The sequence below is a fragment of the Hermetia illucens genome, chromosome 4 (assembly GCF_905115235.1).
Source record: "Hermetia illucens chromosome 4, iHerIll2.2.curated.20191125, whole genome shotgun sequence".
Lineage (NCBI taxonomy): Eukaryota > Metazoa > Arthropoda > Insecta > Diptera > Stratiomyidae > Hermetia > Hermetia illucens.
The window spans coordinates 2,510,283-2,654,461 of NC_051852.1; the positions used below are offsets into that span (position 1 = coordinate 2,510,283).

A 144,179-nucleotide genomic window follows, 5' to 3' on the forward strand; every position below is an offset into this window, starting at 1 on the left:
CTCCGTATTGGACCCACTACTGTGGAACATCATGAACAACGTAAGTACATTGTCTTCCCCTTCCGAGGGAGGCCACGGTGGTGCGTTACGCTGACGGCATAGCGCTGGTTGTTATCGCAAGGCATCTCGAAGATGAGTTATACTAAAGCGAGGCAAATAGTGTTGATAAAAGTTGGCTAGAGAGCTCTGGTCTGACACTTTCGGAGGAAGAAGCAGAAGCGGTCCTCATCACTAAGCGCCGGAAGAGAAATTACGCATCACTTTCAAGCCGACCATCAAATACTTGGGGGTAGTGATAGGGAAGGGATAGGAAGCTCAGCTATAGGCAACACGTGCAGTATGTTTGCGATAAATCATCCACTGCTAGCATGGCCCTGGCGAGGATGATGCCGAACGTGGGAGGGCCACGGCATACCTCTAGGTTGCTTATAGCCAGGCTTGTGACCTCAAACATGCTCTACGCGACCCTGGTTTGGAGCGAGGCGTTGCGGATGTCAGTTAACACCAACAAACTGAGTACAGTCTACAGCAGGACAGTCCTGAGGGTATGCTCTGTCTTCAGAACTGTCTCAGATGATGCAGCATTCGTCATCTCTGAAATGATGCCGATTGACATCTTAACAGATGAGATGGCGAATATATACAATGCGAAGCCAATCTCTCCCTTATCGCAGAAGAAGAACATTGGGAGGGAGAGATTCATAACTAAATGGCAAGAGCGGTGGGAATGCTAGGGAAAGGGTCGGTGGACTCACAGGCTCATCTCTGTCATCAAGGAGTGGTTGGAGAGACGACACGGTGAAATTAATTATAATCTCACCCAGTTTCTCACGGGACATGGAGGATATCGCCAATGCCTGCACAGGTTTAAATTGGAGACCTCACCTGAGTGTCCAAATTGAGAGAGGTGCTGGTACCAGAAAATCTGGTGGCGAAAATGGTAGCACAACAAGAGAATTGGGAAGCGGTCAACTGCATGATTGCATCTATCCAAAATAAGCTGCGAAAGGCAGAGGAGAGAAGAAAAACGCGGTTACGTACGCCGCATACAGATGGAAGGTGATTAAGCTAGGATGAGTTGACTCCGCTCCGTGATGTAATACCTTAAGGTGGTTCCGCGGATAGGGAGAGAGTTGGGGGTGGTTTAAGTGGGTAAAAATCCTACGCACTGGCGTGTCCAGACTAGTGTTTTTTGAAGATTTCCATCTCCTCAAAAAAAGAAGAAAGGACAGACGGACATAAGCTTATTCAGGGCTACCACTGGGTGACTTGATCCAGACATGGGCAAGGATCATTACTGCTCATTTGCCGAGTTAAAGGCGATCAGGAACTTTACCTTGTGTAACTGAACCCATTCACCTCTAGAACTAGAAGATGAGATTATAAGATTGAGCGGGATGGATGTGGTGCACGAAGGATGCTCTTCGAGGGACACAATTTTTTGTAGTTGGAGTGTATTCAAATTAATTATTAACCCCGATTGTATACGTTCATTTTTAATGGTTTTGCTAAAAAAAAAGAGGAAGGTAAGCGGATATAATTATAGCCTTTAATCAAAGGCGTGTTCTTGAACATCCTGGACAGGAAACACAAACACACAACTAAATTGATCTTATTTTTTATTTACACAAAACGACAAACAAATTCATTGAAAATTGTGCTTTTACACATTGATATCATTATGAACACTTTTATTGGGGGAAAACGCGAATGAGTGGTCTAACTTGCTCTGACGAACAAGCAAACATATATCCCAAAGACGGTATCCTTGCACTGTCTTCTAGATCTCGCAACCAATCAGGAAATCGTCCTTTGCAAAATTCTAATCTTTGGTACGCCGAAGCCTAAAAGATAAATCAATACATTTTCAACTAGCTCAAAGTCTGCAGGCACATTTGGGTTGATCAAGGTACCTCAATAAAAGGAGAATTAACTGCTATGATGACCACTCCTTCACTATCACTCATTGGTTTTACGTAGGTCCATACGAACAGCGGAATGGTTTTCACGATTGACCCAGACTGTAATGAAAGTAGGAGAGTAGAAGTAAGGACGATCTTGGCAATGGGATATGAAATGGATTTTCTTTTATGGAAAATTAAAGCCGAGCACGTACCATGTACTTGATGTCATCCCCATACGCAATATCATTGGGAATTGAACGTTTTGCTGGGATTTTTATCCACGTTTGCCTTTCCCTATCATACACATAAGGTTGCTCATAGGTTCGTCTGGAGGCATTTCTTGGTTCATAATAAGGATTTGCTGGTGGAGAAGTTGATCTCGGAGGTTGATATTCACGTCTCCTTATTTCTTCTTGTATCTCGTGATTGTAGGCGATCCCTGTGTGAACATCATAGTCTCCCGTGATTAGTTGGCTTGCCAGCAGTTTTTCAAATCGCTTCCAGTTGCCTTCTTTTAAATTGATCCACCACGGGATCGAGTTAGGTCCTTCGAGCAAATCCAATTGGTAAGGATAGCTTTTTGTTAGACGCTCTATGGGTACCAAATAATCAAATCGGAATAAATCAAGCTTTTCCAAAGAGTCCAATTTCAGCAGGAAGTGCGAATTGAGTTCCTTAGTTCTGTTAACGAAAAGTTAGTAGTATGAATAACAGAGCTGTAGTCACTGTATGTCCTACCAATTACCTAAATTCATTTGATTCGATGAAATTCACGGCGACTTTCCGTTCGGGGGATAAATCTGCATTGCGAGATCTCTAATAAATATGAAATAAGGATATTACTGACAAATTTGCGTGCTCGGGTTCAAGGAGGTTTTGAAAGATTCAGATGTAACAAAGGACTGGCAGGACTAGTTGACTATATAGCAATTCACTTACCGTGTCCTGGAGTACCGAACTGTCTGAGCTTGTATAGCTGATGTACATAACGTCCATGGTGTTGAAATTATAGCAAAATGTCGATAAAACCACTTGTTTCCGTTGCACTGTCAACCCATATAACAACGATTTCGCACTTCCTCCGCAACTATATCCTGCATATAGCTCTGGTTGGCTACCATAGCAAGATAACTTTTCCCTGGTTTCTACTTTCACCGATTTGTCTTCGTCGTCATCTTCATAAGATAAGACCCCTTTCGAACATTTTATATCTACGCTTGCTATACCTTCCGATTCGGACTCGTCGAAGATAGGAACACTGAGAAACAGAAAAAAAGATTACGACTCCCAATTATGACTGAAAACAGGCCCGAAATTGGAACCTAGAGGGATCCCAGCTTACCTAAAGTTACTGTCACAATAGGCTTTCAGGGATTTTCCTTCAGAAATATAAAGCTTTTGACTAAGTGGCTTCAGAATGATATCCTGTTCCTCAAATCTCTGGGTAAAAACGGGCGGAAAGTCCAGACTATAGTGTTCATAGATACATTCTGAAAGAAATAAAATGAAAAACTTTTAAAAAAGATGAAAGATTAAAGCATTACACATAACTCACTGCAAGAAATTGAATGCACACAAGCCACGAATACTATACACAACGAAGGAATCCACATCTTTTCTCAAGCGGAAGCGTTATGCACTTGCACCGGCTAATTTGGATAGAATGACTGCAGAACTCCTTGCACCTTCACTATACCTCGTTATATATACCAGAAAAGTAGTTCGCCTATCTCAGATTAGGTGAGAATCTGCTTTGCAGGCAAGTTTTCACTAAAGTGCAGACAATGCGTAAGTGTAAGGAAATCGCTGCCTTGTTATAGTTTCATGGAGAGTATTCTGTTTCAGCAACGAATTTTCTGTGTATTCGTAGAGTAAACTGCATTCCGGGTAGTATTCATGCGAGAAAAAAAATATAAGTGCAGTCATAATATGCAGATAAGGAGAATCGTTTTTCCAAACGCAACGCGCTAATGTAGTTGAAAGTGAGTAAAGATACAAAGATATTCGCCAAGGATGAGTAAGCAAAAAGGCATATTCCTATCTCCCGTGCTAACTACACGTTATAGATCCCTACGAGGCACTAACTTTTAATCCTCTTTTAATGAAGATCAAAGTAGCCAAGTTGGGTGCCATGATGTCTGCGAAGGATCTCTAGTAGTTGGTCACTCTTCTTTCATAATTTATAAGATACTTCCTAGTGCATCTGGAGATCGTTACTTCCTCCATGCCCTTTATATAGCCATCCTAATGTCAAAAATTTGACTGACGGTTTCGTCCAGGACAGAGGCAACTCATCAGACGCTGCCTCACCTCTGCCCTGGGAGCAGCGTGACCGAAAGTGCCAACAGGTGGAAAGACGCTCCCTTTTATCATCGCAAAAACACGACAAGGTTGCGAATTACATTGGATTTAGTCCGGTCCACCATCAAGTGGATGCGGACTTAGGATCCCGCAGATCCTAAACAACATCCTAATGTGCTTTCAGCAACTCCTTTGTAACTAATACAACTAAAGTCACAGTGAAAGAACCCTAGGGTGAAAATTATGCGGCCCCACAAATCATTTTGTTATTTGAGTAAAGTCTCTTTTCCAGACTGCGTCGAAAACACTGGAACTGGGGGAATCAGCGTCTCTCCTTCTGTGTCTGACAAGACCACCCGGATGTCGCCAACGTTTATAGAAAATATAATATAAATCGGCACTTAGCCACCCTCCCAGGAAGAAGTCAACTCCTCCAAAAATAAGAACTAGCAAGACGGAAACCGAACACTCGACGCTTCAGGTGCGAGAGGTTTTGTGGTTATATATTTGTGACTTTTTTCTGACCTCCTTTCGCCCTCCCCCTCTTTGTAGCTGATATAAACACAAATAGTGACCATCCAGTTGATACCCCTCATGACTATCTTCTGTGAAAAAAAGTCTACACCCAACCACTATAGCGGGCGCGTGTGGGATTCACACCCACTAAAAACCACCCCCGGTCTCTCCAGCCCCAGCCCCGCGGGACCACCATTGAGGTATTACTTCGCGGGATAGGTTTGCTCTTAGGCACTCATCCTTCTCCTATTTGCAGCTTTCCTCCTTCTTTGTTCCTTCAGCAACTCCTCCTGCATTTGGATGATTGCGGAGCCAACCGAAAGCCACTTCTCCTCGGACTCTAGCATCTCAGTAACCAAGCTCTCCGGGGTCCCGCTCCTGCCCAGTACCTGGTTTAAGCTCCTTCTCTCCATCGCAAATTGTGAGCAGTGAAACATCACATGCTCTGGATCCTCCGGTATGCCATCGCATCTGGGACAGTTCGGAGAATCATCCAACCCAAAGCGGTGCAGATACTGCCTGTAGCAACCACCGTGTCCCGTGAGGAACTGGGTAATGTGGTAGTTGGACTCCCCATGTTTTCGCTCAAGCCACACCCTAATGTTTTTCCTTTATGTATACTTGCTCTGCCCTGAATTTCAACACCACCAAAAACTCCTTGGGTCGCACTCTCGATCTCTTCCTTTCCAACCTCCCCGAGCGCCACCTCTCTTTATTTCCTGGCACATCCCCGTATGTAAAAACCGACGCTCACCATCCCGCGGTTGAATTTGAAGCGGAGCTCCCTCGTTCAAAACCCAAAACCAAGCGTAAACCCACTAAGTTCAACTTCCGCAAAGCCAATTTTGACGGTCTGAACTCAGCTTTAGCGTCTTTCAACTGGGTTCATTTATTAAGTAATTCATAGTGTGATCAAGCTCTTAACACCTTCTACAATATCCTCTCTGATCTCCTCTCCTGTTATGTCCCTTCTTCCCCTCCCTGCCTACGTTCTTTCCCAACTTGGTTCACAACGGAACTTCATATTAACATGCGCTTGAAACATACACTGAGGAAGAAGTTTCGGGCTTCTAAAAATGACGCCGACCTTGCTCACTTTAAAGCTATACGATCCACTGTGAAGTCAATGGTCAGAAAGGCGCGTAAAAGGTACCTATTGAGCGTCGAAGCCGCCCTTGCCCGCGGTAACTTAAAACTCTTTTGGTCTCACGCTCGCAACTCTCGTAATCCAACTCATTCTGTCCCTTCTTCTATCAGCTTCGCTGACTCCACTGCCAACTCCCCACAACAATCCTGCGACCTTCTCTGCACCTACTTCTCTTCAGTGTTTTCTCCCTCGAGCCCTTCACCCTCTACACCTTTCATAACCACAGACTCCTCCGAATCACTAGCCATTCCTCTCCTTACGCTTTCCTTGGTTGAGTTCCTCATTGGTAACCTTGACCCCAATGTCGGACCTGGCCCCGATGGGCTTCCTAATCTCTTCCTCCTTAACTGTAGAAAACACATTTCCCTCCCCCTGTGTATAATCTACAACAAAAGTCTAGACGAATGCTACTTTCCCCGTCTCTGGAAAGAGGCCCTTATCATTCCTATCCTCAAGAGCGGACACCCTTCCCTTGCTGTGAACTACCGCCCCATTTCCCTTCTCTCCTCTTGCTCCAAAATCCTAGAAAGATACGTCAACGACTGGTTGACCGCGCACTTCGGTCACCTCATTGTCAAAGAGCAGCATGGCTTCGTGAAACATAGATCAACGGCTTCAAATCTTCTGGTCTTTACCAACTTTGTTGCTAAACGCTTGAATTCACGACAGGAGGTACATGCTGTTTATACTGATTTCTCCAAAGCCTTTGACACCGTTGACCATAACATTCTCCTCTCTAAACTTTCTTCGCTAGACTTCCCTCCCTCAGTCATCTCCTGGCTTTCCTCCTATCTCCCATACCGTTCATGCAAAGTTTCTTTTCATGGTCACTCATCTCGTTCCTTCTCTCCTTCCTCGGGTGTTCCGCAAGGCTCTATACTTGGCCCGCTACTCTTCCTGTTTTTTATCAATGACCTCGCCTCCATCCTCACCTGTCCGTATTTACTTTACGCAGACGACCTTAAATTGTTTGCCTCTGTTTCCTCTCCATTGGACTGTGCTCTCTTACAATCCAACCTTGATAATTTAGCCCGTTGGTGTTCGGTCAACAAGCTAACACTGAATGTCAACAAATGCCACTGGATGCGCTATTCCCTGAAACCCTCCCCATCATCCTTTTCTTATTCTCTCAGTGGTCAACCCCTTTTACTACTGACCTCCTTCAAAGACCTGGGTGTAATATTCGACGATAAACTTCGTTTCAATTCCCACTTCGTTGACATCATCAATAGAGCTTCCAAAATGTCTGGTTTTATCCTACGTTCCTCGTCCGACTTTACCTCAATCCAGCCCTCCTTAACACTCTTCAATTCCCTTGTCAAAAACATCCTTGAATACTGCTCTGTAGTCTGGTCCCCCTACCGCATCCGTGACGGCCGCGCTCTTGAAGCTGTACAACGCAAATTCACCCGGACCCTCTTTTACAAAAAGAACCTTCCACGGGTTGATTATCCGTCACGACTCCGCACCCTCAATCTCCCCTCCCTACAGCAACGCCGTATTTTCCTTGATATGTGTACTCTTTTCAAACTCTGCAATGGTCTGATGGACTGCTCCGCCAACTCGGATATTACTCTCCGTATCGCCTCGTCTCATGACACACGTAATGCGGACATTTTTGATGTACCCTTCACCGAGCTCGAGATTTACTTTTACTCTCCGATCCCGAGCTTTTGCCGGTCCTACAATGCCCTACAGCTTGGTTCCTTTGAATCTATGTCCCTCTCTAGCTTTAAGCGCAAAATAAGCCATTTACTTGCTCCTCCCTCTGAGGACAATATATAATAAGAAATTTGCTTTCTGTGTATTGTCCTCATTAAATAAATAAATAAATAATGTTGGGAATGAGCCTGTGTGTCCACCGACCTTTCGTAGACTCGTCCCATCTGCGTTGCCAGAGATCAAGCGACTCTGACCTTGCCGCATTTCTACGTTGTGCATGCCCCTCCATATGTCTTGCATTGTACAGGACACTCATTTCTTTGGCCAGAATGTCAACCTACCACCGCCAATACTGCCTCATCTGATGTGGTTCTAAAAGCACTGCAAACCCTCAAAGCCATCCTCCGGTAAACCGAGTTCATCTGCTTCCGTCTCTGAGAGTTTGCAGGCGCCTCTGCCCACACAGGCGACGAGTAGAGCAGGATGGAGCGCACCACTCCGGCTTGCACCAAACTCCGGCAATGTTTCGGTCCACCAATATTTGGCAACATTTTTGCGAGTGCCGTGGCGTCACTGGCTGCCTTTTGACATGCGTACTGTAGGTGTTGCCTAAAACTCAATTTGGTTCTACAGCTATAGCTAGTGAGCTCTTAGGTTGTGGTGTCCCATTGTACTCGGCACTCCCATCTAACGAAATATCCCGGATTCGTTAGGGTATCGTACGATTTCCATTAGTGGATGTGATGCTTCTCGTTGCAACTGGAGATCATCGGCATCAGAGATTTGATGTCTCATGCGTCCATAGGAAAGGCTCTGTGGATATCCTACGTGAATCCCCCACATAGGATATCGGCACAGCATCTCCTATGTGAATGTCCTGCCTATGGATGCATCGCTTCCTCATTATAGGAGGGACATATGTCTAGCTAGTGAATTATGGCCTGTCAGAATGCCTACAATATTCCTGCAACTCCTCCTGCTTTTCGACAGAATAAACTTTGCGCAGTACGCATGTTCGGTTCTGATAGGAAAAGTTTGGTGTATCTAGCAGGAATTAAGCTCTACTACCTGTCATTTTGGGAAGTTTTTTCCCAGTTTTTGATACCAGCCTTAGCCAATACTACTGGTACTACAATTACTGGTTCCGCTCCCGGCATGGGGGAGACTGAACCCTCTTTTGATGAAGAATCCGTGATTTCATTTCCTTCTACGCCATAGTGACTAGGCACCCAGAGTAGTTCTATCGCATTCAATCTAGAGGTAGAGTTCAAAGGGTTTTTGCATTCCTGAACGAATTTTCGAGGTGATCAAAGGATTACTCGACGCCCTCAATGCAGCCTGGCTATCACTGCAGATTGGGATGCGCCTGCCATTCAACCGCTCGTCAATCACCCAGTTTGCCACCCTTGGGATCGCATAAACTTCGGCTTGAACACCCGTTGCAGATTGTCCCAAGGGAAAAACCCACTTCTCATTTTTGTTCGAGAGGTAGACTCCTGCTCCAGAACCCTGTTCTCTTTTTGAGCCATCGTTTCAAAACAACTTCACAGCTTCTACCAAACAGATGTACGGGGATCGGAATCGGAAGGCATTGCAAGAACTAGATTTAGTATTTCCAGTAACTCTTCCAATGCTCTCTCTCCCATAGATCAAATGGAATTAGTCTATGAGCTGCTCTCATTGCAGTGCTTTCAATAAATATATCCAGGGTCTGCAAATTGGGTAATGCACCAGTAATACCCAGACATTCCACAGTTCGTTGCAGTACGACTAATTTACGGTGAAAAGTTTTTTGTCTCCCTTAACCCATCACACTTCGGATGCATAAGCGAACATCGGCCTAACGACAGCACCGTATATCCACATTACCGCATGAGGCCTAAGTCCCCATGTTGAAGCAAATGTCCGTCTGCACAGACCATATGCTGTAAGAGCTCGTTTCAACATTACTTCTACATGTTCCAAAGAAGCTTCTTGTCTAGAATGACTCCCAGATATTCCACTTCTTCGGAGAGTTGAAGGGCCCCCTCATTTCTCGAAGGCAAAGTCCATCCAGTTTCCCCTTTTTTGTGAATAATACCATTATGGTTTTATTTGAATTAACTAAAAGACCATCGCTCAGGCATCAAATGTCTATCAGATCAACGGTACGTTGTGTATGTCTACACACAGTTCCAAAATTCCGATCAACAGCAAGCACAACCAAGTCATCAGTATAAGCTTGAGCGTGTTTCGGCAAATGCTGCAGTTCGCACAGTAATGAGTCGATCAGCATACTCCACAGAAGTGGCGACAGCACACCTCCTTGAGGGCGGGTTTTCGTTGCTTCTGCTGTTAGGTAGGGATCGACACCCACTTCATCACACAGCAATCGCTGCATATCATGGACCCATTTAATTAAAGCATCACCAACATCATGCGCTCCGGTGACATCATAAAGTTTTTGAAAAGGCACACAGTCAAACACCCCTTCAATGTCCACGAACACCCCCACCGCGTACTCGCCCTTCAAAATTGCATCCTCTATTTTTGAAACCAAAGAATGAAGAGCAGACTCACATGACTTTCCATGCTCGTAAGCTTATTGGTTTTCATCAAGTGGGTGCGACCTAAGTGCCTTCCGACGAATGTGACGCTCAACCAGTCTCTCCAATCCTTTTAGCAAAAGAGTGAAGTCAAGCTGGTCTGTTTGAAGTTTTTTGGATTAAAATAGTCATCTTCCCCAGACTTCGGTATGAAGACAAGCTTAACTTTCTGCCAAGAGGTAGGCATACAGCCCAAAGCAACACTTGCTAGAAAAATATTTCTTAGCAATTGCTCTAAGCGCTCCATACCCTGCTTTAGCATCGCTGGGTAGATGCCATCTATATTAGGTGCTTTGAAATGTCCAAAGGACAGGACACCTTTTCATAGGTAATAACCGCTTTCGCAGTGTTCCAGTTCCCCTTGCAGCACTTGCGTGTTGAAGGGATTGCAAGAACCGTCATCGCTCCCCCTACTACTTCTCTTACCCGTTCTCCCGGATGGCGTACTTCCAGGAGGGTCTGTACTGATTCCAGTTTGGGCTCGTAAAAGTACCATCGGGTTTTCTAAGAGAGTTCAACTTGGCCGACTCATCCGTTTTAGGGACTCTACACAGCCTTGAAGTCTCTCTTTCACCTTCCAGTTCCTCACAGTATGCTCTAAAGGAATCTTCGTCCTCTGAGCAAATTCAGACTCTTTTGGTCCAGTTCACCCAACTTGCGGATAATGTCCTCTGCCTTTCTGCGCAGCTCAGTGTTCACAAAAGTGAACTTGGGCCGACCGCCAGAACTCAAAACCGAGATTACCAGCTGGAGCTAATTTAAGTCAGCCTGAACAGTGCACTCCAAATGAAGAAGCCCATCGGGAAAACCTTGATTGTTAAATCTTGGCTTCGTTCCGGGCTCCAGCATTTTTTTCCACAGGCATGGAAAATTGTCCCTCTGACATTTTGGTATCCTTGGAAAAAATTCCCACGGCAGCAATTAGAACTGAGGCTGCAGCTTGCGCATACGCCCCCTCCCCCCTTTCCCGCTTTCGTGTCCGTATTCCTATGGGAGGGATCAACTTCATTGAGATCTCTCTCGCTGATTTGATCACCTCCAGGCACACCGGTCCTAATCCCGGAAGGACGCTTGGATGTAAGCTCTGGTGCGGAGCACAATAAAGTGTTAGCCACCATAAACGGTCTTACGTTTCTTGCGCACATTACCACTGACAGAAGAGTCTGGTACGTCTAGTGTGGATTTCACCGGGGTCACCAGTTTATCCCCACCTTCTGTCATTCCGCTTCCTTGCGTCCGATTTCTCTGGACATTACCGCACCTAGTGGTTCAGCCAAGTCCATGTCCTCATTCCTAAGATGCTTCATCTTTCTTCGCAGTGCTTTCTTCTGCCCCCCAAGCGCCTTTCCAGGTTCACAATGTCCATGCCACTTGGACCCGTTTCCATACACCGGCGTTAATTCAGTAGCGTCCACATCATCAGCTTCCCTTTTCTCCGCTCCTCCCGGTAAGGGTAAAGAGGAAGGTTCCGACAGAGAGAATTCAGCCGGTAGTCCCCCCTCCTTAGTGGCCGAAGATTTCTTCTGCCGAGCCTTCCTCTTCCGTTTGCGGGTAGATTTGGGCTGTAATAACGCGGACGAGCCGCCCGTAGTCGGATGTCCAGTTTCTCCCAAGTTGAGAGTTTTCGTACCTTCCTGCGGTTTACGTTCCCGCATATAACTATTGAAAGGCCATGATCCCGATGGTAAGCTTCCATAAAGGTAGCGTAAATGATGAGACGTATAACAAGAGCATGTAATGCTGCCATGTCGAGGTGAAGAATTTCTCCAAAAAAAGTCAAACTAATGGTGGAACGAAGAAATCGCAGAGTTGCGGGCTGCCTCCTTTTTTAGCAAGAAGGATTTTCCAATGATTTACAGGAAGACCAGACTACGGCAACAAACGGCAGGCTTAAAAGGGAATTTGATTTTGCGTGATATATAACAAGTTGCTTCAGTTCACCGAACTAGTGGGAGTGACAGCGTTGGGTTCGGCGGGCCTGTTCTACGGTTGTCGCGAAATCAATGGTCATGGATTCGGTTCAGGAGATATCGGCAGTTGGTAAATGCTCAGCGATAGTGACGTTAAGTATCGAGAATGTCCTTGATTTGACCAAATGCGGTTGTATTTAGGGCACCTTGGCTAAAATGGATACCCATGGCTACTTAGTTTAATCGAGGGTTATCCCTCGGGGAGATTTCTTTGGTACGAAACCAATAACGGAGCGGAAGAATACATTGTGACAGCAAGATTCCCCAAGTGGAGCCAGAGGGAGCAACGTTGATGGCGGTTGTTGCAGCTGCGAAACACCCTGAAGATGTACAATTTTGTGGAAGTGGAAGCATTTATGCCATCAATTCATAGTTAAGAATGCTTAAACTTGGTGGCGACCCTTATTAAAAATTGCTGAAAAAATCAATAATATTGAAATCCGGGTTGGTAACCACGGAGTCGCGTCAAAATCGATTATGAGATGCAGGGGCGGTACGGTGGTTACAGGAAGTATTTGCATAACTTCGGTTTAGACGGGTCTCCGACTGGTCCGAACGCACCGCTACGCTTGAGAATGCTGAGCTCCGGCAAACCATTGCTGTTTTCGACGACTGGTAGGAGTCTGTTGTAGATGACTCTCTCCATCATCTTCTCCATTGTATCCAGCAAGCAGGTGTGAAGCTTGGTCTCCAGGTGGCTTGTTGGCTTTAGGAAACAATACCAATTTTTGCTTTTCCCTCTGAGCAGAGAATATATCTTATTTTAGGCACGCCTCGAAAGTGTTAGCGAAAAGGTCGGACGTAGTCTTCACTGCCAGTTTCAAAGCTCTGTTAGGGATGTTATCAAAACCTGGGGTTTTGTTGTCGCCAAGCCTACTACATACTTCCCGCAGCTTCTCCGCAGGCGGAGGTATTACACCCTCGTTGATTTGGACAATCGTTTGCCTGCCGTTATTTTCGTGATGAGGAAACGAAGTGGTAATAATCATCTCTTTTAGGAGGCGTAGAGAGGTTACCTGGAGATCAGCTTTTTCATTACCACCTTATAGGTCTCACATAGGTAAATTTGCGATTTCGTTGTTCCACCAATGGTTGGGCTCTCTACCGGGGACCAATCGTCTTCTCGGCATAATAGCACCATATGCTTCCGTCACTTATTGAGTGATTCGAGTGGTTTTTTCTCTAGCCGTACTATCTAGAGATATGTCGGGTTTAAGCTAGTTTTTGAGCTCGATTCCATGCAGAGTGCTTAGGGAACGCTGTGAGTACAGTCCTCATTGACTTGCCAAGCAACTCTGTAGTCTTAAAGAGGCACTCACGTATACCAGGTCCACTATAGACTCTTCCGCTGAAGGTGTACGAGGCTCTAAAATTCGTGAATGCCATGACTAGCTCGGCGGATGCTTCGAGAAGAACACGTCCTTTCACATTCATCGTCCGGTCCGTGAATTAAAATCACCCCATAAACCCATACATGCTATATAGCATACATACAGCCTTCAGTTAGTTTACGTACCCAATCAGTATTCAGTCGTAATACTATGCCTTCTTAACACCTTGAACTATCAAGGTCTTCAAAATCCCCAAATAGAGCAGTGTCATCAGACACCGCGGCGCATGCCGCCATACACTCAAGGCATAGGAACAAGTAATAGTAAACATTCCAGACGAGGAATCTAAAATTCTAGGTCTGAAATGTGAAATATGAATTCCGCATATACTGAATACACTGTGGGAACAAATTTCTCATACGGACAGTCATGAGAAAATAATTTTCTCATGGAGAATTATTTAGCTTAGGTAGGGGGGTAGGTATCAGTGGCCGCTCCGAGGAGCCCAATTAGCGCTTTGGTGCGTCGTTTTGATGCCACAAACTCCTAAGACCGTGACTATTGTTATGGGAACAGGGAAGCAGAGTCCAGCCGGCTCGGATTTTCAGAGCCAGCCTGTAGCATTCACGAAGGAAAGCAGCTCTCCGAACCTGCAGCTAGAAATCTCGCTAAGGTCCCCAAAGAATGGTTTACCCAGCGTCCAAAGTGCATGAGGGTTTCCCTTCCTTCTCCGCAGCTTCGGCAATGCGAGTTGTAGGGTAAGCCGAGCCTGGCGACATGGTCCCCTATGGGCCAGTGCCCCGTGCAGACCGCCGTAATCTTGAATGCATTTTGCATTTGCTCTCGTGATCGGGCTATGTTATAAGCGGGCCAAATTCTCTTTGATTTGGCACAGCTTGTAAGCCTTCGCCATCTCAGGCCCGCGACTGCTAGGTAGTGCGAGTAGACTCGGCCCCCGACAGTCACCAGCGGAACACCGACTGCATTCCCCGAGGGACTGCCAAGAGCAGAGCCTTGCCTGGCCAATCCGTCAGCCCGCTCATTCCCCTCTATGTTCCTATGCCCGGAAACCCAAAGGAGAGTGATCTTGAGCGTGCCGCCCAGATGGTTGAGCGCGTTTCTGCACTGCCCCACCAACCGGGAAGATGTCATCGTTGAGTACAAGGCTTTGATAGCTGCTTGGCTGTCTGTTAGAATGGCTATGTTACGCTTGGGGCTCGAATCACGCTCCAGCCATCGACAGACTTCCAATATCGCCAGTACTTCCGCCTCGAATACACTGGTGAAACCTGGGAGACCATACGACTTGGATACACCGTGTGTATTCGAGAAAACCCCCGCGCCGACTCCATAGGTCATCTTTCATCCGTCCGTAAAGAATACCGTGTCATAGTCTTGCAACACGCCGCCGGCCTTCCACTTTGTCCTGGTTGGAAGGTCCACAGCAAAGTTTCTCGTGAATTTCAGCTTACGTGTGACATAGTCCGTGGGGATGCCCAGATTTGTCGAGGTATTTCATCTAGGATGTTGCTGTGGCCGTAGGACTTCGCTGCCCAGCATCCGGACTCACGTAGTCTGACGGCACTGCACGCTGCAACATATTTGATGTGGAGGTCAAGGGGGAGGAGATGCAGGAGTACATTGAGAGCATCCGCTGGGCAGCACTGCAGAGCCCCGTAGCACCTGCACACGCGGTTCTTTGAATCCTATTAAGCTTCGTTCTATTGTATTTCTTCTTCACAGCCTGCCACCATACAATAGAGCCGTACGTCAGGATGGGACGCACCACAGCGATGTACATCCAGAGAACCATCCTCGGCCGGAGACCCGGCTTAAGTAAACAAAAATATTGTATAAAAAAATCTCTTTACCACTACGCACTAGAGAGAGCGCCGGGTGGAGCATTACAGCTGTAGATATGAATTCCCTTCACGTTCGCTTTGATAAAGCCTTCCTTCCGATGCTACATTATTTCCTGGAACGCTTGTTTTCCGTTTGGTCTTTGATCCAAATGCCACCATCGTGGATTCCTCTTGCACAGTAAGCAATTTGGGTCAACCCTACAGTCCTTGCTGCTATGGTCTTCCACTTTTCTGCATTTTTTGCATTGTTTCGATCTGTCATTTGAACTGATTCATGCCTTTGTAATGGGACCAAAGCCAAGACATCCAAAGCATCGCTTCAGTGCCAATTTCTCCTTAAGCCGACACATAACCCAGCCTATTCTTCCTCGTCCTGCCTGCTGCCTCTATTGATAGGCAAATGATTTTCTCCGTTGACTCTTGCAGTCCGAAAAAACCGAACTGCTTCTCTAAGGCTTCGTGAACCTTCTCCTTCGTAGTGATCTCATCTATATCTTTCCAGGTTATAGTGATCTCTGGCCTGCTAGCCTTTATGTTAGCGGCCTGTCCTAACGACTTTCTGATATGACGGAAGAATTTGTCACATCTTTGGATTTCTTGAACTCCAACATGAGGTCTCCTTTCTGGGACCGTCTAATACGGCTGACGTTGTCTCCCAAGTTAGTGGGTACCTTCATTCTCCTGAGAATAATTGCATATCAACCTTCACCTCCTTTGGAGATGGTAATCTCCTACGGTTTTATCTTCTTCCGACTGTTCCTTTTTCGATGTGCCTCTCTTTTAACGGAGTCGCAGCTGCGACAGTTTCGCCGGCAGTTTCACCAGTTGTCATCATGTGCTACCCCTTTCTGGCAATCGAGCCTTTTTGGGGGTTTGCTGGCTTGTTGACTCGTTCAACACTTCATGCAGCCTCTTCCTTTTCTTTTCCTTCTTTTGTGTCGCCTGGTTCTCGACTGGGCGCTGCCTCCAAATCACTCGGATGGTTTGACGTCAAGGTTTCCTCCTCATCATATACTCCCCCCGGAGAGTAGGGCCTTCGGTCGCGGGGTTTTTGCGCCCGTATGAACGGAGACCTGCGAAGAATCGAGCTTCTTCTAAACGGGTCCGCTGATGGTAAAGATAACTCTTATTTAAGATCTTTTGGGATTGCATTTTTTTATGGATCTGCACCGAGACTTTAACTGTGTTGTTTCATTCACTGGAAATTCGATACTTCATAATAATTCATTTAAGCAATAGCTACTCCTCGGGGCTCATTTGTAACACTAACCTATCCCTTGTTTATCAAAATTATAATGATGATATCAGTGCTTAGCTTGTTAACTGAAAAGAATGAAAAACACACACCAGTGATAATACTGACGGTGGTAGGTATGTTGGTAAGGAAATATGATAAGACGTTACTCAATCTCTTGAGAAAAAACATTGGAAAACTGTTGAGTAAGGTATATTCCAAGGTCTGCCGTTGCACAGAAAGTAAACAAATGAAGACGGAGCTAGTGAATCTCTTCCGTTAGCGAATTATTGTTTACAAACGCTACAGCAAAACTATGTGAATAACTTCTCTCCCTATAAAGACAGGAAGGTGTGCATCAGTTGAAGTGCAGTTCGTGGAGTAAATGCTTCAGAAGATAACCATTGAAATGAGATTATTTGCAGTTTTTTTATTCCGTCCTTTCCTGCTCTACAAGTGACATTATTCTAGGAGTTACTAGTGGAATTATTATGCGCATCGGTAGCGAACCCTGCAACTATGTATAGACCGTTTTCTTCTTCTTCGTAAGACGGATCATGAAGGGATTGGGAAAGACAACGCACAGGAAGGTTAGAGAGGACAAGGTCAAGAGTGCAATCTAAGTGGTTTCTAGAAAAGTGAAACTGGAGGGTGCCACAGGTGTACATGAAAGTGGATAGAAGAAGGGAAGGGTGGGTCGAGTTATTAGGGAGGAAGGGAAGGCCAGGAGTAATGGGCCAGGAGAGCATAGGAAGATTAAAGTCGCCACAGAGGATGAAAGGAAGTGAGGGAAGCAAAACGATTAGGGCCTCTGATAATCTGTCGAAGAAATCATCGTACAGAGAAGGCGGCCTTAGGCAGGGAAAATATACACACGATATGATAAAGGGACATACGTTTGGCAGAAAGACACGTATGATAACAGAATCGTAGGAGGAGGAGGAGGAAAAGATTGTAATGATAGGAGTGGGAATAGGAAGATCAGGCCGATCATCCTGAGTGGCCGATAACGACCTAGAGGGCAGAGCTATCCCAAAAATCTAAACAATTGGCTAAATTAACCGTGAAGGTCCGCCCACAAAGATTGAAGCTCTATCAAAGTGCTCGGTCGACACGTTCTTTCACGCCTCTGTGCTAGCCAGGCTCGGGAATGTGGGGGGGTCCTTTGAGCGCTTTGATCCCTCACGCTTCATTACTCAAAAACAACGTGCCTTTTCCGATGCGTGGGCCCGCACCGAATTCTAAATTCGACTTTACAACGAATTTCACGACGGCCTATCGATGGACAAACAGAACGCGAGCCAAAATTGGAAATTAAAAGAGAAAAAAAAAAAAACGGCTCGACCGCGCGCGTGGAGCCGTAAGTCTTCGGACCCGAGTGCTGCGATCAAGAAGGGAAAGATCCACGACGGATCACCGTCTTAATTGCTGTCTCTTCCGCCTCAGATCTTGTATGAGGCGCGGTGGCTTGACGTTGAACATCCGGAAGAGCAAGTTTGTCATGAAGGAAGTTCGATACTTGGGGCACATCATCGGTAACGGGACGATTTGTACCGATCCCGACAAGGTACACGCCATCAAGGATTTTCCGCGGCCGAGAACCGTCAGGCAACTGCGGCGGTTTCTTGGGATGTGTGGGTGGTATCAGCGATTTGTGCCAAATTATGCTTCGCTGACTCCACCGTTGACAGACATGCTTCAGAAGAAGCGGCAGTTTTGCTGGTCTGACGAAGCTATCTCGGCCTTCGACGCTCTGAAAACGAGTCTCTCCTCGGCTCCAGTTCTGCACAGCCCCGACTTCTCCAAGCCTTTCGCCATACATTGTGACGCAAGTCAACATGGTATAGGAGCGGTGCTGATGCAGAAGACAGAGGAGGGACATGAAGTTCCTATAGCGTATATGTCGAAGAAGCTTACACAGCCTCAGCGAAACTACACTGTCACTGAGCAGGAATGTCTGGCAGCGGTGGAGGCAGTGCGCAAATTCCGAGCGTATGTTGAAGGCACCACATTCGAAGTGGTAACTGACCACACTTCGCTCAAATGGCTGATGAACCAGTCCGACCTTCACGGCAGACTGGCCAGATGGGCATTGAAGCTTCAAGGATTCTCGTTCATCATTAAACACAGAAAGGGATCACAACATCTGGTCACGGATTCTCTATCTCGAATGTATTCACCAGCGGAGGTGGATGCTTTGGAGAGAAGTGGGAACAACGCAGACGTGGATTTTAATTCACCACATTTTCGGTCTGCGAACTATTTGCAACTAATAGAGTGTATTAGGGAGAATTCCAACAAACTCCCTGATCTGCAGGTGTGCGATGGATTGGTGTACAAACGAACCAATCATGCTTCAGGAGATGAGATGCAGGAACAACAGGCTTGGAAGCTTTGGATTCCGGAGGAGCTGACGATGGAGGTGATCACCCGTGCCCATGATCATCCTTTGAGTGCACATGGGGGGGTTGGTAAAACCTTGGGTAGACTGCGGTTGTGGTTTTATTGGCCTAAAATGGTTTCGCAGGTCAAGGACTACATCCGCAATTGTGAAACGTGCAAGACATCAAAAGCTCCCAACCAAAAGCTCCAACCTCTAATGGGAAAAGCGCTCATCTCCGATCGGGTATTTCAACGTTTGTATATCGATTTGATCGGCCCATACCCTAGATCTCGCGCTGGAAATATTGGAGCAATAGTCGTTCTCGATTCTCTCACAAAGTTTTCGTTTGTGGAGCCGATTAAACGGTTTACCGCAAACGTGCTGACTGAATACTTGGAGAAGAGAATCTTTCATGTGTTTCGAATCCCTGAATCGATCACATCTGATAACGGGGTACAGTTCAAATCCGTGGTTTTCAACGATCTTCTGAACCAGTATGGCATTCAACACATTTACACTGCTTTATACTCCCCGCAGGCAAACGCCTCGGAGGGAGTAAATCGCTCACTGTTGGCTGCTATACGCGCTTATATCGGTCCTGATCAAAGAGATTGGGATAACAAGCTGTCATCCATCAACTGTGCCTTGCGTTCAGCGAAACACTCTCGATAGGGACTTCATCCTATCACGTCGTTTTTGGGCAAAGCATGGTCACTCATGGGAATACCTACGCCCTTTTACGACGCCTGAACGCCTTGCCCGATGCGACCTTGGAGGTCTGTTCTCAGGATAAATTTGCTATTGTGAGAGCAGAGGTTCAGGGGCGAATCCTCCAGGCAAGAGAGACACAGGAAAGGGGTTACAACTTGCGATCCCGAGCTAGTGAATTTCAGGTCGGAGATGTCGTGTATAAGCGGCTCTTCAACTTAAGCAGTGCAGCAAAACGATATAATGCCAAATTGGATCAGAAATTCGTGAAGGCGAAGGTCATCGGTCGAGTCGGAACGGTTCAATACGAGCTGGAGGACATGGAGGGTCGTAACCTGGGCATCACGCACGCGAAAGACCTCAGAGGCCGCGCCTCATACAAGACCTGAGGCGGAAGAGACAGCAATTGAGACGGTGATCCGTCGTGGATCTTCCCCTCCTTGATCGCGGCGAGCCGGTTTTTTTTTTCTTTCCTCTTTTAATTTCCAACGTTAGCTCGCGTTCTGTTTGTCCATCGATAGGTCGTCGCAAAATTCATTGTAAAGTCGAATTTAAAATCCGGTGCGGACCCACGCATCGGAAAAGGCACGTTGTTTTGAGTAATGAAGCGTGAGGGATCAAAGCGCTCAAAGGACCCCCCCACATTCCCGAGCCTGGCTAGCACAGAGGCGTGCAAGAACGTGTCGACCGAGCTTCAATCTTTGTGGGCGGACCTTCACGGTCAATTTAGCCAAATTGTTTAGATTTTTGGGATAGCTCTGCCTTCTAGGTCGTTATCGGCCACTCAGGATGATCGACCTGATCTTCCTATTTCCACTCATAACATTACAAGATGTTTTGGGCACGGAGAGGGGACTTAACAGCTTTTTAGGGCACCTCCGCCAATTGTCTTACCAAGTGTAGCGCAGTCTCTGTCACAACGAAAGACAGAGTAACCTTCGAGGAGCTCAGAATCTAAAATCCTGTCATCCAGCCACGTTTCAGAAATGTAGATGACATGATGTTGGAATGTTAAGACAGACAGTTTGAAATCCGACAGCTTGGTCCTTAGACCCGTTACATTTTGATAAAATAGCGTCTAGTTGCTGGAATCATTCAAGTTCGGCGAGGCAGGCGGGCGGGCCGGAAATTTTCACGAAGCTTAGACCTCTGATAAGGCTTGACGAACACCCCCTGTGGTCAAAACAATCAGAGTCAAAGCGATCTAATTATACCCGCAGCCAACCAACGTGAAGCAACTTCTTTACGGCAAAATTAAAGAAAATTCACCAATCAACTGGACCAGCGAATCTACCGCAACTTTTGAAGCTTCCAGAACCGTACGGGAACAGACGATTCCGCTTGTACATTCAAAATCTGACGCATCTTTGGCCATTTTTTGTGATGCATCTGACTTCGTGATTGAAGCGGTCCTCCAACAGCGAATTTTTTTGTCTCTGGCAACCATTGGCTCTCTTTTCAAGAAAGCTACGGCCGGAAACTACTGGCTATGTACCTAGTGATAAAATGATCTCGAGCAACTTTTGATCGCCACATGCAACACGGTCTCAGATTGAATCTAAACAAAACTGAATTTTTGACGACCGATCCCCATGAAACAGGCACAATCCCTGTCAGCGACAGTGATCTGCCCAGAACTGAGCTATTTAAATACCTCGGGTCAACGCTATCAACCAATCTAAAATTTACCGCAATGTCGTCCGTCCAGTCGCTCTCTATGGTTCTGAGTGTTGGCCGACTATAAAAGACAATGAACGGCGTCTTGAGGTAATGGAGACGAAGATGCTACGTTGGACTAGTGGCGCCACACGTTTAGATCACATCCGAAATGAGGATATCCGCGATCGTTATGGGGTTGCACCAATCGTGGAAAAGTTGCGAGAGAGGCGTCTTCGATGGTATGGCCACGCAATTCGTGCAAACGAGAATTCACTTGCAAAGATTGGTCTGAACATCGAAGTCGATGGTAAACGACCAAAAGGCAGACCTAAGCAACGGTGGCTTGATACGCTGGATGGGGATTTGAAAGCCTCGAGATTGCACCCAGATCAGGCATTCGATAGAGCCAAATGGCGAAGCCGATCACGACGAGCCGACCCCGCTTGTGAACGGAACAAAGGCTGAAGAAAAAGAAGAAGAACGCTATCAACCAATGGAGAACTGCGTTATGAAATTGCTTCACGCATTAACGCAAGCTGGATGAAGTGGCGTTCCACAACTGGTGTCCTTTATGATTGACGTTGAAGCGCATAATGACATGATCATAATTGGCAAAATCAACCTAGCTCATGCCGTCATTAGAATTTATTCACAAATCATTTCTCCTGTTCACAGGTCGATGAAATTTCCGAGCTACAGTTTTGTAATGACAGGGATAGCGTAAACTTTCTTCGTGAACTCTCGGTTTTTCGAAAGTTTATTGCTTTTGGTTGTATATTCTGTTGAAAACCAAATAAAGCGCGAGTCCAGACCAGTGTTACTCACCATATTCAGTATAGCACTCGAAACCAATTTTCATTCAACTAAAACCCAGCCTCCTCCTCCCAGTTGCATCATTAACCTTTTTATAATTTGTAAATGACTCTGATTTCTTCATAGACATGTTAAAGATAAATAAAGATACACGGAGCATTTTGTAGTAAATTCCTTTTTATTTCCTGAACCAATAAGTTGGTGCCATTGGCCACCATTACAACGGGCTTATGATTTTGCGACAAATTCAAGATGTAAACAGACCTGTCCTCCTAATTTGAATATCGTTCCTCTAACCGCAATCGGAACACAGATTTTCTTCTCGGAACTCATCACAGACCAGTCAGTTGCCACGCGCAATCGAAAGTATACAACAAATAACGATATTTTTATCACGGAATTAATTGATTGAATGAAAAACCTTTTTTTTATTCTATCAGCAAATAAGAGTTTCACTATGAAACTGCTCTCCTCGCTTCTGAAAATTTATTTTCTGTCTCCTCCAATTACATGGCTATGCAATTACGCTTCAATATTCACGTTTGTATAAAACTATCATTTGACAAATTGAACTCATTGCTTCGATAAGAATATTAATAATAGTTTTAATAATAATGCAATTAAAGTAGGTAATTATATTATGCAGGCATAACTATAAAACACAGCATTTGAAATTTCCGTTGTTTTGCTCTTGCATTCACTTTTCTCCGGTTTACTCTTAAATAGTTTGAATATTTCTTGGAATATGGAATCCTTCTCGTCGCATGATATTATCTGCTCTCAACGATATCTATTTTATGTTTTTTATGATAAATATGAAGTGTCTACTATTCTGGATTACATTTTCCATTTATTGTTCTCTAAAAATGTAAAATCATTCACTTGCCAAGACCAACTTTTTTTGCTTCAACTTCGTAGATTAGTAATCGCCACATTTTCACAACAAAAACTTCAGCTTCCTCATCCAGGACCTGGAAGAAATGCAATAAAGAGAGTTGAAATTATAGTTTGCATTTTGTTTGGATTAAATCGTTGTCAATTTTCAGAAGTTGAAACTAATCTATTAAAAGGAAATCTATAGGAAGCATGGAGGGTATATTTCAACAGTATCTATGACTATCTTTGGACATTCCATCCCATCAGGCGCGCTTCTCGGTGCGACCAATGGAATGTTCAACGGATGCGAAGTGAACACTTAAATGTGCGCATTTGGGAGTAGGTAGACTAGATGTGCAAAAAACACCCATGCATGCGATGGGAAGGACATCCAGAGCAAAAAACCAATATGAAGGAAGAACAGGCTTGGAACCCCAGTGCCGGGGGCTTTTGGTGGTGGCCGAACAGTTTCCCGGTCGTCGATATCCTTCGACTGCAGTACCTCAATAGTGGAATGCTTGGCCACCGTTGCATTTGAAGCTACACGTAATCTGGAAAAAGAGGGGTTTCAAAGCGATGCATCACTCCAGAGAACATCCGTTGCAGAGACGCGGAAAGATGGCTCACACAAACCCCTGCCTCGAAAGAAGCAAACGTTACTCGGGCAACATAAGTGACGTCCTCTCAAAACCCGAAGGGCGGTAACTTGAAAGAGGAGTAGAAAAGAAGTGAACCTTTGTGGGACGGTAAAGGGTAAAAAGGCCTCTCTCGGAAAAGGGAAAGGCCAATGAAATAACCGAAAGTGTGGAAATAGCGGCATCGGCTTGAATGTTACAAGGGAGGTAAATCCCCAAGAAGGAATGTCAATCCAATTCAAAACTGTTGGACCTTAGAGAAAGCATCCGCCGAATCGGGAATCAGACGTTTCCAAGAAGTAGTTTTGATTTTGTAGCTGAGGAAGTCTCCGCGAAATACGGCTAAATATTTTCTTAGTAAGACGGAGAAGTTTTTGGGACAAGCAATTCAAGTACGAGGCAAAAAGCAGGAGATTATTATCGGACATTAGTGAAATTACGAACTTACTCCTAAGGCGTTAGAGATGTGCAGCACCTTTAGAACAATATTAAGCGAAGCAGCGGGTGTTATTCTGAATATGGCTCCAATGAACATTCTGCCAAGTGGTAAATTATACCGAAGGAAAGAAAGGCGGGAGTCGCTGAAAAAGTGGCAACGGTGGGATGACTCGCTGGACACACACATTGATTCCTTATATTGAGGGCTGGAATTAGCGACGACATGGCGAGATTAAGTACCGCCTGGTCCAATTCTTGTCAGGGTATGGTCGTTATATGAATCGATTCAGGTTGGATGATTCTACTTTTTGCCTTCAATGTGGTTGCAGGTTGGTCTAGTATCCGGAGCATGGCATGTTCTACTGTTCACGATTTTGCCCCGGAACTAGTTGAAAGGCTCTTTGAAAATCAACACAGGCCTGCAGAAAATTGTTGGAGGTAAAAATGGATGCATTTCGTCAACTTGTCAGCAACGATTTACTATGGCACCAGGTCTTAGGAAAACACTGGCCAACGTCGGTAGATTCTCCTACAAACACCATCGACACCAGACTTTCAAAAATGGTTATTCTGAAACAAATTGATCATAGAAGGCGCAGAATTGTCACCTGCCGTTAGTATGGAACTCGATAGATCAATTCGAAGGCAAGGCGTACGAAGAACACATTATAGAGAAAGTTTAAGCTGCCCAAGTCCCTATTTCTATGCCGTCCTCACATTATGTCAGCATGGTTATCGCTAAGCTGACCGTTCCGACAGAATTTCGTGCAGAGTGTGGGACAGATCATCAAAACCAGTAGGAACAGTACCAACATACGAATAGCGTTGGCTTAAAAGAAACTTCGCCCCAACTTTTACCCTCCGCGACAGATCAACCAGCAACCCAGTCGTTGTTCTGCAGCAAAAAGAGTGGAATTATCTCTGCAATCGAATGAGTTGCCACCGACAGATGGCAGCATGATTTAACAACATCACCATGAACAGCAAAATTAACGTTGACCTCAACAGCAGTGGCAACGTTGAAGCAATATATTTCGAAATTTCGGCCGAAACATTGGCAACTGGATAAAACCCAAACGCATATACCAGGTGGGTTAAAAAGTTCGTGGGCTAACACATAGTTGGCGATACTAGTATTAAATCCATATGATTTTTAGTTAACCTTAACTTTCAAAAGACACGTGTACATATTTGGCAACTGTTAAATTATTAGTTTTTGGGATAGAACATTTTGAGTGAAGTAACTTTTGTTAGTACGTCGCTTCACTCCAAACTCAATGACTTAACTGATATCTACGAATACGTAGATGACTTTATCAGCCTTGCTGTGGGGACAGGAAATGGTTAGGTGGATAGACTCCTATAAAAACTGAAACTCCCAGTGAACAGAGATAAGTCTAGAGTTATTGCCTGAGAGAGCCGTAAAATGGTTTATGCTGCTGCCTCCACCCTCTCTTTATGCCCAATTGTGGCGTCACGTCTCAAATCTAAAATTTACCGCAATGTCGTCCGTCCAGTCGCTCTCTATGGTTCTGAGTGTTGGCCGACCATAAAAGACAATGAACGGCGTCTTGCGGTAATGGAGACGAAGATGCTACGTTGGACTAGTGGCGTCATACGTTTAGATCACATTCGAAATAAGGATATCCGCGATCGTTATGGGGTTGCACCGATCGTGGAAAAGTTGCGAGAGAGGCGTCTTCGATGGTATGGTCACGCAATTGGTGCAAACGAGAATTCACTTGCAAAGATTGGTCTGAACATCGAAGTCGATGGTAAACGACCAAAAGGCAGACCTAAGCAACGATGGCTTGATACGCTGGATGGGGATTTGAAAGCCTCGAGATTGCACCCAGATCAGGCATTCGATAGAGCCAAATGGCGAAGCCGATCACGACGAGCCGACCCCGCTTGTGAACGGGACAAAGGCTGAAGAAAAAGAAAGAAGAGTTTTTTTAAAAGAAGGACACCAACTCCAGATTTAGGAGTCGATTAACTTCCTAAAAGTTTGTTTTGCCGAAAAGCAGGAGTATTATGAGCATTCTAACAGGCCATAATTCACTAGCTGGGCATATGTTTAGAATAGGAATTAGTCAAAATAATACGTTTCCCTCCTGTAATGAGGAAGCGGAATCCACGGAGCATTTCCTATGTGAATGTCCCGCCTGTGGACGCATCAGTTGCGACGGGTAGCATCACATTCCCTAACGGAAATCCTGCGATAAATTAACGAATCCGGAATATTTCGTTAGATGGGGTGGCGAGTACAATCGGCCAACATGGTCTGAGTGCTCAAAAGTTGTAGCTTGTCTCCCATCACACACACGCACACTCATCTGATTCTGAACATAAAGGAGTTGATGGCAAAATCCAGCGAAAATAAAATCTCTTTCGAAACAAACTCTTTGTCTCCAAAATAAAAGCCGAGGCCGCAATCAACTGGAATCAACTCATCGACTATTTAGATGGTATTCTTACCATGGTGCTCGAGTACCTCAACGACTGTACATAATTCTAAATTGTCTAAACGTAATGCAGACGGGAAGGAGATGATCAAACCGCACCATAACTACAGCCAGATTCGAAAACGTTACCATCCAACGCTTTCACAAGTAGGGATGGAGACACCGATTTGTCGTTTATTAGATCGATCACTATCCATTTCTGTTGCACTATAACGAAATTAACGACGAAGAGTCCAATACATGCCCTCGGCGATGGGCATTTCGACTTCCTTCATCGAATATGGCAACACAAACGAATTGGGTAAAATTGACGCTCCCTCAAAGCTAACTAGAAAATGTTATTGTATCGTGCTCGAAGTGCCCACATCCCTGTAAACCGTAAAAACAAGGAATCCGATTCCTAACGCAACCTCAACCCCGTCACCTTTCTTACATGGATGAAGGAATAGATTCAGAAAATCTGGCGTAACTCTGATCAAAATATTGCCGATCTAAAATTGTACGAATCGAGATTTGTCTCCTGAAAAGTAAAAACCATGCAGACCCGCATTCTAAACCAACTGCATTGCGTTCGGCCTGGAATCAGACGTATGAAGCAATTCGCCAGGATGTAGTTTTTGTGCTCGAAAGTGAGGAGCATTATGAAGAATATAATCGTGGGCTGGAGTAACGAAAGGAGACTCCAGGAAATCAATCGCAGTGCACGGTTTTAGTTTTCTTTGAACTGCCAAAACTGTAATAGTCTCAAAACTGAGAATATATCAAGATGAGCCGACCCTGCTACTGAACAGGACAAAGACTGAAGAGAAAGAAGAATAAAAACTGGGAATATTCCAAGATATCGTTTTTATGACTAATTTAGTTTTGGAGGTAATCATTCCCATGCAATACTAGATAGTTTCCAACATTAACATATCAAAAAATTATAGGACAAACGGTTTCGTCCAGGGCAGAGGCAACTCTTCAGACGCTGTCTCACCTCTGCCCTGGGAGCAGCGTGACCGTGAGCGGCATCAGATGGAAAACGCTCCCCCACATATTCAGGAAAACACGCCAAGGGTGCGAATTATATCCAATCGAAACCAATAGTTTGAGCCTGAGCTGGCTAAAGCTAAATAAATTGTTTAGGATAAGTGAGGGATCCTAAGTCCATAACCACTTGTTGTTGATGATGCCGCTCACGATCACGCTGCTCCCAGGGCAGAGGTGAGGCAGCGTCTGAAGAGTTGCCACTGCCCTGGACGAAACTGTTTGTCCTATAATTTTTGTAATGCTTGGGTGCCATGCCCCAAACGAGGGATCCGCGGACCAAAGAGACGTGGGAGTAAGTTGCTCTCCATTTGGTCCGGTCCAACAACAAGTGGTTGTGTCACTTATCCTAAACAATTAACATATCATCCTGTATAACCTCCTAGCGAAAAAAAATCACAGGCGCCACGAAACCATGTTTCCTCAAATACTTTTCCCGGGAACGGCACGACCTTTATAGGTAAATGTGGCCCTGTTAACACTCCGATTCAATGCTTACCCGGTCTCCATTCATTTCTGGCATGAAGTCTTTCTGATACACCAATCCAATTATTTGTGTCGCGGGACTTGAGTCTGTGACGAAGCAGAGGATAAACCACGACTCTACCTGATTGCAAGGTAGACTCTCTCTGCTCCGCAAAGGATTTTTATAGTGAGGTGTTTTATATAGTTCAATGGTGATGTGTTTTCCGTAAGTTTTGGTTTTAATTAACACTCCGGGATCTAGATCCTCCATAAATTGTTATGACAAATGTTAACCTAACCAAAAAACAATGAAGAATTTCTTTTACTTTTGACTGGTGCAGACTAAGTGAAACTTGTATTAATGATTTTTTTAGGGATTGAGGAATTTTAAGTCCGCATTCACTTAATGTCGAACCGGAACAAATGGAGAACAACTTGCTCCCACTCTTTACGGTCCACGGACTCCTCTTCAATCGTTAATCCCTGCGAGTCACTTCGGTCACGCTACTCCCAGGGCAAAAGTGAGGCAGCGTCTGATGAGTTGCCTCTGCCCTGGTACGAAACCGTAGTCGCATTCGTCCTTCTCTCCTTTTTTATATTAATAGTTGTAACTAGTACAGTAGTGAAATGAATTAAACAAACTTGAAAGCCAAGAGACCGTAGCCGTAGTTCATAATATCGATCAAACAAAATGTTCTCCGCATCAAAATAGACAAAAACATCAACTCACCATTTGCACATCATCGAGTATTCCCTGTGGTGTGCTGCCGGCTAAAACTTTCGAACAGATGAAATCCACCAAAGTAGGCTCCGGTTCCCCAATATATTCGATGATTTTCTTGTTAATCCATGGTCGTATTTTTTTGTCCATGAGCGTGTTGTCGATTTCATTCCAATCCAATTTATAATTGAATAAATCATTCTTTTCCGTCGGAATTTTATCAATAATACTCTTGATATGACGCCTCTTCTCCTCTTGCGATCTTGTCATTGAATCCTCCTTGCGATCGTCGTGTTTATCTTTTCGCTTCGATGATTTGGATTGATGATGCGATGATGGGGGTTTTTGTTGATGGGGTTGTTGCTGTTGTTGTTGATGCTGTTGATTTTCATCGTAATCTGTTAAAAAAGAATTGAATAATTTACAATTTGCATTCATGAAAATGATCGGCTGTCGTCGCATACCTAGAGGAACAAGTTTTCGTTTCTTCGGACCCGAATTCTCTTCATTCTCATCGTCGTTATTAAACACATCCTTAACTTCGAGTTTCTTTTTCTTTGCATTGGCCGCGCCTAAGTTCAAACTAATAACTGGCGCTGAAATTGGTGGTGGGGTGCTCGACAGTCGGTCTGGTATGGATGCATTGCTTTGACTGTTTGTCGGACTGACGGCATTATTCGAAATCATAGATGAACGTGAATCCTCATCGTGGAAATTATGGTTAGTGTGTGAGTCTCTTGACTCAGAGTCGCCTCGGCGGATTGCAGATGATCGGTCATTTCTACTGTGACGCCCAGGCGATGTGTAATGATCGCTGGGGACTTCAGAACTACCTCTATCGATCGCAGCTGCACCAGCTCCACCTTCGCTTGAATCTGATTCAATCGGTTCGGCATTCACAGCGGCTAATTCACGATTCGCCTGGTCTTGCACATAACGTTCCTTCAGCAATCGTTCTTTCTCCTTAACCCTCTGCCTCTCTAATTCACGTTCTCGTTCACGTTCCATTTCACGCTCTCTTTGCTGTGTTGCCTCCATATTCACATCTATTAGAATTTTAGGCTTGTACATGTCGTCGTGTTTACGTTTGAGCCGCTCAAATTCTTGTGTGGGATTATCATATTCGCCGCTGAATATTTTGTTTTTCAACTCCTCTAGCTCCTCTTGCTCTTTATTTCGATCTTTAGCATCAAGATCTGCTTCTCGTACGCGATCTGCTAGTCTTCGTTGTAGTTCTCTTCCCCTGGAACAGAATTGAAAAATACATTTCCGCCGCTGTTATCGAAGGTTGGTTTGACTTACTTATAATATTTCGGATCATCTCGTTCGTCATCATAATCCTCTAAAAACTCCTTTAGTCGCTTGGCTTCCTTTTCCCTTTCTTCTTCTCTGCAAAGTTCTTTTTCTTTTTCCTAATAATGTAACAAAAAAACACCCGTTAGTGATAGGTACTGCAACTTGAAGCGAATTTTTGATTTGCGTCTTGGATTAAGCAAAATTTTCGCGTCTTTATAGCTAGAAAAATCTGTAAATAACGTACCCTTTCGTATTCCTTAGCTTTCCGTCGCTCGCGCATTTCCCAATTACGTAATCGTTCCTGATAAGCCGCTTCTTTTTCACGAGCCTTTTTCTCGGCTTTTTTGCGCTCACGAGCTTCCTCCTCCAATTCCTTCTCACGCTGTAAATCTCGAATATTTTTTGAAGCTTTTGTATCATCTCTATCCCTAAAGAGTTACATTTTCTAATTATTAGGGAACCTTCTTAAAGGAGAAAAAGACTAATTACCTTTCTCTTTCGCGATCCCGTTCCCGTTCCCGCTCTCTCTCGCGTTCACGCTCACGTTCCCGTTCTCGTTCGCGTTCACGTTCCCGTTCTCGCTCACGTTCCCTCTCCCGTTCACGTGATCGCGACTTGCTTCGTCTTCGTTGCTTCTTCTCCTTCTCTTTCCTGGGGGACACTGAACGATTCTTTTCACGATCCTTCTCTTCGCGTTTCTTACGATCTTTTTCCTTTTCTTTTTTGTGCTCCTCGGCCTCGGCAGTCTTCCGGAATTTACCAATTTCTCGGCTGATTAGGTCACGCTTATCGTCCTCCAGGTCAACTTCTTGCAGAGCCTTGCTGGATTTTCCGCTGACAGGTTGGTCAATAGTGGTCCGTTTTGCTACAGAAAATTCATGAACTTTTGTTAGACATTTCCTCCGATCTCCAACGCAATTCTACTCACTGTCAGAATTCGAATTAGAATTCGTCGACGATAATTCACTCCGATGCTCGTCGAGGATTGATTTGATTGTTGCCATCGCAGTGTCATCTTCCTGCTTCTCAGTCTCCGGCTTATTGCTACCGTTCTTAATTTCCTCTTCCTTATAATTATCCAACAAAAGTTTATTTTTTGCATCAACTTTTGCTACTAGCTTTTTACCATCTACTTCCAAATCATGGAGAAGCCGAACAGCTCGAAGACCAGCCAATGGACCACTGAAACGTTGGCATTCAATAGAGACCCATCAACACTACAACATTTTGATTACTTACTCATATTCGCAAAAGCCAAATGTGGAGACCCGTTTCCAGCTCACAACGGTCCCACATGTTGCTAGAATTTTCATAATTACTGGTTCAGGCGCCTTCTCGCTGATATTTCCTATTGAAAAACGATCAAATAAAAGAAATTGTTTCTCTTGTCAATAAACTGATAACAACCAGATAAGGAAATGATGCGCTTCATGCTCGAAATATTCATTTTTTGATACCTGTGTCCTTCTCTCTGCTCTTTTACTCACCTACGAAAACTGTAATGATGGGTCCTTTATACTGTGGAACTGGCTGAGATTCATTCTGATTTCGGGATGTGTTGTACACTGTTGGCTGCGAGCTGATCGTGGCTGCATTGCGGAATGGCACTCGAGGTGGCGGAGTGTTTAATGGTGGCATTGCCGATGACATCATCTGTAGAAGTTGGAACGAATTAAGCTATGTTTTGGGTCTGGATTTGAAAGAAAAACTAAGAACGCTAGTGGCAGGTTTAAAACAGTGGAAGGACAGCACATAGGAGGCAGATTTGATTCCGTTTAATTTGTAAAGAACGGTTCATCTTCTTTTTCTTCAGCCGTTGTCCCGTTCATAAGGGGGGTCGGCTGGTCGTGATCGGCTTCGCCATTTGGCTCTATCGAATGCAATCTTGGCAAGTGAATTCTCATTTGCACGAATTGCGTGACCATACCATCGAAGACGCCTCTCTTGCAACTTTTCAACGATCGGTGCAACCCCATAACGATCGCGGATATCCTCATTTCGGATGTGATCTAAACGTGTGACGCCACTAGTCCAACGTAGCATCTTCGTCTCCATTACTGCAAGACGCCGTTCATTGTCTTTTATGGTCGGCCAAGACTCAGAACCATAGAGCGACTGGACGGACGACATTGTGGTAAATTTTAGATTTGAGACGTTCGTTGATACGTCGATCACAAAGAACACCAGTTGTGGAACGCCACTTCATCCAGATTGCGTTAATGCGTGAAGCAATTTCATAACGCAGTTCTCCATTGGCTGATAGCGTTGACCCGAGGTATTTAAATCGCTCAGTTCTGGGCAGATCACTGCCGCTGACAGTGATTGTGCCTGTTTCATGGGGATCGGTCGTCAAAAATTCAGTTTTGTTTAAATTCAATCTGAGACCGTGTTGCATGAGGCGATCATTCCATTTTTGGACAAGTTGCTCGAGATCATTTTTGCTATCAGATGCTAGGAAAACATCATCTGCATAAAGCAGTGTGTTGGGCGCTGGACGTTGGATATCCCGTGTGACGGTGTCCATAAGAAGGACAAAGAGGAGTGGTGAGAGGGCACTTCCTTGATGAACACCAACAGAGACACGAAGCGATTTTGATACACCCGCCATACTTCGAACTTTACTTTTCGGATCGTGGTAGAGCAATTGAACCCAGCGCACGAGTTCTTTTGGCACGAAGTTTTGTCGTAAAGCATATCAGATAAGCTCGTGTGGTACACGGTCAAACGCTTTCTCTAGATCCAGAAATGCAATGTAAAGAGGGCGATCCTTCTCACAGTGTTTCTCCATGAGTAACCGCGCAGCGTGTATTGCGTCAGTAGTTCCGCAGTTCTTGACAAATCCGGTTTGATTCACGGTTATTTCAACGATTTCGCGAATACGATTGTCAAGAATGCGTTCAAAAATCTTCATGGTACGGTTAAGTAACCGGATCGGACGGTAATTTGAACATTCTGCTGGGCTACCTTTCTTTTTCCATATTGGAACAGTGGTACTTTCTTGCCAGTCAGATGGTGTTCTTCCTTCCTGAATAACCCGGTTAAAGAATTCACTGAGCCACAGTGTTGGGTCCCAGCTCTTCGCTTTCCAGAGCTCAGATGCGATGTCGTCAGGTCCTGTTGCTTTCCCCGATTTTATTTGTTTTATTGCCTCCTCGACTTCAGTTGCGCTGACTGGTGGAACTGCTCCAAATGTCGACAATGATTGCGGAAGTGGAGGATGAGCAAATTCTTCAGTTGAAATCTGCTCGAAGTATTCTCGCCGCCCGTTGCGGCTCGACGGTTGGTAAGCAAAGTACCGTTCTTGTCATTAACGCAACAAGAGTGTTTGATATCCTGTGTGCGTTCATTACCGCTTTGAGCAAGTCGATACAGAACGGTTAGTTACTCAATAATAAGACTCATGAGTTGGGATTTAGGAATATAACTTAAATTAAAATAAAAGAGATAGAAATTTGTAGGCTAGCAATTGAATAGGGGCTGATCTCATGGCTATCGAAAACCGCTAATTTAATTCTGGAGTGTACGCCGTTCTTCGACGACGATATCGAGGGCCCTCAGAATGCCAGCTTTCTCTAACTCAAGCGAGAATTCCAACGATATAAGCTGGACATTCTGGGCTAAAGCGAACTGTGTGCAATGTGGGATTCTAGAGAATATTCCTCTCCTTACGGTACCGTGATTTTGTGCTCTGTAAATTGATAGCAGCAACCAGGGACGCTCGCTCGACCTGTCAGCCAGTTTTTGACCGCACCTTAACTGCAAAATTCCGGTCTAGCTAAAAGAGCGTCACACAGTGCTATACACCAACGTAGACTTCCGATACAGTGGAGAACGATGCTTCTATAGGCGATTCCACGTAGTTTAGGAGAGACTTCCTGCAGGTGACATTATGATCATGATGGACGATCTGCCTGACAAAGATGGTTCTGACAATACCTTACTTGAACATGTAATGGGGAAACACGATCTTAGTGACCATAACGATAATGATGGGAGCTTTGTTAATTTTTGGCGCTTCTGGCAGACATGGAGAGTTTGATCGCTTATATGATCCAAATGTTGCGTGACAGCAGGGCAGCTAACTTGCCGATGGGACGGCAGATACCTCGAATGATCCGCCTGAGAGTATTTATGAACATTGCACAGCCATTTAAAATGTTTTTTTTCCAAGCGTTATTCAGGCCGTAGGTAGCGTCTCAAAGAGAAATAACAAGACCTGGTTGACCGAGGAATCATGTAAGTGGATCAACGAACATAAGGGAATGTTACGTGTGGCACCGAGGAAAAATCTCAGAGGAACCGAGTTTTTCGTCGAGGTGAGTAACATGTTAAAGTGGGCTAATATCCGATACATTCCTAATGTTCCAAAAATTAAAAAAAAAAAAGTGATGAAATGGAGGACATGCAGACATGTCATAGCGACAGTCGCAGACATGGAAAAAAATGCAGAGACAACTCCGCATAACCCCATAAGATCAGGATTACCACTGAATTTTTTGGCGAAGTCATCTCTCGGAGCCGTTCAAACACTACATACTGGAAACAGTTAGGTATGGATCCGACAGTGCTCCATTTTTGGCGATTTAAACTTTGCATCAATTCGCAGAGGACTGCATTTTTCTCAGACATGTGGATCGATTGAAGACGATTTTTATGTAGGCGATATACTCTCTTCTGCAAGATCTAGTAATTGTCTGGTGGCTCATCGGGGGCAAGAACCAGCGACTGCATTGCCGCCGACATAACAGGGCGCCTGGCACGAGGGCAGCGCTTCCATATCCTTCTTATTCCGACCGCCGGTGAGTGCGGACGTAGTCCACGACATTGATCGTTGATTGTGAAAACAGTTTTGTATTCTTTCATTGTTTATTCCACAGAAATATAATTTTTTAAAGTATCTTCCTAGTCGGCTCCAGCACTTGCCATTCTCGAGATCATTAAATGATAGCGATATGGAAGGCACTTTTGAATTACATTTAAACGACGGCATCATTATCTTCGGCATCACCAAGTGCCCTTCTCGGCGACTCACAAGGTTTACAGGCTGACCTCTCGTACCATTTGAGGTAAAATCGTCGGCAGATTTTTTCTGTGAAAAATATTTTCAACTTGAAAGTGCTTTTCACCTCCCGACAAGAAAGAGTGAGGGCAAAAGTGCTAAATTGGTCACTCCCACGACGGTACAGAATCATTGTCTGGAATTCAATCTTTTGAGTGAAGTGTTTTGATTGATTGATTCAAATTCTACGTTAATTCCAGTACCCAGTACAAGAGTTTGTCTGTGAAGGATCTTGCTCGTCTGTGAGAAACTCTTCAGCAAAAAGTGGAAGGAAAACGTCGATGGGGTGAACATTTTTTTGTTGAATCAATTCTCCTCGCTAGAGAATATTGATTGTCTTTTACTGTTGGGCGTGCTTGTGAGTGTCGCAAATCGCAGCAATTGAATCCAATCGAACCTACGACAAATCAAGGCCTTCCACTATCCGCTCTGAACTCTCGACGCTAGTATGAACGTTTTCTTTTGTCAACCAAAAACACGACGAAGAGAAACACGAGAAAAGAAAAGCGCTGAAATTCGTTGCCTTCATGGTGTGCAACGAAGAGAATCCGACGAGGATTTCTGCTACCGCCGGCACCTCTCCACAATATTAAATCAACTTCATAGCAGGTTCCGCCAATTGGAAGCGCAATGCAGGGTTCACAACGGATGCCACACGTTTTACTCCTACAAATATTGGTCTCGACGAAGAGACCATCGAGCTAGTCGAGGACATGGAGGGCGGATCCTACGACCGGCTAAGGGAGCAGCTCATACGCCGACTGTCACTGAGGAAGCGAGGCTGAAACACTTGCTGAACAAACTGGGTGACGATGCTCCAGCCTCCGTAAATTCGGAGTTCAAGCGATAAATTGTACCATTGCAGCGGCTACCCGAAGCGCAGTACCCCTTCACCATACAATTTTCGACCCTTTGAGAAGGGGCACTTTCTGATCGACACGGGCGCAGAGGTGTAGGTTCTCCCCGTACCCTGGCCAAACACGTTAATATCAAAAAACTTGTGGCTGGTTGCCGCGAACTCCTCTCCGAGTCGCATTTACGGCTACAGCAGGTGGACGTGAGTCTCGGATTGCGCTGAACATTTTGGGTGACATTGCCGACCTCGCATTCACGCACTCAACCGAAAATATCGCAACACCACTTTTGAATGTAATTTCTCCCAGCGGATTAAGCGCGATGTGCAGCACAACATAAAGACTACCGGCTCTCCGATCTTCTGAAAGGTGCGTCCCCTATCACCTCAGAAGCTAACTGTTGCAAAGAAAGAAATCGATGATTTCATGAAACAGATCTTACAATAGTTGTTGGTCATTTCCACTCCATATAATCCCTAAGTAAAACAACGAACGGAGGCCTTGCGGAGACTACAGGCGTCTGAATGCTCAGACAATTCCCGACCGATACACTACTCCATTCATCCATGACTGCGCATTCATTGACAACCCGCGGTGTTTTCATGATCTTGGCCAAGGTGTATCATCAAATCCCTGTAACTCCAGGAGGCATACCAATAATGGCTATTTGTACACCTCTCGGGCTCTTTGAGTTCACCGGAATAACATTTGTGTTGTACAACGCAGCGCAGACATACCAGAGATTCATCCACTCTGTCCTACGAAAGTTAAACTTATGATCCGTCTACATGGGTCATGTTTTGGTCGCCTCTTCTTCCGAATCTGAGCATTTGAACCATCTTGAGTGCATTTTTTAACGTCTTCTTGAAGCCGGGCTCGTTCCTACAAAAGCAGGTGGATTTTTTCAGCCGTATGATCATCCCTGACGAAATTCAACCAAATCCAGACATGGTTGAAGTGATCAAAAACTTTCCCCTGCCAATCACGCATATTAATCCTTCTATCGACGTTTCCTGCCCAAGGCTGCTCATCGTCAAGCGATCCTCAACGCTTACTAGTCAGTGCCAAAAACAAAAGACTACCGCGAGATTGCGTGGTCTACTTCCCATGCAGATGCATCCCTAGCGTTGTTCGTCGATGTCTCAGACACAACGAAAGGCACTAGTCTTCACCAATGGGGAACCAAACCTGACAACCGTTGAGCTTTTTTCGAAACAACTCAACTCATCTTAAAGTAACGCGCTTACGATCGTGAGCTACCCGTCACGTACCTTTCCCTTGAGAGCAGGCATTCATGGTGTTCACGGGCCATAAACCCTTTATGTTCGCGCTTAGACAAAAACCCGACAAAGCATCTTCTCGCCAACTTCGGCAACTTAGCTACATCAGTCAGTTTACTTCCGACATTCAACACTTGCCTGGAAAAGAACGTTGGTGTGGACGCTTTGTTACGAATCTCGGAGGTTACAGTATCCGCTGCGTTTGATTATACGGCAATCGCCAAGCCGCAGAAGGACGACGCAGAGCTTCGGTGCCTGAGGACAAACTCTAAATACAAATTCAAGGAGTTTCTTATCCTCGGAACAAACTCCTACTTACTCTGCGAGATTTCAAGCAAGGGATCTACTTTTATTCCGGCCGCAGTACACAGTAAGTCACCGCAAAATACTTCTGGACATCCATGAAAAAGGATGTAAATTCTTGGTCCAGACAGTGCATCGCGTGCTAGAAGTGTAAGATCAGCAAGCACGTAAAAAAGAAATTAGGTGTATTCCCTCTGTCGACCAAGCGCTTTCACCGCACGGTTACAAATACTGCCTCACAACCATCGACAGCCTTACAAAGTGGCCTGAAGCAATACCTCTGATCGAAATTACGGCACAATCATGTACCGAGGCCCTCTGTCGAGAATGAATGCTGCGCTTCCGTTTATTAGTCATAAGCATCACGGACCAGGGAATATAATTTGAGTCTACGCTTTTCTCCGAGTTAGGCAAGCTGAGTTTCAAACGCGACAAGGCTACTACATACCATCCGCAATTCAGTCGAATGTTGGGAAGTTGGCAACGGACGTTGAAGGCTGCCTTAATGGCTCGCGAGGATCCGTCGTGGTTACAGTCCTTGCCTTTCTTCCTTCGCACAGACTACCGAGAGGAATTTACGGCCAGCCTCGCGGAGATGGTGTACGGGGAAGGTCTGCGCTCCGCGCCGACACTTTGCTGAATAACAGAGCAAAGTTGAGCGACTCCAGCAGTGCCTGCTAAGGGACGCTACTTCGAAACTGCGGCCGACTCCACCTTCCCGACATACGACGCCGGAAGTGAACAAACATTGGGGTTCCAACCTCTAGTAAGAAACGTCTTCTGTAGCTGCAGTCGGTTCTGCTCTAAGGCACGGACATTTGGGCTAATTCTCTTGTATCGCCAGCGCCCTATGTAGGTGCAGAGTTGGAATACCTTGTGGGTGGCGCCTGACTACTGAGGTTGTTTGAATAAACAACTAACTTTTCCTCTTTTTTCTCCTCGACAATGGTAGTGAGGGTCTTCAGAATGCTCATTTTTTCCAATTTGATCGGGAATTCCATCTATATAAACTGGACATTTTTCGCCTAAGCGAAATAAGATGGTGGGACTGTGGAGAGTACTCCTCCCCCTCTTGCGGCAATGTGCTTTTGTACTCTAGGAAGCCTAATGTAGTAGACGCGAAGTCTGTGTCGGGTTGCTTTTGACGATGTAGTGGAGAAGGATGCTTTTTAAGAGCAATTAAACGAGGTTCAAGGGAAGCTTCCTGAAGGTGACATTGTGATGACTGACAACACTTTGTTCGGACATGTGATGGGGAAACATGATCTTGGCGACCGTAATGATAATGGTGGGAGGTTTGTGGATTTTTGCAACTTTCACCGCCTCGTCATTGGTGGCATATTGTTCGAGGGCAGAGCCGCCATAAGGTTAAGGTTAGGTGGTTAGGTTAAGGTGGTTAGTTGGATTTCAACTAACCAACGCCATAAGAGCAATTAGGTCGACCACTTGCCGATCAGCAATAGATTTAGGAGTTTTCTGTTGGATGTGCGTAACAAGAGAGACACTAACATTAGCCTCGTAGGGGATCACCATCTCATGCTCGCTTACGTATTGCGTCCACCACTTCTCGACAAGTTCAACATCGATCGCTTGTACGGCTCAGCTATCTTTCGACATTGGGAGATCTATCTTGCGATGGAACGGCAGATCTACTGAGTAACGCGCCATATCAACGGTGTTGGACAGGTCGTCGTCTACGTCCCGTAGAGACGTCATAAGATCTGGCGGAAGATGTTGAAGGCTCTACTGACCGCTACGAGCCATGGCGGATGTGATGGGCTTGAACACCGATACCGAAATTCCAAGTTCAGCGTAGTTTACGCTGTCAAAATGTGAATTTGCTATTGGGGCGGTCAGGGAAGTGGAAGATGCCGCAGATCGCAATTATTTCAGAAAACGAAAGAGCTTGCATGTGGTCTTCTTTCGATGGTCCTGTGAAGGACGTCAACGGTCGACTATACATCAACGATGACGAACAACTGAAGAGATGGAGAAAACACTTCCCCAGAGTCCTTAGCCGTATTACATCCGGAGAGGATGAAATGACTAGTTACGGTAACATGCGGATACGCACGCAAAGCAGAAGAGAAATCATTTAAGCCATGAATGCACTCAAACATAGTAAAGCCGCTGGGCTTGATGATCTCCTCGCAGAGTTATTTATCGCTGCCTCTGCACTTACTGCAGATCTACTGCTTCCAGTCGCACGGAAATCTTGGGAATCCGAGACTTTTCCCAAAAGAATGGAAGGAGATGATTGCTAAGATTCCAATCAAAGTGACTATTCGAGGGATATTTGCGTCCTCTCGGACGCCGCAAGGATAATAGCTAAGAAAATCCTGGAAAGTATCAAAGAACATCTCGAAAGCTTGATTGACATTTGCTCTTCATTGATTTTGAGAAAGCTTTCGATAGCGTGAACAGGGAGTGCATTTGAAGTGTTCTACGTAGGAGGGGCCTTCCGGAAAAACTAATAGCTATTATCAGAATGACATATGAGATTGCACCATGTCACGTGCTACACCGAGGTAAAATCTCAGAGGATTTCGAGGTCCAAAGCGAAGTTCGTCAGGGTTGCATTCTGTCACTGATTTTATTTCTTTTTGTTATCAGTGACGTTCTTCATGCTGCCTTGTCTGAAGGACGTGGAAGAATCCAATGGACAATGAAATCTTTCTTTAAGCGCCACTCATCGGGTAATCGACCTTGGCCAAATGGTTCTGGATTTGGAAAGAGAGGCAAGACAGTTGGACTGAAGATAAACAGCAACAACACCAATGTTATCAGTCTGACGGGTCATGCCTTAATGGGCAGAGCATCGAAAGCGTCAATAAATTTGTACATCTAGGAAGCGTGGTTTCGGCCAACGCGACTCTGACCTTGCTGCATTTCTACACTGTGCATGCCTCTCCATATGTCTTGCATTGTACAGGAAACTCATTTCTTTGGCCAGAATGTTAACCGGGATCATGCCTGCCACCACCAATACTGCCTCATCTGATGTGGTTCTAAAAGAAATGCAAACCCTCAAAGCCATCCGCCGGTAAACCGAGTTCACCTGCTTCCGTCTCTGAGAGTTTGCAAGCGCCTCTGCCCACACAGGCGACGAGTAGAGCAGGATGGAGCGCACCACTCCGACTAGCACCAACCTCCGGCAATGTTTCGGCCCACCAATATTTGGCAACATTTTTGCAAGTGCCGTGGTTGTACTGGCTGCCTTTTGGCATGCATACTCTAGGTGTTCCCTAAAACTCAATTTGGTGTCAATTATTACCCCCAGGTATTTGATAGCCACCTTTGATACGACCGTATGTCCACCGACCTCCACTTTTACAGTGTTATTTTTCATGCGTTTCGTTATTAAGACCGCTTCCGTTTTCGCGTTCGCCAAGGTCAGCCTGGCCTTTTCTAGCCAGGACTTTACCGCTCTCACTGTTTCTGGTGCGTAAACCTCCACATTTTCTGGGTATTTTGCTGCAACAACCACAGCTAGGTCATCAGCAAAGCCGATAATCGTAGTCCCCTCTGGGACGGGAAGAGCAAGCACCCCGTTATACATGATATTCCACAACAGGGGACCAAGTACCGATCCCTGTGGTACCCCGGCTGTGACAATGTACTCTTTGGGGCCCTCATCCGTCCTGTACCAGAGAGTCCTCTCTGAGAGGTAGTTTTCCACCAAATTCGCTAAGTATCCGGGGACACCTATGTCAGCCAACGCCCGTTTAATTCTATTCCAGTTGGCCGAGTTGGATGCGTTTTTGACATCCAACGCCACCACGGCACAGCAGCCGCCAGAAATCAGTGCACCTTTTGCCAGGTTTACCACCATGCCAATTGCGTCCATCGTAGAGTGGGCGCGTCGGAAACCAAACTGGCGCTCCGACAAACCATTGCTGGCTTCGACGATGGGCAGGAGTCTGTTGTAGATGACTCTCTCCATCATCTTCCTCATTGTATCCAACAGGCAGATAGGACGATAAGACGCTGGGTTTCCAGGTGGCGTGCCAGGCTTCGGAAGCAACACCAACTTTTGCTTTTTCCACTGAGCAGGGAATATTCCTTCTTTTAGGCACGCCTCGAAGGTGTTGGCGAAAAGTTCGGGCCTAGTCTTCACTGCCAGTTTCAAAGCTCGGTTGGGGATGCCATCCAAACCTGGGGCCTTGTTGTCACCGAACCTACCACATATTTCCCGCAGCTCCTCCACAATTACGGGCGGTATTATGCCGTCATTTAGCTGGACAAAAATTTCCCTTTCCCTATTTTCGTGGTGAGGGAACAGAGTGGTAACAATGTGTTTCAGGAGGCGCGGACAGGTCACCTGGGGTGATTTCCGCAGCCTTTTCACGACTCTGTAAGCCTCGCCCCAAGGGTTTATGCCGGCATGGTCGCACAGCTGTTTGAAGCAGTTCTTTTTGCTCTTTCGAATGGCTTCCTTTAGGCGGCCACGCGATTGCTTGTGTGCCTCCTCTCGACCGTCGCCACCGGGGTTTCCCCTGAGCCTTTGGCAAAGCCTCCTTGCCCGAAAACATGCGGCTCGCAAACTTGCGATTTCGTTGTTCCACCAGTAGTTGGGTTGCCTACTGGGGAGTAATCGCCTTCTGGGCATAGTAGCATCGCATGCTTCCGTTACCCATCGGGTGATTTGGGTGGCTCTCTCCAGCCGTACCATTCAGGGATATGTCGGATTTGAGCATCGCGGAAAACGTGTCCCCCTCGAAAACTTTCACTGTCCAGGCAAGCATACCACCCGGCATTCTGCGAAAACTCTTTTTCGAGCTCGATCCGCCCTTGATCTCTATGCAGATTGCCTGGTGGTCGCTGTGAGTATAGTCCTCACTGACATGCCAAGCGATTCTACTGGCTAAAGTGGCACTCACGTATGTCAGGTCCACTATAGACGCCAGGCCCCTTCCCCGGAAAGTGTACGAAGACCCAACATTCGCCAGTACCACGTCCAGCTCCGCGAATGCTTCGAGGAGAACACGTCCCCTGATATTAGTTATCCGGCTGCCCCATTCAAGAGCCCACGCATTGAAATCGCCTCCTATTATGATCGGCCAACGTCTTCTTGCATCCAAAACAAGAGCGGCAAGCATCCGCTCATACTCGACGAGTGTAGCGCTGGGTGGAGCATAGCAGTTGTAGATGTGGACGCCCTTCACCTTCGCTCTGATGAAGCCCTCCTCCGGGTGCTCCATTATTTCCTGGAAGGCTTGTTCTCCACAAGTCCACAGCACTGCTTGGCCCGTTTGATCTTTGACCCAAACGCTACCACCGCGCTGCCTGACCTATCACACATTAAGGAGGGGCGACAATTGGATTGCGGGCTATGCCATGCTGTGGAATCCACTCTCTCAAGATGGGCGACGAGTGGGTCGCTCCAAGGCACTTGACGCAGAACAGTGGAGTACGAGTTCAAGCATCTCGGGAAGTCGTGGGGAAGCTGAAGCGCATTTCAGGTAACCGCGAGTAATGGCGCGCAGGTTTGATTGACGCGCTATACCCTACCAAGGGATGAAAGGCAACCATATATGCTGTATTTTCTTAACAGAAGAGGGCACCCTTTACCAGAATTACACTGAGAGATTGCAGCGATTTATACCTTGGAAAAGTATTGGTTCGCCTGACTGATGACGTGGGGAAGTGGACCATCATCTGACCCAATTCTTCTGGGGCGCGTTGGGAGGTGTAGAAGTTATTCGGACAACTTTGCACTCGATGATCCCTTTTAATTGCGGTTGTTGGGTGTTTAAGGCGCAGAACTTAACTGCGAAGTTGCTTACGTTGGGGAGAATGGGCTGTCGATGAACTCCTCAATTAAAGCGACCCGGGACGACCTGTATAGGAAGACATGTCCAGGAAGAATGGGGAGATGAATATCTAAAGATGAAAGTGATTTGTCGCTTGATTAGGCAGATTTCATAGCAATTAAGAGAGTTATTGACTAGGACCATTTGCCTGACGGGAAAGTGTTGTTTGGATCCGATCTAGCGAGCAAATGGGTCAGATTACCAAGGCTCGGTCTTCGCGACGTCTTTAATCAAACAAAACTGAAAAATACTCCCGACAAGTGTCGAAACCGGGTACCTCCCTTCACCAATTTCCTGTGCACATCTTAGACTAGAAAAACTGCAAACTTACCGGCGGCGGCATATACCCCATCGGCGGCACCGACATGGGTGCTCTCGGCGGAAACGACATCTCCAATTCGGGCAAAGTCAGCAGCAATTGCGGCAGCGACTCTTCTTTCCTTTCAGGTTATGTCCAACTTTGTGAAATCTCCCGAACGGCGAGGCTCATGAAAACCGCAACTGGGCCCCCGACCTCACACGGCATCCAAACAATCAATAACTGGAACCATAAATTAAATGGTCGCACTGCTTACAACGGCATTTGTCAATTTATTCGCATAAAAAAGTGCACGCAAGGCACACAATAAGTGACAACTTGTCGTCCGGAAAAAACCTCACGCACCGCCTGAACCGAGTCGGCAAATCTCGCGTGAATTTACACGTATTTGGCGCAGTTTTGAAGGGAAATTTTCACTTAGATTTGTCACTCGCGAATTCAACTTTGATTTCTTATGATTGGAAATGTTTTCCTAATCGTTTGTAAACGAACTGAACGAAATCCCGGAGATTGCGAGCGCTACACCGACAAGTCAAAACTCAAAAGTGTTTTGACATCGCCATCTTAGTTTTCTGCACGCATACAATTTAGTTCCTCTACACTACTATGGCGACATCTACACGAGTTGATTCCAGTCCCAAAAAATTAAGAAAAAACGTTGTGGGTTCATTTTACAATTAGCGTTGGATAATTTTGAAATATTTTGGCTGGCGTTCGCCACTTTGTCTATCAAAAATTTTAATTAAAAGTCGAAATAAGGCTGAAAACATAGCTTTAAAATGTCCCAAAATTTGACATCTTCACCCACAAGAAACGGCAATACTATCCCAAACCAGTATTTGCATTAATGACAGCTGTCACTGCTGTCAGAAATTACTGTCAGCCGGCACGGATAGGACTTGGAATACACTTGACAGCTGCATGCACTTTTTGGTGAGGTTTATGCAATAGAAAACAATGGAGAGATGCGGTAAATTCGGGCCGCTGTTAGGTGTTATTTCGGTCGGAAACGTCTACTGTAAATTTCTAGTAATTACTCCACTTAGACTTTTGTATGTTTTCATTCAACATTTCATTGAATTCCGCAGGTTTATGCGGCCCGAAACGCAGAAATCCTCACATGTCATGAAATCAAGTTGAAGCAGATAATTCCGCAGCCCGGATGGCTTGAATTCGATCCGAATGAACTATGGGCGAATGTGGTGGAGTGCATGGAAGTGGGGTTTTGTCACTCTGGGTGATTTTCGGCATTTTAAGAGGATGTGTCTCGTTGCAGGTCTCATGTCGGAATCTGATTATCCTCGACATTGATCCAGGCGATATCCTGGCCGTGGGCATTTCAAACCAGAGAGGATCCTGCCTGCTGTGGAATAAGAGGACCGGGAACCCGCTTTGTAATATAATCGGTGTGTGAGTCAGTCCCTATTGCGTTGAAATTAATGTCTTCCCAATTAGAACAAATATTTCATCACCAGAGCTCAGAACTTCAATTCTGGCAAAATTTTGACCTTTGACCATCATTGTCAGGACTTTTTCCGCCTTTCCATGTCATTTTCTTGTTCTCCCTTTGCAATTCTTCCAGCATGGACTGACACAAGGACATCATCGGTGGTGAAAAATCTCTTATCCTCGCTTCGTGGAAAGATCAATTACCTCAAATCCGTTTGCGGTCTTCCCATCAGTACGTGCTTTAGTGCAATAAAGCTGAAATGGTTGCAGGAGAACGTGCCATCGATCAATCAAGGCCTCTACGACAGAAACTGCTGCTTTGGGACCCTCGACTCGTGGATTCTTTGGGTAAAACTTTTCTAAAATAGATTGATGCCTTTGCAGCTCTTGAAGATGCCTTTGAAGAACTTAACAGGTGGGACCGATGAGGGCAAGCACGCCACGGATGTTACGAACGCCGCATACACGATGCTGATGAACTTGGAGCAACGAACATGGGATCCGAAGCTATGCGCGTTCTTCCAGACCCCATCTTACGTTTTACCTGAAATCAAATCCTGTTCCGAAATCTATGGATTTGTACGGGACGGACCACTTCGCGGAGTGCCAATCGCCAGCGTGAGTACTCAAACAAGACCTCCCTCCAACCAACCAACCCATTTGTAATTTAGAAACATTTTAAACAGATCATGGGCGACCAACCAGCCGCACTGCTCGGCCAATTGTGCATCAAACCACAAAAGGGGACATGCACGCTCGACGAAGGGTGCTATATTCTTTTCAATACCGGCCAGGAGATCATCGATTCGGACAACGGACTTTTGAGCACGGTAGCCTTCCAGTTGGGATCCAAGCAGAAAACCTTTTACTGTTTAGAAGGAGCAGTACCAAATGCCGGCGCGGCTGTGACGTGGTTGAAGGAAAGTCTCTATTTGAACGTTGAACTGAAAGAGAGCAACGAATCGTCGGGCATTTTCAACACGTTCGCCGGGAACTCAACCATGGCCTCATCCGATTATTCTAGTCCAGTTTTCGCGAATAGCTCAACGGGCGAACCCACGGCTGTGGCGACGGCCAACGCTAAACGTGGTGATGTGGTATTTGTTCCGGCTTTTTCGGGATTATACTCACCGTTTTGGAAGCATGATGCAAGGGGGTAAGGCTTGTTTTTTGTTTCTTGCTGAGAATCGTTTCGTTGTCTAACGTTCAGAGTTTTTATTTCGTCGATTTCGCGCTCATCTGAATTCTTTCGTATACACGGTGAGGCAATTGAACTGCAACCAACTTCAGACTGCTACAATTTTCAAACTGTTCATGACAGCGCGATCAAATTTTGACTCATGAACGATAATTTTATTGTTCACAAATGTCTCAAACGATTTGCCTTTGGTGAGAAGAAAAAAACTTCGGTGATGGAATTCAAACGCGATAGTGTGATTGCTTTATATTTAGATGGAGCTATTGTTAGAGCCCTACAGCACCTAAACGTTAATAAATCATTTGTTTCTCGAATCATACCTCGTTACAAAGGTACTGGTAGCATTGCAAAATGCTATGGAGGTGGTCAGAAAAAATCGGCAACATCGTCAGAAATGATTCGTAAAGTGAAGAAGAGAATTGAACGAAATCCACGTCGCAGTGGCAGAAAAAAGGCTACTGAGCTTGACATATCCGTTCGAAGTGTGCAAAGAATATTGGAAAATGAGCTTAAACTGAAGCCTTTGAAGTTCCAAAATCACACGATCTTACACCGCAACAGAAAAAGTAAGAGTGGAACGAACCAAGGAATTGCTTGATGGGGCCGAAAGCGGTGAATTGCTGAATTTGATTTTTTTCCGATGAAGCCCCATTTACGATTGAGCAGTTTGTAAACAAACAAAATGACCGAATTTACTTGTCAGAGAGATCTGCCGAAAATTTACACCTTCGAATGTCCACCAGAAAGCAAGCACCTCCGATGGTGATGGTGTGGGCTGCCATAACCGCCGATGGACGCTCTCCGCTTCTATTTCTAGACCGCGGCGTCAAGATAAATGCAACAATCTAGCGCGAAACTGCTTTGAAGGCAAAATTAAAGCCCTGGACAGACAAACATTTCGGTCGTAGACCAAGGACATTTCAACAAGACTAGGCACAGTCTCACAAAGCACACGTCAACCAAGAATGGTTAAAAAAACAACGTTCCACACTTCATTTTCAGCACAGAATGTTGACAACTTCTCTGGATGCAAATCCGATGGACTTTTCTGTCTGGGGTATTTTGAAGGAGAATCATCATCTCACGCAAGCGCTTCGTCGGGAATGGGCCAAAATACCACAGAACCCCTTGCGGGTAGCATGTAATGCATTCATGTGCTGTCTTAGGGCCATTATTTGCGCCAAAGGTGGACATCTCGAAAATTACTAATACATTGTTAAATTTCAAGTAATTCTGTGAAATTGCTAGCCATTTTTGGGCTGAATGCATGGTATTATCGGAATACTTTTGGCTGACCCTAAAGTTTACGGTACGCCCTTCTTCTGATCTGGTCTGGTCGCCCGTAAGTCCAAAATAATTGTGAAATGGGGAAAGTGTCTAACTCCAACCTCAAATACAACAAAGGACTATTGCAGACTTCATAGCGAAGTCGCGCCTCACGTTGGTCCCGTGGCAGTTTGGAAAACTCTAAAAGAGTCATCGAATCTCTATCACATGCGAAAGGTTAAAGCACTGATGTTAAAGCCAAAATATTATGAAATTATGGCAAATTTTGCGGACTATCATCAGACGAATAAGGTAAAATAAACTCCAATATGCACCCTTTATATTTTCACTTTTTTATGGTTAAATTGTACCATGGCATGCTGGTCCCAAGCCCAGCTAAAGAAAGAGGGTTTGGAACAACGTACTTTGTACTATCCTTAGTAAAACAAAAATTAAATGCTGAGATCAGGGAAAGGGATAAAGTACAATTGGAATTATTCCACTACCTGATCTCTCTTGGTGACCAAGTGATGGCCAAACAAATGCATCCAAGGTCGTTAACACCAGGATGATCGGATCGAGTATCAAGCCGAGGGAAAATGCTAGGGCGTCCACCTCAGTTGACGCGACAGGACGGGCCCCGGAGAAGATTATGGCTCAGTGACTGGCGTTGACAGGCAGTATGGCTTCCGTACTGGCAGGTCCACCGACAATGCTTTTATATATGTGAAGAACTTTGTTGTCCGTTGTCATAGCAAGTACGTCCTTGGAAACGAATGTCGAAACTTTGTGAGTGTGGTTGCCAGGAATTAGCTCTGTGGAAGAGCTATTTCCATGGTAGAAAAGCATTCGTCTAAGGTGTCAACGGGCGGTGTGGATGAATGTGGAGCGCGGCTGCCCGCAAGGATCTCCATTTATACGGAACCCGATGATGGATGAACTGTTGGGTGAGCTTTCTACCGTAGCTGAATGTGTTGCCTACGCGGATGATCTCCCCATTCTTGTTGAGTCGACTTGAGCTTGTGTAGGGGGGTACTGATTACATGTCCATCGTTACACGTGGTCTCTAAAAGTCGATGTCGCGGTCCCAACGCGTGCTCAAGCCACGGTTAACTAAATTGGGGTGTATGTTGAGGCGTGTGATGAGGTATGAATGCATAAATGTGGAACTCTTCCTGGCATGTTCTAAAACGGGTCCCCTATGTTGTATGACTTTGTGATGACGGCACACGACGGGAAACTGGATTGGTTTTATGTCCTTTGTGTTTCCATAATCTTCTCCGTAATCTAGACGACATGGGCGTCCACGTGGTAAACGATGTTTATGATTTTAAACTGTGACTTTCTACCAGTGATACGCTAATGAATACGACGCACGTGTTGCCTTCCCTCGACGGAGGGAGTTCCTCGACGCTGCTTCACTAGCAGTATGATGGGCATATGACCATAGTGGTCGTGGGGGACAGCTACCAGTCTTGTGTTTTTTGTGACATCTTACCTGTTGTACGCAGAGCGATAATTGACAGGTGGAAAGGTTTAGTGCGTCTCCGTCCGAGCTAATTCCAGTCAACCCGTTGGGGAGTGCCATCCCCACGTACTCGAGGAGGGCGATCAAATCCGAGTCGGCAACGGACTCATCTGGAGTCGCTCTTGCTATGAAGCATCAATGGATATTATCTGGTACCATGGGAATCGGAATGACCCTCTGAGCCCGGTTACTTGCGGTTGGCCCCCGTGTGGGAGTTTCATGGTGGTTGTGGTTATGCCTATGTCGCGGGTAGAGCTCCTTGGAGCTCAAGCGTGGAGATGCGTCGTACAACTCGGGTGCTTTACCCCTTAGTGAAAATTTTTTGAACGCATTCCTGACAACCGTATTAAAAAATCGTTGAAATAACCCCGAATCGAGCCGGATTCTTGTTATGGACACTGTCACACAGGACGTTCAGTGGCCTATACCATGTTTTATGCAGATGACATTTTTCTAGCGTCCAATAGTAAAAATCATCTTGAGCAACTTGTCCAAAAATGGAATGATCGCCTTATGCAACACGGTCTCAGATTGAATCTGAATAAAACTGAATGTCAATGGTAGTGATCTGGCCAGAACTGAGCGATTTAAATATCTCGGGTCAATGCTATCAGCCAATGGAGAACTGCATTGTCAAATTGCTCCACGCATTAGCACAAACTGGATAGAGTGGTGTCCCACAACTCAAATAAATAGTACGAAACCATTCGACCGCTGTAACAACCGCTAATGCCTCTTTCTCAATCTGAGTTTACTTGTGTTTGGTTGCGATAAACTACGTGGCATGTGGATATTTGATACTGGCGCTTGTATGTTCGTTTGCATCAATTGTTGAGGAATAGTGTTTGTGACTGGGATTCGAACCCAGGGTAACAAGATCGACAGGCTGGCGCTCAACCATCTTCTCCACCGCATGCTTGTAGTGCTCGTCGGTCTGAATTGGAATCTTACACTCAAATTTGAATCACAGATGTTATCTAACTGTAATCCCAATTTTTTTCTAGCTTGCTGCTTGGAATCAATTCCAACACAACATCTGAAAATATCTTCCATGCGGCCTATGAGGCAACATGTTATCAGGCTCGTGATCTTCTACATTCATTTCATTGTGATACAAAAACATGGACGCCATTAACCAAACTGATAGTGGGCGGAGAGTTTAGTGAAAACGCTTATTTACTACAATTGTTGGCAGACATAACGGGGCTAGTAATTGGTATGTATTTGTATTACAAAAACGGGCACGGAGAGATATATTCTAAAAGCATTTTATTTTTCTAGAACGTCCCCAAACTACTTCGCCGTCGTGCTTAGGTGTCATGCTAGCCGCGGGCACTGCTGTTGGCGTGATATCATTAGAGAATTCTTTGAGCATGTACATACCGCCATCGGATATATTTCATCCTACAACAACGATAAATAGTAATTGAAATGTTAAATCTGTTCCTTTGAAACTTTAATCGTTTTTATTATAGGACGTGAAATCTTACACCGTCGCTGGGAATACGCCATCAAGAAATGCATAAATTGGGACAATTTCGAGAACTTTGACGAAGAACTGGCGACATTTACCCAACAAGAAAAAAATCCGTATTTATCTGTACACAATTCCATTCCAGGAGGATTATTTTTAACAACTTCTTTTGTACTTTTAATTATTGCGAGATTTTTACAAAGTAGTAACATTTCGTAGGAAATGACGAAGAAATTGGCTTTGTGCAGACTATAAAACTCTAGAAACAGAAACCTCGGCAAAAGAGCATTAAGAAAATTAGTGATTGTTGCAGATATTTATACAATGTATTCGATAGGACGACGGAATGAGATTAGGGGATGAAAATAAACGTAGAACAAAAATAATTACTGTACACTAAGCGTACATAAGTAGCGTAGAGTGCATTTTTTATGTACGATAGGATTATGTGAAAGTAATGCAATGTTCGTTATGATGATGATATTGGATGTACAAATTTTTATGTCTAGTCAGTTTTAAAGTAGTGAAACAGTAAATATTGTTTGAAAAACATATTGAGTCGCATTTTAATTTATCTTCGAGCGAGCGCTGAAACAGTTTTATGAAAAAATGCCCTCGGAAACTACAAAAGAAAGGATAATGTTAAGAGACAGACAATTTAGGAGAGATCTGTAATAATGGTGAGTAATTACCATTCCAAAGTCAATTTTCACGATTTTATTTGTTGATTACCTCACGTCGGCTGGTTCCTACGTCTCGGGTCTCATTAGGTTTTTCCAAAGTTTTATTATTAATAAAACGGGATGGAATAATTGTAACCTGATCCATAGTATTTAAAGAAGAATATATTTGACTAAATTATTGCCCGTTTAATTTGTATGCCTGTGAAATGAGTTCTGTTGAAAAATATGGCTGACTACGGGTTTAAATGTAACTTAACGTTGCAGCTTCTCTGGAATGGGAACAGCTTCAAAGAAGAAAACTTTGGACAAAATATCCATTTTCACTGCCTACGCCCGCCTCTCTTTCTCACATCCTTCGAAACGTAACAAAAAAATCCCGATCTAAGGAAAAATAATATCGATGATGGCTTCCGGATTTCCTTTTTCATGCAAAGCACAGGAGGGACATAATAGCCACATTGCTCCCAACGGCAATATGCAGAATTGGGATAGGCATTAATTATAAAATAAAATAGTACGAGTTCCGCAAATTAAATGTTCCGATTTCCTATTGAAAATTGTTCAGGGTTTGTTTCCACAGGAGACCACAAAAGGCTACAGTCTGCAGACACTTTTAGATGCCGCTGTAATACTAATAATAATCGTTGGCACAACAATCCATATTGGATCAGGACCTTGAAGTGTGTTAGAGCACTTCATTCAAGACCGTAACGGTACACTAGACTGTAGGAGACAATGTGGTCAGCATTGCGCTCGCCCGAGATTATTACCCTGATTTGACTCAGGTACTCATTTACAGCTGAGTCGACTGGTATCCGACGTCAAATCACGATACAAATCCCTCTGCCAACAGCGAGATTTGAACCGCGACCTTCCGTACGACAACCTTGTGCTCTAACCACTCAGCTATCCGGATACTTCGCTGTAATACTGGGAGACCATAAAGCATCAAGCCTCAACGTTACACCAAACAGAGCCTTTAAGTTGGTTCTTAAGTCGAGGCCAGACATATTGGAAGAGTTGTTTCAAGCATACTTGGTGGGTGGGATCTTTCACGAGACATGAAAACGTGAAAAACATCGGAAAGGAGGAATCGTTAAGCAGGTGGCAACAACGGTGGGAATGGGCGGAAAACGGTCAATGGATCAGATTGAATCCCAGCATCACAGTGTGGACACTGAGAATGCATGGTGAGATAAGCTAAGATCTCACGCAGTTTCTCACGGGACATGGCGGATACCGTAAATACCTCTACAGGTTTAAACTGGACAGCTCAACTGTCCCACCTGCGACGGTATTCCGGAGTATCCGAAGCATGTTTTCTTCCATTGTCCTAGATTCGGAGGAAAGGATGAGTCTATAAGAGACATTGGGAGTACCGGCAAGTATAATTAAGAAAATGCTTGCGTGACAGGAGAACTGGAATGCAGTTATCGACATGGTGAGGTAGACTTAGTACAGGTTGAGAGATGGAAAGGAGGCGAGAAAGGCGCAGTTGCGAGTGCAATCGATGGGCGAAGGGAGAGGTGATTTCTCGCAAAAGAGGACAAGAGTTAGGGGTGCTTTTAGTGTGTAAAAACTCCACACCTCGGGCACATGTGTACCAGTGCCTTTGGAAGATTTTCACCCCCGAAAAAAAGTAATGACTGGTGTGTGTAGTTAATGGCCTGGAAGCTTTACAAAATGGAAGTCTGGTTTACGGAAGTGATCCTATCATTGAAACCACCGACTTGGATTCAAATGGGCACATCTAAAGAATGCATCGAATTCGGCTAACTGAAGCCAAATGGAGAGGTACTTCGCGACGACTATTGTTCCCATTTCTTTGGTTGCTTCTTGTCAAGAACTAGCCGGAGTAAAGACAACTCTGGCATGCCTTTGATGATAGACTCAAGGAGATGATTGTCTCCGTGAGTATCTCACAGAGCTCCCTACTGCACCCATTATTGAGGAACATCACATACGAAGATGATTTCGGATAAACTCGCGGAACCGAAACACAAAGCAATTCTCACGAACATTAGAAATGGCATCGTCCACTTTTCAGTTGGCTAATATGTGGAACTGATGATAGACGAGGTAGACAGGTTTTAGGGATATCGAATTAGTGGACCGCGCCGCAAAACCGGGATGTCTGGAGTTCTTTACTAAGGAAGGCCTAGACCGGATACCAGTTGTTTCGCCGTTGATGTTGATGATTATAGACACAACCCTCATCTCTAAGCAGTTTTTACTGTGTGGCCCAGAGAAGTAAGGTGGGATAATGTTACGTTACCCAGATTTCAGGAAAAAGGAAGTGGTTCTACTCAGGCCCGGCAATGTCCAATGTGTCCAGAAAGTAGACATACAAATGAAATAGCTGAAAGTATAATAGAGAGGTCCGCATAATGTCCATCCCGGGCTCGGGTTTTCTGCCTGCAGCTCTGGACGTGCCTGTGCAGTATTACGCGATTATCGAGATGATGCAGTGCTTTCGACCAAAAATAAAAGGAAAAGGCTTATAATCAATAGTGCCGTGTTATGCACCAACGGAGACTTAATACGTAGAGGAAATGAGCAACTAAATGCGGTTCAGGAGAACCTTCTTAAAGTAGACATTGCAACCGTGATGGAAAATTTGAATGCCGAGATGAGCTCTGATCACATCTTGCTCGAACATATGATGGATAAACATGGTCTATGGGTCTGTTGTGATAACGGTGAGAGGTTTGCAACTTTTACCACCTCGTCGGTGGTGGAATATTGTTCGAGCACAGAGCCTGCAATAAGGTCAGTTGGGTGGCAATGCACCTCTAATTAGATCTACTACATTGCGATTAGTAGTTGATTTTGGAGTTGTTTTCCAAATGTGCAAAATGAGAGAGGCGGCTACATCGGTCTCGAGCAAGACCGTCACTTGCTGGTCGCCTCCCTTTGCTTCCGAATCTTTTCGTAGGGTTGGGAAGGTACCCCAAAGCTCAACACGAATTGCTTACGAAACTCGACTAAAACTATCTTGCTTATCGGACGGGAGACATGCTGACAGCTCGTCGAAGAATATTGATCAGCACGGGATCACCCTCAAAAATGTTTTTGTATCTAATGCAAATAAGGTTGTTGTCCACGTTCCGAAAGGGCGCCTTAGATCTGGCTAACTCCTGGTATATGGAAGTGGATCGAAGTAATTTGAAGGCTTTAATTGCCACTGTGAGTGGGGGCGAACGTGAGGTGCTTGAGCTCCGGTATACGGAAAATCTTGGAAAATCAAGGATAGCGTGCGCCGTGACAAAATGGAATTCATTATTGCGTTGGATAGGCAGAAGCTGCTAATTACATGATATATTGCATCAAGAAAGAATTTGCTGGTGGTCGCAAGCCTCTAGATAGTCTTGTAAGGACCGTTACCGGTAGACTAGTAACCCACAAGGAACAGCAGCTTAGGAGATGGAGGGAAAATGCCACCACCGTGCCTAACCATATAATACCTGATGAAGTTCTACTTTTTGTGGATGAAACATGCAGACACGCACTACCTAAAACATAAGGGAAATCATCTCGCCCATCAATCCTTCTAAGCGAAGCAAACCCGCAGTGCTTGACTAGTCATCGTAGCTCAAGCTCTATCTGTAGAACTACTTTTTCTACACATCCACAAATATTGGGAATCTGAGACCTTTTACAGAGAGTGAGAGAGTCAAGAATCTGAAAAATAGCACCCGATTTAATTGTGACAATTATAGTGGCATTTACGTGCTCTCTGCTGTCGCAAATAGAATAGATAAAGTTGTCCTGAAATCCATCAAGGAATATCTTGAAGGTAGATCGACAGAGAGCCGGCTTCTTTCTGCTCTAGACCCTTTTGCATTGACCACATCAACAGCCTGCGGATCATTTTGGAGCAGTGCGTGGGATTCAAATATCCGCTTCACCTGTTCTTCATCGATTTCAAGAAAGCGAGAAACTAATGTCTATTATCAAGCATAATGACGCAAAATGCCAAATTGAAGATAGACATCAGCAAAACCAAGTTTGTCAGCCTGATTGGCCATCTTACTATTCCTATCTTCATTAATGGGCATATGGCAAGGCGTTGATTAATATACATCTAGGAAGCGTCGTTTCTATCGTTTGCAATACATTATGCTAAGATGGCCGACGAATGAATCACTTCAGGCAAATATAGTACAGAACAGTGAAGGAGGAATGCAAGTGTCTCGGGAAGTCCTGGGGGGAGTTGGAGCGTATTGTGGAAAATCGTGAATGATGACGCGTAACTGCAAGTAATGGTCTATGCCCGATCAAGGGATCAATGGAAACCGTATATTACACTCGAAGCAATTCATTCTTTTTTTGGATAAAATGGTTGATTAAGAAATTATCAAGTGAGATAATCCGCCGGGTCAACTTGTATATCCTCCGTAAAACTGCTAAAGACCTAGAAATGTCGAAATACATTTTTAGGGCTTGGTTGAACATCTGAGCTAAAACCTAAATTATTTCGTTCCTCAAGGCCTTTTTATTTTAAGTATGCATGATCTGGTAGCACCAATATTGAGGCGCCCTTCTAAAAACGGTCGCCGGAGCCATTAGTTTGTGATTGATCCGGTGTCATTCTCCTCGACAGATATCATCTGCTTACAATACCTAATTCGTTGGTTTGAGGGAGTTTACAACTGTTTAGATCAAAAATTTCAAGAAGAACATCTCAACCCACTTTCTATATAGTGATGGAAGAATATGGATCAGAATCGGAACATCACCACGATTATCCAAATACAATTCAAGGTGAAGTTACATTCCATGGTGGCAAAAAGAATAGGTTGCTCTAATAATTCTCTTGCCACCCCAATGTTCGAACCTATCATTATCAATGCAGAACCACTTCCGGGGTAAACGATCCGTTTAACATATGTACTCATTCTCAGAGGAGCAAAGTAGATGCTCTGATGTCCCATCTTCTCAAAAAATATACAAAAATAGTAAGTAAATTTCGTAACGACATGCCAGCCACAGAACATTTGCCGAATACTAAAAGTCATTCTTCCTCAGCAAACCTCCAATTAAAGTCTAAACATGTGAATTTCCAAAATTTGAAAAAGTCACGGTTGATGCGGAACGTGTTGACTTTAAATGACCGATGTTCGCTTCTGGCTACTGCTATATATTTAGGTCCAAAGTCGGCAGGTTTGTCATTCATTCGAATCTGACTATTGCGTGTGTGGAGTTTAAAATTGAAAGTAGAAAAATATTCAGAATGAAGTTCTTAGTTGTCGTCTTGTTGGGTGCTGCTCTTGGTGTCGATAGTGTAAGTCCAGATTGTGTTAAGTGACTTGTGGACATTTAGAAGAACAAGGATCCTCTCCTCCGTGATATCCCTACAGCCTCAGAATCATAGAACGCTTCTGATTTCAGGCAACTCTTCCACCGAATGAAGGCATTGAAGCATTCAGGGCCTTGTCTATGAACTGCATGGCCCAAGTTCATGCCACTGATGGTAATATTCTGTTATAAATATGTGAGTTCAGTCCAAGAGTTTTTATTATTCTCCTTACAGCGGATTTCGACAGTATTGTAAACAATTCGCCTAATCCTACACGTCAAGGAAAGTGCTTACGGAGCTGCCTGATGAGGACTTTCGACTTGGTAGGAGGAACATACAAAATCTAGAGTCACAATATTGATCTCTTTTCTTTTGATCTTGTCTTCTACATAAACAGCAAAAGGAGGATGGAACTTTAAACGTTCCAAGACTGATGAATTTAGCTGACACGTTCTCTAGTGGAAATCCACAGAAGATTAAAACTGCTGAAGAGATTGGAGTTAAGTGCTCAGATGCCGCAGATGGACAGAGGAATCCATGCGAAATGGCGTACTTGTATGATAAATGCATGAGACATGAAATCAAAGCTCGTCGCTTAGACATTCAGTATTAAAGGATTAACCTATAAAAGGAGAATCAGTTTGGGGTGACTTATCCTGTAATAGTTTTGTAAGTTATTTTGTAAGATTCGGACCAAATAAAACTCTACATGTGAGAAAATACGATTCAAAGAATTTTCTACTTCTCTTTACCTAAGAACGTCAAGAGGCTACCTGACCCGGGTGAAAGAGGAGAAAAGAAAATGTAATTGCATATAGTCGAAGCAAATGACGAGTAACTGCATGTTTAGCCGTTACTGAATAAAAATCTAGGGCAAATATGATCGTGGCAATTATTAATTTCAATAGATCAACTAATCTAGTATGATAGTGACCCCATATAGGATGGAAGTTGAAAATTTGGATTCCCAAAATTATCGCTTTTTCTCAGCAAACAACTTGAGCTGAAAGAGCAGGAGCAGATCTACAATGACAGAGTTCTGGAAACACTTAATTCTCCTCTGTTGTTGAAGGTATGCCATCCGGAATTAAGCGTGAATCGGTTTTCAGTGTAAAATAGACTAAGTAGCTTGCATTACTATAATCTTGTTCAAAAATATTAACTTCAGAACAGGACGAGAAAACTTGCTATGACCACATATTATGAGAGGCAAAATGAATTTGAGGTCCAGTGCGAATAACTGGCGGAAATCGTCTCACTTGGTTACTGACCCAGTAACCAGACCGTCCCAAATAAATAATATATATATATACAGGGTGCGGCAGCATGACTTCCTTTTTTCAAAACTCAATAAAAACTATTGTATGCATCGGAAAATATTTATTTATTTTTTAAAATGAAGGTACATGTCTAAAGTTTTTATTTACATTGTTTTGAAGATCAAATCTGTTAGGTGACGTCCCCCATTCTTCATACATTGCGTAAACCGATTTCTGGCGTTTGTCATGACTCTTGTTAGCATAGCAGGTGTTATGTTGGCAATTTCTTCTTGGATGTTGATCTTCAAATCTTGTAGGGTTCTTGGACGGTTCACATAAACACGGGATTTCAAAAAACCCCATAGAAAAAAATCACAAGGGGACAGATCGGGAGAGCGTGCTGGCCATTCCAAATCGGCTCTAATTGAGATAAGGCGCTCTGGAAAGTGTTCCCTCAAAACAGCCATCGATGCTCTTGAAATGTGTGCTGTTGCACCGTCTTGTTGGAACCAAGTGTCCCCCAAATCCAAATTTTCTAGCCGTGGGAAAAAAAAATTCTGTAGCATGTTTACATACCGGTCCGAAGTCACTGTCACTGTAACCCCATTTTCCTCAAAAAACCAGGGACCAATAATTCCAGCTGAGGAAATTGCACACCACACTGTGATTTTGGGTGAATGCAAAGACTTTTGATGCAATTCTCGAGGGTTGGTGTCAGCCCAGTAGCGCATGTTTTGTTTGTTATCTGACCCACACAAATGAAAATGGGCTTCATCGCTAAAAAAAACAATAGCACCCTCGGGAACGACATCAAGAAGAAGCTCACACGCGTTCATCCGAGAATTAAAGTCACGTTCTGAAAGTTCCTGCACTATCGCCATCTTATAGGGATGAAAATGAAGATCATCAAGAAGAATTCTTCTCACAGAACGATCGGATAGTCCAAGGGCAGATGCGTGTTTGCGCGCAGAACGCCTTGACGATCGCAACATTGACGCTCTCACTGCTTCAATGTTCTCAGGTGATCTAACGGGCCGAGGGACTCCAGTTCTTCCTTTTGTCGCACTTGCGGTTTGTCTGAATGTAGTGACCCATGTAATAATTGATTTGCGGTCTGGGACGGGAGCCAACGGGGCTAAATTAAAGCGATTCCGAAATGCACGCTGTGCTGCAATAACCGAACATCCGCTTGAAAAGTAAACCTCAACGGCAAAGGCACGCTCCTCACTATTCCAACGCATGATGGCGACTGAACCGTGTCGGGACAAAACTTTACAGTGTCCCCTCTTGAACGAGACCACTAGCGCTCCGCTATGACATGAACTAACTGAGTGGCGCGCATTTTAAAAAAGGAAGTTATGCTGCCGCACCCTGTATATATATATATAATATAATATAATATTTTACGTCTGAATGACTTGAGGTTGAAGACTTTAGCGATTCATGTAGGTAGGGAATGCATGAAATACACAAAAAATGAACTTTTTTACCAGATTTTTGATTCTTGCTGCACCGAAGATTAGTTAAGCATTTTTCGAAGTGCACACTAAAAACGGCCTTCCGATGCTCCCTCAGTTATGGATTGACTATTTGCCTGCCAAAGAAGAACTCAAAACCTCCCCGCAGAGATGTTCCATGGCACGGTTGCCTAGTCAGGCAAATAAAGCAAATTTCTAGGGCATCCTGGCTCACCGTTTGGAACCTCTTTCTATACATAAACTTATTCTCATGTTTTTAAACGAGTTGGTAGCATTCAGAAGCCTTACACGGGGCTGTATCGTGTTGTTTGCCGTTAAGGCGAGGAAAAATTTGGGTCCGTTGATCAACTGAAACTTGCACATCTGGAGGCGACGGAGGATGTAAAATCACTCAATCGGAACAATGTCTAGGGGCATTTCACCACAGTTCCAGAGATTATTCAGTAACGAACCTCTCCTTTCTCTTTCTCATGTCGACTCGAGAGTTTCAGAAGAATCAAGTTTCAGCGACCCAACCGTGATTAAATTGAAGCAGACGGAAGGGGAGAACGTGTAAATTTCTTTAGCTTACATGGTTCACCAGAAAAAGTACAACATCTGATATCCAGCGAAGAAAGAGAACCCGCTGATAGGCTATGAAGGCAAAGCGAGGCATTCGAATTGAATAGTATCAGTGCCAAGAACCAGGATAATCCCATTGTCTTCTGGGAGGTCGCCACCTGACCTGAGGGACTTCCCACAGCGACGCCATCTCTCTGGTGCCCTGGATGATAGTGATGGATATTGGACAGGAGCGGAGTGAAGGTGTTGATGTGTGCCTACGACTTAATGATATTGTTGTCAGGGATATTTCCCTCCATTATGTGTGAGATCACGGATTGAGAAATCATTGAGAAAGGTATGTGTGTGGGCTGGCAGATGCTGTCTCGGCACTATTGCAACCAAAATGGATCTGCTACCATTTACTACCAAGGCAAGGGTACTCGAATTCCCTTCCAAAGGTAAATGTACAAACATTGACACTTTCTTTTAAATTAATTATCGAATCGTGATTTAAATTGAAGGCTTAACATAGGACTGAGAAAGTAGCCCCTTACATCTGCAAAAGAACATTTGCAAGAAAGTGGGTGTTCGGTCAAGGATGGTTTCTGGATGTACAAAGCTGTGGTCCATCCCATCATAATGTACGTTTCTGTTGTATGGTGGCAGGATTCAAAGAACCGCGTGTGCAAGTGTTATTGGGGCTTTGCAGTCACGCTGTGGCGTGCATTACGTGAATACGGATGCTGTTCAGCGAAACTTTACGCTATAGCAATAGTTCAGGGGTTGTCACACACAAGCCGAACTTCCAAGAGGAATTTCACTGAGGACTTTGATCAAAAATGGTCTGTGGAGTCGGAGCGGGGGTTTTCTCGGATACACACAATGTAGCTTAGTCGTACCGTCTTCCAGGATTCCTCCGCTTATTCTAGCTGGAGATACTGGCGATACGGAAGTCTGTCGATGGCTGGAGCATGACCCGAACCTCAAGCCTAACATAGTCGTTCACCGACAGTCAAGCGTCAATTAACTCTTTATATTCAATGATGACATACTCCAGGCTGATAAGGCAATGCAGAAACGAGTGAGAATCTGTGCGAAACGCCCAAAGTCACACTCCTCTGAGTTTCCGGTCACAGAAATGTAGAAGAGAATCTGTCTCTTGACAGCGCCTCGGTGGACGCAGTTGGCGTCTCACTGGCGACTATCAACGATGAAATCTACTCGCACTTCTTAAAAGTCAGTGGCTTCAGGTGAAGAAGGCTCACCATCGAGTCGAACCAGGCTGCGAACACTATGTGTGTGTGTGTATGGTGGGGGAGAAGCTACAGCTTCTGAGCACTCAGGCCGTGTTGGCCCATTGTACTCGCCTCCCCCGTCTAACGGAATATTCCGGATTTGTTAACGTATCGCAGGATTTCCGTTAGTGGATTTGATGCTACCCGTCGCAATTGGTGGACATCGGCACCAAAGATCTGATGCCTGATGCGTCCATAGGCGAGGCATTCACATAGGAAATGCTCCGTGGATTCCGCTTCCTCATTACAGGAGGGACACGTATCATCTTCGGTAATTCCTATTCTGAACATATGCCCAGCTAGTGAATTATGGCCTGTCAGAATGCGCACAATTCACCTGCAAGTCCTCCTGCTTTTCGACAGGATAAATTTTGCGGTACGTATGTTGGGTTCTGGCAGGAAAAGTTTGGTGTGTCGAGCAGCATTTAAGCTCTGCCACCTGTCATTATGGGAAACTTGTTCCCAGTTTTTGAAAACAGATTTAGCCAATGCTACTGATACCCCAATTGCTGGCTCCGGTCCCGGCGTAGGGGAGATTGACCCCTCTTTCGCTAAAGAGTCCGAGATTTCATTTCCCTCTATGCTACAGTGACCAGGTACCCAGAGCGGTTCCACCGTATTGAATCTAGACACAGAGTTCAAACGGCTTCTGCATTCCTGAACGATTTTCGAGGTGATCAAAGGACTGCTCAATGTCCTCAGTGCAGCTTGACTGTCACTGCAGATTGCGATGCGCCTGCCCTTAACCGCTCGTCAATCACCCAGTTTGCCACCCTTAGGATCGTATAAACTTCGGCTTGAAAAACCGTTGCATATTGTCCCAAAGGAAAAGTCCACTTCTCGTTTATATTCGAGAGGTAGACTCCGGCTCCAGAACCCTCTTCTGTTGTTGAGCCATCGGTGTAGAAGACTTCCGTATATCCCGCTACGCATTCCTCTGGGTCTTCCCAGTCCTCTCTACGCTTCAGGGTAATTTCATATCTTCTACCAAACAGATGTATGGGGGCACGAGAAGCGGAACACTAAGTAAACAATTCCTTGAGGACCTGAAAGTGAGGGAACTGCTGCTATCCTTGGTGAATTCTACGGGCCGGCTCTGAAGATCTGGATTCTGCTCCCCTTGCTCTTCCCACATCTTAGATGTTCTTAGCAATGAACCGGCGTACCAGACTCCTAATTGGACTCCTCGCTGATTCCTACCTACTTACCTTGGCGATCATGCAATTGGTAGCCCTTTTTCATCCGATCCGATCCGCTGTTATGCGATAGGAGACCAAGTTAAAGATTTTCTTCCACAGCGAGCCTGCAAATTACAACTAATTATCGGCAACAACGGAGCATAGACGTGACTGACGTGGTATGCGCCATTCGGGGACATAGAGAAATAACATGCAGGTCTACCAAATATCAAATATTCTTGTCAGTTTACTTCCAAATACTAATACACCGAATCATGTAAAAGTTAATCCATTTGTAAATGACTTAGCAGACACCCACCTTAAAGGTATAGAAAAATAACTCAATTCTACAATTCCAGTCGCGCTTTTATCGTCTAATCTTCGAGCAGCCTCTAAGCATCGAACATTGTCCTCCTAATTTTAGCTTTCGTTAGCTGCAATTATCTCCTCATAGTAAGGTCGACAGTCGATCTTAACATCCAATTTTGCACATAACAGAAATACACCCGACAGTTTACGGTGAATTGAGTAGATCTCCTCAGGCGGTGGGCGTAGTCGATGCGCTAGCATAGTAGGCACGAGGTGGGCGATCCGTTTCGTCGTGTTCTAGTAAAAGAAAACTCGATTAGTGGAGAACCCAATAAAAGGAAGGTAGCAACCGCCTCTCACCTGTTTGCCGAAATCGAACTCGCCTGGATAGCAGAACATTTCCCCTAGAATCATAACGGCGTCAACGTGCGCATCTTGCATCTGTTTTGACTCGTATCCGGTTAGAAACCCGATGTCCCTTGAATAATCCAAAACCTTCTGGCGATCATCATTGATAGCTGCAACAATCACTTTGCGATATTTCTTGATGAAGTCGCGCGTGTAAAACCGCGTTGAGCCGAAGTCGATGAGCATGAGTTTCTGGGAGTTTTTGTCGTAGAGGAAGTTCGACCAGTTGGGATCGGTCTGCATGCACTGCAGTTCGAAAAGTTCACGCAGGCACAGTTTCAGGACTGATGTTCCGATGAATTTGCGGTCGTCGTAGCTGCAGGGGTGTTGAGAGATTGTAAGGATTGATAAGTGGAAAAGCATCAATTCAGACAAACCTCATAGCGAAACATTTGTCTAAAGGCAAACCGGGGACTAGTTCGGTAGTTAGGACGTTCGATGTGCAGAGATCTTTAAGGACTTTCGGGACATAGTACTCCGGACTGTTAGCAATCATTTCACCGAATTTCTCTGTGTATTCGGCTTCGCGTAAGTAGTCAACTTCCCAATTCAATTCGCGCTTGGCTACCTGCAGACAAAATCGGATAAAATGCACAACTCCAGAGCGTGCTTGAGAGATTTTCGCACCTGAACTAAGTTGTCGATGTAAAATCCTGCGGGAAACACATCCCAAACTTTCAGCATTCCTATCAGATTGTCGATATCACTTTCGATGCTTTTTGCAACGCCTGGATATTGGATTTTAATGGCGAGCTCGGTCCCGTCTAGTGCCACGGCGCGATGGACCTGTGGGATAAAGTCGGATCTGAACAAATTCACTTGAGGGGATGACTTCAGGGGTTTACTTGTCCTATACTAGCCGCCGCGAACGGTTTTTGATCGAATTCCTTGAATTTTTTTCGCCAGTCAGCCCCCAGTTGGTTCACCATGACTCGCTCCACTTGCCAGTCGGGCATGTAGTCCGCCGCCTGCCGAACCCTCTCAAATGCCTTCACCAATTCCGGGGAAATTATGTTTGAATCTTGAATGCTCAATATCTGGCCTAGTTTCAACGCTGCTCCGCGCACTTTACAGAGAGTGTCGACAATACGCTGCGCGTTTGCTGGACTCAAAAGTGCCTCTCGCATGTCTTTCGCGCCACCGAGACCCAATGCTCCCTTTGTTAACTCACTTACGGTTCCTAGTCCGAGCCCAGCGAACAGGGAACCGAACGATGCCATTCGACCAATTCTGGACGATGGCACCTTTCTTTGCTTGGCAACCTCACTTAAGTTGGGAAGCTGAGCTGACCCGGGTGGGGGCGGAGATGAGGCAGGCGTTTCCCTAGACTTTGAAATGGTACCCAGTACTCCTTTGTAGTAAGACTCGTCTCTGGAGGCGGAGTCTTCGTCATGCTTTGCGATTTGTGGGTTGGAGGGAGGTTCCGAGGCACTTGTTTCCGGCTCAACTTGTTTCTGCTTTGTGTCTTTCAGTCTGAGACTCACTTTACGATTTTTATTGTGCTGGGAAAGGAGTTGCTCGAGTTCCTTGAGTGTTATGGAAGATATATCCAAATTGGAAGGGTCCAAACTGCCTGGACTAGGCGGCTCCTGCTCAGGAGGAGCTTTCACTTCACCCTAATGGAACTTCATATTAAAAGTATATTTTATCTGAAAATATAGGGAAATTACCCGATTATCTGACGTCCTCAGTTTGGCATTCGACAGCTGTTTAACTCCTTCAACGACTACGGAAGTCCTTTCGTAACTTTCTTTGACTAAATTCAGAAGATTTTCAAACTCCTTCCCTGGATTCGATGCCACTTGATTAACGCATTTTTTAGTACTTTCTAAATTGCTCTCAACGACTTCCTTGAAACTAGAATTTGCCCACAACCTTTGCAAGTTAGCAGCGTTTTCCTTCCTCGACGCGTCCACCAGGATTTGAAATCCGCGCAAAATACCCCGAATATCTTGACCGCGAGACATCAGATCGTGTTTTAATTCTGCTCTAAACAATGATGACGAGAAACTATGATTTAATTTTTGGTGGGGGTTATCAAGAACTAATTGCTATCATGCACTTTCAGATTTACGGCAAGGACGACATCGACTCGAAGCTCGGGAATTTCGTAATTTGTGTGGAAGGACCAGTCAAGAAACAGCCGATGTCAAACTCTGTTTGGTAGAATTGAGGTTAATCAGCTGCGATTGACAGAATGATTTGAATTGAATCTTACAGCGGTTGACAGAGCAAACTTAACAGTGTATGCAAGAAGACACTAGTCGCCGTTAAAATTCGTTAGAAAATTGCGAGGAAAACAGTTTCGGTGATTTCTAATTCCAATAGAAAAAAATAGTTTCAAAATTCTTATTAGTAATTTCTGCTGAGAAAATGAGAGTCGTTTGATCGGGCTTGTGTGCTGTTGTTTAGCCGTGTTTGATTAACGATTTATTTACCTGTAAAACAGTGACAATTGGAGTTTTAATAACCGTGACTTCGCGTTAACAAAGTGAAGCCGGCACAAGCCTCGCGCCGCGAGCGCGGAACTCATCCTTACTTGAGGGACACGAAACCACAGCGTGTAAAGAATGCGGAACCAGCTTACACTGCCGCCGCCCATGGACTGGGCAACTCTAATATCTCCACACAGCTGCTCCATCTGGCCGACAAGACCATTACGGCCGAAAAAATGATAAGTGACGACTGCCCCGTCATAACTATCGACGACGACCAGAGCTTCCCTCCTGGGAACCAGCCCCACGCTCGGACTGGTGAAGAAAACTACTGCGTTAACTACATCCAAGGATTCCAAGATGAATTCAAACTTGCTTTAGATAAGTCTGTTTTCAAACGAAAACAAACAGACTCGGGCATCTCGGACAACGAGGCCCCAGCGAACAAAAACCGATTTTATCTCCTCTCCGGCAACGAGCATCGCCCCGAAGCGACACACGCACGTCCCGGAACCTCGAAATCCGCTGATTCGGCCATTCCACCGTTGGTTAAAGATAAGAATAGAATTAGCTTTCTCCCCCCGATTTTCTTATACGGATTGACTGCCAGGGCACTGGGCCTTGTAATTAAAAACATAGATAAAAATGCTACATTTGAAATTACCAACCTACCGGCCGACAGGCTCAAAGTCCGGCTCACCTGTCCCAATATCCATAGGAAACTAATACATTTAATTAAGATCACCAAATTGGAAGGACATTCCTTCACGCTGAAAGAGGAGAGGAAGCCAACCCTCATCCTCAGAGGAATCTCCCTCCATGAGTTCACTCCCGAAGACGTGGCTTCGGAAATCAAGGAGCTAACGCAGATCACACCTATCCGAGTAACTAGGCTTTCCACCCCGTGGTCACGAGCCAATAACACTAATCTGAGCCTCTTTCAACTCTGACGCAGAGGCCAATATAGTCACAAAAAAAAACACCCTCCTGCATCAACGGATTAGCTGGGAGAAGCCCCGAAAAGGGGAAGTCAGCCAGTGTTTCAATTGCCAACAATTTGGCCACGTATCCGCAAACTGCGGATACAACCCCAGATGCGTGAATTGCGTGGCCCACACGCCTCCAGGGATTGCCCCCGTTCCAATGTAGAAGACAACGCCGAAAAGGAGTCGGCGGCACCACTAAAATGTGCAAATTGTGGCCAATTGGGTCACCCGGCCAACTTCTCTAAGTGCCCCCGCAGACTGGAATCTATCCAGCGCAAAGAAAGAGCAAAAAACATCCCGCACTCTCGATCTGCCTCGTTCTTCCCCCACCTTGACAGACCCTCGCCTGCTCGTGTCTCGCAGCCTAACACTCTGCCTCACGCCAACTGGACCGCCCCTCCCTCACTGACCCCGTCTTTTGCCGCAGTGACCACGGGTCAAGCAAGACCCGAAACCCTTAGTCCTTTATCGCCTGCACATTCTTCCATTCCAAGGGGCTTCTTCATGGAAGCGAGGTCTCTATTCAATATGTCTTTCTCCTCGCTGTGGAGCACAATTTTCGACTTCTATCACAACTATCTCCGTCTCCCCGCTGAAGACAAACCCGAAGCGTACCTACAATTCGTCTTCAAATTGCTAGACAACCAAAATGAAGGTGCTGACACTCAACACTAATTCGCTCATTTCTAACGACAAACGTTTCGCTCTCCACAAGCTCTTAGAGGATTCCAATCCTAATCTCGCTCTCCTAAACGAAACCAGACTGGGGGAAGCCCCCAACGTAAAATTACATGCTCCCGGTTACAGTACTTAGTCAAAGCGGGACTAAGGGCAAATAGTATCCCATCGGCTGCACTGGCGTCAAACTGCCTGTTAGCAGTAGTCAGACTTCCTGTCAGGGGTGGTGGCGCCCTCCGAGTTCTAATCGGCTCTCTCTACTTCCCGGGCGGCACAGGTCGTTACCTCACTCCCATTCTGGACGAACTCTGGGAAATTGCAAGCAGTTTCGACGCCTTTATCCTCGGCGGCGACCTCAACGCGAGGCACGTATCTTGGGGCGACTCAGTCAGCAACGAAAACGGCAAAGTGCTCTTCGATTGGTTCCAATCAGGTCCATTTCTTAGCGCGGACATTATTAACGTGGGAGTGCCATCCTTTCCTCGTGGATCCTCTTTCCTAGACGGCTTTATAATCTCGTCCAATTTCTCAGCATGTGTCACTAGCTGCTCCTCTCTAGCAGCCCACTCGGACCATCATGCCCTCAGCCTCTCCCTACATCTACAGCAAATTCTCCCTTCACTCCACCATCCCCACAAATGCAGATCTTTCAATCTGACAAACTGGGACGATTTCCAACGCGACTTAGACAGCGTGCTGGGCCCTCCCCTGGACAAATCGCGCATCCACTCTAATGTTGAGTTAAATACATACATCCGGAAAGTGAACTCTGCCTTCGAAACAACAATCGACAAACACGCCCCAGTTAAAGAACCTGGGTACTACAAATACGGGTGCCTTTCCCCCTCAACCCTCCTGCTAGTCCGCGATAGAAACAGACTACTGCAGCGCAGGAAACGTTTATTTCACCGGTCACGGAACAGATGCAACGCTGACTACCGTCTCCTCTCCGAGATCATCAAAGACCTATCCAACAAAATCAATGGAGCTATTCGGTCCGAACTGAATGCATCCTACAAGAAACTCCTCAAATCCCTCAAACCCGGCCCACAAGTTTTCTCAGTAATTAATCGATTGACCGGAAGAAAGAAAAAATATACTAACTTCCACCAAACTCCGATAAAAATAGGTAACCTCCAGTGTCACTCCCCCGAGGAAAAAATATTTCAGCCACTTATTCAGAGCAAAACCGCCAGCGGACCCCATCAGGAACTCGGTGGTCGCCAATGCTGTCCGCGATAAAAGGTTGAGCTTGGAAGGGTCTTACCTTTGCCCCTTTTCTCCCAGATGCCCGGCTGATGCAGTCAGAACGGGCCCGTTCGCCCCCTTCTTTACCTCCCTAGGAGAAGTCGAACTTGCAATCTCCCGGTGCAACAATAAAAAATCTTCGGGCCCCGATGGCATCTCGAACTTTGTTCTGCGGAAGTGTGCGTCTACCATCAGTGAACGGCTCGCCATCCTTTTCAACAACTGCCTGAACAACGGGGACTTCCCGGTATCTTGGAAATCCGCCCTCCTCATACCTATCCCTAAAAAGGGTGCTCGGGCGATCTCAAAGATATGAGGCCGATCTCTCTTCTTTCCATCATTGGAAAAATCTTCGAACGTATCCTACTAAGTCACCTCAATAGACACTACTCCGCCATCATTCCACTTAACCAATTCGGTTTCGAAAACCTCAGATCCACCGAGCAGGCAATCATGTACCTGCAAGACCATATCCTCAATCAACAGGAAAGCAGGCATTGCACCGTAGCCTGCGCCTTAGACCTCGAAAAGGCGTTTGGTTCTGTTTGGAAAGAGGGATTGCTCTACAAACTAATCCAGTCCAATTACCCCCTCCCCTTATTCAGAATCCTCGCAGATTTCATCTACAACAGAACTTGCCACGTGCGTTTCAATGGACTACGCTCCTGCGACTTCCCGGTAAACTCAGGAGTCCCTCAGGGATCTATTCTAGGCCCCAAACTTTTTAACATCTTCCTCCACGATATTCCCCTTTATCCCGTAAACTTATCCCCCACGACAACGGCAACTCAGGCAGCCCTTCTCCCGCCCTCTTCCCCCCAACGACAATGGTCCTCCGCGTCAGGAGGGATCCTTTTCGCCGATGACACCATCCTATACGCGAGTGGTCTCAGGCCCTCAATAGCCTCCCTCTCCCTCAATATCCTAACCAATAGAGTCATCGCTTATTTCAACCGGTGGGCCCTTATCGTTAATTCCCTTAAGTCTGAGGTTATTTGCTTTCAAATACAGAAGGCCAAACCTAAAATTTCACCAAAACTCTCTTCTGTACGACCTTTCAAGGGTTTGCCCCATAATTCCGCACATGATCAAGTTGTCGCGCGTCAGACTGAAAAAGTGGCTGTCCCACCCTAACCTGCTGATAAAAAATCTCGCTAAACGCAATGCACTATTAAGCGAGCAGAGATACTACGTATCAGGGCTGACTCTCCTCTAAAAAAAGAGATAAAAAAAAAAACTAGGGATCCATGGACTATAAAACGAGGGAGTAAGTTGCTTCTCATTTAGTCCGGTCCCCCATCATGTGGATGTGGACTTAGGATCCCCCATATCCTAAAACAACTTAAGCTGAAAAAACAGGAGCAAATTTACGTTAAAAGAATCTGGAAACGCTTGATTCTCTCGCTCCCAGGGCAGAGGTGAGGCAGCGTCTGATGAGTTGCCTCTGCCCTGGACGAAACCGTCAGTCAATTTCTGATTTTTTCGATTTTTGTTCTAACTTCAAATTAAAGCAGCGCACTGCAGGATAGACTAACGCGGAATATAGCTCCCTGAGGCCAACCTATCTCTCTTTGAAAAACAGCTTCCCCAATCCAGGGTGTCATGCGAACCGTGCCCATTGGATAGTTTGCAGTTGGGGGTAACTGACAGTATTCGAACGGAGCCTCACTGATACCTGGTCGCCTCAGTGAGTAAGTTAGACCTTACCGTGCTACGGGGGCTATGGCACGGCAGACCCCATACTCGTGGGAATCAAATGAGTACTCGTAATAAAATAAAAGAAAAACTACATCCAATAAAGCGGGTCTCCGTACCGCACACAAACTGGTTAACCAGGGGGAGGCACATCTCCGAAATATTGAGAACCAGGTGATTACACCCAAGAAGGGAGAAGTTGGGACGTCAATCAGGGGATTCAAGGTTAACATTGGTGTAGTGTGAGGACAACAACCAACAAACACCATTGCTCAAAAAGCAGGGACTAGCAATAGCGCGTCTGAAATAAATATATCAGACGTCAGGAAGGAAATAGGTTTCAGTGGAGCAGGTGCCAAATGGCTTGAAACTAGAAGAGACCCTTAAGAAGGCTCAGGACAGACCTAAGCCATCTTTATCGGAGCCAAGAAAGGGGGGAGCCGCAGAGATGATGAAGGGAATGCTCACAAGAAGAAGGGAAGAAAACCTGGGCAGGTTAGGGTTGAAGGCAGGGACCAGGAAGCTCGCCATTAGCTATGCTAGTGCGGTGAAGGGGATTCGACTGGTCATACTGTCAACAATGTTTTCCGAGCAAATAGTCACTCGTGAGTAGTAGGAAACCATCGAAGACTTTGTCGTCAGGCAGATGTGCAAGGGGTGGACTGCAAAACTTGCGTTCACCGGGGTATGCTTTCGACCAGGTCATATACTGGTGGACTGCTGCAGAGTGGCTTAGGACCATAGTTTCTAAGTTCCAGGCTGGAATTGTCAACATGTGGTGGGGATGATATACCAGGAGCACACATTGTGACGGTTTTTCTCCCAAAAGCCGCGACAATAGAGACGGAAGTTCTCATGGATCTCCTGGTCGATTAGAATGAGAATCTCCATATGCGATTATGGAGGTGGGGGACATGGGTCGGAGTTGGAGTTGCCATATCAACTATCGATTTGGCAACATACCAGTGCATGTGCACAGGGAAAAGCCGAGGAAAGACACCTCGGCGGAGGCACCGGGTGAAAAGCATACCGAGGTCCCCGAAGAAGTCTCAAAAGCCAAGAGGCGGAAAAGTCTGGATCAACTAGGGAAGTAGAAATGCTGCCCAGTGAAGAGCAGAAGCTGGACGACCTAGAACCTACGACTTCTAGGGCTCGGGGTGGACAGCGACGCCCAGGAAAGCGCCATGTCGGAGGAAGAGGGTAATACTCCGATAGCGGAGAAGAGCTCCAAATAATAATGGAGCCAATGGCCACCACTAAGATAGCCTAGATAAACCTCCATCATGCGAAAGCTGCATCTGTGGTAATTGCAAGGGCAAAATTGGAATAGTGCTGGCTTAGAAGTCCTGGGTGTACCGGGGGCATATTCGCGGTCTGTAAGGAGGAAGTATGAAGGTAACTTGGAACTCCTCTTATGAAAAACTAAGAGCTTGCATAATTCTTAAACGTAATCTAAAATATACATATGTCTTTCAGAGTTCCTGACCGGGGACCTTGTGGCTATCCAAGCCTCATTGGAAGCCGGGACGAGCACTCGAGAGGCCGTCGTGGCATCGGGATACTTCCCAGGGGACGGCATCCGGGTCCCACCGAAACACGTTTCTAAACTGGTGAAGTACTTTAAGAAGAGGGCGTTACCACTTCTCCTCGGCCGCGATGCCAACACCCATTACGAAGTCTGGGGAAGCAGCGACACCGATCGATGAGGTGAGTACCTTCTTGAATTTATTCTTAGCAATAAGTTAGAAATATATAACTTAGGGAACACTCCAACATTTGTGACCAGCACTAGACAGGAGGAACAAGACATAACTCTAGAAAGTACTCTAATGAACGGTCTGGTCAGGAATTGGAGGGTGTCGGATGAACCCTCAATGTCTGATCACAGGATAATCAGATTCGACATTGAGGGTAACTCCGAAATAAAAAGAATAATAAGGAATCCTAAGAGAACGGATTGGGAATCCTACACAATGCACCTGACCAACAACATTGCCCACCTTCAAGGGGGCGGTGACATCAGGAGCGAATTGGAATTAGAAACAGTGGTGGAAGACCTCAACACAATCGTCATTGACGCATATGAGGCCAGCTGTCCGGCCAAGACAGTCAAGTCATCAAGGGATGTACCATGGTGGAACAGGAACTGAATGAGAACGGAGGTACGAAAACTCTTTAACCGGGCAAAACGAACCGGGGACTGGCGGAGGTATAAAAATGCACTGACTGCGCATAGTAACGCGATCAGGGAAGCAAAACAGAACAGCTTCAGGGAATTCTGTGAAGGGATCGAACAGATCACATAACCAACCAGGCTTTACCAGGCTGTAGTCAAAGACGGGGCAATATCCTCTGTCTGTTTGAAGAAGGAAGATGGGACATTTACCGAGAATGAGGAGAATAGGATACACCTGCTCCTCAGAACTCAGTTCCCGGGGTTGCGTGATTTCCGAGAACTTTTGCACGGCGGAGTCGATTTCTGAAGAGGGCGGTTTGAATGGGAGATGGATAACCGACAGGTTGTTGGCTAGGTTAACAAATAACAACAAAAGTCTAGAAGAATGCTATTTTCCTCATCTCTGGAAAGAGGCGCTTATCCTCAAGAGCGGAGACATTTCTCTTGCGATGAACTACCACCCCATCTCTCCTCTTGCTCCAAAATTCTAGAGAGGTTCTAGATGAGGTGACCGAAGTGCGTGGTCAGCCAGTCGTTGACGTACTGGCTGACCACGCACTTCGGTCACCTCATTGTCGCAGAGCAACATGGATTCGTGAAGCATAGATCTACGGCTTCAAACCTTCCGGTCTTTACCAACTTCGTTGCTAAATGCTTTAATTTACGACAAGAGCTACATGCTATTCGGACTGATTTCTCTAAAGTCTTTGATACTGTTAACCAAAATATTCTCCTCTTCAAACTCTCTATACTTAACTTCCCTCCATCAATCATTTCCTGGCTTTCTTTTCCTATCTCTCATACCATTCTTGCAGAGTTTCTTTTCATGGTTACCCATCTCGTTCTTTCTCTCCTTTCTCTGGTGTACTCCAAGGCTCTATATTTGGCCCTCTACTTTTCCTGTTCTTTATAAATGACCTCGCCTCCACCCTTACTTGCCCGTGTTTGCCTTATGCAGATGACCTTAAATTATTTGCCTCTGTTTCGTCTCTGCTAGACTGTGCTCTCTTGCAGTCCAACTTTAATATTCTGGTCCATTGGTGACACTAACACTGAATGTCAGTAAATGCCACTGGATTTGCTATTCGCTTAAACCCTCCCCAGTATCGTTTTCTTATTCTCTTAGTGGACAACCTTTTTGATTACTGACCTCTTTTCAAGACCTGGGTGTAATATTCGATGACAAAATTAGTTTCAATTCCTACTTTGTTGACATCATCAAAAGAGCTTCCAAAATGTCTGGTTTTATCCTATGTTCCTCCCCTGATTTTAGTTCAACTCAGCCCTGCTTAACACTCTTCAACTCTCTTATTAGAAACATCCTTGAATATTGCTGTTTATTCTGGTTCCCCCTCCGCAACCGTGACCATCGCGCTCTTGAAATTGTAGACCGTAAATTTATTCGGACCTTCTTTTTCAAAAAAACCTTCCCAGGAGTTGACTATGCCTCACGGCTCCGACACCCTCAACCTCCCTTCCTTGCAACAAGCATCTTCCTTGATATGTACCCTTTTCAAGCTGCCTGATCGATTGCTCTGCCAACTCTGATATTATATTCCGCATAACTACTCGTATTACTAAGCGGACATTTTTGAAGTACCTATCGCGGAGCTCCACAGCTAATTTGACTCCCCGATCCCGAGGCTATGCCGGTCCTACAACGCCAAACAGCTTTTTTTTTTGAAGTAGGGTAGGTGAATGCGTTTACGCACAGAGTGTTGGACTCCCGCAACAGCACGCTGGCGGACTACCGACTAAACACCTCCCTGTCATCAGAGAACTACCCTGGAACCGTTTGACACATTACTTCGAGCTAGCCCTCCCGTTCTCCCGACTTTGGGAGCCTTCAAGTCAGGGAATTCCTTTCACCAACGGGAGGGGAGGGGAGGAAGGGAGTTGTTGTTAGTTCAGGGAACCTCTTACCGTCCGATCCCTCCGCCGGTCGAGTTCTATCTTCTTCGTAATAAGAAGAGCCCGAACATAATGCGCAATACCATTCCAGCTGCCAGCGCTCTTCAGCATCTCTCTGACAGTGTTGTCTGGAGCGAGCTCCCCTGTGTCTGCATAAAGCTGCTGACGGAGGCCGCCCCACCTCTCGCAAGCGAAAAAGGTGTGTTCAGCGTCATCCGCCACTCTATTGCAGAACACACATTCAGGAGATCGCGCCTTCCCAATCCTGTGCAGGTAAGACTGAAAACCTCCATGCCCACTTAGAAGTTGGGTATGGAAGTAATCAATCTCACCGTGCGTTCTGTTCAACCATGGGTTTAATTTGTCGATGAGCCGCGCAGTCCACTTGCCCCTTGGCTCATTTTGCCAAGAAAGTTGCCACTCGTTAAGGGTGCGTTGACGTTCTTCACGGGCAATCACTTCCCTTAAGTTTTCACCCTTACGGCGATAGATAGCTTTGCGCTCCTTGGCAAGGAGGGCAACGGGGATCACTCCCGCAATCACCATCACAGCCGGTTTGGAGACGGTGCGATAAGCAGACGCCACTCGCAAAGCTTCCCGCCTCTGCAGTTGAGCGAGGCCTTTACGATGCACCTCCTTGTCAAGGGCATCAGCCCATACCTCCGCACCATAGAGAAGGACGGACTGCGTTGCTCCCATGAGGAGACGTCTCCTAGTTGATATAGGGCCGCCGACATTCGCCATTAGCCGACTCAAGGCCGCGACTCCTGCTGCAGCCCTGTCCGCGGCTGCTTTGATTTGCTCGAAGAAGCTCACTTTCGAGTCGAGCATTAAACCAAGGTATTTAATCGCTGGTTTTGACTCTATAGTCAACTCGCCGATCGATATGGGACGCAAGGTCGGGATTCTCCTTCTGGTCAGGATGGCTACTTCGGTTTTTTCCAGCGCAAGGTTGAAACCGTGAGCAGTCATCCATCCGCTTACCCGTCGCATCAATATGCCAAGTCTGCTTTGCGCCTGTTCAACAGTGCGTCTGGCAACAAGTGCCGCAATGTCGTCTGCATAACCGACCAGGCGCGACTCTTCGGGCATATCGAGTCTCAGCAGACTATCGTAGGAAGCGTTCCAGAGGTCCGGCCCTAGGATGGATCCCTGCGCTACTCCCGACGTGGTTTCCATCCTCCTCTGGCCCTCTAGCGTCTCATAGAACAGGGAGCGGTCTTTCAGATAATCCCTCAATATCTGCAAGAGATAGCTTGGCACGTGAAAGGAGTTCTCTAGTGTGCCTAGCATATCTGTCCATCTTACGGAATTGAAGGCATTTCTGACATCAAGCGTTATGAGGAGCACTTACGGAGGGATGCCATCAGGACCTGGCGCCTTCCTGTTTTTCATAGTGTGAACCGCTTCTTCGAGATCTCCCATTGTGAAAAGGGGGCAATCCACGACGCTTTCCGCGCTATTTACATCAACCCATACAGGGTGTCTGGGGAACAATGCCCGCACAATGCGGTCCATCTGGTCGGTGCTCAATATGCAGGGCTTCCGCAGAGCCCGATTTTCCGAGCGACAAGCTTATAGCCAAGTCCCCACGGGTCATCATTCACCTCATTAACAAGATTTTGCCAGCCGCGAGCTTTGCTTTTATTTATAGCGCTGCGGAGTCTCCTTTTTGCTGATCTATATTGTGCCTTTATGGCGCATGCCTCCTCGTTGGCGTACAAACGTTGTGCCAAACGGCGGATCTTATGACACTCCTTCCGTAGGTCGGCAATTTCCGCCGTTCACCAGTAGAAGGCTTGTCGCGCCTGGGGCCTCTCCGGGGCATGGAAGCCTCACACGCCGTCGTTATCAGATTCATCACTGAATTTACCACGGTGTCAGCTGCGACACCACCACCCCCCGGAGTGCCCCCCAGCGCGGCCCTACCTGCTCCAAGAGCTTCGACGAACCTTCCGATGTTCACCCTCGCGACATTCCACACGCAGGGGAATGTCGTGTTGGTGATCGCCGGCAAGCAGCGTCAAACACTTCGAACGCAATGTACTGATGATCACTTACCGAGAAGTCTTCTAGGACTCGCCACCCGTCCACCGATGATGCCAGAGATTCCGACGCAAAAATGATGTCAGGAATGCTTCCTTCACAACCTGGGCGCCGAAACGTTGGCGTGGATCCGGTGTTTAAAACTACGAGCCCGGTTCTCGCTGCCATTTCCAGAATCCGTTTCCCTCTGGAGTCTGATTGAGGCATGCCCCATTCAAGAGCCCTGGCATTAAAATCACCGCCAACCAGGATTCGTCCCTCCGTGCTCGAAACGGCGTCATCCAGAGCATCAAGCCGGCGCTGAAAGTCCGGAATCGACTTATTCGGCGTCAGGTAAACGCTAAAAAACGTTATCCCTTAACACCGGATCCAGACAAATCCGTCCCCCGGCTTTTGGCAAGAACACGAAGTCGAACGTCGTCCGGAACCCAGATGGCAGTGGTGCCCGATAAGTCGAGATACCACGAGGACGGGTCCTTGTTTCGGCACTGCTCGCTAATCAGCACTAGATCAGCATTTACTTCCGCAGCGAACTGTGCTAGCAACTGGTGAGCGATTGGACTCCGGTGCATGTTAATTTGCAAAATGCGGCGTTCGCACCCTAGCCCTCTCCAATTCCGCCCTGAAGATCGGACACCGTCCCGAGCGCGCAGTGTTTGCGACGGTTTCGCCAGACGCACCACGATCCCTGCAGAGAACACAATTCTCGCTTTCCTTGCAAGTCTTCGCTTGATGACCCACTTGGCCGCATCTCCGGCATGCTGTCCTCCTGTCCGGACCCTTGCAAGCTGCTGACGTGTGTCCATAGTCCAGACACCTGTAGCACTTGGTGGGGACTATCCTGCATACTACCCATCCGATTTTGATTCTCCCGCTGTTAAGGAGTTTCCTTGCATATTGCTCGGGGACTTCCACCACGGCGAGCTTTTGGCCTCGAGCATTTACAGAGGTAATACCTACCCGGGCATTGGTCACCTCTGGACATTCACGCTTTAGCGCCTCCTCTACTTCGGCCTTTTCTGTGAGGCAGTCAAGATCCCGTATTTCTAGAGAGCACATGGGTTCTAGGCTGGAAACAAGAGCCCCTTGACCGCTTCGCAGAACGTGCTTTTGTTGGTCGTCTTTGGGACCAGTTCGACGAGAACTCCACCACTCCTCGTTTTCCGTATCGAAAACACCTCTGCTCCGTTCTCTTCGGGTTTCATCCTGTAGCGGATTTCACTAAGGACTTCCGTAAATGTCTTGCCTTCTGTCGGCTTAATGAGCAGAGTCGACGGTCTAGTCCTTCTTCGTTTCCTCGTTTTTTCCGCTACTGGCTTTGGGTTGGCAGCCTCCTTGTTTTTGGACAGACGTGTCTCTGGCGACGGAGTCCGTTGTTTCTTTTTATCCTTTTTCGCCTTATTTTTTTGGGCCTTGGAGACTACTTGGATAAAGTCCCCTTCAGGCACGTCGTCCTCTTTCCGCTTTTTTCCCAGTTCACTTTGCAGAGGGCTATCCGCGGTCCGTTTGACGCAAGCAGCATTCTTAGCGGGGAGTGCGACTGTTTCTGCTCTAAAATCGTCTTCCGCTGCTCTCCACGTTCGTCTATAAAAGGAAATGCGGTCCAGTAGTTCCTCCAGTTCCATCAGCCCGTTTTTGACGCCTTTGCTGACGTTCCTCTGAAGGAACGTTGTCGACCGCATATGTTTCACCATTGCTGCGCACTTTCTGATGAGCCTTTCCTCTTCGGTTCTAGCGAGGACGGTCGAATACACTTCCACTCGATTTGTGTCCAAATCCATCTGCTCAGGACTAGCGTTTCTCACTGAGCTTACTTCCAAAACAGGGACACTGCAAGGTAATGGAGTTGTCATCTCCGCACGGTCAGTCGCTTCCTCTTTATTTGGGTGCCCCGGTGTCTCATCGGGTATATCAGCCCTCGTTGCTTCTTCCACTGATCGCTGCGGTGAACGACGCATTTTTGTGCTCCGCCCAAACGCACCCAGCTCTTCCTCCTTGTCCGTGACTGTTGCGCTCTTGAAGTTGTACAATATAGATTCACTTGGATCCTTTTTTCAAAAACAATCTTCAACGAGTTGACTATCCGTTATGGCTCTGCATTTTTATTCTCCCTTCCATGCAACAATGCCACATCTTCCTTGATATGTGTACCCTTTTCGAACTTTGTAATTGCCAGATGGACTTGTTTGCTAACTCTGATATTATTTTCCGCACCGCCTTTCATAATACACGTAGTGCGGCCATTTTGAAGTACCTTTCACGGAGCTCGACATCTATTACATTTCCCGATCCCGAGGCTATGCTGGTCCTACAACGGCCTACAGTTTGGGTCATTTGACTCTGTCACCTTCCTTAGCTTTGAGTGTAAGGTAAGCCATTTACTTGCTCCTACCTTTGAGGGCAATATGTGACAAGGAATTTGTTTCTCTGTATATCGTCTTAATTAAATAAATAAATTAAATGAATAAATCAGCTCCATTTTGGATTTGAGTTTTGGTAAACCTTCAAAACATTTTTAAAATATTCATATGCGGATTCATTGGCTTATGAGAATGAAATGGGTAAACTTGCTGTCCACACATCGCCTCAAACGTGTTTTATTATTCAATATCAAAGATCTGGGGTCACAAGGTTTCTGTTAAATATTTTAAGTTTTTGTGTGAAGAATTCTGTCATCAACAACGTAAATTATTGGTTTTGTTAATCTCTTCGAACCTAACCAAAGTGTATTTGCGAATTTGCGTCCTAAAAGGTTGTCGTTACATCAAAAGGAAGTTAAAATGCTGTCATCGCCCAAACCAAAAAAACAAACGTAAATTTGCACGTCCACTAAAATGATCCGACAAAGTTGAATTTATCGCATTACGTAAGGTTGATCTTTATTGGTCCGTATTTTAGCTACAGAAAAAAGTTGACAAGACGCCAGTAAAACTGCTAGCGGACGAGATAAAATCTTGTAAACGAACAAAGACAATTTATTGCCAGTTCTGCGGATGGTGAAGGTCTCGTGGAGGTCTATCCTCATATCTAAGCACAAGTATGACCTGTAAGACTGATTTTATAACACCAGATTTTTTCCGAAATTCGGTGAAAAGTATGGCACAAATCGAAAGTAACAAAGTACGCTTGACTCCTCCGCTAGATTGTCTTTGACCTGAAAACTGCTTCTTAAAATTAGAAGAATCGAGCGAGTAACCAAAGTTGGTTGGAGAATTTGGCCTGAAGGTGTGTCATATTTTTGCATATGCCATGAGTGGTCCGCGGTTACATCACCGCTTCTTGTTATATATCGTGAAATTGAACTCGATGCCATTCATCCCAAAATTTCACTTTCGGAGCCACTAAAGTCGTTAAACTGGTGCAGCTCGTTTTTCTTGCAGTTTTTTTTCCGAAGAGCGCTCCAGTTTTTGGCATAGGTTCATACGACCATCCACCTTTCTTTTAGGAAGGTGTTTTTTCAGATGCAGATATCGTGCAGATATGTTTATAGATTTTGCTGTGAGAAGATACAAGGCACCATGTGACATGGTTAACATATCTATGGTTGGTGGCTGTGGAACGTGTTTGGTACTTTGGTATTAGTTTACTTTACTTCATTAATTAATTTGTAAATTATTTTTTTATTTAAGTAAAATATTTTCTGTTAAAATCAAATTGAATTCAATATCTCAAGCAACAACTTTTTCACGTCTCAAAAATGTAAGCTGAGTCGAAGTCGAAGTCCTTTTTATTTTTCAGGTCCTTTCAGTTGAAGTAGAAGTCCAGCCATTTTGTTTTTATATCTGACATATCTGCCGTCACTTCATGGCACTCTACTCTCCACTCCTGTGGCGAGGTCTAAACTGAGTGGAGAGCGCTGCTGGCGTCATCTGTCCGCTCGCATTCGGAATCCGGAACTGTGTTCCCCATCAGTCCTTGAAGCGAACGCGCCGTTGTTTTGGGGTGCACACGGGCTTCAGTCTGGACACGGAGACCGCCTTTTTGTGTCCACCGATCTCGAGCTGGATGAAATGCTCTCCCAGCTCGAGAACGCGGTACGGGCCTTCATAAGGAGGCTGCAGCGGCTTCCGGACGGCATCTGTCCTGACCAGGGCGTGCGTACACGTGTCCAGTTCCTTGGGCGCACGGACGAGTGTTGGGTGGGACGAGTGGCCTTGATGCGTCGGAGATTGTCTCTCAGCAGACGCACCAACCCCGATTCTGTGAGACCCGATCTCTTGTCGAAGACCAGATCACTTGGGAGTCTCGGGTTCTCCCCGTATACTAGCTCCGCGGGGCTGGCAGCAAATTCCTCTCGGCGGGTTGTACGTAGCCCGAGTAGGACGATAGTCAAGACTTGGGTCCAGGACGGATAGTCGCGTGCCATAATGGCGGCTTTTAGCGTCCGGTGCCAACGTTCTAGCATCCCATTGGATTGCGGGTGGTACGCAGTAGTCCGCTGGCGTTTAAACCCTAGGAGTTTGCCTAACTCCGACAAAAGGGTTGACTCAAATTGCATTCCATGGTCAGTGATGATCACTGCAGGGACGCCAAAGCGGGGTATCCACTCTCGACAGAGGGCTTCGGCACAAGATTGTTCCGTAATGCCTTTCAGAGGTATTGCCTCAGGCCACCGCGTAAACCTGTCGATGATTGTGAGACAATACCTATAACCGTGCGAGTTTCGCAAAGGCCCTACTAAGTCGAAGTGTATTGTGTGGAACCGCTTGGTAGTGCGGGAGAATGAGCCCACTTCTTTCCTTACATGCCTGGTGACTTTACACTTTTGACATGCGATGCACCGTCTGTCCCTGTTCATGGAGGGCCAGAAGTATTTCTCGGTGACTAGCCGATTTGTTGTCCTGATGCCTGGATGCGCTAAGTCGTGAACCGCGTGGAACACTTCCTTGCGAAAGGTGACCGGAATGTATGGTGAGGTCCCTTTTTCGAGTCTTCGCAGCAGAGAGAGAGAGTTTCGAGCCGAAGATGGGCAACTCCCGAAATTTGTATTTGGGGTTTGATTTGAGGCCCTGAAGTGTTGCGTCATCCTCCTGCGCCTTGGCAATAGCCGAGAAGTCGAGTGAGGCGGGGATGTTAACCTCGGAGAGACGTGACAAAGCGTCAGCAACTATGTTGTCCTTGCCGGACACGTGTTGGATGTCTGACGTAAACTGACTTATAAAAAGTCAGATGTCGAAGCTGACGAGGGGACGCTTTGTCGGGCTTTTGTTTCAAAGCATATGTGAAAGGCTTATAGTCCGTGAACACTGTGAACGGCCTGCCTTCAAGGGAGAATCGGAAGTATTTGATGCTCAAGTACGCGGCGAACAGTTCACGATCGTAGGTACTGTAATTCCGTTGAGCGGGGTTCAACTGCCCAGAGAAGAAGCTCAACGGCTGCCAGACGTGATTCACCTTTTGGTGAAGAGCGGCACCTACTGCGGTGTCAAAGGCATCAACAAAAACGGCTAGAGGTGCATCTTGCAGAGGAAATGCCAAGAGTGTAGCATCAGCCAGTTGCTGTGGGGATTTATCGAACGCACGGACAGCCTCTTCAGACCACACGATCTCTCGTGTGTCCTTAGTTTTGGGGCCAGACAAGTACGCGTTCAAACCGGACTGGTGTTGGGCGGCCTTGGGCAGGAAACGACGATAGAAGTTTAGCATGCCCAAGAACCTCCGCAAATCCTTTACAGTTTTCGGACGGGGGAAGCTTGTAATCGCTTGCACCTTGTCTGAATCGGGCTGTATTCCTTCAGGGGAAATGGAGTGGCCGAGAAATCTCACCTGTGTTTGAAGGAACTTGCATTTCTCAACATTTAGGACTAAGCCGGCCTCAAGGAGACGTTGAAAAATGCACTCGAGATGGGCTAAGTGCCCAGACTCTGAGGAAGAAGCGACCAAAACATCATCCAAATATACGAAACAGAAGTCGAGGTTTCGCAGGACCGAGTGGATGAATTTTTGAAAGGTTTGCACCGCATTGCACAATCCGAAAGTCATCCAGGTGAAGAGTCCAAAGGGTGTGCATATTGCCGTCTTTGGAATGTCTTCTGGAGGTACAGGGATTTTATGATAAGCCTAGGTTAAGTGCAAGGTCGAAAAAATGCGGCAATTCGCGAGATGATGCGCAAAGTCGTGGATGAGTGGAATGGGATATCGGTTAGGAACAGTCTCTGCATTTAGCCATTCGCCGTTTGGCTTAGGGACCATATGCAGTGGGGTAGACCAACAGCTGTTTGAGGATCTGCAGATACCCTGTTGAACAAGTTGTTCAAACTCTATCCGCGCAATAGCCAGTTTCTGGGATGGTAGAGGACGCAATTTCGAGAAGATCGGGGAACCAGTAGTGTTAATGTGGTGCTGCACATTATGCTTCACTGGGTTGGAGAGACTACACTCCGTAGTAATCTGGCTGAACTTTTGGAGAAGTACCCGAACACGAGAGTCGGTAATGTCTTCTAAAAGAACGGAAAGATTATTGCCCCGGGTGAGATACCATTTGTCCCGACGAATTAAGGTTGGTCGTGGCATCTATAAGGGACTTGTTTTGCAAGTCCACCAGCAATCCATAGTGACACAAGAAGTCTGCGCCTAGTATGGGGATGAAACGCCACGAAAATGTCCTACGCAAGCCAAGACTCACGTCTACTTGTCTATACCTGTAGGTGTTGATACGGGAGGAATTTGCCGCTGCTAGTTTCAGAGGTTGTGGAAATAGTTTATGGTGCTGGGGTACGGGAAGAACCGAAACCTCCCCATCAGTATCCACGAGGTAGTTGCGCCCGTTGAGAGGGTCGTAAATTGTTAGGCGACGTGGCGCTGCGTTCTGGGTGGCCGTCGCCAGGACCCCCGCGGACCTAGTTTTTTGCGGCAGGCGCGAATTTACAAGGGATCGTACATTTAGTGGCTTTCTCGCCGAATCTGCGATGGTACCAGCAAATCCCTTGGTCTGTGGACTGTCCTGACGACCTGCTACCCTACCGCCCTTTTCGAGTGGCAGACTGCGAGTGAGCTCGTGATCTGGTGCCCAAATGCTGAGCGTCCAGCGTCGCCCGCATCTCGGCCACGCTGGCTGTTAAGGCGGATATCTCGCGCCTTAAGTCGTCCACCTCGTCCGATGGTTGTTGAATGGCCGCTATGGTCGGGCGTACGTGCACTTTGTCGGCCGCAGCTGCCACTGCCTCCAAGGAACCTGAGACGCACGCGAGGATCGCTTGGGTGCCCTCTGGGAGCCGACGCAGCCAAAGGGACTTCATCAATTCGTCGTCGATCTTACTCCCACCCAACTGCTACATTTCGCGCAGCAATTGGCTGGGAGTTCGATCTCCCAACGTTAAGCCTGCCAGCAAGTGATCCAGTTAATACTGGAATACAAGTCCAGGGCTACGCGGACGACATTGTTCTAATCTGTAGGGGCAAATATGAAGATACCCTATGTGATAGAATCCAAACTGGATTAAGGGTTACTAGTGCCTGGTGCAGGAAGGTGGGACTGCGGATCAACCCAACCAAAACCACCATAGTACCATTCACTAGGAGGCGTAAGCTGGATCACCTGAAAGCCATAACATTACATGATATGGAGGTGAAACGAGAAACAGAGGTCAAATACTTGGGAATCACGCTAGACCAAAAATTACTCTGGAAGACACATGTCGGAAACACTTGTCGGAAAGCCACGAGGGCTCTGATGACTTGCAGATCCATAGCAGGAAAAAAATGGGGATGTAACCCGAAGATACTACTTTGGATATATACTGCAATAGTAAGACCAATGATTACCTATGGAGCGGTAATCTGGGCAGAAAGAACCCAACTCAGCACACAAGTCAGGGAATTACATAAGCTCCAAAGGCTGGCTTGCGTGTGTATCAGTGGGGCAATGAGGACATGCCCAACGGCATCCCTGGAGGTCCTTCTGGGATTAACCCCTCTCCATCTGCACATACAGATGCAGGCAAGGAGATCAATATTCAGGATGGCCGGTAGCATGAGTGAGGCGGGGAGCTGCCTAAATCGAAGGAAGATGGATATCCTTTCTAGGCGGTATCCCGAATTACTGATACCGAGGGACAACATGACAACGAGGTTTCACTTCGATAAGAAGTTTGAAACACGTTGGAGTAACAAGACAAACTGGGAAAGCGTGGCTGTGACATACGGCTTAAACCAGCAACTGATTACTTGGTACACTGACGGATCCCTCACAGCAGAGGGAGCGGGTGCCGGTGTCATTGGTCCAAGGAAAATGTACTTTGAGCCAATGGGCAGGTACACTAGCATATTCCAGGCGGAAATTTACGCCATAGACAAATGTGCCTCCTTTAATCTGCAAAGGAACTACAGGGGGCAGAACATAGCTATTCTCACCGATAGCCAAGCAGCGATCAAGGCACTTAGGTCCAACCAGGTGAACTCTAAACTGGTATGGGAATGCCTTGAGAGACTGAATACACTCGGCTCGTCCAACAAGGTCTGGATACTTTGGGTTCCAGGCCATGCTGGGCTGGAAGGCAATGAGGCAGCGGATGAACTAGCCAAGAAGGGAGCAGGGATGCCTTTATACGGGCCAGAACCCTTCTGTGGAATCGGAAACGGTTTCATGGCTATGAATCTAAGAAACGAAGAAAAACGGTTGAGGGAACTATATTGGGCGGGCCTACCAGGGATGGAGCAGTCCAGGGTGCTTATTGGGGGATACGAACCCATGCGCACAAAGGATTGCTTAAACCTCACCAAAAAGAACCTCCGAATCATAGTGGGAATTCTCACTGGTCATTGTAGGCTGAACTACCACCTAGGGAAGCTAGGGATATCTACGGACACTGCCTGCAGGTTCTGTGAGGAGGAGGACGAAACCTCTATGCACGTCCTGGGACAGTGTCCAGCACTTGTGCAAAGTAGGTCGATACATCTGGGAGAACACTTAATACCAGATGCAAAGCTGAAACTTCTGGAAGTGGGGAACATACTAAAGTTCCTAACGGTTACGGGCCTGCTTGAGATACTATGATCAACAGGTACACTATAACCAGTAAAAGGGGCACAATAGTTCTTCAAGGACGCGGTGCGACTTTCCCTTAACAAAATAATAATAAAGTGATCCAGTTTTGCCGACTCACTTACTGACAGGCGTCTGATCAATTCGGGCTTCAGCAGCGAGTACGGAGCCGATTTCACTACGTCGGACACCAGCACTATGGACTCCTCGTCCAGGCCGACCACCGCGTGATTAAAGCGGGTCGCGTCCGCTGTGATCCCGGACATCTGGAACTATGCTTCCAAATGCACGACCCACAGTTCCGGGTTCCGCCGCCAAAATGGAGGGACGCGCACAGCGAGGGCGGTCACTTGCGGGTCCAATGGACCTGCCGTCAATCGACATTCCAAAAAACCTAAAGCTTCGACGCGAATTTGTGGGAAGGAAACCGCGGTAATACCGACTTCAGCTAAAGCCCTATTTGACACGGCAGGCCACACCTTCAAATGCCCGCACGAGCGAAAAAAAAAGAAACGCCAACGACGTACCCCAAGGAGGATTCTTCTCTCGAACGCGGCCAGGAGTTCGCAATTCTTCTTGCTAAGAACCCAAGTCTCCGAGGAATACATGAGGACTGGCAAGATCATTATCTTGTACAGTAAGAGCGTTGACCCTATGGTGAGATGTTTCGAGCGAAACAGCTTTTGTGAACTGAAATAGGCTCTGTTGGCTGAAAACAACCGTGCGCGGATTTCCTCATCGTAGCTGTTATCGGTTGTGATTTTCGATCCTAGATAGGAGAAATTATCAACGGTCTCAATGTTGTATTCTCCTATCCTTATTCTTCCTGTTTGACCAGTGCGGTTTGATGTTGTTGGTTGGTTCATTTTCGGTGTTGACGTTGCCACCATATATTTAGTCTTGCCTTCATTGATGTGCAGCCCAAGATCTCGCCTCAATGGCCGCCTGCTAGATCTGGATGAAGGCAGTTTGTACGCCTCGGGTGGTTCTTCCCATGATGTCGATATCGTCAGCATAGGCCAGTTGTTGGGTGGACTTGAAGAGGATCGTACCTCTTGCATTTACCTCGGCATCACGGATCACTTTTTCAAGGGCCAGGTTAAAGAGGACGCATGATTGGGCATCCCCTTGTCGTAGACTGTTGTTGATGTCGAATGGTCTTGAGAGTGATCCTGCTGCTTTTATCTGGCCTCGCACATTGGTCAGGGTCAGCCTAGTCAGCCTTATTAATTTCGTCGGGATACCGAATTCTCCCATGGCCGTGTACAGTTTTAACCTGGCTATGCTATCATAGGTGGCTTTAAAGTCGATGAATGGATGGTGCAACTGTTGTCCACATTCCAACAGTTTTTCCATCGCTTGCCGCAGAGAGAAAATCTGATCTGTTGCTGATTTGCCTGGAGTGGAGCCTCTTTGGTATGGGCCAATGATGTTCTGGGCGTATGGGGCTATCCGGCCTAGCAAAATAGAGGAGAATATCTTATAGATAGTACTCAGCAATGTGATACCTCTTTGGCCAGTTGGCGGGACCTCCAACTCGCCGATGTTCTGGTTGTTCAGTAGCTCATCAAAGTACTCAACGCATCGCTCTAATATGCCCATTCTGTAGGAAATCAGATTTCCCTCTTTGTCTCGGCAGGATGAGCATTGAGGTGTATAAGGCTTCATCCTGGTGACTTGTTGGTAAAACTTGCGCACCTGGTGTGGTTGCTCCCTGTACTTTTCGAGTTCACAGGGTTGTTGGTTCTCCTAGGCTTCCTTTTTCCGTCTGTGAAGTCGCTTCTCCGCTCGACGGAGTTCGTGATATATCTCTGCGCGTGCCCGCGTTCTTTGAGAATGCAACATTACTCGGTATGCGGCATTCTTCCGTTCCGTTGCTAGCTTACAATATTTACAAGTAAAATATTTTCTGTTAAAATCAAATTGAATTCAATATCTCAAGCAACAACTTTTTCACGTCTCAAAAATGTAAGCTGAGTCGAAGTCGAAGCCCTTTTTATTTTTCAGGTCCTGTCTGTTGAAGTAGAAGTCCAGTCATTCTGTTTTTATGTCTGACATATCTGCCGTCCCTTCATGGTACTCTGCTCTCCACTCCTGTGGCGTGGTCTAAACTGAGAGGAGAGCGTCGGGGGCGTCATCTGTCCGCTCGCATTCGGAATATTCGAAATAAATTTCGAATGCCGCGAATCCTGCCGCGCCACAGGACTGTTGCAGTTTGAAACCCGGGGGTTAGTTGATGTGGAGCGTTCTGAGTTGCGATGGGGCTAGTTTTCAGCTCCGTGGAGTTATCTTTATAAAAACATTGTTTCCAAAATTGAGGAAATGAGAAATCAAATTTCACTAGTGACTCCGATACGCCTATTAATTCGATCCACAAAAGAAAACGATCTTTAAACATTGTTTTCAGTGGTTACGTAATCAGAGCTCAACTACATAACATTCCATGTTTATGATCTCATGCGTACGAATGCATTCACACACAAATTAATATTAAATAACTTTTACTAATTCTGTTATCCGAAAATGTACAAACGGCGGCATGTAGGCTTCCTCCAGGCCACAGTTCACTGCAACAATTACAGCATCCAAACGCATAATTTCTGAATACATCATCAATGAACCATCGCCGCTGACTCCGGCATGCAACTAGTTTTTTGTACCCATAAACACCACGCATACAATACGACCTTGAAACCATGAAAAATTTTGTTAACTCACTTCAATGTAATAATTCCAAGTTTAAGTTCATTTTTCGTGGAATTTTTGACGAAGATATTAGATTTTGATGGGATATCTTAAGAGTTACGAGATTCCTACCGGCGGAATAAATCTTTTCTGCGTACCCTCCTGAGACGATTTACACATGTTGAATGATAGTTTGCAATGGAATGAGCAATTTATAATCGTAGAAAGACATATGTACAAGTGGTAAAACATATGCACGATTGCCCATAAACAATAAAGACAATAAAGACAAATCAAAAGCTATAAAAGAGTCATGTCCTCTCATCCCCCTGACAGTAACGTCGGATTTGAATATTAAATTGTCCGTTAAATCTCTAATTCGATTCGCAACGTCTAATCGAAATTCAAAGTGAAAAATACATAGACGAAAAATTTAATAAGATATCTTGTGGATCGACAGACCCAGCAGCTTTAAACCATGTCTTCTATTAGCTGTGAAACCGATCAAACCACGGTACCACCGCTGCGCCATTTCATCAAAATTATACGCACCGTGAATACTGAAGATTTGAAGATGGGAAAAACTGCAAAACGACTCTTAAATTTCGATAATCTTTACCTGCCGTGAATTGAACTTGAAATTGTTATTTATTTTCTTTTGAAGAAGCTCCATGACTTCATGGGAAAGAGAGTGACTAGTCACTATGAATCGATGAATGAAAATGGTGTCACTATGGAGCGAGCTACTGGGTCTTTGCGTAAACGAACGAATTGTTTTAAGTTCGGTCGTGGGTAACTCATATGTAAGTTGTTATGTTATTACCGAATGGAAGTTAGTTTTAAAGTAGTTCAATTGTTAGGAACATTTTTTCAGTAGTATCTCTAAGTGGCCCCATTTTCTGCCCTTGCCATCAGTCACTCAATTATTGATAAGTGGAAAAGTTACGTTAGAATATAAGTTGAGTAATTGTGTGGTAACAGGCAAGCTCTTAGAGGATTCCAATCCTAATCTCGCTCTCCTAAACGAAACCAGACTGGGGGAAGCCCCCAACGTAAAATTACATGCTCCCGGCTACAGTACCTTCCGCAACGACGCGGGTAGAGGCACAGCCATACTAATCAAAGCGGGACTAAGGGCAAATAGTATCCTATCGGCCGCACTGGCGTCAAACTGCCTGTTAGAAGTAGTCAGACTTCCTGTCAGGGGTGGTGGCTCCCTTCGAGTCCTAATCGGCTCTCTGTACTTCCCGGGCGGTACAGGTCATCACCTCACTCCCATTCTGGACGAACTCTGGGAAATCGCGAGCAGTTTCGACGCCTTCATCCTCGGCGGCGACCTCAACGCGAGGCACGTATCCTGGGGCGACTCAGTCAATAACGAAAACGGCAAAGTGCTCTTCGATTGGTTCCAATCAGGTCCATTCCTTAGCGCGGACATCATTAACGCGGCAGTGCCATCCTTTCCTCGTGGATCCTCTTTCCTAGACAGCTTCATAATTTCGTCCAATCTCTCAGCATGTGTCACTAGCTGCTCCTCTCTAGCAGCCCACTCGGACCATCATGCCCTCAGCCTCTCTCTACATCTACAGCAAATTCTCCTTTCACTCCACCATCCGAACAAACGCAGATCTTTCAATATGACAAACTGGGACGAATTCCAACACGACTTAGACAGCGTGCTGGGCCCTCCCCTGGACAAATCGCGCATCCACTCTAATGTTGAGTTAGATACATACATCCGGAAAGTGAACTCTGCCTTCGAAACAACAATCGACAAACACGCCCCAGTTAAAGAACCTGGGTACTACAAATACGGGTGCCTTTCCCCCTCAACCCTCCTCCTAGTCCGCGATAGAAACAGACTACTGCAGGGCAGGAAACGTTTATTTCATCGGTCACGGAACAGATGCAACGCTGACTACCGTCTCCTCTCCGAGATCATCAAAGACCTATCCAACAAAATCAATGGAGCTATTCGGTCCGAACTGAATGCATCCTACAAGAAACTCCTCAAATCCCTCAAACCCGGCCCACAAGTTTTCTCAGTAATTATTCGATTGACCGGAAGAAAGAAAAAATATACTAACTTCCACCAAACCCCGATAAAAATAGGTCACCTCCAGTGTCACTCCCCCGAGGAAAAAATATTCGCCTGCGTAGACTATTTCAGCCACTTATTCAGAACAAAATCGCCAGCGGACCCCATCTGGAACTCGGTGGTCGCCAATGCTGTTAGCGATAAAAGTTTGAGCTTGGAAGGGTCTTACTTTTGCCCCTTTTCTCCCAGATGCCCGGCTGATGTTATCAGAACAGGCCCGTTCGCCCCCCCTCTTTACCTCGAAGAAGAACTTGCAATCTCCCGGTGCAACAATAAAAAATCTTCGGGCCCCGATGGCATCTCGAACTTTGGTCTGCGGAAGTGTGCGCCTACCATCAGTGATCGGCTCGCCATCCTCTTCAACAACTACCTGAACAACGGCCACTTCCCGGTAGCTTGGAAATCCGCCCTCCTCATACCTATACCTAAAAAGGGGTGCTCGGGCGATCTCAAAGATATGAGGCCCATCTCTCTTCTTTCCAATATCGGAAAAATCTTCGAACGTATCCTACTAAGTCACCTCAATAGACACTACTCCGCCATCATTCCACTTAACCAATTCGGCTTCGAAAACCTCAGATCCACCGAGCAGGCAATCATGTACCTGCAAGACCATATTCTCAATCAACTGGAAAACAGGCATTGCACCGTAGCCTGCGCCTTAGACCTCGAAAAGGCGTTTGATTCTGTTTGGAAAGAGGGATTGCTCTACAAACTAATCCAGTCCAATTGCCCCCTCCCCTTATTCAGAATCCTCGAAGATTTCATCTCCAACAGAACTTGCCACGTGCGTTTCGATGGACTACGCTCCTGCGACTTCCCAGTAAACTCAGGAGTCCCTTAGGGATCTATTCTAGGCCCCAAACTTTTTAACATCTTCCTCCACGATATTCCCCTTCCTCCCGTAAATTTATCCCTCACGACAACGGCAACGCAGGCAGCCCTTCTCCCGCCCTCTTCCCCCAACGACAATGATCCTCTTCGCCGATGACACCATCCTATATGCGAGGGGTCTCAGGCTCTCAATAGCCTCCCTCTCTCTCAATATCCTAACCAATAGGGTCATCGCTTATTTCAACCGGTGGGCCCTTACCGTCAATTCCCTTAAGTCTGAGGTTATTTGCTTCAGAAACCCCAGTGGGAAGTGCCACTGGCGCACAGTTCCAGAAAGCAAAAACCTGCATTTAAGCATTGCTAACCACATTCTCAAGCCGAAATCAAATATTAAATACCTGGAAATCTCCCTCAACAACAAACTCAAATCCAACCCTCACGTCAGATCTGCTATCGCCAAGGCCTCTAAGGCCTCAGTTGCCTTAAAAAACCTCTTCTCATCCCGGGCCCTGTACCCTGCCACCAAAACCCTTTTATACAAGACTCTCATTCGTCCAATCGTGACCTACGGTTTCCCAGCATAGGCCACCATGTCACCGAACGTAGCAGAAGCCCTCCTAGGCTTTGAAAGGACGATACTCAGGAAATGCACGGTCAAATACAGAAGACCAAATCTAAAATTCCACCAAAACTCTCTTCTGTACGACCTTTCCGGGGTTTGCCCCATAATTCCGCACATGATCAAATTGTCGCGCGTCAGACTGAAAAAGTGGCTGTCCCACCCTAACCCGCTGATTAAAAATCTCGCTAAACGCAATGCACTATTACGCGAGCAGAGGTACTACATGTCAGGGCTGACTCTCCTCTCGGACAGTAACTCTCCTCTCAACCATCACGCCTCCCCTCCCTCCTTCATCCCCTCCTTTTATCAAAGCTCCTCCCCGGACTTCCACAGAGGCTAAACGCGTAAGTCCAATGTTCTGGCTGTCAATCCCCCGCGCAGATGTAGATCACCTCCTATTATTTTTTCTTTACTTAGTCCAGGTTTAGACAATAGACACTAATTAGCCTGTACATAATCTAATATCTCCAAGCATTAATTTCTTCCCTAATAAATAAATAAATAAATCTGAAATCTGAAATCTGTGGTAACAAGTACAGATATGACTTCTATCAATCAGATAAGCAAATATAGGTAGGGGATCAACCAGTGATTTGCGGGATAGACTGACGCGGAATATAGCCCCCTGAGAGCCAACCTGTCTCTCTCTGAGGGTGATATGTCTCTCTCCCAAGGTGATATATAGCTCTCCAAAAGTCAAGTCTCCCGTCTATCAAGACCGCTAGTGAGTGGTAATAATCACACCTTGTACGAGGTGACCCTTCTATTAACAAAACTGTACGGATTTAGACTGCGGAGTCGACAAACACCTCCACGAATTCAAGGTGTCATGCAAACCATGCTCATTGGATAGTTTGTATTCAGAGGTAATTGACTATATTCGAATGAAGCCTCACTGATACCTGGTCGCCTCAGTAAGTAAGTTTGAATTTACTGTGCTACGTGGGCTATGGCGCGGTGGACCTCCTAAACTCCATACTCGTGGGAATCAAATCAGTAAACAAATTCAGAATACAAAGAAGCCAAATAACAGCAAACAAACGGGACCCCTACCGCACAAAAACTGGCACACAAGGCGAAGACACATCTCTGAAACACTAAGGGTCAGGTGAGTACACCTGGAGACCTTGGGGTGTGAAGCAGTGGAGCCAAGGTCAACATTTGCCTACTGTAAGGACGACAACCCACAAAGGCCATTGCTAAAAAAGTAGGGACAAGCAAAAGTACGTCTGAGATCAGTACATCAGACAGGCTTCAGTGACGAAGGTTCTAAATGGTACCTGGGTGACCTTTAGGAAAGTGTGAAACTAGAACAGGCTCTTAAGAAGTCTCAGAATATTAGGTTGGGGGAGGTGTGGTGGAAATCTTAAAAAGAAGCTGCTGCGCCAGGTTGCAGCAATGTGTGGAATTCTGACCTACTAAATCCACCCCCACTTCTCCGCCCATATCCTCGCGGGGATCATTGTGAAGTATTACTTCGCGAGGTGGGCTCTGATTTACAACAGCGCAACTAAGTCACGCGTCCATCGCGCTTTCCGAGCTTGTTCCAATTCCTTCAGCTTCTCCTGTATCTCCTCCACGAAATTATGGGGTCTGATAACTGCATTGAGGGTATCGTTTAACTTCCTTCTTTCATTCTCGAATCTCGGACAGTGGAACGTAACATGCTCCGGGTCCTTGGGTGTAGTGGCGCATTCGGGACAGGCTGAAGACTCATCCAATTCGAAGGGATCCAAGTACTTCCTGTATCCACCGTGTCCCGAACTGCGTTACGTAGTAATTTAATTCTCCATGCTTGGGCTCGATCCATCTCTCAATACACGAGATCAGTGTATGAGGAATTGTTCCACCGTTGCTGCCATCTCTTGTACAGCTCCTTCGTAGTGGCTTTTAGGAAGCCCGCAGTCACCTCGACCGGATTCACTATCCTTTTCCGATAGATACAGTGTGCCTCATTCATCAGAAGATTCAAGGGAATCATTCCTGGGATAACACACACTGCCTCACATGATACCGTTCTATATGCACTGCACATCCTCAGCGCGATTGGCCGGTATGCCGAACTTACCCTTTTGTGGTTCGCTGTGTTATCAAGGGGGTACGCCCAGACAGGAACGCGTGTACAGGATGGATTTCACCAACTCTGCGGTAAGCAGCCGGCGAGTAGATTTTGGCCCTCCAATATTTGACATCATCCTTGCTAGAGATGAACTAGCCTTTTCTGCCTATTAGCGAGCGTTACTAAGTGCCCCTTGAAGCTTAATTAGGCATCGATCATTAACCCCAGGTATCTAAAGATCGATTTTGAAACGACCTCGTGATAACTAACGCGGATTGTGACAGTGTTGTTTTTCCTGCTATTGGTAATAAGGACCGTCTTCGTCTTATCTTTCGCCAGGTCCAATTTCACCATTTTGAGCCATGCTTTGATAGCATGAATGGTTTCGCTTGCATACAGTTCCACGTCCTGGTGGTCTTTCGCAACTACTACCACTGCCAGGTCGTCTGCAAAACCAATCAATATTGCCTCCCTTGCATTGGCATCAACCGTGGACCGCGCTCTACGAAACCCATACTGCCGCTGCGGTAGACCAGTCGTTAGCTCGACGAGCGAAAGAAGTCCCCCCCTCCAACATCTGCTCCATAGTGTCTAAAGGGTGCGCCAGGTGGTCTTTGGGGCTTCGGTAGCAGAACCAACCTCTGCCTCTTCCACTGAGCGGGAAACATTCCTTCAACCATGCATGATTCAAATGTTTTTATGAACCATGCGGACCTGATTTAAGCAGCCAACTTCAGGGCTTTGTTCGGAATCCAGTCCAATCCCGGAGCTTTATTTTCTCCAATTCCGCCACAGCTCTCTCGTAGTTCCTCTTCGGTCACCCCGGGGATTGTGAAGACGTCCTCTTGAACTATTGGATGAGGTCCTCTTTCTTCTTGTTGTGGGAAAAGGATTGCGATTATTTTGAACAGGAGTCACGGGAACGTCACTTGGGGTGATTTTTTTTCACGAATCTTGTTCATTACAACCTTGTAAGCAGCACCCCACAGGTTCGTATTTGCTTCAGAGCACAACTCCCTGTAGCAATTCCTCCTAGTTCCCCGTATAGCCTTCTTAAGGCAACTTCGAACACCGCGGTATTCTTTCTCCGACTGCTGATGTTCTGGCTTCCCTCTGATCCTTTGGCAAAGCCTTCTCGCTAGTAGAGACGATGCTCTCAACAGTGCGATTTCTTGGTTCCACCAGTAGTTTGGTTTCCTACTGTGATGGGACTTGCCTCGCGGTATTGTAAAGTCGCAGGCCTCTGTTATCCGTTGGTATAATTGGCCCACTTTTTCCAGCGCTATTCCCTTCGGGTCGTAACCTCCTTTCAAAGCCGCCAGGAATGTCTCTTCCTCGAAAGCTCCAGTGGACCACCTAGCTATTCTGGTTTTTCCGCTTTTGAAGCGAACACTCCAACATCCGCAACCAGCACTAAACAAGATGTACTAAAATAACTCTGGAGAATACTCTGATGAACAGGCTGGTCAAGAATTGGACTTTGTCGGATGTACCCTCTATGTTGGATCACAGAATAATCAGATTCCATATTGAGGGCAACTCCAAAATAAAAAGTATAAGAAGGAATCCCAGGAGAACGGATTGGGACTCCTATGCAACGTACCTCAGCAGCAATATGGCTCACCTACAAAGGGGCGGTGATATCAAGAGCAAACTGGAATTGAAAACAGTGTTGGAAGACCTCAATAAAGTTGTCATTGATGTATATAAGGCCAGCTGACTGGCTAAGACAGTTAAGTCATCAAGGGATATACCCTGATGAAACAGTAACCTAGCCAGAATGAGAACAGGGGTCCGAAAACTCTTCATCCAGTCAAAACAAATCCTAGACTGGTCGAGGTACAAAAATGCATTGACTGCGTATAGCAACGCGACCAGGAAAGGGAAACGGAACAGTTTTAGGGAGTTCTGTGAAGAGATCGAACAAACTAAAGAAGCAACCAGACTTTACAAAGCCATAGCCAAAGAGGGGGCCATATCTTCCGTCTGTCTGAAGAACGAAGATGGGACATTTACCGAAAACGAGGAGGACAGAGTACATCTACTCTTAAGAACTTATTTCCCATGATCCTACCCCACGGTGGAAGGCGATAACATTCCGCCTTGAATCCCAGCAATACATAAAAGGGTAAGAAAGGAGAACTGGAAACTAACAAAAGAGGTATGCTCGGAAACTAGGGTAAGGTGAACATTGAGAATCTTTAAACCACTGAAATCACTTGGAGTAGATCCTAGTCTCTTCTAAGTGTTGTAAGAGGTAGCATAGCGTTGGGATATATACCAAGCGCATAGAGGCTGGCAAAGTAGTTTTTATTTCAAAAGCGGGTAAAAAGGGCCTTTTTCACCCTAAATATTTCAATTTGCCTTATATCGAAGATTATAGAACTATCATAACATTTTAATGCATAATCCCCTACACCAGGGCCGAATACTACTTATGGTTGACTACCAGGCGGGGAACTGTCATCGCTTGTGTAGAGTATGGTGGTGGATGAACTCCTAGAAAAGCTACCAAATACTGGAATACAAGTTCAGGGTTACGCTGATGACATGGTTTTAATCAAGAGGGGCAAATATGAGGACACCTTATTTGATAGATTCCAAACTGGACTAAGGGTTACTAGTGGCTGATGCAGGAAGGTGGGCAGCGCATCAATCCAGTCGAAGCCACTATAGTACCATTTACTAGGAAGTGTAAGCCTGAATACTTGAGAGCCATAAGGATACATCGCATGGAATTACACTAGACTAAAAATTACTCTGGATGACGCATGTTGAAAACATTTGTTGAAAAGACAGGAAAAAAGTGGGGTTGTACCCCAAAGATACTACTTTGGATTAGCACTGCAATAGTAAGGATGGTAATCTGAGTAGAAGAACTGAACTCAGTACAGTAGCCAGGGAGTTACACAAACTCCAAAGACTGACTTACGTGTGTATCAGTGGGGAATGCGGTATGCCCGATGGCATCCCCGGAGGTCTTTCTGGGATTAACTTCCCTCCATCTGTACATACAGATGTAGGCGATCTTCAGAATGGCCGGGAATATCAGCGATGCGGGGAGCTGAGATTGATATTCTTTCCAGACAGCACCCCGGATTATTGATATAATACAATGACAATGAGGTTTTATTTCGAGAAGGAGTTTGAAACACGTTGGGATAACAGAGCAACTGGGAGAACATAGCTATGACATTCGGCTTAAACCTGCAACTGATTCCTGGCACGCTGACAGATCCCTTACAGTAGAAAGAGCGGGCGCCGGGGTCATTGGTCTAATAACAAAGTATTTTGAACCAAAGGGTAAGCATACTAGCATATTTCAGGCAGAAATATACGACATAGACAACCTTCGTCAACCTCCAAAGGGATTATAGACGGCAGAACATTGTTATTCATGGTGATCATGGTACTTAGATCCATCCAGATGAACTCATCACTGGTATGGGAATGCCTTGAGAGGATGAACTCGCTCGGCTCACACAATAAGGTCTGGATAATCTTGTTGGGTTAGATGACAATGACGCGGACAAATTGGCCAAAAATAGAGCATGGACGCCTCTACATGCGCCGGAAATCTTCTCTGGAATCCGAAACTTATTCGTGGCTTTGATTCTGGGGCGTTTTGATTAGTTCTTTTTGATACACGTTTTAGCGTTGGTTGGAAGGTTAGGAGAATTAGGGGCCGAAAAGTTCAGGCATACATTGCCCAATCTTAGATATTGCCAAATTGAAAAGTTTGAAAAAAAAGCATGAAAATTCCCTATCTGATGTTTAGGTCTCAACGTTTGCTGAATATCCCGCCCTGATTTGATCCTATAAGTGAAAATGCAATTGTGTCATAATATACATAGAGAGCGATACTGGAAAGTTTGGTAGAAATACTTTTATTATTAATAGTACTTACTATTAACAAACTTATAGTAGAAGGGTTTCTATCGAACGCAAATTTTCTGCTCTCCCTTTAATAAAATAAATGCTCATAGACTATGATCTACGCATAAATGAAACCGCCGAATGATTTTGCATGAAAAAATCTCGAAAGCCTTTCATACTTGAAGCGTTTAGTTTCGGTTTTTCAAATCATTTGTTATCTCTGATGATGTGCTATTATTGGAACTGAAATTCAATATCAGAATTTGATTTATGAGAGAATGTCAACTGAAAAGATTTCCTGCTGAGCCTACTGGCTCATTATAAATTCAGTTTTCTATAAATGGTTTTTGTTATTTTTCTCCTTTTTTCCATTTCATAAACGAAGGCTTTGCATGAAAATTGGTTGTTTTATTGTTTGGCTTTTGTAGGTATTGTACATGGCCGTTAGCGTCCTCCCCTCATAGTTGACCCGCTTTTCTCGAAGCTTTTCATGAGGACGTTATCTCATTGAATTGGAATTCCTTTCAATTAATTTTTCCTAAAATTGACACTGATATTATTAATGGTCAAGATCAACGATTTATGACTGGGGTTTCTGTCCTCTAAAGAAGATGGAATTTTATATGTCATTGGTCTTAAGTGGCACCATGTTGTTATAATATCAGTAATGACAGAGAGGGTTAGGGAGTACCCGGATGGCCTAGTAGTTTGAAGGTTAAATTTATGAATTGAAGGTTGGGATTCAAAATTTACTCGTGGCAGGTGGCTGACCACATTACCTCATGGTTTGCCGTTAAGATTTCGAAGTTGACGCCCCAATGACAGCGACTTTCACACCGAATATGATATTAATTAATAATTAGCAATGAAATGCTGCACATTTTCCAAAATTCCACTAGATATTTATGACATAATTTAATATAATTTAATTTAATATATTAATTCATTTAACCCCTAAAGTTAGTAATACTTCTCCGTTAGTATTCAAAAGTTGTAACTAAATTTAGCATTTCCTTCAGCAACGTTACTAATTTTTATTCTGTGCTGACAATTCGTAAGCAGATTTAAAGAAATAATTTAATATTTCTGCTAATATCTAACTCAGCAAGTTTGTATTCATCGTTTTAGCACTGCGAATCTCAGATACCAGATCTTTTAATTGACTTGTTTATGGCATATTCGCTACCGCCCACTAATCCTTGACATTGCACGGTCAGTAACATTACCCAACTCATATCCGCTGGAACACTTTTAACGCATTTTATGATAAGAATATAATGCAATCTGGCTTGGAGCAATTCCAGTCATAATCCGTTGCTGTTATTATAATTAATACTTTCAAGATACATGTGTACGCCTGCATTAATTTTTTCTTGTAAGAAAGTGAAAGCCATCAATAAAATATGGTCCAGCTCCGATGGTTGAAATACTAGCGCTCCAGTATTAGATAACTCCACCAGTAACATTGTTTTTCCATTGTTGTGAAGGTGTTTATTACTTTTTTGCTGTATTTATCCAAATTTTGAATGGCGATTTTACATGTTTACATTGAGGACTAGTGAAAATTATTACACAATTTCTTATGAGTAATAGTAAAAGATATATGGACATATCTATTTATTTGGATATTTTTTTCTTGAAAATGCACGGAAAATTTTATTTCACTCCTGTATTAAGTTGAAATAAGTTAATTGTAATCGTGTGTTCAACGCCTGCGACATTTGGAATTGATATCAGTTTATGTAATTATTTGCGTTTGAAAAGCCTACATGTGTTACTTTTTTATCATTATTTTATTTGCCAAGTACAAGATTACGAAAACTTTCTACGAAAATTGTAAAAACTAAATTACTTATTTCATTGTTTCACTATTTCAATGAAAAGAAGGCGGATCAAGTTAAATATGCTTGAAAATACTAGTCAAATGGCTAAAGATACTCCTCGCTCTCTACAATAGCACCATATGCTCAAATCTTAAGCCAAAGCATGTAGGAACCCAAATATAATCCACTCAAATTTATGACTAGACTTCGTGAGAAAATGTTTGCTGTACAGTGATAACTATATATATATGAAATATAAATTTTACGAGCTGATGACATATACAATTTAGCCGTTGGACAGTAATATTATGTGTTAATGTTAATTTTTGTGTGAAGCATATGGCATTTGTGAAGTCTTCTTTTTAATAACTATTGCATTCCATATTTAATATAGAATGGGATTACCGATCCGCCAGTAACACAGGGCTAATAATGAGCCTAGAGGACGAGATAATAAAAAGAAATACATGCAATAACCCCAGATGATCAAAACAGGACTCATATTAAGAGAATTGTTATAGGATCGGGGCTTAGTTTGCACACAATAGGCTATCCCGCTAGAAAGGCATTGAAAAAGTATATTAAAAATGTTTTGAAATATGCAATTTGAGGCTAGGCTTACTATCAATTCGCTTTTTCTATATTATTTACAATTAATTTCAATTTATAATAAAATTAATAAATTTGAAGTTACTCGCTTAAGTCTTTTGTTTTTATTCGAAATAGGATGTCATGTGAGAGAGCAAAGTTAAATAAATATCTTATGGGTGGGTTGTAGAGAGATGAAAATGAGGGTAAAAATTATGCGGGCCTCCTGCTATTTCCTTAGCTTCAGTTATTTAATTTTGTGTCTCTATTTTATCTTAACTAGAGTTTATGGCTTGTTTGCACTGAGATACATATTCAATTCTTTAAAATCAGAATAAAACCGCTTCCTTCAGGTCAGTGAATAATTTTTGTTTTCGGTATTTTGGTAACTATATCCTTGATGATTGGAGTCTGAAGATTTAATCAAGATATTATCGTGGCCCTGAACAAATCTTTACGTTTGGCCTATACCATGCGGTGGGGCAGTTGTCACACCTCGTGTAATATGGAATATCCCACTTTTTCCATTGCATAATTTCCTGTCCTTCTCAGCTGTTAAGTAGTACTTTAGGGTATGCTCATTCCACTTGTTTTATTGTTGTTTTTTCCCTGATCGTATAGGGTATATAGTGGCCGTGGGTTCGCGACGGGAACAGGATTTTATTCCCCTTTTTTCGGAATTAATTTCTCCAACTAATGCAATTACCTTGAATTTCGTCGCATATTGCACATTATTCAATGCATTCGTGCAAATTCATCGTGATAGAGGGAAATGATCTGCTGCATCTGTCAACGCTACTGCGCATGGTGCTGCCAACATGAACTCGAGAAGTTCAAGGCCAGGTTTAGCGGGGCCGGCTGATCAAGAGACGGCTGATGGACAGGGGAGAACAAAGGAACAAGGAGAACGCGAGTTTTTGGCAACAGATCAGATCGAACAGGAGGAGTGCTTTTGTTTTCCGCGATTTTCCTTTTCAATCAAGGATAATTTAACTAAAGACATTGTAGCTCATCGGATTTTCCGTAGTTCATTGTTTCGTGCAGTTTTCTCCGAATTTTGTGGAATCGAGACTGTGATCCATCGTGGATCTCCCCTTGTCGATCGCGTGTGTGAAATTGTGAATTCTTACTCTATCGTGTATTGAGGCTTGAGCATATTATTGTATATTTTGTTTCACAATAGTGGGTAAACTACAAAACCCTGTAGAATACCCGCGAAGGCAATTTATATATATAGTTTTGTATTCATCAATAGTGGTGGGGGGGGGATATCGTTCGTCACTAGCGACCTCCAAATCTGATTCTAATTGACGAAATTTAATGCACTTATTCAATTCACATATTTTAAATCAAGCTGCTAACTGATTTTTATGATTAAAACAGGGACGAAGACGGCTATGGTTTCATATCAGGGCAGATGCAACTCATCAGATGCTGCCGGTATTATACGCAGATATTATACGTTCCCTTTTATAATTCGCAAAACAGATTAAGGATGCGAATTATATCCATCTTAAATTCGCCCATAATTCGGACCAAAACTTGGCGGGAGCTAGACAATTTTTGTTTAGGGATTGAGGAGTCCTTGGTCCACATCTACTTGATGTCGAACCCGACCAAATAGAGAGCAATTTGCTCCCATTCTTTATGGTCCGCGGACTCCTGTTTTTGGGTTTAACACCCAAAGTTCAAAAATTAAAAGCGAGACGAAGACGGCTGTGGTACGATTTTTATGGTTTCAATGGTAAGATCATTTCACAGAAAGCAGACTGCCAATCTGAAAAGCTTCTAGGCAATGAAAGGATGGTCCTCCTGAAAATTAACCAGGCTTGGTTTCTACAACTCTTATAGTACTGCGGAGGTCTACTCCCCGATGTATACTCCGCACGACTTAGGAAACGTGGTTCGCTTTGTTTTTATTTGCTTCTTCTTGTCGTACTGCAAACTTCCATGGCATGAAATTTGAGTGAGCCCCTCATAATTCTTCAGAAAGCCACCAAGAACTCCGCTTGTGAGCAAAGTTTCCCCTTTTTCGCTAGACAACTTACTACTTTAAGGTTTTCTATAGGCTTGTTCTTTATTTATGAACTAAATAAATAGGTCTTATCTATTGTTTAGCTCGATGGTGAAGGTTAGATAGTTCACTAGTTTACCAGAACTTATGTTTTCTGCTGGAGAAAGTTATCGATTGCATTCGGCGGCTTGACAGCCAGTCCATTTTTGACCTTACAGGTTTCCTACAAGCTGAAAGGAAAATTATCCGGTGACTGCTGTGTGAATAATCCTCATGTTCCTTCATGTTATAGACCAGTGCAATGCCAGTCAGACAATGGATCTAGTCTCTCCTCGACGTTTCGTCACTTTCTTTCGTCAGAAAGATGTCCAGCTGCGTAAAGTCAAATAATCAACCGCATTTCCTTGGCTTTCTTTCATCATCAACAATCGTAGCGTCGGGGAGTGAGCTTCAAAAATTGAGTCTGAGTTATTTCCATTATTCCCTTCCAGTCAACGCCTATATCAAATCCCGGTAATTGGCGCTAAGCACAATGTGGGTATTGTCTACATCCTCCTTTATTTAATACAACATAGATTTGAGATCTATGTCTATGTTCCTATGATCGGGAACCCTGGGCAGGGAGACTTTGCAGTTGTCATATAACTTGGCTACGTTCTTTGTATCCGAAAAACCTCTACCCTGAGTCCACAGATCTTCTTTGATCCTTCACCGACGGATACTGTGTTATAACCTTGCAGCACGTCACCAGTCCTCCACTCTACCCTAGCCAGAAATTTCGCAGTAAAGATCTTCGTGAAACTCGCCTTTTGTGCGGGTTAATCGATTGGGCATGCCCAGAGTTGCTCAGGTAGTTTATCTAAGATGTTACTATCGCCGTAGAGTATTTAGTTATAGTTTCAAAAAGGGTGGAATCTCTTCCTGGAGATGCTCGATGACCATCTCGACAGCTTGGCTTCAACATCCGTCTACACCTCTAGCGCAAGTTTGCCACTAGTTGTCTAGCGTAAATGACTCCTGTCACGTCGGGTTGCGCAGTTCATGCCTCGTCGGCTGTAGACTTCTGCTGCTTTCCTAGTCATAATAGATTGTATTCTTCAATAATTGCCTAGTATTTAGCGATGTCTCTTCCTTCCATATTCTCAGCAATCTTATTCAGTATATGTATGACATTCTGGTACTGGTTCTAGAGTACGACGTCAGTGGACCTCTGCTTCTTTGCTATTTCTGGTGGTCGACATTCTTGTCAGCCTTTGCCGACAACGGTTTCGGATTAGGAGTGTTATGACTAGTACTCGCTACGCCCAGTTCGAAGGCAGTGAATTTCAGGCTGGAAACCGCTAGTTTTCTGCCGCCTCGTTGCTGGAGGTCCTTGTTGTTGTTTTCAGGTCAGCTGCGCTACGGCTGGTACCGACTATACTGCCCTCGGCGGCTATTGTCTTCTGGCTGGATGCCAGCATCTCGTCCTCCGTTGATGCGTCAAGCATCACCATCGCTTTTTCTCTAGCGAGACCGGCGACCAGGGTAAGGGTCTTATTTGAAATTGAAAGTGCTCAAGGTATTAATATTCCGAATAATATAGATCACGTTTTCCGTTGGACACGGAGCCTTCGGGGTATGCTGTTTCACTTTGGTTTGGGGTCCCACTAGCCCTTTTTGCAGTTCGACGAGAACGATCCTCCACCTGTTGCTTCTGTACATCGCCCGCCAGATCCGTTTGCCTTTCAAATATGACCACACACTCTTGGCCCTTCCGATAACGGGGGAGAGGACAAATGGACATGTTATCAATCAAGGGTAAACCTTCACTACCGATCGACAAGCCTGATTTTCTCCGGGATATTTTTGGCCCTTCTTCCTACTTTTGCAAGTGATGCAAACCCACTTATTGTTCAGGTAAATCCTCATCAAATTTCTCATATAACCACAAAATAATTCGTTGAGGCCGCTAGAAAGATTACATCCTTAGACAGCTCTGTTAGTGCTCATTAAGACAGCTCGAAATTGGTTCTTTCAAACATTTACGGCATTTTAAAAGAAGGTATTTCCCTACCAAAGTGGAAGCAACCGAAACTAGTACTAGTTCTGAAGGCTAAGGCTCCTGGCAATCTTTCTTCCATAGGCCTACATGCCTTTTCAAGGGTATCTAAATCTATTTGCATAGACCATTCACAATAGGGTCATGCCTATCCTAGAAAGGGAGAGTGGTCTCTCAGATCTCAAGATGAAGATTTTTCTTTAGGTAGCTTCTGACTGGCCTTAATGAATTTATATCTGCGATTAATGATAATTATTACTATTATAATGTTGTGGATAGTTTGCGAGGATATAAACCATTGCGGCTATTGTTAAAGATAAACACAGAAAGAGTGAAATTTTCATTCCTTTCATAAGGAAGGTTAAGTATCACCTTCAAATTATCTATAGTAGTTCTCACTACACTACACTACACTAAATTTATAAAGTGCTACTTATTTTTACCCTCGTGGTTGAACAAGATTTCTGGATAATCTAGATTTTTATCAGTAACATATGTCTAATTGACGCTTAGACCTTTCATTTCAAAGGGTTTCCTAGATCAGACAATGCCGATGTATCTCCACAACCTGACTTGAATTAAACTATGGAAAGCACCTTGACAAAAACCTTTAAATGTTTAGCTTGTCTCGGAGGTGCAAATATTATTTCATCTAAGTTAGTACTATAAACGCTCAACGATCAAAACAAATGTAGATACACATTGGCCTTTCATGAATATTTCATGAGATTATAATTGATATACTTTCGCTGTACATGTGTGGATATAATAAATGCATCTGATGACTAACTCGTGAATTAATATATCTTTTTGTTTACAAGTCAGTTGTTTGAATACCAGCGCAGCTATGGGAATTAAAAATGCTTTTTGATATAAGAAAATGAATGCGGAGGTAAAATGAATGTGTAATTTCGCGGGAATGTTTTAAAAGTTTTTATAATTTTCTGAAATCACTTTTTTCTGCAAACAATGAACCAATTGGACATTTTTTCTATTTCTGAGATTTTAGATTGATATACGTCTTAGTGACTGTCAGATCAAAAGTTCAATCTCCAGATTTAGCTCAAATGGCTTTGCAGATACAAAGTGTTAAGTAGTGAAGCACATATAATTTCCATGGAGGAATTTGATGATTATATATTTGATTGACAATGCAATTTTGTTGACATTGCTACTTCTGCTATCTTAATTCATCTTTATGTACATACGTGTGAAGATATATTACTATTTGGTACGCTGGAATTAATATTTTATATACTCGACAGATTTTTGAAAGTTTTATTAAAGGTGTAGAGATCGAAAAAATCGGGCATGACTCCAATAATTGCAACCTTATTTTGGTTTTGAAGGCAGTGGGCGAAGATTAGTCAATGGTTGAATAGTTCATATCCAAGAAAGTGAATTGAATTTCGGATTAAAAAAAAGAAGAATTCGGCGGGCTTCATGTAGAATGAATGGGGTGCTCAGAGGTGGCGGCGAGGAAGATGGGGCGGCAACCCTTTCGGCCAAACCAAAACCAAATGGCCGAGGAGAACCTCCATAGTGGTGGCACCGGGAGACGCTGTAATCACTTTGGTTTGCCGGCCGTGATTCAGTAGGCGAATGCTCCAAAGGCCTAATCAGGGCGATCAGACCCGAGTCTGCACGGGGACTCATCTGAAGTGGCAAATTGGTCACGAAACCTTACCAGGAGTATACTGGTACGATGGGAACCGGGAACGCCCCTGGACTCACATACTTCGGGTGAACTCCTGTTGTATGTGAGGACAGCTCGGTTATTTGCGATTGGCCCCCCTAGTGTTGGTTTCATGGTGGTTATGGTTATGCTCAAGCGAGAAGAGACCTTCGGGCCTCGAGTGGTGTTGCGTATCAACACGGGGGCCGTACTCCATAGTTCGGTAGAGATTTAGGTAATTCTTGCATCCACCAGTATGAATGCTAGGCCATGCACTTGGTATAGACTGATACCGTTGTTGCTTGTCTCAGCGGGGCTCTGATTGTGGTCACGAAATCAATCCGTGTCTGAAGAGGACCATAGGATTAAGTCTCACGACAGGTACCTACGTAAAATACCATGGGCTTCACTGTAGAATGAATGGCTAGTTGTAGTCATACAGATTGAGGAACATCATAGAGTAAATTTGATCTCTCAGTAACGACCTTTGCCCACCGAAAACTGACTATGATTAGTTTCTGGAGTGTGGGCATGTTTCTCGACAATGCTAGCGAGGGTCTTTAAAATGCTCGCTTTCTTCAACTTGAGCGAGAATTCCAGCGATATGAACTGGACATTCTGGGCCTTAGCAAAGTAAGATGGTGGGACTCTGGAGAGTACCTCTCTCCCTTTTGCGGCGATGTGCTTTTGTACTCTGGAAAACCAAGTGGCAGCAGACGCGAATCCGGTATTGCGTTGCTTCTGACGGCATGGTGCGCTCTTTTGACCGCGGAGCTGGTTTCTGACAGACTTCTAACTGCTACATTTCGGTTCAGGTTAAGAAGCATCATAATTGCACAATGCTACTCAAGAATAGAGAGTTCCGATATAGTGGAGAAGGATGTTTTCGACGAGCAATTAAACACAGTTCAGGGGAGTAACGCGCCTGAGAATATGGATGAACGTTGGGTTGCTATCAAAAATGCTCTTTTCTCGGGTGCTGCACAGGTCGTCGGCCATGTTCCGAAGAGGCATTATAAGATCTGGCTGACTGCGGAGTTGTGGAAGTAGATCGATAAATGGAAGGGGTAGAAGGCTCTAATGACCGCTGCGAGTGTACGTTATGACAAGAGAAAATTTGATATCGCGCTGATCAGGTAAGCGGAAATACCACAGATTTCAGAACTGTACGTCGCATGTGTATGTGAGGAATGCTAGCAGTAGACTTCTCATCCACGAGATGAACAACTGAAGGCCACCAAGGCCCTTAACCGTATTACCTCTGATGAGGTTGCCAGGTCACTATAACATGCGGATACGGACTGTTCCTCCAAGCAGAAAAGAAATCATTTCGGCCATTAATGCACTCAAACGGAGTAAAGCCGCTGGGCTTGACGGTCTCCCCGTAGAGTTATTTATCGCTGCACCTGCCAGTGCCGCAGATCGACAGAGAGCAGGCTGGTTTCCGCTCGGGATCCTTTTGCATCGACCACATCAACACCCTACAGACCATTGTGGAAAGTCCGCAGAATTTAGATCTTCACTGCACTTGCTCTCTATCGATTTCGAGGAAGATTTCGATAGCGAGAACAGGGAGTGTATCTGGAGCGCTCTACATAGGACGGAGCATTCCGGAGAAATTAATAGCTATTATCAAAGCAACATATGATTGCGCAAAATGTTACGTATTGCACCGAAGTAAAGTCTTGGAGGATTTTGAGGTCCAAAGCGGAGTCTGGCAGGGACGTTCTTCATGATGCCCTAACTGAAGTACGTGGGAGAATTCAATGAACGATGACATCTTTCCTAAAACGCTTCGACTCTCACCGTTCTCACCGCGTCATGTACCTTGACCATATGGCTCTGGATATGGGAAGGGAGGCAAGTAGAGTCGACTGAAGATAAACCCTAACAGAGGTTCACAGTCTGCCGGGTCATCGCACCCTAACTCAGCAATATTGGTCAGAGCATCGAAAGCGTCGATGAATTTGTATCTCTATGAACGTGGTTTCTGCCAACTGCGGCACCGAATAGAAGTTGCCCGACGCATTAACAGGAAATGCAGTTATCTCAACACTAAGATCAAGTTGAGAATGTTCGGTGCTAGTGTTCTTTCTGTGTTGCTATATGGAAGTGGAACATGGAAAGTGAACTCCACAGTTACTCAAAAGCTCCAAGCTTTCGTCAATACCTGTCTGCAGTCTATCGTCGGAGTACCCTGGCCTGACACTATCTCAAACGAGAAACTTGGTCAGCGCATAGGCTTGACACTCGTACGCGATGTGAAAGGAAGACGGAAGTGGCAGTTGATGGGTCAGACATTAAGGAGGGGCGACAATTGCATTGCGGTCTATGCCATGCAGTGGAACACATTCTCTCAAGATGGCCGACGAGTGAGTCGTCCCAAAGACACTTAGCGCAGAACAGTAGAGCAGGAGTTCCAGCGTCTCGGGAAGTCGTGGGGGGAGCTGAGGGCAATTTCAGGTAATCGCGGCGAGGGCGCGTAGGTGTGGTTGATGCGCTATACCCCACCATATATATATATGTATCTATCGACTTCTAAGTCGACTTTATGAGATTCACGGATCAGTATTCGATGACTTAATATTGCGAATACAGAGCTGTAGCACAATCCCAAAGTGCCCCCTTAAGAACAGGTAATTCATACCATCAAGAGCATGGAGGGAACCATTCGAGCAAACTTTAAGCGGCAGAGGAGAAGTAGGAAAGTGGAAGATGAAGGGAGGTTCACCATTAAGCGACCAGGGTGAGAATTTTAAATAAAGTGTTTTTTTTTCATTTCTACAGTTGGAAATTGCATTTTGTGCACAGGTTAGTTATTAACTAAGGATGCAGCTTTTACAGCACTCTCTGGTGCTTTAGAGTGTAGCAGAATAGAAACGGGCGCGTAAGGCAGGGCAAAGGACAACCGTCGTTACACTTTGGAAGAAGAGCCTGATATGCCCGTAACTACTGGGATCGGTGAAATTGTTATAAATTAATTAAAACTTAAGTGAATATTTCTTGTATTCCAAGGTGTGGTCTTGCTTAACACCTCCGCGTGAATCAATACCAGTTGTGTAAACCGATACCGCTATGAAATTGTGCTTGCGTAGTAAAAATTTGCGTATTCCTGTGTAGTAGATTTGTGTGAGCTTTAAGTATGTGTTTGTGCATAGACCTCCTCCTCAGGCGGACTCCTTTTAGGAATTGGTATACTTCCGATATAATTTGCTCTTTGCAATGATAGGCATTTATGCGAAGACAACGGAGGTGGTAACGACGGTGCACGAGGGTACTATAACGAAAGAGAGAAGCTTCCACACAGAGGGGGCATTCGCAGGAAAGCTAGGAAGATCGAGGACGATTGAGGAAGATGAAGAATCTGAACGTACGGTTCAGAACGAAATTGTCCAAAATTAAAAGTCTCCAGGACAAAGGTATCAGGGTTATCAAGGTTTTAAGGTGAATTTAAAGTTCAAGGAGACGTCAGGAAGGTCATAAAAAAGGGGGAAAGGAGATCCGAGAAGAAACAAGCGAGATCATTCAACTTGGTTGGGATTATAGTTTGGGAAAGTGCCCAGCGGAAGGATGGCCATTCTGGAACCATGGGTATCGGCAGCGGCCATTCGCAACAGTGTCGGATGTTCCAACGTTTAACGGAGGCCTAAATCGGCCCAGATATGGGAAGGATAGGAGGGGCGATATTTCTGTGGAGAAAACTGAAAGGTGGCACTATGTGGATCGTAGAACATTCAGGAATATACGGAGAGAACTATGCAAATGCATGGGATCTTCTGGATTGGCGAGCGTTGATCGAGGAGGATATTCAGGCCTTCATGGGGCTAGTAATTCACCAAGCACCATTGGCAAAGCTCTGGATACCACGAGATTGCTAGCCCAAAACGCGAGCAATGCGGATCCAACTGCATGAAATTTATCCCCTTCTCCTGACAAGAAAAATGGATGTTACAACCTGAAAAGAGTTCAATTCATCACTCAAAAATCCTAGCTTACCTATAAACCTGGATGATTTGGATCGCTCGGGCGGGTGATCATGCAAAGAGGTGGATTTTGATCCATAGGTTAACGTATATGTATAAAGCCGTCAGGCCATCGATTACTGGTAAATGTTCACCATTAATCATTGGCCTCTCCCCTTTGACCATGATTACTAGCACTGTAGGTGATTAGGAGATGTGAACACTATCTTCATCAAAAATTTGTTTTTAATTCAGTTTGACAGTTAGGCGGTTTGTAACATAACCCTTTACTGAAGTGATAAAATTTGATGTTAGTGTTAAGTTGCTGGTTAAATAAAGTTAACCTACAATAAAGAGTAATACCAAATCAAATTCATTAAGTACATAAGCTAAATGTTCCAAAGATTTTCCGTTCGTTTTTTCTGCAGTTTATCTTCTTTTGTATCAAAAACATGTTAAGAAACAACATTTGGAAGATGTAAACAGTTGCGCCTTTGAACTTTAGAATGTAAGTAAACCGCATTTTCATGTTAATTATAGTAGCCATTTGTTCATCCAACAATATTAAATTCTTTTATTCGAAACTTTGTATGGTTATCTTATAGTTCTTTGTCCATTCCTTGAATTCTTGTAAGATTAAAAAAATGCTATTCCATTGACTACAAATCATTCAGATGTTGTTTTTTATGAAATCATCTTTTTGGCTTTTGCTTCAATATGACATTTATAAAAATAGACCCGTGGAAAATCCCGAAAATCACGTAAAGATGATTTATTCATTTATATTTAAACAAACAAAATAAAAAAAAATCCAACTTGAAGCTGTCGAGCGAGAATTTTATCTTTTCATTCAGTGTAAAATAATCTTTTCAAAATAACAACTTTATTTGTAATCTATCAATATTAATAAGTATTTGCGCGTGGGAATGTTTTTGCTATAAAATACTCGGATATCCGTAAGTATTACTCGAATTGGCCAAGTTACAGTTAGTAGATGCAAATGAAGAGATTCCGCGCGATAGAAATCAATGTGCTATCAAATAGCAAAGACCGATAAATTCCAGATTGAATTTCAAATTGGACTTATATTGTTGTAAGTAGTGGTTTAACTAAGCTTAGGTAATACCGTGGACGGGGACTATTTTGAATTCATTTTGGAGGGGGATGCACTTTTTACAACAGTTGGATTGTTTCCACTTTTGACAAAAGGATTTCGGATTCCGGATTTCTTGGTTATATTAGTTTGCTTGGAGTTATAACATAATAATAATAGTAATATATATATTAATAAATATAGCCGGTCCCAAGCCCGGTTGTGAAAGAAGGAGGTGTGGATAGCTTCAGTCTGAATGGCTGTACCCTACCGTAGCATCTCAGGGGGTCACTAACATACTTTCTTCATTAACATGTAATGCCAGTTAGTCATGTGATCCATTTATTTTTTCCTTTTTTTTCTAGATACCAGCATCCTTAATGATCGAAGGAGCAATGTCCCAACAAAGTTGGCGAACCACTGATAGTCGAATTTTGGGGCAACTAAATACGTAATAAAAATCGTCGGTCAAGTGCATTACTAGAAGGTAAACGAAAATCTAGCTTTCGCCGCTTCCCTACGCCGCCGAGAAAGGGAGAAAACGAGCGCAGGACATTTTTGATTTGGGATTTTCGATAGACGAGAAAGTATATGTGCATTTAGCGTTGATGCAACATAGATGACGACGTAGTTTTTCCATCCGTACTGGTGAACGTTACGGATACATTAGGAATAGACGGTAATTGATGATTTTATATATTTTTTATATTATCACCGCTTTTATGATTTATTTGCTTTCTCGGAAAGCTGAGGACCTTAAAGTGGATGAGTTGATTTGATTTGGGAGCTTGAGAATGTTATCCTGCGTAACATGGTTTCGTCAATTTATATCGCACAGTGTTAAGGAGATTTTTATTGGTTTTTAGAATATAAATTTTGGCATTCCATATTTGAAAGTATTCACTCATTTGTAAATACAATACCTCTGGGGAGGGTCGGCTGAGCACAAATGCTTGCCATTATCGTGGGCTAATTTTGTGCCTTTGCTTTGATTTTATTATGTCAAGTTCTTTGAGTATTATCAAAATAGGATTTCAAACTTGGGAATCTGGTGTAAGAATACACCCAACTGCTTCCCTGCTTATAGTAATAGGTGACTAAATAAAAGTCCTGCGGGTTAAACTTGAGTGCCTGCTATGTAAGCATAATTCCATGGTCCTCTTCGGACATGGGTTAATTTGGGATCACAATCAGAGCCCCGCCGTGATTAGCATCGTGGTACTCGTCAATATTAAGTGCAGGACCAGAATTCATACCAGTGGATGCAAGGTCTATCCACCACCTCTGCCGCAACTAAGGAGTACGGCCCGAATTATACAGTGCAATTTCACGCTTGAACCCTCAAAGAGCTCTGCCTGCGATATGGGCACAAATACCATGAAACACCCAAAAGGGGGCTAACTGCAAATAACCGGGCCGAGAACACATCCCCCAGGAATTCCCCTAGAATATATGCTTTCAGAGGGCCATCCTGCTTCCCATGGTACCATATAACCTCCGGTGAGGCTTCGTGACAAGAGCCACTTGACATGCAGGCTCTAAGGGTCTGACTGGAATCAGTCCATTTCAGAGAACTGAAATGAAACCTTTCTACCAATCAAATGCCGCTTTGCATACAGAACAGTACATTAGACGTCGCAAAGCAATATTAAGACAAAATACATGGAACAGCTATCCTTCCCAGTCCCACCGAAGCAGCGTCCAGGAACTCCCTGCGTCGCAGCAAGGAAGCACGCGCGTATGCGTATGCGTATCATAGTTTGCAAGACACTGGCTACAATCATAGATAACTTTCACTACCTGAACGCCCATGTTTTCTAGATTACGGATGTCACAGTTCACTGGACAGACACGGAGAACATGAAACTAGATCTCTAAGTCTGCCCCACACAAAGTACAGGCCTGGTTCGACGCAAGGTTCCTCGAGAAGAGAAACTCATTCAATCTACTGTAATTTAACACTTTATTTCATTACTTTTAAATATTAATTATTTTTATTTTTATTCCCTTAATTTAATTTAAATTATTTAATGGAATTGAGAGAGGTGACCTTTCTCCTCTTGCCTAACTTCTCGAACTCCAATTGACATCGAAAAATAACTTCCGTAAGTTGCTCATTCCGCCACAATACCATGCCCCATCAGAAGGAAGTCTGAAGTCCACGATATAACTCCTTCTGGCAGGCATCTGAGCATCCACTTACCATAGATGTTACACTCTTATCTAACCACTTTTCTTAGACCCTACACTTCACTATTCCTAACCAGATCTGTTTGCAGCAAAGGTACGTCCCTCTTGATCGTGTGGGCTGCATATGCATAGCGTCGGTCAAACCCGTGCGAAATACTGGAAAACACGTTAACAATCCCACTCAACGCAAGGTCATACAACAGAAGGTACCCGTAGGTATACCGCGGAACAAAGAGTCCCACATCTCCAGCAACTCCGGAAATGCTATCGTAAATCAATGATGAGATTGCATCTCGACTGTGTGCTGATATGTCGCTACTGCAACAACAAGATTGCACGGTCAGAAGATTCGCTTTCGTGTTATTGGTTTGACCGATTTAAGATTCTGTCTGTTTGAGTGACGGAAGAGATCCATCATAGAAAATTCGTCTAGAACGTCAGCAGTAGGACATTGCTAGACTGATTCAGATCAGCACTGGCAGTACCAGCAGACGGGTGAGAAATAAAGTGCAGAGGGTTTACAGAAACTATGCCATTCCTAGTGAGACACCCGTAGTTGAAATTCTGAATACACTAAAGCAGAAACTTTCTGTCATATGCAATCGGTTATGACGGTATGGCGAAAGCCACTCCAGACGTGTCCAGAATGTAACATACGCGTGGAACCAGCGGAGCTTTTTCAGGTCTCTCAACGAATCTCAACAGAGCGCCCAGACAGCGCTGTTTTCGGTAACGGAAACGAAAGGATACTGGGGTGGACTATAGGGGTTACTCGTCCTGCATGCTGAGTGGGTCACCGCCGAAGGCACCCGCCATGCTAATACGCCTGGCATGAATTTTGCCGATGTTACCAAAGAGGAAGTTCGACGAGCCATAAATATCTCGAAGAACTGGGAGGAATTTCCATCCTTCCTTACTGTCAGGATTACTCATCTTATCCCTAAGAAAGTCACGGTGCAGGACCCCGCAGGCACAAGACCGATTACTTGGTTACCAACCCTCTACAAATTCATCACGTCCATTATTGATGGAAGGGTCAATGCGCATCTCGAGACCAACATTCTGCCCGAGGAGAAGAAGGGCTGCCGAGTTGGGTCAAGGGGTTGCAAAGAGCAACTCATCATCGATTCGGTAGTTGTAGGACAAGCAACTAGAGGCTAAAGAAACCCCTTTAGTTGCTATATTGATTATTTCAAGGCTTCCGATAGCGTCCCGCATACCTGGCTAATTGATGTTCTACATCTGTATTGCATTGATCCGAAAGGGGACAGTCATGGAAGGGTGGTATACCACCTTATCAGGGTGGTTACACCCATTGATATACGGAGGGGCATCTTCCAGGGGGATTTGTTGAGTCCCCTTTGATTTTGCATGGCACTGAACCCCTCTTTCATGGCGACTGAATGTTGCTAGAGGGCGTGGTTTTTTAATAAAGTATGGCCAGGTGCCAAGTACGAACTGACACACTTGATGTACTTAAATGACAACAAGTTGTATGCTGGTGCTGACGATCACCTTTGTAGTCTGTTGCGAATAATAGACATGTTCAGCCGTGATATTCGGATGGAGTTTGGATTAAACAAGTGTCGAATCCAAGCCATTCGCGAAGGTCATCACGAGCCGCATGTCGGACATAGCATTGGTGACCTCCACATGGAAGCTATGACCGAGACAGACTTCTACAAGTACCTAGGAATTCTGCAAGGAACCCATGCTCGATTTGGTGATCTGAAGGATGCTCTACTGTCCGAATTCCAGCGACGTGTAAAGCTGGTGCTGAAATCGCATCTCCCGAGGAAGAATAAAATAAGCACGTTGAATGTATTCGCTATCCCTTCACTGGCTTATGCATTCGGAATATTGCCATCGACGAAGACCGAAAGCGTCCAGCGGTGGATACGGACTACTATGTCCAAATTCCGAATATATCATCCAAACTCTGCCGTGGAGTAGGTGAACCTGCCTCGTGACATCGGAGGTAGGGGTATGGTTGACGTGGTGACACAACATCATCGCCAAGTCGACTTGCTGCGCGCTTATTTTTACAGCAAGGAGCAGGCAAGTCCCTTGCATGCCACTGTCTATAAGGCAGACTGTGTACTGACTCCACTTAACTTGAAGGATCGATCTTTCAATCCTCTGAGTAAGGTGAAATCGGATCAAGAGCGGATCGATGAATGGAAGTCGAAGGCAATGCACGGTAAACACGTGAATTGGCAGCCATTTGTCGATTTGCATTTGTCGAACAGATGGCTGTGTGCTGGGGAGTTCTTTGCTGAGACGGAGGGATTCATGTATGCCATTCAGGATGGCGTGGTCGCCACCCGAGCTTATAAAAAGCTCATCATGAAAGAACGGGTGGAGAACGACCAGTGCAGAATGTGTGGTTCGGCATTAGAGACGTTGGACCATCTCATTTCTGGCTGTACTCTTATGGCACCGGTGCAATACATCACCAAGGGTAATGCTGTATGTAAGGTGATCCATTAAAGCCTTGCATATAAATAAGCATGGGTTGATCACGGGAACATGTCCGGTTTACCGATATGATCCGCAAGCAGTACTTGATAATTTTGCTTACAGCATGTATTGGGACCGGCAACTTCTAACTGATCACCATATTCCACACAACAAGCCGTACTGTTAGTTGACAAAACAGTTCACTCCGCGTATATTATTGATGTTGCTATCTCCAAATACGTGGAGAAGCAGGTAAACTATGAACCATTGGCCCGGGAAGTCAAAGAAATTTGGTGTCTCGAACGGGTGGTTGTAGCTCTCATAATTTTGCCAGTTACAGGGATTGTACTTAAATCCTTCACGGCTTCATTTGATGTCCTGGGACTCTTACACAGTTTGGCTCAAACCATGCAGAAGTACACCATTCTACATACGTGCTCGATGTTGCGGGGAGTTCTCGACGGATTCTCCCATTGACCTACCACCGGCCACCACCACCAGCGCTCCTTTAGTTTTTAAGTAGGTAGGATCGTCCGAGCCTAAATGCTTGGCACTTAGTGCTAGTATTAGGTAACATCATGGGAAGAACCAACCGAGATGTACAAACTGCCTTCATCCAGATCGAGCAGGCGGCAATTGGCGCGAGATCTTGGGCTGCACATCAATGAAGACAAGATAAAATATATGGTGGCAACGTCAGCACCGAAAACCAACCAACCAACAACATCAAATCGCACTGGTCAAACAGGAAGAATAAGGATAGGAGAATATAGCTTTGAGACCTTTGACAATTTGTCCTATCTAGGGTCGAAAATCACAACCGATAACAGGTACGATGATGAAATCTGCGTACGGTTGTTGTCAGCCAACAGAGCCTATTTCCGCTTACAAAGACTGTTCCGCTCGAAACGTCTCACCATAGGGTCAAAGCTCTTACTGTACAAGACTATGATCTTGCCAGTCCTCATGTATTCCTCGGAAACTTGGGTTCTTAGCAAGAAAAATTGCGAACTCTTGGCCGCGTTCGAGAGAAGAATCCTCCGAAGAATTTTTGGCCCCTACATGAGAATGGACGATTCCGTAGTCTACATAACGACGAAATCTATGAGCAATACCATGACCATCCGGTGGTGGATAAAATCCGGCTCAATAGATTACGGTGGGCGGGTCACTTAATCCGTATGGATGAGGATGATCCCACCCGGAAAGTCTATAAGTGGAATATCTATGGTAGAAAAAGAAGACGAGGCAGACCCTGCCTAAGATGGAGCGATGGCGTAGGCCAGGACGCCAGACAGATTTTAGGGATATCGAATTGGTGGACCTCGGCGCAAAACCGGGATGTTTGGAGTTGCTTATTAAGGCAGGCCAAAACCGGATACCGGTTGTTGCGCCGTGGATGATGATGATGATTAGGTAAAATCCTGCATCTGGCGAGATTTTGACAACTCGGAAATAATAATAAATATACTAACCCAGTTTTATGAATGCGCTTAATTAAATTTAAATAATGTAAAAATAAACTTCAAGTTACTCGCTTAAATCTTTTGTTTTGGCTCGATTTTGTAATCATTTCAGTCCTTCTTGTGTTTAGAATGAAAATTTAATTATAATATTTTAGGTGTTCAATTGATTGATAGTATGCATCCATATTTAGATTTTACTATCTTTAACCCACGTTTGCAAAAAAGTTGAATAAGAAAAACACAAAAAAAAAACACATTTATTGATGAAAAATTCTTCAACGTTTGCATTCAGACCAATCGAAAGTTACTATACATCGTAGCTTCGGACTAATGGATCTCTGTCATATTTTTCCTTTTAGCTAACTGAAATTAACATACTTATAACCGGATTTGTTAAATGCATCCGACTACACCAAATTAGGGTGTTAGCAAAATCTGATTCAATCGAATAATTCCGAGCCATTTTTGCAGAAAAATGCGATCGCGGTTATATGCTATAAGCACTTTTTTGGGATGTTTTCGTAGTGAAGGAAAGTTGAAAAAATAGATTCATCATATATTTTGAAACTATTGACCATCAAGTGTGACTATTAGTATATTGGTTAGTTTATAAACAAAATCTTCATGGAAATGATACGAATAACGTATCAAATTATGGTTACGATTGTTATGATCAATCAGATTTTGAAATATATGTCAATTGATTGTTATTTTCTTGTCCAAAAATTTTAAAAAAAAGTAGGAAATATTCTTCCTGGTTGAAGTATTTATAACTATATTACAGAGATATGTCTTTTTTATTTCTGCCTTTCTTGTCTTTTTTATTTTATTATTATAAAATCATGTTACTAAAATATTATGTTTAATAGTTTGGATTAATAAAAAACTGCAGGTTAATCATGAAAGTAATTAAAATTTGAAAGAAGGCGATACTATGCAGTAAACTAATAACTATCCAACAATAGGTATGTCTTTTGCTAACTGATTGGTTGCGCGCATATGAATATAATTAAAAGCGATTAATCTTTATTGTTGCCTGATCGATTATTTCATGGGAATCTTTTGAAAATCGATTTGCCCTTGAGTTATAAATAAATCATCTTAATACCTCATTGGCTAAGTAACTTGCAGAAATATCTTTTCGGTATTAAAGATATTCCTCTTTTAAGGTTTACGTTATTATGCAAGTTAAGGTCTCTTAGTTGTTAATACTTGTACTTCATAATCAACTAATATAGTTATATCATTATCATCATTGATTAAAAATACCTAGCACATTTTCACAATTTATTTTTGATATATAATTACATATTTGCTGTAAAGTGGAGCTGATTTATTAGAGTAAAGTCATCCTTATTCAATAGACATTTAACAATAATTTAATCATGTTCACTACATTGCACAGTGAATATTTATTTAAAAATGTAAATTCTCGAAAATCTTAATACCATAAAAAATATATGTAATTCAAATCATTTTATGTTCAAAATATATTCAACAATAACAAACTAAAGTCAATGCATTCATAGATTTTTTAACAATAAATCCAAATTAAGCTATTGCAATTTACATTATTTTGATACAAAATGTAGAAAACCCGGGGGAAATTCAATCTTCATTGCGAAAGAAAGTAACAAAAAACTGTTATCTTTCCGATTTTTTTTGTTCAAATCTATTTAATCACATTCCGGTGAAAGCATTACTTTTTGTTTCCAGTTGAGGATACACACGATAACTTAGTTTTCATTCAATTTTATAGACTGGTAACAAGCGTTAAACCAACAATGAGAAATATCATCATAAATAAACATTGATTCAATGATTAATAATGGAAGTTTGTTAATTGTATCCAAATGTCAGTTACAGAGCAATGGGGCTCAATGGTCTTCTGTTAATTGTTATCGCTTATAAAATTGGAGATAGGCTGTACTTTTTTAATTTAGTTTTTTTCGGTTTGGCTTTTATTTACATGTTTTTGTTGGTTTACTAGAAAATTAGCATACTGAATTGATAGAAATTTCTTTTTAAATTACCTCTCAATTGATCTTTAAATGGGATCAAGATACCTTGATTGCTTCATGCTGTGTTCTATTTAATAGAGGGATAGATACGTATCTGTGAATATACATATGGCGAGGACTCTTATCTCTTTTCTTTTGTCATGACGGGTGCTTTGTGTTCTAAACGAATCAAATACTAATAGCATTGCTATCATATATACCTATTCTTATTAGACAAATGCTAATATATGGTCGATATAAAGCAATAGTTGAAATAAGGCGAATGCCAAAATTTGTGCAACGAAACGAAAACATATCGACTAGCCTCCTCATTAGCGGGTTGCCTAGTGGGCCATAGGGAAAATCGAGTCCTCCCCCCTTACAATTCTTTTTTTCATTGAAATTCTTATTCTTGACCTCCGGAAAAAATCTGGAATCCGCGGAGACCTCTCTTCCACCACATCTTGTCAAACCTTTAAGAAGAATGGATGCTTCATCCGAAATGAAGGATCTGTAGTCTGAAAAAAGTGCAAGAAAGCTTATTTCCCTGGCATGCCTCGTCATCAAGTAGTAGATCTAGACTCAGGACTTCCTCAGCACAAACAAAACTTATTAAACGTTTTATTTATTTTAGTCCCGGAACTCAGAGAATTAGCAGGCCTGTTGTAAATTTACACTTCATGACTTCATTATCCTTTCTTTTGAAATATAATTGTTAAGAGTAAATACAAGATAAATCGAAACAAAGAGCTACGAACAAACTAACTTCAAAGTACGCCACATTATATTAAAAGAAATGACCTTACTAATTCCCCTTTCCATACTAAAGAATGAAAAATAAAAGTTTTGTTACTAGATAACAGTATCTTTTCGCAGTTAAATATTGAATATTAATAATAGAGTCAAGGGAAATGGGTGTTCGCTTTGTATACATAGCGACGAGATGATTTCAAGTCACTATCTATCGAGTCATGCCATCGTTGCTCTGGTTGGCCCTTTGGTCGTCGTCACCTCTGAGTTTAATGTTCACGCTAATTTTTTCGTCAGCGTGAATTACAGGAGCATACCAATGAACACGCCTCTCTCTCAATTTTTCCACGATATGTGCAACCTTATGTCGACCATAGATATCCTTATTCGCGTCCATTATCGCGAGGCGGCGTTTATTGTTTTTGATTGTCGGGTAGCAGTCGGAACTATAGAGGGCGACAGAGTGAACTATAATGTGGTAAATCATGGTTTGGAGTTATTCATTGATTTATTGATCGCAATTATTACTTTAATTTTTAAACGATTTTCAAGGATTGTTCCTTTTACATTAGATCAAAATGCTCGGAAAGCAGCGTTGTTTTTTGATTTTTCGAAGGCTTAATACCGGGGTCCTAATAAGAACTACCTTCAGGTTTCGGAATTAGTTGTGGATGACAAGATTTAGCGTTTCGTTAAAAGCGGCTTTCTGGCAAGAAGATACTTTTTTATAATAAGAAAGCTATAATTTCGCCTTTTGCACCGATCCCTTCTATATATTTTAGGCATTTTGGCATGGTTATTTGCTTTCGATCTTGCTTTTAAGTCTGCAAATTTTCCTGTGGATCGCTCTAGACCGTCTAGGAGTCACCGAATGATGATATCGGAGTCGGCATCTAATCCCTTCCTCTCATTTTATTATATTTAATTCACTTTCTATTTCACAAGGTACTGAAGAAGGGAGGAAGCAGCTCCCAAAATAAAAACTTTCCCAAGAGTGGAACGTACGAGTTCTTATTACTGTCTATATTCTTTGTTAAAATTTAGTTATGGTTCCTGCATTACCTGCTTAAGAAATTTAACTATGGCTTTACGGTTTCTTACCAGGGCAGAGGCAAATCGTCAGACGCTGTCTCACCTCTGCCCTGGAAGCAGCGTGACCGAAGCGGCTCGCAGATGTTAAGTGCTCCTTTTACATAATTCGCAGAATACAACATGACTACGAGCGGGCCGCTTCAGTCATTTCTAATCAATGACTTGGTGAATTTATCATTGAATTTACTACTTTGTGAATGTCGATGATCACCTCTTGGACTCGTTTATCATGCTTCCGAGTTGAGACTCCACTTTTGATCAATTTAGCGACATTGAAATTTGATGTTTATGTTCTCCGACATATGCCCATTTTTCAAGCCTTTTTTTATAGTGAAACTTTCGATACCCAAACTGGTAGGTATCTCATTTTCGGAAGGTAGTATCGATCCTTTCGGAAAGTAGTATTGATCCTTTTGTCTTTTTATTTGGGGGCTCTTCAGTGCTACTTTAAAAGAATTCTATTGTTCTTACTACTTACGTCCCTTCGGGTTAGTCATGTCCTGGTCACAGCGGTTCCTAGAAGTTCTACAACAGACTGTCTCAAAAACTGTAGATGATCGTACTGAATCGATTGTGGACACAAGTCAGCCGGGTTTGCCAAGATACAGATCCCTGTGATTTGAACCGCAACCCTCCGTTGTGGCAGAATATTGCTTTTACTACTAAGCTACATGGTGATAGCCTTCACTATAGTATCCTTTCTGCAATTGAAACATTTATATGGTTGCCTTTGTGAGATTCTATTGATTGTATTCCCGGACTAATTTGAGATTCAATTTTGGCCTCTGTAAGATTAAGTTCCGCCCGAGATTATTACCTTGATTTAACTCAGGTACTCATTCACAGCTGAGTCGACTGGTCTCCGGTATCCAGTCACGATAACAAATTCCTCTGCCACCAGTGAGATTTGAACCGCGACCTTCTGCTACGGCAGCCCAGCGCTCTAATCACTTGAGCCATTCGGACATATATATTATAGATTATCTGCTTTAAAATTGTCCCCCTAATATCTTGAAGATATATGGGTTTTATAGGAGGTGGATGGTTTATTTGGAGCTTTATAAGCGTTAGGCAGAACCAGCTTCTGCCACTCTCACGATGCATGCGGACATGCACGTTTTGAACAATTCAGCAAACATGTCCGATTTGGATTTCACGACGAGTTTAATGGCCTTACTCAGTATGCTGTCCACAACCGGGGCTTTACTGTCACCCACTTTATCGTACATCTCCGACAGTTCGTTTCTGGTGACTGCCGGAGATGGTTCCAAAGTGTCAGCGCCTCTCTCTTTTTGAGGGAATAACTCCTGAATGATTTTCAATAAGAGGGTAAGGCGAGTGGTCTGATGAGATAAACGACCTTTAAACCGTCCCGCCACAGCGCTTATAAGAGCTTCCTCACGGGTACACTTTCGCCTCTGAACAGAAATGTTTAAGACATTCTTTTTAATTTCACTGGATGGCCAACTCGATGATTTGGCGGCCCCCTTGGAGGCATGTTCTTTTTAAATGATTGACTGGTTTGTTTTGCTCGGTGGCAATCTGATCAAAAGTTGGCTTTACTCTTCCACCAGTGGTTGGTCTACTGTGGAATGTACATCTAGGCATCGAAATCAGGCATGGACGCGACGTTGCATTACATTATATGTGGAGGTTCTTGCTTTAATAAGATGGTCTAACCATGCCACCATGAATGTTTCGCTTTGACAGTCCAAAGCCGGGTCTGCCTGTCTGTATATCAAACACACTTCTCTTAGGTATGGTTATACCTATTGATACGGAATTTGGTGTATAGGTTAGAGCTGTCATGTAATTGTAATGACAAAATGGGATGGGCGATGGGCAAAATATCATTCTGAGTGGCCGGAGACGACCAAGAGGAAAGAACTATCCCGAAGTCCTAACAAGATGGCGAAATTGATCCGCATTCAAATATTGAAGCTCCATGACAGCACTCAGTCGACGTACGCTCGAACTCTTCTGTGTTTGCCAGGTTGAGAAATGTACGGGGTTCTTTGGGCAATTCGATCCCTCACGTGTCCTTTCGGATACGTGGGTTCGCACAGGATCCTGAAAATTCCGCAAACATTGGGACTTTGACACCAATAGCTGGATTTCCATGATGTGTGCGTATGCGCGATATTGTCCTCTATGCCCGTGGAATTTACTGCTCCTAGGATGAACTTCGGGGGCTTTTCAATCAATTTCTAAAAGTTGATAATATACTATTAGTAAGATTATTTGAGTAGATATCGGAATTGGACATATTTTCAGGCCTAGATTTCATATAAGCGCACCTTCCTGAATTTTTTCCAGATTTTTGGATTAGGTAGCTTCCTAAAATGAGTCCTGTCACACTTTGAGTCTATACATTTTGACTCCTTACTAGCGCACTTTACAAGTTATTAATATCAGCACAGCAAATTAATATCAGCACCAATCGAGACCTTCCATTTGATACTTCACATGACTATATCTAATGAAAAAATTTTTTACCTCCATCCTTTGCATATATAGGGATCCCACCTTTAAACTCCACGTAAAAATATGTCCCTCATCGTATGTCCGGGATTTCATAGTTTCCATATGTCCACCAAACTTGGTTCGGATCGGTTCAGTTGTTTTGAAGAAAAGTACGTGTAACTGACAGATAGACAAACAGTGATTCTATTTTAATAGGAAATCGAAATGAAACTTTACGGAGTAATCTGATCTTCGGTAATCTCTCCCAGGAGCTCTGTTGGATAAATTTTCTAATAGTGTCAATTTTACATATTTGGCTTTTTATCCTATAAATAAACATGAAGTAGCTTCTTCGGTGTTAGTGTCACCGTATAAAAATCGTTGCACCACTCATCAAGCAGCATCCATTGGTGGGCTCCTTCTTTTACAAATTCTGAGGACGCCGACTTTGTTGTAAAACCACTTTTTATCCGGAGCTCCTCCGTATTTAACTGACTTCTATAGTTTGGGACTGGAATGTACGATTTTCTATAATGTTCACGGCATGTTGAGGCAGAACTTTCGTATTACCTTGAAAAGTACTATGGTTGTTACCTGTCTTATTTCGGTTCTTTGATGTTTTTAGGCATGGTTCTATAGCCTGTTTATTAGAAATTGAAGATTTTTTTTACATTGATTCCCGAAAATGAGGTGTTAAATTTCAATTCTTTAAACGACGTAAACCAGAACAATTACCATCGATTCACACCTCGCAAGCTGTTCTTTTGTCTTCACTTTCGAAGACCAAAAATGATATTCCAGTGCCAACTGATCAGCTGTCCATCCGATCAACCGGTCCTGATCCTGCTAATTCTGATCGGGTTCTGAGTTTAGGGGAAAGCGACCAATTATTAGGTTGTTTTAAAATAAGTAAAATGAATTATTTGAAATGTTAGATGTTGTATATAAATGAAGGACTGGGTGGGAATTATCTTGTCTCAAAATACCCTCCATACAGATACCTGCTCAGATAAAGTTAATAATAGAATATTGCTCTATTTTTTAGGAGTGAATTAGAACTGGAAAATGTTAAGGTTGGGTCGTCATGCTTCTAGAAGGACGTCTATGATTAAATTCCAAATTACGAAAGTATAACACAATTCCTTCCCATTGATTCATTTCGCTTTGATGTTTTTGTCCTAGTTTCATGATAAATGGTTATAGGGGTCAGTCAGTCGCCCCTCTTAAATCTGTTTTAGGTTCGCGGTTTATGGCATCAAAAACTCATCTCTTCAGCGTATGCAACTTTAAAAAGTTCCCGTTAATCATTCCATGCGTACATTTTCGAGGAGGCGGGCATAGGATTCGATAGTAGAGCTATTGATACTTGCGTTAGGAATTTTAAAGGATTCATGCTTCACAAATGAATAGCAATCGTATTCTAGGTTACCATGTGATTACTTTGCTGGTAGAAGCACCCTCTGAGGTTTTTTGTTGTGGAGTATGTTTTGAGTTTACAAACCACCCTGGAAACCGTAGAATCTTTAATCCGCACTAAAATCATTACAGATGTTTGCACTTCTGGTTGCATATTCCTCATATAAGATTCCAAAAAATATCTCAATCATGAAGTATCCAATGGACGAACAGAGGAAATAAGTTCCAGGTCCAGTATTAAATCGTTTTCATGGAGAAAGGAATATCTATTAGTAAATTATAACCCATTAAGACTGGCGTGTACCTCGTAGATGATGGGAAATTATTATGATTACCCGGAATCAACTTATTTACTTGAGTAGTCGTTCTTCAGGGGTAATCACGTTCGATTTTAATACAATTGATATTCAAATGATGAAGGGGAAGAATTAAGTGTTATTCAATAAAATTACCTAATAGAGACTGTAGCAGCCAATATCACATGTGATCATGAATAAAGATACAACTAAATCAAGACGTTGTTACATTGTGTCATATAACGACTTGGGCTAGCAGATTCGAGAATTTGCATGACTTTGATGTTTGAGCAACCTTTTTAGAGTATCTTTTCTCTTTGAGAAGTTCCTCAACAACTATCTACATAGATAGGTACAAGTATCTGCATAGAGAGATTGTGATGAACTTCCCAAAAAATTATCTTTTTCTATGCGATATTTTTCAAAGATTGGTTTCTCCGTTAGGCACTCAGTTTAAAGTAAAGGTTCCTCTCCATTCGGTGCCACTATACCATATTCTTTTTTATTTGTTCGGTTTCACTTCATACCATGTACTTACAGGTTCAGGAATTTGCTCAATAGGCTTCCATTAAACCTTACAGTTCCATAAATCACCGAAACTAAACTATTCAACTTGGTTCATACGCGGGTATTCATAGAAAAGTACACATTGTTTACTATCCATAGCAGCAATGATACAAAAAAAGATACTTTCATCCACATTTAAATATGGTCAATACTATCCAAGACTCGCATTGATTTTCCACTTGCCTCTCTATAAAATTATCCAACCATAAAAACAAAACTTACTAATAATTTTCATTACTGCAGATCTGAAAAGATACAATGAAAAAAAAAAAGATTTCAGCCCAAGAGCTTGTGTTGAGCTGGAATCGTAAACCCTCCAGCATTTTATAGTAAATGAGAGTGTAGAGAGCCATTCAAGACTGATCGAATACAATACAAATATATAACAATCGATTTGCCTTCCTTTCGAGATTTTTAGAAAGGACGCTCGCATTTCTTCGTGGCTAATCTGACCATCTGATTTTTAACGTTAATGATGCTGGTCATTGTCTCTAATGTTGGAGATAGTCACTTTACGGTTTTCGTAATAGTTAGGCATGTACCTATCGAATAGTGAGAGCAATCTTTTGTCATTTCATTGGTTACTTGACACAAAAATCTATTTGAATTTTAGTTTTTTGCTTCTGTTCAAATTGTTCAATTTTTTTTGGGCACCTGGTCAGTGTTTTTATAACTGATTTGTCTGAATTTTAAGCTCCTTTAAATGGATACCTTAGTTAATAAAGATACACATAACAAGTCTTCTGTTTGGGCGTAAGAGGTTAATGGAAAGATTTTTACTTTTAATTAGCTACTATCGATATATTTGCCCTACTAATTGTATTAAATAATAGTGTCGATTAGTATAAGTTGTTTACACAAATTTCGATTGCATTAGGTAACTACGGGGAAGCACTTGGAGTGATTGAGGTGTAACGCACTTGAATAATTACGGCTCTACAAGTATCTAAAAAAGCTGGATATCAACACTTAACTTATTTAGATTCAATGAATAATAGAAGGAATGCGTAGGATTAAGTTGTATCTTTAAAAAACAGTGACCTAAGTAAGTGAAGTATCTTTAAGCAACAGATATACGAAGGCTCAATAGATCCGAGAGCAAAAACCGAGACCACATTGCTCATGATCATACTATTTTCATGCAGGGTTTGTAGTCCTTCAATAAATCAGCAAAAGCAACCTTTGTGTGCCCTATTCGAACCTATTCAAATCTAAAAGATACCCTTTAACAGTTTCCAATTTCAAGAAATTCAACTGTCCAGAGTCCGTAAGGCCCATTGAGTTAGGATTTAGAAGCACATCCCTTCTCATTAAAAGCGATTAAAGTTGGTAGAAATTTCCTAATTTTCTTATCACTGAAATGTCAACTGCACCTTGGATGGGTATTGACCTCATGGTCACGGCTTTTGGCTATCGGAAACGGTTTGTAATTGGTATCTGGAATGTGGTATCAAGGACCCTCAGATTATTCGCTTTCTTCAACTTGAGTGACAGTTCCAGCAATATAGGTTGCTCATTCTGGACCTAAACAAAATGAGATGATAGAACTGTGGATAGTACTCCTCTTTCTCATGCGCCACTGTGTTTTTGTACTCTAGGAAACTTAATGGTACCAGATGCCGGTGTCTAACAGCTCTTGACCTGGGAGTCGATTTTTGATAACCGACATTTCTAATGTAGTATAGAAGGGGGCTTTCTATGAGCAATAGGACTGCATTGTCATCGGCAGCACACTGTTCGATCATAGGACCTGACATAAATCAAGAAGGTCAGTTGGGATTTTACTGGTTATGAGCCTTTAATCGGGTTGGCCACATTGCGATCAGTAGTAGATTTAGGAGTTTTCTTTGGAAAGTGTGTAACAAAATTTCCTGAGATAACAACAAATAAAGGACTTCATCGACAAACGGGCGAGACACCCGTAGATGTGTTGATGAGAAAGTGGAAGTGGTATCTATCCACATAGTGGACTATGTGGGTCGGTACTTCTTTGCGAAACCTCTTCGTCTTGCGGTAATGGAGACGAAGATGCTTCGTTGGACTAGTGGCGTCACACGTTTAGATCACATCCGAAATGAGGATATCTGCGATCGTTATGGATTCGCACCGATCGTGGAAAAGTTGCGAGAGAGGCGTCTTCGATGGTATGGTAACGCAGTTCGTGCCAAAGAGAATTCACTTGCCAAGGTTGGTCTGAACATCGAAGTCGATGGTAAACGACCAAAAGGCAGGGCTAAATATCGGTGGCTTGATACGCTGGATGGGGATTTGAAAGCCTCGATATTGCATCCAGATCAGGCATTTGATAGAGCCAAATGATGAGCCGACCCCGCTTGTGAACGGGACAAAGGCTGGAGAAAAAGAACAGTGGACTATGTGGGTCGGTACTTCCTTTGCGGATTATGCCATTCCCTGTTCCTAGACGGGTGGCGAGTGGGGCGCCGTATAGTTACCTCGGATAGATCAGTGTCTTCTGTCGTTTGTCCTCTTCTTTTTTGGAGAGGAAATCTTTAAAAAACACAATACATATGTTCCAGCGGATGGGCCTTTTACCTACTTAAACGACTCTTTAACTTTTGTCCTTTTTACCGCGGAACTAACGCACCATACGTCGCGTAATAGATGTAGGTCTATCCTTTTGATTCACGCCTAATTCGAATTTTTTGCCTCTTTCTGAAACTACGTTTAATCTGGCATGGTTCATGGTGTAGGTGGTTAACTGCATTCCATTTATCTTGGTACTCAAAAACATGTTCAGATCTAATCTATACAGATGTTTTTGGTATCTGCAATGTCCTTTGAGAAACTGGGCGCGATTATAACTTACCTCATCATGCACTCTCTCTATCTATGTCCCCATCGACTCTTTTTCAGCCGTTCTTATTGTAGTTGGCATCTGCTCAATGATTCCTTCGTTTTGGTGTTTTCCTCGTGCCAATCAGTGGAAGAACTGGGCCCATCGCGGATTTGGGTTATGTCATAGATCAAACAGTCAATCGGCATCTTTTCGACTACTGCGTCGGTGGTTTCGTCTGAGACGGCTCAGAACCCAACATAATCTTAAGGCGATTTTGCTATAAACCGCACTCATCCTTCAAGCATTGTGGTATGCCATTTAGTTCCTTAATCTGACGCTGCATAGATCAGTATATATCCCACCACGGTAGCCGTAGGCAGCTTACAGGTGTATCGCGCGCTGGCAACATTTACCATGATCCTTGCGAGGACCATATTCGACCTGCAGTTGCAAGCATTGTGCAAATGCTAATTGAAATTGAACCCCGCATCACCACTCCACGGTATTTGATTACTAGTTTTGAAGTGATGATGTGTTCCCCCATACTGATGTAAGCCGTGGTTTTATACAACGCTTCGTGATAAGATGAAATTACCCGATTTGAATGCATTTTTACATCAAGGGTAATGACTTTGCTGTACTTTCCAACCAGTAATCAGTTTGATGACGTCGGCAGTGTGAAAGTCAAATTGTCGGTCTGAAAAGCAATAGGGAGTAATTTTTGAAATTTTTTAGCTGATCGTTTTTGATCACAGGGCATAGTCGATCTCATCAGACGCTGCTTCATGCCCCTATCCTGCAGAGCAAAGTGACCCAAGACAAAAACTGTAGATGTATAAGCTGAAACCCCGTCTGATGATATCGTCTCTGCCTTGCGATCAAAACTTATCAGCCAAAACGCTTTTGGAAGTATTGGGCACTGGGCCAAAAAAAAAGAGTGGTCCATGAACTACAACAAAGGAGTAAGTTGTTCCTCAAATCAGTTTGGCCGGTCTTTAAGTAGATGGCTCTGGATCACTCTATTCAAATAAAAAACAAGTCGGAATACCGGAAGTTCGGCACTTCTCCTTTCATTTGATACCCCACATGACCATATTGTGTGAAAAAAAGTTTGAACCTCCCTTTCGCATGTATGGGGAGTCCCCTTCAAACTAACCACCAAGTGGCGCTATTCGTGTAAAGGGGCGCACAGACCAAATTTCGTGATAATCGGTTCAGACGGACAGACGTCTTATTTTCTTAAGTCTTAAAAAATAGACAAGCAATCTGTCATAGATTTCTTCCTCCAGTAGGAGGATAGCTTAGTAGGAGGTTTAGAAGCTTAAGTCGACAACAGTCTTCGTCATTTTCATATTTCAGGAAGGATCTCATTCACCAGGCAAGCTTCAAATAACTCTACAAATATGTCCGGTCTGGGTTTAATAGCCAGCTTAAGGCTCGCTGCTTTTTTTTCATCCAGCGTACTGCAGGGTATTACAACCCAATCTAAAGGTCTCTGCAGACTGTTACTGCGCCTGCCCTCTTAACGAAATGAGCCGCAAGTAATTTTTAGTAATACATCGCGATATGTGGTGATATGGATGTTTCTCTCCGAGGGTGTGCCTGGTTTAGTGTCCTTATCTAACGACAGATCTGTAAATGTTTGCTCAACCGTTGCATTCGTAGACCAACCTGAAGTTTTCCTAATTCTTAGACGTGCAGATTACCAACCGTTTGCCTGCTTCTTTAAAAATTGAAAGGAGACGAAGACCGTGTGCAACATCTCATTAGACCTTGTCGCACCTCTGCCTTAGGGGCAGCAAGGCTAAAGCTGTTCGAAAGTGTTTTACGTTTCAGAGTCTGTGGGCCAAAAAATTAGGAGTCATTTGCTTTCCATTTGGTCCGATCCGACTCAAGTAGATGTGGACTTAGGAATCTTCAATTTCAGAAAAAAATGTCTAGTTTCTGCCAAGCTTTGGTTTGAATGGTGGATGGATTTATGTTCAATATATTTCGCACCTACGTTCGGTTTTGGGGATATACAAAAGAGCGTTTAACACCTGCGTGCTTATTCGGCTTCTAGAGCAGATGACAGCATCTGACGAGTCACCCCTTTCCTGGTACGACATTGTAAACCATCTCCGTTTCAATTTTTGATACTCGGGTGTTAAGCCCGAAAAGAGGAATCGTTCAACCAAAATAGTGGGAGTAAATTGCTCACAATTTGTTTCCCCCTCCCAATCCCTAAACGAACATTTTTCTTCAGGTGCCTGGGCAATGCTGCGGGTATAGTGTTCACTGATATTACTGGAGATATACCCAGGTCGTGACAGACTAAAAAAAGTCAGGTCCGCAACCGATCTAAACCCTCATTTGCGGTAAGCGTTAAACTGACCATCATTAGCCTGTATGATGTCTAACTGCGTGAAGGCAAGGGACAACGCACCGGCAATGATTTTCGGTCTCTGTTCATTTTCGCTCTAGATTAATTTGTCCAACATGTTCTCGAACTCAGTCCACGTCAGACCCCATTCTTGACCATACAAATTCAGCTGTAAACTGCTTTATACATTCCTGTATGCCTTCATGGCAAAACCTCTTCACCTTTGAAATAAGCTACGTATACGTTACTGTTAGGGTCGTTATGGGGTCCACTTATTATAGCCATTTAGTCGTTTGACTCGTAGCTGGTCTGCAAGATCAAGTCTAGAGCCACCCTACAGTAATTGAGGTTGATTTAACTAAACCTCATTTTCTCACGAAACTGTACCTTTTTGAACTCAGGGGACTTGCCGCTTCCAACAATATGTCTGTTGGCTTGGTTTTGAGCACGTTCTGTTGCAATTTCACCGAGTAGGTTTTTGACTTGGCTTCTCAGCACCAGCATGGGATTGCCTTTTTGGTTCCTCCGGATCCTGCTGATATTTTCCCCCAAGTCTTTCAGACCAAGATCGGCTTTGATATTTTTTAATATGTCTGTACAGGGTAAACTATCAGTGTAAGAAATGATCACCACCTGGAGTCGGATACTCATTTGCTCCTATTTTGGACGTCAACTCCCTAGGCGGTGCTATCGTTTTGGCTACTGTTTTTCCAACAACCGAGGTGTTAGCTCCCTCAAAGTGGGCAACACGCCTTTTAGTTCTTTGAAAACCTTCTGGTTTGCTGGGTGTTCTTGCACTTTTTCTCGGATACCCATTTTTCTCCGCCTATTTTCGAGTATACGGTTGGATGCCACCTCAGTCGACTTCGTTACCGTCGAAGCTGCAATTTCGATTCTTTCGCATTTCCCCACGATTTATTGTACAGAACCCGGATGTCCTCACCATATTCTTTATTGCATAGCGTACATTGTGCCTTTCTCCCGAATGACCTCCGTTTCTGTTTCCTGGAGGTTTTAGGGGGCTCTTTTGGTCTAAGTCTTTTACCACATTGGATATTGGAGGAGATGTTAAAATCATTTAGCTCCTCCTGAATGGATCCGGCCCTCGATCCTGAGCAGCTTTCTGCGACTTTACGACTTCTGATGCCCATCGTTCTACTAGTTTGGCCACCTTAGTCACGCGGGCCAAGCTGTCCACCATCAAGGTTTTTCGTAATAAGTAAAGTGTGCTTTAAATTTGGAGAAATCTGATCCGGAAATATGTTTCATCCTCGAAAAATATATCACTTGAAAGGAATGATGGATGATAACATCAAGTACGAACAGCAATAAAGTCACTCAAAATTTTTACAAAATAAACATTACTCCCCTCGTAACAGTGAATAGCTCTCACCTTGATCCGAAAAGATTAAATTTCAGACCAATTCATTTATATTGAAGAGCAGTATTCTTTCCCAATCCCTCTTAATCAAAGCATGTGCGGATCATATCTCAAGTAATTCCTTTCAATTCCTCTAAAAAAATCTGAACCGACTCTGATGAAATTTCCCATGAAACCATCTCATGATCTTACCAAAATTTAATAAATCCCATCCAGAAACCAAAACTTCAATTTAATCTTCCCCTCAAATTAGATTAAAAACAAATACGTGACAACGATCTCCATCCGACAAACGCTGAGCTAGTTAACATTGAAAAAATCTTAAATTACTTACAAGCGAACAGTTAAATTGCTGAAGGAAGCCAAATCCGCCCCGTCTTTGGCCGCAACCTTTGAAAGAAAGTCTTCGGTGGAAACCCAAGCAGAAATTACAACATTCATTGGTGGGTAGATAGTAGATAGTTGGTTCGTGCTGGGCAATTTCGGTTGTGATGGATTGCTCGACGGGATTGCAGGCCTCCCAGCGATAGTACGAAAAGATGCAGGGCATCATTACTTGGCTGGGTAAAGCCACACTCATATTGTCGGTTCATATCCATAAGTACATGGCTAAGATGGCTATTTGGTGTTTACGACAAATGATTCAAGTATCCACTTCGACTATACTCTCTCAAGTATCTTAAGTTATTTAATTGAAGTTGCTTTGGTTTTATAAAACACTTAACTGTAACACGTAATTTATCTGACGGGACCGATGGGCACGAACGACACGTTCATCTTAAGGTACAAGGGAACGAACTCTTGTACTGGCACCATCATGGTGTGATACCGCCGCATTCGTATTTCCGTCTATGAGACTTTCCACGACTGGAAACAATCACTGTTTCCAACATTCGACTATGGGCAACATTCAGGCCTAATTACGAAAAGAGCAGCAATTACCGTGTTTTTTGTCAACAAGTTAACGTATCATAATTGCATGGTGTTAAGATACCCAACGGCAATGTTAAAAGAGGGGCTTGGATGGTTCGCAAGCACTTATTGCAAATTTCAAAATTTCAAACTCGTGGTTGGAGTGCAAATTTGAAACACGTGACTGTAAATGGGTAAAGAAGCTGGCAGCGCATAGTCGACTTTATATGCTTCTAGTTAGATAACATTCCTTAGGTTTGCTATCTATCTTAACTGTTGCATGGCCTAGGGACATGTATATGCCTTGAATACTTCACTAGGCAACCCCCCCCCCCCCCCGCCCGCCACCGCTGAACCGCAGGCCTTTCCGACCTCATGTCGTCCGAGCGGCCCCCAATTGAACATCGCCTCGCCACCAAAACAGCTGTTCGTGTCAAGGCTAGCGTACTCCACCACGCCCGACGAAATTCTGGCCTATATCAGACGCAAAACCAACTCAACTTTGTCACCTCTTTCCTGTGTGAAGCTGACGAAGGATGGGTCTCCTGACCGAATGATAGCTTCCTTCAAAGTGACATATCCCCGTGACTTCGATGCTATCGTCCAATCTTCCTTTTGGCCACAGGGAGTCTTCGTTAACCCTTATCAGAGGTCTAAGCTTCGTGAAAATTTCCGGCCGGCCCACCTGCCTCGCCGAACTTGAATAATTCCAATAACTCCAATAATATGCTATTTTATCAAATATCAGGGGTCTAAGGACCAAGCTGTTGGATTTCAAACTGTCTGCCTTAGCATTCCAACATCATGTCATCTGCATTTCTGAAACCTGGCTGGATGACAGGATTTTAGATTCTGAGCTCCTCGAAGGTTACTCTGTTTTTCGTTGTGACAGAGATTGCGCTACGCTTGGCAAGACAACTGGCGGAGGTGCCCTAATAGCTGTTAAGCCCCCCTCTGCGCCCCAAATAACCTTTTCCTCCTCTTCCTCCACCTACGATTCTGTTACCATACGTGTCCTTCCGCCAAACGTATGACCCTTTATCATATCGTGTGTATATTTTCCCTGCCTAAGCCCGCCTTCTTTGTGCGAGGATTTCTTCGACAGAGACCCTAATCGTTTTGTTTTCCTTACTTACTTTCATCGTCTGTGGCGACTTTAATCTTCCTATGCTTTCCTGGCCCATTCCCTCCTTCCCTAATAACTTGACCCACCCTTCCCTTCCTCTATCCACTTTCATGTACACCTGTGGCGCCCTCCAGTTTAACTTTTCTAGAAACCACTTAGATCGCACTCTTGATCTTGTCCTCTTTAACCTTCCTGTACGTTATCTTTCCCAATCCCTTCATGCTCCGTCTTACGTTGCCCCTGACGCCCGTTATCCTGCTCTCGAGTTCGATGTTCAGATATCCCGACTCCACTCTCTTGCCGCTCGCAAGCCTACCAAGTTCAACTTTCGTAAGGCGGACTTCGAAAGTCTGAATTCAGCCCTGGCGTCAATCAACTGGGTCCGCCTCCTCTCTCCATTTACGTATGACCAAGCACTCAACACTTTCTATACCATTTTATCTGATCTTCCTTGTTACGTTCCCTCCTCTCCTAAGTGCTTACGCTCTTACCCCGTCTGGTTCACCACTGAAATTCACAAAAAAACTACGTCAAAAACAGACTGCGAGAAAGAAGCTCTTGTCTTCTAGAAACGTTGCTGACTTAGTTTTTTCCAAATCCCTTCGTTCCTCGGTCAAATTCTTAACACGTAAGTCCTGAAACGAATATTTGTCCAGTGCGGAAGACTCACTAAAGCGCAGAAACCTGAAATCTTTCTGGTCCCACATTCGCAAATCCCGCTTTCCTGCCCAGTTATCCCCTCCGTCCATTAAATTCTCTAGCCTCTCAGCTAACTCCCCCAACTGTCTTGTGATTTACTTCGCCGCTACTTTTCGTCAGTCTATGTTCCCCCTCCTTCCTCCGAATCCCTCCCGATAGTGGATGTAGCCTGCCCGCATCGCCTACCATTTCCCTTCTTCCTTCTATCTTTGTCGAATACCTCACTGGCAAACTTGATGCCAATGTCGGACCTGGCTACGATGGTCTTCCAAACCTTTTTTTGCTCAAAACTGGTAAGTCCATCTCCCTTTCCCTATCTATTATTTTCAAGAAAAGCCTCGAAGAGAATCATTTTCCGAGCTTGTGGAAAGAGGCTCTCATTATCCCCATTCACAAAAGTGGCGATCGTTCGCTTGCCGAGAATTACCGTCCCATTTCCCTCCTCTCCTCCTGTTCCAAAATCCTGGAAAGATATGTCAGCGACTGGTTGTCCGCCCACTTTGGCCAACGCATAGTGAAAGAGCAACACGGGTTCGTTAAACGTAGGTCCACTGCCTCCAACCTGCTTGACTTTACCAACTTTGTCGCCAAATGTCTAAATTCACGGCAAGAAGTGCATACCATTTACCCTGACTTCGCGAAAGCCTTCGACACTGTAAATCACAAGATACTTCTATCCAAACTCTCGTCCCTAAAAGTTCCCATACCACTTGTTTTATGGCTTGCCTCTTACCTTTCCAACCGATCCTGCCGCGTCTCTTTTGAGGGCTGTACTTTCCGCTCCTTCTCCCCCTCTTCTGCCGTCCCACAGGGGTCTATTCTGGGTCCTTTGTTATTTCTATTTTTTATTCACGACCTTCCTCCCCTCTTTACTTGTCCCTGTTTGCTCTATGCAGACGACCTTAAGCTGTTTTCCGCTATATCGTCGCCTATGGACTGTGTTTCCCTTCAGTCTAACCTGGACACTCTGGTTCGTTAGTGCTCGGCTAATGGTTTAGCGCTAAACGTCAAAAAGTGTCACTCTATGTGCTACTCCCTAAAATTCCTCACCCACTTCTTTCTCCTACTCGCTTGAAGGACATTCCTTATCCTGCTTAAATTCCACTCAAGACCTCGAAGTCACTTTCGACAATAAGCTCCGCTTTGACACCCATTGCCTTGATGTCATCAATCGAGCAGCAAAATTTTACACTTCGCTCCTCCTCTGATTTTGACTCCATTCAACCCTCCTTAGCTCTCTTCAATTCCCTCGTGAGGAATACCCTCGAGTATTGCTCCGTGATCTGGTCACCCTCCCGTAACTGTGATTATCTTGCCCTTGAAATGTGTAACGTAAATTCAACCGCTCCCTCTTTAAGAAAAGCTTCCCTCGTGTGGATTACCCCTCCCCCCTCCGCTTTCTGAACCTTCCCTTCCTACAACAGCGTAGATCCTATCTGGGTCTATGCACATTCTTTAAACTTTCCTCGGGTCTGATGGATTGCTTCGCCGCTGACAAGATCACCTGCCGTCCTGCGTCTTATAACACATATAGCGCAGTTATTTTCAACGTGCCTTTCACGGAGCTCGCAGTCTACTTTCATTTCCCAATTCCCAGGCTCTGCCGAAATTATAGTGCAAAACAGCTTGGTCCTTTTAACTTCCCTACTTTAAGTAGTTTTAAACGTAGGATAAGTTTTTTGGTTTCTACTCCTCCTGAGGACAATAATTAATTGGAATTTAATCTGTTTGTTGTCCGTAAATTAAATAAATAAATAAATAATTCGTTCTGACCTAGGCCATCGCTCCATCTCAGGCAGGGTCTGCTTCCTCTTCTTTTTCTACCATAGATATTACTCTTATAAGCTTTCCGGGCTGGATCATCCTCTCTCGGACTAGGTGAACTGCCCACCGCAACCTGTTGAGCCGGATTTTGTCCATGACCAGACAGTCATGGTATTGCTTATAGATTTAATCATTATAGAGGCTGCGGAATCGTCCATCCTTATGTAGGGGGCCAAAAATTCTTCGGAGGATTTTTCTCTCAAACGCTACCAAGAGTTCGCACTGCGCGTGGCTGCATACAGTTTACCCTGGCTACACTATTATAGGCGACCTTGAAGTCGACAAAAATATAGTGCAAGTAATTTGTGGAGCCTCTTTGGTATGGGTGGATGATGCTCTGGGCGTATGGGGCTATTCGTCCTAAGAAGAATGCTAAGAAGCTCAAGTACTCGGTTAATGAAATTATCCTTAGTGTCAACCTTATCATGTTGCATATTCTCTACGCTCTAGATAGAGTCTGATCGGATCCATGTGAAATCCAGTTACGTTCATCATCTAAGTAGTTCCAGGTACCAGTACCAGGTATTTTTCATAAGGTCTAAGCTTAGCAGCACATAGTTCAGAAGACAGTTTGTTAATTGAACCAGATACAGTAAAATCCAAGCCATATTGTCTAGTTGTCCTCCATCATCATATTGTACAGTGCAACAGAATCAGGGAGACTTTAGATAGCAATAACATCCTTGATTGCCATATTGAAGCGATTGCTACCAGGAACTTACCATTCACCGCGAAGAGTTGGCTATCAGTTCTGCCCTTTTGCTAGTTACTATTCCACAGCCCCTATACCGTGTTGTACTGGAACCAGACCAGAAAAAGCCGGGAAACCGAAAGCTCGGCACATCGCCCTGTCCGCTGCTGTTTAATTTGCTCGAAGAAGCTCATCTTCGAGTCGACCATTAAACCAAGATATTTAACAGCTGGACTTGACTCCCTAGTCAACCCGCCGATCGATATGGGACTCAGGGTCGGGATTCTCTTTCTGGTCAAGATGACTACTTCGGGTTTTTCCAGCGCAAAGCTGAAACCGTGAGCAGTCATCCCACCGCTTAACCGTCGCATCAATATGCCAAGTCTGCTTTGCGCCTGTTCAACAGTGCTTCCGACAACAAGTGCCGCAACGTCGTTTGCATAACCGACCAGGTGCAACTTTTCGGGCATATCGAGTCTCAACAGACTATCATAGAAAGCGTTTCAGAGGTCCGGTCCTAGGATGGATCCCTGTGCTACTCCCGACATGATTTCCATCCTCTTTTGGCACTTTAGCGTCTCATAGAGCAGAGAGCGGTCTTTCAGATAATCCCTCAATATCCCCAAGCGATAGTGGCACGTGAAGTGAGTTTTCTAGTGTGCCTAGCATATCTGTCCATCTTACGGAATTGAAGGCATTCCTGACATCAAGCGTTATGAGGAGCACTATCCATTGAAATCGGCAGCTGTATGCCTCTGCTCGATGAACCACATCCACGACCTCCACAACATCACCCACCGTGGATTTCCCGGTTCTGAACCCGAACTTCCTTGGGGATAAGTTCTCGGCAGTGCAAATCGCTTCAGTCTCTACTCCTGATCAGTTTCTCGAGCACTTTCCTGATCGCATAAAGCATACACAACGGTCGGTATGCAGATGAGAGTTCCGGGTCTCCTTTTCCTTTGCTGATCAGTGCGAGTCTGGCCAACTTCCAGCGACAAGGAAAAATGCCCTCCTGCAGGCGCGTCCGCGTTGAATGCCCCAAGCAGCAAGCCTGGCCGTAGGCGGAACATTAGTTTGTAAACTTCCGCCGGGATGCTATCAGGACCTGGTGCTTTCTTAGTTTTGATGGTGAGAAACGCTTCTTCGAGCTTTCTCATTGTAAAAAGGGGAGAATCCTCCACGCTTTCCGCGCTATTCACATCAAAGCACCGATTTTCCAAGTGAAAAGCTTATAGCCAAACCCCCACGGGTCCTCATTCACCTCGTTAACCAGGTTCTGCCAGTTGCGAGCTTGGTTTTTATTTATCGCGCTGCGGAGTCTCCTTTTTGCTGATCTATACTGATGCTTTATGGCACATGTCTTCTTGTTGGCGTGTAAATGTTGTGCCAAACGGCGGAGTTTATGACACTCCCTCCGTAGGTCGGTACTTTCTGCCATCTACCAATACATAAATGGTTTGTCACGGCTAGGGCCCCTCCGGCGCATGGAAGTCTCACTCGCTGTCGTTATTAGGTTCATCACTGAATTTACAAGGGTGTTAGCTGCGATGCTACCACCCCCGCCCTCCAGCGAGGCCCTGCCTGGTCCAAGAGCTTTGACGAACTTCCCGATGTTCACCTCCGCGGCAAATAGCGTCATCCACTTCTGACGCGATGTACTGGTGATCATTTGCCGAGAAGGCAGGTTCTAGGTCTCTGACACCATCCAGCGATGGTGTCAGAGATTCCGACGCAAAAGTGATGTCGGGGATGCTTCCTTCACAGCCTGGGCGCCGAAACGTTGGCGTAGATCCGGCGTTTAAAATTACAAGCCCAGTTCTCGCCATAATTTTCAGAATCCGTTTCCCACGGAACTCTGACTGAAGCATGCCCCGTTTAAGAGCCTTAGCACTAAAATCGCAGCCTACCAGGATTCGCCTCTCCTAGCTCAAAACAGCGTCCTCCAGAGCATCAAGCCGGCGTCTAAAGTCCGACATCGTCTTGTTCGGCGTCAGGTAAATGTTAAAAAACGTTATCCCTAAACACCGAATCCAGACAAACCCATTCCCTTTGCCATGCTATGAAGCCGGTTCTGTGTTTCGGTATTGTTCGCTGATTAGCACTAGATCAGTCTTTACCTCCGCAGCGAACTGCGCTAGAAACTGGTGAGCGGTTGCACTCCGGTGCATGTTATTTTGTAAAATGCGGATCATGCCATTCGCGTTCTAGTTTTTTCTAGTTCCGCCCTAAACATTGGATACTCTTCCGAATCCACAGTTTGTACGACACTCTCACCAGACGTACCACGATCCCTGGAGAGAAAGCAACTTTCGTTTTCATTGCAGGTCTTCGCTTGGCGACCTATCTGTCCGCATCCTCAGCATGCTGACCTTCTGTCCGGACCTTTGGAAGTTGCTGACGTGTGCTCATAGTTCCGTAGCACTTCGTGGGGACTATCTCCTTTCGTACCCTGCATACTACTCATCCAATTCACAGATTTTCCCGCTGCTAAGGAGTTTCTTCGCATATTGCTCGGGAACTTCCATCACGGCGAGTTTTTGGCCTCGAGCATTTACAGCGGTGATACCTATCCGATCATTGGTTACCTCTGAACATTTACACTTTATGCCTTCCTCAACTTCGAACTTTTCTGTGAGGCAGTCAAGATCTAGGATTTCTGGACAACACATAGGCTCTAGACTAGAAATAAAAGCCTTCTCCCCCAGTAACACCTTGACCGCTTCGCAGAAAGTACTTTTGCTAGTGGTATTCGGGCCCAGTTCGACGAGGACCTTGGTACCCTTCGATTTCCGTATGGAAGACATTTCTGTTCCGTTGTTTTCTTGTCTGTAGCGGATTTCACTAAGGTCTTCCGCAAATGTCTTGTCTTACATCGGCTTAATGAGCAGAGCCGACGGTCTAGTTCTTGTTTGTTTCTCCGTCTTTTCTGCTCCTGGCTTTTGGTTTGTAGCCTACTTCTCTTTGACCAAGCGGGTTTCTGGCGGCGTAGTTAGTTGTATCCTTTCATCCTTCTTGGCCTTCTTTTTTTTGGGCCCTGGAAGCTACTTGGATAAAGTCCCCTTCAGGCCGTCATCCTCTTTCCGCTTTCTCCCCAGTTCGCTTTGGAGTGGGTTGTCTGCTGCCCGTCTGGGGCTAGCAATGTTCTTAGCGGGGAGCGCGGCTGTTTCTGCTTTCTAATTGTCTTCCGCTGTTCTTCTGTAGAAGGAGATGCGATCTAGTAGTCCTGCTAGTTTCATCAGCCCGTTTTTGATGCCTTTGGTGACGCTCCTCCTCATCGACAGAGAGCTGTCGACGGCTCCGAGGACTCCCAGTGTGTCCCCACGTATACGGGTCATCCGCGGTTCGCTCTTCAATACTACTGCCTAGGATGCATTTATACTGCCAGCTAGGGGGTCAGACCCGGGGTCCATCCAGATCAAAGTGGAAAGCATCTAAGAATCTATTATTATGGCAACCGTCAAAAGGCATGAAATAGGAGTCCTTGCAGAAAAATTAAAGATGCGCACAGAAACATTGAATTCATCATGGAAGTGGGAGAAGAAGGGGAGATACCTTTCCTGGAATTAAAACTAACCGGGAAAGGTAGGCATTTTGAATTTGGTATCTACAGGAAACCAATTCAAATCCAATGAACCATCACATATCCCTCACGATTGGTATCACAAGACGGTGTTTAAAACTGAGGATTCTAGGTTATCTCAGCCGACATATGCTATTCACCAAGGGCCAAGGACGAGTCCCAAGAACAAAAAAGAAAGCATCGAAAAAGGGAGCGTATCCTCTTCTCGTTAATTCCAATGACCCTATCCCGGGTACCATCCTATTGTAAAAAACGATATGGAGGCAGCAAATAGTTTGCAACGTCTATGACACTGGAGAGTACATCCGAAGGAGAGGTTATAGTATGGCTTCTATAGCGACCAAAGTAGTCAAAGGAAGAAATGTGTTTCCTTCGCTGGTGTCCTTTTTGTTCATGTGAATCTTTTTGACCACCGTCAGTACTCAAGGAAATAAGTTGTCCCCGGAATTTTTTGCACTAAAATAAACTATATTAGCGAAGAAAATGGTGTTTTTTTGATTACCGATTAAAAGCAAGGATGCTTGGGCATAGAAAAAAGATCGTTTATCTTTTTTCAAATATAAAAGATAGTTTTTGAACCAGGAGACCTGCATGAATATCAAAAGTAAATGCGCAAAAGCCAAAAGCCACTACACAAAGCACACGATCCCACGGAAATTCCACAATCATGATTTACATCCGCAACAAAAACATTAACATTTCCACAATTCTACATAAATAAAAGATATTTAGTCATAAAGATACATTAATTCTTGTGATTCTTATTCTTACACCTCAAGGACGTATGAAAGCGAAACCTCATGATACCTCCCAACGAAGGTAACCTTAACCGCACTCACTTTCATGGAGTCACTCGAAATAAAACCGTCCGGTCACAGTCAGGTTCAGATGTGGGATTGGTTGCTTCAAGATGCTGCTGCTACCAAAGAGAAAGACCAGATTAGTGGCACTGGTATGGTCGTGACCGGCAATGGTTTGCTATTACGAGAAAAAATTGAAGAATAAAAGGAGGGAGTGGTTGGCGGCTTGTGCGTTGTCTTTTTCCCGACTTTTTGCATACCTAATACCATACACATTTGGATCTATGATGGTTTTGTCTTTTTTTGGATAATCCGGGCACTATGGATCGTGCCTTCCACCTGTCTTAGCGGAGCGCCGCTCTTTGGGCCATGATGACGAGCATAAGTAAAAGGTTCACGGTATAAAAGCACTTGGAATTTGGTAAGTGAGCATCATTCACATCGAATCAGCATATCGGGTTGGATTAACTAGAGAGGCGTCAGGAATCGCGAAGTGTATTTCATCTGGATACAAAGAGGATCAAACTAGAAAAGGAGGATTAGACAAGTTTAAAACTTTTACTTGTCCCATTATCAGTTGGTGTCACCATGAAGTTATCTGTACGTGTTGATTGAGTTTTTCTGTGTTTTATGCAAATTTTTTTTGGCAAATGTTCTGGAGCCAATTTAATTTAAATTTATTGAAAATACTTTCAGGTGGTTATCCTTTGCTCCTTCCTGATCACCGGTGGATTCACGAAAGATGTTGGAAAGCGTATAGAAGATAAGAAATCCGGTAAACGAGAAGCCCCGTCGAAAGCCTACCTTCCACCTCATGCAGGTGGTGGACTAGGTGCAGGACCTATCGGATCAATTGGTGGACATGGCGGAGGCGGATCCGGACCTCTTCTAGGACCCGGTCCTATTGTTGGACATGGTGGATCATTCAGTTCACATGGTGGATCTTTCGGTGGTTCATTTGGAGGTGGACAAGGGGGAGCTTTCGCTAGCGGCCATGGCGGTGGATTCGGTGGTTCCTACGGCGGACTAGGAGTTCCACTGAAGGGTGGCGCATCATTCGGAGGTCAAGGGCCAACCGTTGAAACTTTCATCATTACATCAGGCGGCGGCAAAGGATTCGGTGGAAAAGGAGGCTTTTCTGGAGGACGTGTTGGTGGTTTCGGGGGTGGAATTAAACTTGGAGGCGGCGGATATGGTGGCGGTTACGGAGGTGGTTCCTACGGAGGCGGTTCCTTTGGCGGTGGTTCCTTCGGCGGCGGTTCCTTCGGCGGAGGGAAGATTGCTACAGTAAAAACCATTGCCATCCCAGTTGGATTTGCCGGAAACTCTGTCGGAGGAGGAATAGTAGCTGGCGGTCACGGAGGTCCTATTGGTGCAGTACCATTGGCTTTTGGAGGTGGTGCTCCCTTGGCGGGTGGTAAACTTGGAGGACTCGCTATTGGATACGGAGGACAAGGATTAGGTGGACACGTCTTAGGAGGTGGTGGATACGCAGGTGGTTTGGCAAGTGGTATCGGAGGTGGATATGGAGGCGGTCTCAGTGGAGGACATGGACTTGGTGATGGTTATGCCGTTGGTGTAAGTGGTGGGCCTGCACTAGGTGGAGGATACGCGGCTGGCTTTGGAAGCGGTGGTATTGGCGGTGGACATGCAATCAGTGGAGGTGCTTCTTATGGCGCAGTTGGCGGCGGAAGTGCTGGATATGATGCAGGAAGTTTGGTTGGCGATGGGGGTCATGGTGCCGATTTGGGAAGTGGATTAGGAGGCGGTCTGGGAGGTGGTTTCGGTGGTGGTCTTGGAGCCGATTTGGGAAGTGGTCTAGGACATGGCCTTGGACTCGTCGGTATTGGACATGGTGATGCAGGTCTTGCAGGACTGGAAGGCGCTGGTCTATTCTCAGGTGGCGCAGGATATGGTTATGCAGCTGGTCAGGCCTTGGCTTCAGTAGCCTCTGTTGGCTTAGGAGCACAATCTTTTGATGCAGGTCATTCAGCTGGTGCTAGTGGAGCTCCATCTGGATCATATGGTGTCCCACTTGCCCCACCACTTTCTTCGTATGCTCCTCCAACCGGATTAGGCGCGGGTGCTGGTTTGGAAACATCTGGTCATTCTAGTAGTGGTGCTGGAATTTCAGCCGGCTATGAAGCTCCATCCTATGCAGCTGGACAAAAGTCATTGCGTCACTACAGTTCAGGCTCCAGCGTAGTTGAAAGTAAACCACTTGCTGTCACCCCCTCACCTACCTTGCACACTTCATACTCATCTTCGTCTGTTTCATCGGGTGCTGGATTTGGCCCATCTAAAGCTCCATTCCGTCCATCCGTTTTTCTAGGTGCTACTCATGAATCTGCCGATGGATCGACTGGACATTATTCAGCTCAAGAATTCGGAAATGCTGGTGGCTCTTATGCATCACCTGCCCCTGAATATGGTGCTCCTGTTCACGGTGCTGGAGGTTTCGGTGGAGCTGAACAGAGTTTGGGCGAACAACATAGCTATGGGGCACCTCAAGCTAGTTTTGTTGTAGCTGAACGACACCAAGAATATATTGCTCCATCGGCGCAAGGTCTTAAAGGAGCATCATTGGGAATCGGAGGAGGTTCAGGTGCTAGTGGTTTTGGTGCAACTAGCTTCGGTGCTCCGTCTGGATCATACCTTCCACCACAACATGGTAAACCTGCAAGAGAATATTTACCACCAGGCCATCATTAGAGATAACTTTTATTAGGTGATATTAGGTCCGTTGTATTGTTTCATTTTTAATAATTATTTATTGTACATAGC

The 144,179-nt window shown here is 44.6% G+C and overlaps 6 protein-coding genes across 7 annotated transcripts in view; 3 read left to right on the forward strand and 3 right to left on the reverse strand.

The window, feature by feature from the left end:
• Window positions 1–1,602: 1,602 nt before the first annotated feature.
• LOC119655026 lies at window positions 1,603–3,615 on the reverse strand. The gene is made up of 7 exons (XM_038060701.1): window positions 3,460–3,615; window positions 3,247–3,394; window positions 2,844–3,162; window positions 2,650–2,720; window positions 2,117–2,585; window positions 1,914–2,021; window positions 1,603–1,844 (listed from the first exon to the last, which is right to left on the reverse strand). Exons 1-7 carry the CDS (start codon window positions 3,515–3,517, stop codon window positions 1,692–1,694), a joined length of 1,326 nt encoding a protein of 441 aa, XP_037916629.1. The 5' UTR covers window positions 3,518–3,615; the 3' UTR covers window positions 1,603–1,691.
• Window positions 3,616–22,239: 18,624 nt separating this feature from the next.
• On the reverse strand, window positions 22,240–44,201 carry LOC119655244 (RNA-binding protein 25). Of its 2 annotated transcripts, XM_038061032.1 has the most exons (10): window positions 43,641–44,201; window positions 31,488–31,653; window positions 31,240–31,348; window positions 30,929–31,182; window positions 30,490–30,865; window positions 30,245–30,428; window positions 30,007–30,116; window positions 29,169–29,947; window positions 28,714–29,102; window positions 22,240–23,046 (listed from the first exon to the last, which is right to left on the reverse strand). In XM_038061032.1, exons 1-10 carry the CDS (start codon window positions 43,698–43,700, stop codon window positions 22,954–22,956), a joined length of 2,520 nt encoding a protein of 839 aa, XP_037916960.1. In that variant the 5' UTR covers window positions 43,701–44,201; the 3' UTR covers window positions 22,240–22,953. The 2 variants fall into 2 exon arrangements, with proteins under 2 accessions (XP_037916960.1, XP_037916961.1); XM_038061033.1 differs by lacking the exons at window positions 31,240–31,348; window positions 31,488–31,653; window positions 43,641–44,201 and having other exon boundaries at window positions 30,929–31,067; window positions 31,127–31,182.
• Window positions 44,202–44,496: 295 nt separating this feature from the next.
• Window positions 44,497–51,052, forward strand: LOC119655893 (glycerol kinase). The gene is made up of 9 exons (XM_038062039.1): window positions 44,497–44,657; window positions 44,717–44,845; window positions 44,905–45,034; window positions 45,211–45,425; window positions 45,483–45,695; window positions 45,764–46,233; window positions 50,074–50,285; window positions 50,351–50,491; window positions 50,545–51,052. The coding sequence occupies exons 1-9, from the start codon at window positions 44,586–44,588 to the stop codon at window positions 50,760–50,762; spliced, it is 1,800 nt and encodes a 599-aa protein (XP_037917967.1). The 5' UTR covers window positions 44,497–44,585; the 3' UTR covers window positions 50,763–51,052.
• A 5,248-nt stretch (window positions 51,053–56,300) lies between these two features.
• On the forward strand, window positions 56,301–57,232 carry LOC119655545 (general odorant-binding protein 28a-like). Its single transcript, XM_038061460.1, has 4 exons — window positions 56,301–56,510; window positions 56,618–56,699; window positions 56,760–56,848; window positions 56,923–57,232. The coding sequence occupies exons 1-4, from the start codon at window positions 56,343–56,345 to the stop codon at window positions 57,136–57,138; spliced, it is 555 nt and encodes a 184-aa protein (XP_037917388.1). The 5' UTR covers window positions 56,301–56,342; the 3' UTR covers window positions 57,139–57,232.
• Window positions 57,233–62,496: 5,264 nt separating this feature from the next.
• LOC119655455 (atypical kinase COQ8B, mitochondrial) lies at window positions 62,497–65,166 on the reverse strand. The gene is made up of 7 exons (XM_038061355.1): window positions 65,058–65,166; window positions 64,666–65,005; window positions 63,841–64,611; window positions 63,623–63,781; window positions 63,373–63,563; window positions 62,948–63,311; window positions 62,497–62,884 (listed from the first exon to the last, which is right to left on the reverse strand). Exons 2-7 carry the CDS (start codon window positions 64,960–64,962, stop codon window positions 62,699–62,701), a joined length of 1,968 nt encoding a protein of 655 aa, XP_037917283.1. The 5' UTR covers window positions 64,963–65,005; window positions 65,058–65,166; the 3' UTR covers window positions 62,497–62,698.
• Window positions 65,167–141,802: 76,636 nt separating this feature from the next.
• LOC119654490 (glycine-rich cell wall structural protein 1.8-like) overlaps window positions 141,803–144,179 on the forward strand; it is a 2,471-nt gene continuing 94 nt past the window's right edge. The window contains exons 1-2 of the mRNA XM_038059914.1: window positions 141,803–141,995; window positions 142,092–144,179. The exon at window positions 142,092–144,179 is cut by the window's right edge and continues 94 nt beyond it. Of these exons, the coding sequence (XP_037915842.1) occupies window positions 141,984–141,995; window positions 142,092–144,107 (2,028 nt within the window). The 5' untranslated portion in view covers window positions 141,803–141,983 and the 3' untranslated portion in view covers window positions 144,108–144,179. The remainder of the gene's footprint in view (window positions 141,996–142,091) is intronic.

Bases quoted from the DNA above. Each gene is read 5' to 3' on its own strand.
- LOC119655026 (XM_038060701.1), bottom strand. From the start codon at position 3,517: ATGTGGATTCCTTCGTTGTGTATAGTATTCGTGGCTTGTGTGCATTCA. The intron at 3,395-3,459 runs GTGAGTTATGTG...TATTTCTTTCAG, and splicing joins TGTGCATTCAATTTCTTGCA to AATGTATCTATGAACACTAT. The intron at 2,721-2,843 runs GTAAGTGAATTG...CATATTTATTAG, and splicing joins GTTCGGTACTCCAGGACACG to AGATCTCGCAATGCAGATTT.
- LOC119655244 (XM_038061032.1), bottom strand. From the start codon at position 43,700: ATGTCGTTTCCGCCGAGAGCACCCATGTCGGTGCCGCCGATGGGGTAT. The intron at 31,349-31,487 runs GTGAGTAAAAGA...GTTTTTCAATAG, and splicing joins CATCATTACAGTTTTCGTAG to GAAATATCAGCGAGAAGGCG. The intron at 30,866-30,928 runs GTGAGTAGAATT...AATTTTCTGTAG, and splicing joins TTCTAATTCGAATTCTGACA to CAAAACGGACCACTATTGAC.
- LOC119655893 (XM_038062039.1), top strand. From the start codon at position 44,586: ATGGAGAGATGCGGTAAATTCGGGCCGCTGTTAGGTGTTATTTCGGTC. The intron at 44,658-44,716 runs GTAATTACTCCA...TGAATTCCGCAG, and splicing joins ACGTCTACTGTAAATTTCTA to GTTTATGCGGCCCGAAACGC. The intron at 46,234-50,073 runs GTAAGGCTTGTT...ATTTTTTTCTAG, and splicing joins TGGAAGCATGATGCAAGGGG to CTTGCTGCTTGGAATCAATT.
- LOC119655545 (XM_038061460.1), top strand. From the start codon at position 56,343: ATGTTCGCTTCTGGCTACTGCTATATATTTAGGTCCAAAGTCGGCAGG. The intron at 56,700-56,759 runs GTAATATTCTGT...TTCTCCTTACAG, and splicing joins CCAAGTTCATGCCACTGATG to CGGATTTCGACAGTATTGTA. The intron at 56,849-56,922 runs GTAGGAGGAACA...CTACATAAACAG, and splicing joins TGATGAGGACTTTCGACTTG to CAAAAGGAGGATGGAACTTT.
- LOC119655455 (XM_038061355.1), bottom strand. From the start codon at position 64,962: ATGTCTCGCGGTCAAGATATTCGGGGTATTTTGCGCGGATTTCAAATC. The intron at 64,612-64,665 runs GTAATTTCCCTA...AAGTTCCATTAG, and splicing joins TGAGGACGTCAGATAATCGG to GGTGAAGTGAAAGCTCCTCC. The intron at 62,885-62,947 runs GTGAGAGGCGGT...TTCTTTTACTAG, and splicing joins AGTTCGATTTCGGCAAACAG to AACACGACGAAACGGATCGC.